The 121,896-nt window shown below is 38.1% G+C and overlaps 2 protein-coding genes across 4 annotated transcripts; one reads left to right on the top strand and one right to left on the bottom strand.

Moving 5' to 3' along the window:
* Nucleotides 1-8,368: 8,368 nt before the first annotated feature.
* Nucleotides 8,369-77,525, top strand: LOC149841046 (phosphoglucomutase, cytoplasmic 2). Of its 3 annotated transcripts, XM_090003552.1 has the most exons (18): nucleotides 8,369-8,500; nucleotides 9,472-9,553; nucleotides 10,435-10,490; nucleotides 14,630-14,743; nucleotides 35,902-35,964; nucleotides 39,593-39,712; nucleotides 39,791-39,891; nucleotides 52,556-52,615; nucleotides 52,730-52,829; nucleotides 52,930-53,087; nucleotides 53,169-53,264; nucleotides 57,247-57,310; nucleotides 57,390-57,471; nucleotides 72,829-73,004; nucleotides 73,112-73,188; nucleotides 76,128-76,260; nucleotides 76,600-76,716; nucleotides 76,797-77,525. In XM_090003552.1, the coding sequence occupies exons 1-18, from the start codon at nucleotides 8,420-8,422 to the stop codon at nucleotides 76,866-76,868; spliced, it is 1,752 nt and encodes a 583-aa protein (XP_089859678.1). In that variant the 5' UTR covers nucleotides 8,369-8,419; the 3' UTR covers nucleotides 76,869-77,525. The 3 variants fall into 3 exon arrangements, 2 of the variants coding, with proteins under 2 accessions (XP_089859678.1, XP_089859679.1); XR_016431425.1 differs by lacking the exon at nucleotides 76,128-76,260 and having other exon boundaries at nucleotides 8,378-8,500; XM_090003553.1 differs by lacking the exons at nucleotides 8,369-8,500; nucleotides 9,472-9,553; nucleotides 10,435-10,490; nucleotides 14,630-14,743 and adding an exon at nucleotides 29,391-29,493.
* A 24,805-nt stretch (nucleotides 77,526-102,330) lies between these two features.
* LOC149841045 (putative inactive receptor kinase At1g48480) lies at nucleotides 102,331-105,818 on the bottom strand. The gene is made up of 2 exons (XM_090003548.1): nucleotides 104,361-105,818; nucleotides 102,331-103,371 (listed from the first exon to the last, which is right to left on the bottom strand). The coding sequence occupies exons 1-2, from the start codon at nucleotides 105,745-105,747 to the stop codon at nucleotides 102,698-102,700; spliced, it is 2,061 nt and encodes a 686-aa protein (XP_089859674.1). The 5' UTR covers nucleotides 105,748-105,818; the 3' UTR covers nucleotides 102,331-102,697.
* Between the last annotated feature and the right edge of the window lie 16,078 nt (nucleotides 105,819-121,896).

Here is a 121,896-nt window from a genome sequence, read left to right as displayed (position 1 = left end):
AGTATAAAAAAGAGGGAAACGATCTCCGGAAAACGCAGGAATGTGATCTCCGGTGGCCTAAACGACGTCTTCTTCGGGGCCTAACCTGCCTCTCTCTCTCTCTCTCTCTCTCTCTCTCTCTCTCTCTCTCTCTCTAGTTCTCCTTTATGCAGGTAGAAATGGAAATTGAAACCATCTGGTACGACTCGGAATATTGCCAATCAAATTTGGAAGGAAAACGATTCACATGTGTTTAGTCGGGTTGGGAGGATTCGTCCCGGTTAAGTATGGCTTGGATCCAATAAGCCATAAGCAGTTTGCGGACCTCTAACAAGTAGGGATGTCAACCCCCAACTGCTCCACACACCTGGTTCAATGGGATGACCATAAAGGCTTTCAAGTTGAACAAGGTCGAGAGTTCAAAACCCGCAGTATTCGTGTTTTGCAACAATACTCAATTTGGAAACTATCCCCGATGGGCACGGATGAGTACTCGTATGTATGGAATGTTTGAACCACAATAGTGGTTTCTCTATATCCATATTAAATCCAAAAGGAGACTAACAGGGAAGTCAATCGATCATATCCAAGTTTGAGTCTGAACTGGATCCAAATCCAATAGATTATCTGACTAAATTATGTATAAAATATATGCAATGGCTAATTTAACTCCAATTTGCTACCACTTATTTCCTATCTAATTATGCTAGATTTGGTAAGGTCCAATAGCGTTAATCGCCCATATCCAACCCGAGTCTAACCAGTTTATTTCCCTACTTTTTTTAATACAAGTTTATTTCCCTACTTATAAAGAAGTGATAAATGATTATGTAAACAAGTCAAATATTGATTTAAGTATATATATTAATGATTCCAACCTAATTGGTTTATCCTATCCGGACTCAAAATCGAATTCAAATATGGATCGAAAAAGCTATTACTGAATTCAGGTCTGATAAACTTATTGGATACAATTTACGTGTATTAACTTTGGACGTTAACAGAAGTCAGATTCATTTGCAAAAATGTGAAACTAAATCCAACTCATTTTGCTAATTGGATCTGGAATTGTATATCAGATCAAGATATGTAATTGGTTGTTGGATATCTGAACTAAAGTCAATCTATTTGACACCCATACTTAGGATCTTGGATTATACTTGAATGTTCTGATAAAGATCAAAATTCAGTGTCATGACCCTTATATTTATTTTAGTTTGTTCCGTTCTTGGACATTCATATCGCTATGGTTGCCATAATTAAGTTCAAAGGAACATCAAAATGGGGTTTTCTTACTTGCACCCCGTGCATAGTCATCTAGTGGCTCCCCGAGAATCGAGTTGTGTAAGACCTTCATATAGCCACTGGTGAATGTGAAGTTTTGATTGGTGTGCCTTGGTGAGTGGAGGGGGATGACATCGAGGTGATAAGCCAAAGCTATTGTAGCCTTCTCGATGCACTCCAAATATTTGGTGCTCTCTTGGCGTTGCCAAAAATGTGCCAATGAGCTTCTTTGATCTTCTATAAATAAAGGGGTTGTAGTATATCCATGATGCTAACTTTGCTCTGATACCAATCGGTTGTACCTTAAAAAAATTCGATGGCTCGTGCGAGATGAACCGACATGAGGATTGAAAAAAGGTCTGGTCAAATATCCAGGGCTTGTGGCGGATGGGTACTCTAACTTGAGCCTGACAGACCCGAATGGATCGAACTTGCAATATTTTGTCTTGAGACTTAGGGTTTGGGTGTCCTAAGGTCGGTGCCTTGATTGACACGGTGAGGGAGAGACCGCAAGTTCCTCGTTGTGGAAAACGAGGATATATGGGTTAAGAGGGGTTAAATCATTAATCAGGTAGGTGTAATTTGGGCTTGATGAGTGGTTCGGGTATGGAACAAATTCCAAAACTTATAAAATTTGGACTAGAGGTCCTAGGGACGTGTGAAGTAGTCTGATATTGGTGTTGGACAATGGGTTAGGTTGTTGGATCTCCTGGGATGCCGATGTTATGGTAAAAAAAGGATTCTTGATCCATATCCAGTGTCTAGAATCTAAATGCCACCTCCATAGTTGCAAGGGGGTGGATCAACAATGCGTGGGTCCCAAAGTGATTTCATGGCAATTGAGGTGACTTCTCTAATTAAACAAAGACTAATTGTTCTTAGTCCCTGACAAGAAGAGGAGAAGCCAGATATGTTACATCATCTTGAGGCAAGATAATTAGCATAGAGATCCCACATGGGGGGGGGGGATTTAGAGTCTTACGGGACGTCTCCCCTAGAAGTTCATTAGTTGCTGTTAATTAAGGGCCTTTAATTAGTTCAATTAATTGGTATTGCATTCTTAATATAGTAGGAGTCATAGATTTGTTCAGTTAAATATTTTATGAATTTTATGAGGTTCGTGAAGTGTTCATGTGAAAGTCCTGGTTATTGAGATGTTGTGACCTTCAGATGGTGTACATATGTATCATGCGAACATCAACAAATTCACTTATGTGAAGGGTAAAATTGTTATGAAAAAGTAAAAATAAATTTTTTTTTGGACATGAGCAGGGTTACGACAATTTGTGAGACATTTCCCAAGCTGTGATATCTTATAAGGATAGTACAATCATTTTTTGTATATAAAAATATGAGGCAATCAAAAACACCTGCATAGCGCCGACTGATTCAAGAAGAGAGTTTGTCCTTTTGAGAAGTTTGCATCTCAATATTGAATAAGCCAATAGATATCTATAGTGACAGTGTGACTTTTTTTTTTGTTCCAATAGGTAAGGGAGGGAGGTAGGTAGAGCCCTTGTGGGTGCACTATGAGAAAATTATAAAATGCTAGTATTCAGGGAAACTCCTATGTGTTTTTGCTTCTAATGCAAACGTTATAACAAAATGCCAAATATAAAAACATATTCAGATCTTAATATTAGCAAAAAACAATAGATGACTAGGGCTGGTAAACGAGCCAAACCAACCGAACAACGCATGTTTGGGCTATGCTCGTTTACCAATGGATTGAGCTCGTCGCTTGGCTTGTCTCAGAATGAGATGAGCTGAACACGAGCTGCTCGTGTAAAAAACATTTCGTATTTTTTATAACCTGAACAAACCATAACCAGCATGATGACCTGATCGCACTAAATTAGTCAGCCATACCTATGGTCATCGGGTCGGTGGTGTAAAACATTTCATGTTATTTATACAAGGAATGCATATATTATGTATTATTAATTTTATATTATACTTGAAATACATATTATATATAGAAGTATATTTTTTATCTATACAATCTCTCCCAAGAAGAACCAAACAGCTTGTATTCGACCTTGACTCATTTAATGAGTTCCTAATAAGCCGAATCACCAGCTGCTCGGTCGGTTTCCAATGTCACATCTCTCTCTCTCTCATTTTCTCAAGAAACGAAAATATAAAAGCCTTCTGTTTAAGAATGTGTTCATTGCCAACCTCAAGATCCCACAGATTCAAGAAAAAAATGCAGCTTTCCCTTTTTCTTTCAAATAAAAAAGTGCAGAATCTTGCATAAACGAATAAGCATGCATCACGCACGCTTACGTAAATTGAAAATAAACGAAAAAGCATCTCCAAGCATTTGTGTCTCGTGGAGACTTGTCATTTTAGTTTCCATCTAAGTTTTAATAAATAGAACATTATCATGTGTGATTGTGTCACAGAAATGGCATGTCCCTAGGGAGGGTGTTGTGTGTTCTCCCCCGAAGTCAAATTTGCGTGTTTCGGTGTGTACAGAGGAATATCTGGGGACCCATGATAATTCATATGTATGACAATTTTATAATAAAATTGCATATAAAAAAGGTAAATATGCATTTGACAAAAATGTCTTTCCATAAAATAAATATCTGTTTAATGGAAATGTTCTTCCGTAAATAACTTTGCATATTCTCATGACTCTTATCATTGCCTGAGTTGGAGCCCATCGGGTCCTTCAAGGGGATAGTGCCTTAGTTGAAGTTTGTGAAGCATATTCTCAAGAGTGCACCATTGTTAGAGTCTTTAAGAATTAGCCTCAGTGAGAGGAAAATGGTGCAGTGGGCTGCCATTATTAATGAGCTTGTTTGCTTGGAGCGGATGTATCTTCAATTGCACATAGAATCGCTTTGCAAAAAGAAATGAACTCGACGATGAACGTTCTGGATCACCCTTTGACAACGCATCATCTGTTGTAACAGGAACTCCCTTTGACGATGCACCCTTTGTCGTTGTATGCTGTTGTCGAAGCACCCTTTGTCGTCGTCTGCTACAGCCAGAGCACCCTTTATTGTCGTATGCTGTCGTCAGAGTACCCTTTGCTATCATCTATTACTGCCAGAGCACCCTTTGTCATCGTCTGCTCATGAGAAATAGTTGAACTACTAGAGGAATCAGTATTATGTGTATTGTTCATCATAATACCAGGATGCAAGCATCGAACTAAGTAGACAAAGAATAGTGATTTACAAAAGAGATAATGGTGGTAGTGTCAAACTGAGTAGACAGAGACCAAAGATTTATAAAAAGATCAGTTTAGAGAGTAACAATTTATAGTATAAATAAAATCAAAGAGTAGTGATTTACAGTAAAAATCATATCAAAGAGTAGCGATTTACAATAGAAATCAGACCAGAGAGTAGCGATTTTCAGTAAAAATCAAATAAGAGGGTAGTGATTTATAATAGAAATGAGATCAAAGAGTAGTGATTTACAGAAAAAATCAGATCAGAGAGTAGCGATTTATAATAAAAATCATATTCGAGAGTAACGATTTACAGTAGAAATCAGATCAGAGAGTAGTGATTTACAATGAAAATCAGATCAGAGAGCAGCGATTTACAGTAGAAATCAGATCAGAGAGTAGCGATTTATAGTAAAAATCAGACCGAAGAGTAACAATTTACAATAAAAATCAGATCAAAGAGTAGCGATTTACAGTAGAAATTAAATCAGAGAGTAGCGATTTACAATATAAATCAGACCATAGAGTAGCGATTTATAATGAAAATCAAATTAGCGAGTAGCGATTTACAGTAGAAATCAAATCAAAGAGTAACGATTTACAATAGAAATCAGATCAGAGAGTAGCGATTTACAGTATAAATCAAATCAGAGAGTAGCGATTTACAGTGAAAATCAGATCACAGAGTATTGATTTACAGTAGAAATCATATTAGAGAGTAGCGATTTACAGTAAAAATCAGATAAAAAATAACAATTTACAGCAAAAATCATAGCAGAGAGTAGCGATTTACACTAGAAATCAGATAAGAGAGTAGCAATTTACAATAAAAATCAGATCAGAGAGTAGCGATTTACAATAGAAACTAGTTCAGAAATTAGTGATTTATAGTAAAAATTAAATTAGATAGTAACGATTTATAGTAAAAATCAGGTCAGAGAGTAGCGATTTACAGTAAAAATCAGATTAAAGAGTAGCAATTTATAGTAGAAATGAGATCAGAGAGTAGTGATTTTCAATAAAAATCAGATTAGAGAGTAATAATTTACAGTAGAAATCAGACCAGAGAACAACGACTTACAACATAAATCAGATAAGAGAGTAGCGATTTACAGTAGAAATCAAATCAGAGAATAACGATTTACAGTGAAAATCAGATCAGCGAGTAACAATTTACAGTAGGGATGGCAATGGACCGAGGGAAGTCGAGGCCCTACCCCGTTTGGACCAGGGATGAAGGGTATGAAACAAGGGTGGAGGCGGAGACGAAGGTTAAAATCCATCCCCGTTCGGGGATAGAGGCGGGGATGGACGTACACTTTTCCCCGCCTCGCTCCGTCCGTGCCTTATCCCCGCCCGACCCATCCCCGTCACTTTTCCCCTCAATATCCCGCCCCGACTCATCCCCGTTTGAACTGAGGATGGAGGACATCAGACGACGATGAAGGCAGGGGTGGAGGTTAAAATCCATCCCCGTCGGGCATGAAGGCGGGAACAAAAGTTTGAATCTTGAGACGATGCGGGGGTGAAGACCTTGTCCTCTGCCTCGCCCAACTCCCATCCTTAATTTATAGTAGAAATCAGATAAGAGAGTAGCGATTTACAGTAGAAATTAGATTAAAGAGTAACAATTTATAGTAAAAAACAAATAAGAGAATAATGATTTACAATAGAAATCCGACCAGAGAGTAACGATTTACAGTATAAATCATATAAGAGAGTAGCGATTTACAGTAGAAATTGCTGTTTTCTGATTTAATTTCTATTATAAATCGTTGCTCTCTCATCTGATTTTTACTGTAAATCGTTATTCTCTAATCTGATTTTTACTGTAAGTCGCTACTCTCTGGTCTTATTTCTACTGTAAATCGCTACTCTCTTATCTGATTTATACTATAAATTGCTACTCTTTGATCTGATTTGTACTGTAAATAGCTAGTATCTGATATGATTTTTACTGTAAATCATTACTCTCTGATCTGATCTCTTTTGTAAATCGATTTTCTCTTTCTACTCAGTTCGACGTTACTACCATTATCTCTTATGTAAATCACTGTTTTTTGTCTACTTAGTTTGACGCTTGCATCATGGTATCATGATGAATAATAGACAAAATGTTGATTCTTCTGGTAGTTCAATTATTTCTTTGTGAGCAAACAACGATAAAGGGTGCTCCGACGACAATAGACGATGATAAAGGGTACTCTAGCGACAATAGACAACGACAAAGGACGCTCCGACGACAACAAACGATGACAAATGGTGTATCGTCAAAGGGAGCTCCTGTTACAATAGATGGTGTGTTGTCAAATGGTGGTCCAAAATGTTTACAGTGAAATATTGCGAGGAGTGCCTGTTACAGAAAAGAAGTTTACTACTTAGGGCAAAAAATTAAGATCATCCTCCCTTTTATGGATGAAATAAATTTTTGTCCATTTTAGAATCATCGTTTCATGGCGAGAAAGGGTACTTAAGTCTTTGCAACTCTGATGCTAATTGATGCTGACACACACGATGATACAAGCCCCATGTGCTTACATATGTGGCGCTTATTCATACCTGCAAAGATGCACCTGCATGTTCGGGAGGGGGGGGCATATGACCTGCTTCAATGTCCCTATGACTTAGGCCGTCATCCGAACAATACGTATCAGCTTGTATCCTGGCAGTAATCAACATGCTTGGTTTTTCTTAATAAATATAAAAAATTCTTAAATTATTTTTTAAAATTATTTTATTAACTTTAACACGATGTTAACATCTGATTGACACGTAATATTTTTTAATTATTTTAGCCAAATTCAGAACGATTCACCTGAGTATCGGGCCGATTCACCTGAATCATTGGCCAAACAATATAAGGCCGGATACCGATACTGACAACATTGCTATCTACTATTCCTCAACAACAAAAAAAAGACAACTGTTGAAACCTTCTCTAGAACGGTTCCACACGAGATCCGAATGAAGCGGTGTGATAAAGAGGCGTTGTTTCGTCACCGTCAGCTGCTCATTCTAATCCTCACTCTCTCTCTCTACATCTCTATTAATCAGTCGGGTGAACAATGAACTCCTTCTTAGACTCCTCGTCTTATCATTTTGGCTTTATTTGTTCGGGATTTCATCAACGACCCACACACGCACGCTAGCAGTGGCGTAACTAGGATTCATGTAAAGGGGGGGGGGGGGCAAACATGGGTGTAGCAAAAATTTGTTTTTTTGTGTGATAGTCGGGGGCAGCGCCCCCAAAATAATTTTTTTAAGATAAAATAAAGAATGACTATAATTATTAATAAAAATCTATTTCATATGGACGAATCAAACTATTTGCTGCAGTCAGGGCTGAGCTAGGACTGGGCTGGGCTACAAAAATGGATAAAAATCTATTTCATATGGAATCAGGGTTGGGCTAGGGCTGGGCTTTAAAAAATATATTTTTTAAACTGTTTCGGGAGGCAGGTGCCCCCTCCCCCCTAGCTACGCCTTTGCACGCTAGCATCTCTTTCCCGTGCGCGCTTAGCGTGTGAGCTACTCCTCTCCTCATATTCCTCACTCTTTTATTTCCACTTTCATAAGCGTCTTGAATTCTTGGCTCAGAATGCATTGCTTGTGTACAGAGGCGTAGGTGGGGGGCGGGGGCAGGACTGGGCTGTAGCGAAGTCCAGCCTCCCGAAACAGTATATATATATATATATTTTTTTTAAATTCCAGCTCTAGCCCAACCCTGATTCTTTAGGAAATAGATTTTTATCCATTTTTGTAGCCCAACCCAGTCCTGACTGCAGAAAATAGTTTGATTTGTCCATATGAAATAGTTTTTTTATTAATAATTGCAGCCATTTTTTATTTTATCTAAAAAAAATTTTAGGGAGCGCTGCCCCTGACTATCACACCAAATATATATATTTTTTGCTACGCCACTGCTTGTGTATCGCAGTGTAGTTTCGAACTGAAAGGAGAGGAAAAGAGAAGATGGTGGTGTTCAACATCAGGAGGAAGGAAACAACCCCCTTCGATGGCCAGAAGCCTGGGACCTCCGGTCTCAGGAAGAAGGTAAAGCGACAGAGACGAATGCACCCGCTTTTCTATTTTCTCTTGATCTAATCCTCGTCCTTCTCTTTTTCCACGTTCACCGTGATCGTTTGTTCTTGGCCGAACCGTTTGTTATCCTTGACCTTGAGTGTGTGTTTCTTCAATTCACAGTCTCGGTAGAGATATATTGATGTTTCTTCCATAATATATATATATATATATATATATATATATATAGTCTGGAAAACCATGTTATCCTGATGAATTATCTGACGCGAAATGACGTGATCTGAGTACCTTTTGTAGTGTGTTGAGTGTTCGATCTGTACATTGGGCCGCCCTCTTTTCGGTTGACTTTTTCGATCGACCGAGCAGTTAAGACCCATTCGGATGGTTCTCTGGAAATCGATGATAATCACTTAATCGAATCTAACTAATAGTAGATCTAACGGAAAGCGACTACCACCTATGAACAAATCAAAATGCGGCATTTAGAAACTGTTTTGCCCACAGAGGAACTTAGCAACATCCGAGTTTTTTTTTTTTCGATTCGAACCATTGGAACGAGGAGGGTTTGCACGATACCATTAGGTTCAGTAAACCATTGATGCTAGGCTGCAGTGAATCTGTAGTCTTGATTCTGTTTGCTATATTATTGAGCACATGACCCCATCCCCTCTACTCCATGGAGTTACAGCAAAATGATTTCCCATTGGAGAGATGAGATTGTGTTCTGCTGGAACACCTTCTGCAGAAGCCTTATCTGTGGGGATGTTTCTCGGTGCAGGCGAACAGACATGTAAAGATTGTGTTTAACTAATGGCAGTAAACATCGGTAAGCCCCATATGTTTTCACTGGTTGCACGCACAATGTTGTTTTTCTCACTTCTTCCCATCATTTCCTTTAGGCAAAAAGCATTTGCGCTTATGCTTCTTTATGTGCATCCTACTTTCTAGTCAATATTTTTAATGCGCCTTTCTTCCCTTTCCAGGTGACGGTCTTTCAGCAGCCAAATTACTTGCAAAATTTTGTTCAAGCAACTTTTAATGCTCTTCCTGATGACAAAGTAAAAGGCAAGCTCTTGTTTTTTTTTGTCTCTTTTTCTTTTCTGTGCCTGACAATCATATTTCTGTTTCTCAGACAAAGAATATGCCCCCACTGTTTGCATTTTTAAGATCCATTTCATGTTTTCTCAAGTTGTTCAGCTTAAGAAGATTCCAGTTTCATATTTCCTGTTCTTCTAGAGAAATGTTTTGGAGCATAAATCATAATTATTGTTGGGTGTTTTCCCATCTACATGAAGTCAGCTTTATGAGTATGAAATCAATCCCAACCCAACGAAACAGAAATTGTGACTGTTCTAGTGTGTTACAGATTTTGTTTTATACTTTAAATGAATCTTTGTAGAATGTACGGTTCAACCCTGCCCACTGCATGTCAATTTTCTTGCTTCATATAGTTTTTTTTTGGCTTAATATCCTGTTTCTTCTATCCATATTCCATCCTTTTGTGGGCTATTTTCCATTTAATAAGACGTGTAAGGTGTGAGTTTGTAAATGTATTTGTTGGGTGGAGACTGGGAGATGCCTCCATGTGCATTTATTTTTGCCTATGTTAAGAGTCGGTTAGGTTATGATATGTGACTTGGGCATGAACATCTATGACCTGATTCATCAACTCTATTCTATTGCTCAAGGGTAAATGGTGTGCAAGCACATCCTGGACAATATATCTCTTAGCTGCAATATTGATCTAGTGAAAAATGAGCAAAGATACAGCAAATGATCCCTAGTTTCTTTAAGCGGTTGATACCTGTCATCTGACATCTGGTTACAAGATGAGGACGTGCATTTTTTGTGATTTCTTTGATCAATCTTCTTTCATATGATCTGCTTGTTTCCTTGGTGTTCTGTTGCTGTCCTGCAGATGCTATTTTTTTTGATGTGGAATGTAGGTGCCACGATTGTTGTCTCTGGTGATGGCCGTTACTTCTCAAAAGATGCCATTCAGGTAGTTTTGTTTATATTTTTCTTTGAGCTTGAACATTCTATTCATTGGCTGGTTACATCTTGCCTATTTGTTTTCTTTTTCTAGCATTAGGATCTAATAGACAAGTGCAACTTCCTTTAGGTGTCATTCATGAGCAAGAGGGAAAATGAAATGATTCATCTCCTCTGATTTATATTCTCAAAGTAGTTCCATGAATCTGCCTCCCCATGTCGTTCAATCAATACATATATTTATGTACATGTGTGTGTGTGTGTGTGTGTGTGTGTGTGTGTGTGTGTGTGTGTGTGTGTGTGTGTGTGTGTGTGTGTGTGTGTGTGTGTGTGTGTGTTTGGGGGGGGGGTTGCGTGCGAGAGAGAGAAGTATGAATAATTGTCACTCATTTGGTTTTGTTGATAGATTGATTCTATGTACCATGGGTACTTCAACATGTCCAACATGTCTGTGTTGATGCTTTTGCTCTCTCTCTCTCTCTATATATATGTTTATTTATTTGTTTGATAGGCAATCTGGGGCATAAGCCCCATGGGATTCGAAAACAACACCCTTGGTTATGAGTCATCTCTTAACTTATGACAGTTGGACCTAACCATCCAGCTATCTCTTTTGACCCTGCTTATAATATAATGTTGCATTTATCATTTATGTTTTATATTTTCTGCACTTTTTCTTCATTTTGTTACTGGACTTCTCTATCAGCATTGCATGTGCCTGTGTTGAATGTACACAACAGGGATGCACCTTCACACCCTTCTTTTTGAAAACAACCATGTCATACCCTTTCATAACCCAGCAGGTTGACTTGTTGGCTCCTCTGAGTTAACCTGAATCATTAATTTACTTTGTTAACTTAGTGCATGGACTCGAGAACCAGCAAAACCGAGTAAGACTTGGCCAAGTCTTACTCGGTTTGACTCGTTGAGTCAGACAAGGTTTCTCTCTCTCTCTCTCTCACTCTCTCTCTTTCTATACACACGAACACACACGTAATACATACATATATACAGAGATATTATACACACACACATCTCTCTCTCTCTCTCTATATATATATATACATATGGGCACTTCTATGGTGGTACTGTACCACTATAGCTTATGGTGGTACACACTTGATTTACATAGATCTAAACTCCAAAAGCAAAATCTAACCATTGGATCATGTTTAGTATATTCTATTTATTATTTTCATGTGTTAAAGTTGACTCAAATATGTTGTTTAATGCCATTTTTAAACCACCCTTTTTCATGAATTGTGAGTCGTTGATTTTCAGTCTCAAAAATGGAATCTTATGGTGTATCAATCATGATAAAACCTTCTTTTATACTAAAGAAATCATGCTAAACATATTTGTATGGTTAGATTTACCATTTGATGCCTAGTTCTATGCAAACAAGAGTATGTACCACCACATGGTATTATAGTACAAAACCACCATATATATATATATATATATATATATATATATATATATATATATATATATATATAGTATTGTGTAACTTCCAGACCATTTATTTCCTAGACCATCCCAAACCCCTTTAAAAAAATGCACTTGCATGTTTTTTTTGCTTAATCCAAACCTGTGGATATGTTTATCATTACTTATTCACTAAAACAATGCTTTGGATTGAATCAATTTAACAAAAATTCTTGAATTTTAGTTAATCAAGTTTTTGGTGTAATGGGAATTGTTATTTTTTTTTGAGCTAGAAACACTTCTAAACATGATTTTTTTTAAAAATAATACATATTTTCTACTAAATAAAGCATAGAGATCACATCTATGGGTTTAGAATCTTAGATTAAACAAAAACCATATGCAAGTATGTTTTTTTAAGGGGTCTGGGATGGTCTAGGAGATAAATGGTCTAAAAGCTACACATTACTATATATATATATAGTAGTGTGTAGCTTCCAAACCATTTATCTCCCAAATGGTCCCAGATCAACACACACACACACAACACACACACACACACACACATATATTAATGTGTAGCTTCCGGACCATTTATCTCCCAGACGGTCCCAAACCCCTTTAAGAAACTTACTTGCATGTTTTTTTTTCTTAATCCAAACCTGTGGATGGGTTTATCATTACTTATTCACTAAAAACCATGGTTTGGATCAAATCAGTTTAACAAGAATTCTTGAATTTTAGTTAATCAAGTTTTTGTTGTAATATGAACTGTTGATTTTTTTGTTGTTGAGCTAAAGCACTTCTAAACATGATTTTTTTAAACTAATACATGTTTTCTACTAAATAAAGCATAGAGATCACATCCATGGGTTTAGATTAAACAAAAAACACTTGTATGTTTTTTAAGGGGGTCTAGGACCATCTATAGCCATGTCCAACTATTTAGTTTTTCAAGACTTGCCGTGTCCAACACTTTGTACCTGTGTTTGACACTGACACCTGTGCCAGTGTCCAAGTAACATAGAGCAAAATATATATGATGTCATCTCATAGCATTGATTGAAATATTTAGCTTTTTATTTTATTTTAATATATAGTGATTGGTGATGTATTAGATACAATATTGCTTTAGTATTTATGATAACTCTAACATCATTCTGTGAATGGTGAGTTCATGTTGCAACATATGTATATCCTTTTAAAACTAAGGATTTTGAAGTATCATCAAATATGAAAGTTACACAACGGACTACTAGTTTTTCTTTGTTTGCTTTCATTGAGACACGATAATCATATGTTTTTGGTAAATGTTAAATGGATAATTACTTTACAAGTGTATTTTCTGGATTCTGACGTTCTTAATTAATCTTATTATGTTGGACTTGAACATCTTGTTTGCTTGATGTTTTTTATTTTTGCCTTGGTCTTCATAGTTATTCATGTCATACAATGTGCACTAGTTTAGTTGCTCAATTTCTTGTTACCAAGTGTAGGTTAGTTGTGGTTTAGCTTAATGTTATTTGACTTGTTTATTGATGTTAGAAGCATTTATGCTGTTAACAATACCCGAGCAAGTCTCAAGCCAGATGAGCAGTGTGACAGTGTCCCAAGTCACTGGGTTTTCAAGCATGGCCATGCCAGCCATAATCATGTTGTACCACATACCAGCATCTGTATGTATGTGGCTAAACCTCGGTAGTATTAGTCAATATGAGATTGTTCAACTCAGCAGTTTAAAAATGCTGCAGGTTTAGGTGTGAGGCATCTTAGCAATTTCAATTAATTGCATAGGATCATGTTCAAAACTGTAATTGCCTAACATGGGTTAAGGAGCACCTTGGTGACATGGATTATGAGGCACCAGTTGCTGGTACCTTTCTAGGAAGTGACAGATGATGCCAAAATTGTATAAGTATAACCATGAATATAATGGTATGATGGATATGCCCAGAACTCCATTTTTACCTAATTTTGATATGTCATCTTATTAGGCTGAGAGGTATAAAACTGAAAGCTTCTGCTTTCTGCAATGGTAAGAATGAGGTCATTTTGTTCTGCATTTTTTGATTCAGTCATTTATCTTGTCTCATCGTGATGACCAGAATTTTGCTCTTATTGCCACTGAATGACAATTTCCTTGTGAGCAAAAATGTAGAGATTGAGTGCCATGCATTTACTAATATGTTAGGTTGTGGTTGTTTCTTGACTGGTGCCCTTTCTTTCAAGATGTGCCTGATTTTTGGTAATCATGTAGCAACATTAGTTGTAGTTTGTCTTTTGTACATGATGTACTTTTATATATACCACTTACGATGCATATTGATTTCATTGAACATGTTTACCCACCTTAATATGAACATGATGGCCACGTTTGCTTGGCCTCAAATGAGAGTTGTTCTCTCACAATGGTGAGAGAATGGTTCTCCTTTGCCCCAATTCTCACATTCAAGCAAATGTGAGAAAACGAGGCATTGAGATTCAAAATCACATTAGGTGTCATTTTATGCACTTCTCATGTGATTTCAAATTAGATTGTCCACCCTGTGATTTGGAATCATATAATTTTGAAGCATTTGTCCAAGTATTTACGTGAATAATATAAAACACTATTTATATTCAAATTTCTCTTTGAGATGATGTTTATTTCCTTATCCAAGCCTCAAGTCATCAGCTGTGTATTCAAAGTTTTAAAACTTATGGTGTTCTATCAAAATGCAGATAATAATTAAAATGGCAGCTGCAAATGGTGTAAGACGTGTTTGGGTGGGGCAGAATGGGCTTCTCTCAACACCTGCAGTTTCAGCTGTAATACGCGAACGTGTTGGTCCAGATGTATGAAAATTGTTTCCGCTTAACATGCCTGTCATTTAGTTTCCATGATTCTTCAGTTATAAGTTTTCAACTATATTTTTGTAATTAAGTTTTGTATTTTAACCTGTGACATGGACACTTCACTAAGCATATGTGTCCTGTGTTGACACAACTACACTAAATACAACATCCAACATGCCATGAAAATTCATGGGCACAACTAGACCTGTGTCAAATGTGGTCAACCTTGTCCTTCATCTTTTTTTGAATGATATACGTCCTTTATTTGTAAAATGCTCACATTGTATTTGATGCAGTGAAGAATCGGCTGTCACAAGGTGCGTTATTTGATGCAGCGGGAGATCGGTTGTCGCGCTTCACTTAGGCGCTGACGATGAAGAGCACGACCCCACGGTCGTGCGATGGCAGGAAAGAAGTAACAATTGACGCCGTGAAATACACGGTGTTTGAATTTGATTCAAGGGATTTAACTAAAACAATGAAAGTAGAATGACTGGAAACAGAAAAAATAAAAACAAGCAAATGCTGTAAAAGAATGGCTGCTGCTGACAGAATGTAAAAAAAAAGGCTCTCAATACAATGTTCTCTGCTGCACGCAACCCTAGAGTGGCCTATTTAAAGGCTGCAAGTGGACCCGAGTCTTGAGTCTGGTCCTGGACTCGAGACGTCTTCAGTTTGGAGCTGGATCGGTGACGATTTGGGCTGTTCCTTGTCTGGAGTTCGGGTCTTCCCTTGTCTGGCGTAGGTACGCAAGGCCACGTCCCTGTGCCAATGCACCTTACCTACGATCGGATCCACCTCCTGGGTCCGATCGTCCACCTCCATTGGATCGGGTTCCCTGGCCCTGCCTTGGTCATGTGGTACAGACTCGATCCGGTCCTGCTCTGCATCATTCTCTCCTGGTTGGGAAGAAGTCAGCTCTGACGACTTGTTGTCTCCACAGTAAGCATATAGATCAGACACATTGAAGATAGGCGAAATGTGCCAATCTTCGAGCAGTTCAAGGAGGTAAGCATTCAGACCCAATCGTCGAAGAATCTTAAAATGACCATACTTCTTAGGACGCAACTTGCCATAAGTACCCACTGAAAAACGCTCGGGACACAAGTAAACCCATACTAACTGACCAACTTGAAACTGGACATCTCGACGACCTTGGTCTACGAAAGCTTTATAGGTTTCGTAGTTTTCAACAAGTTTGGTGTGGACCTGTCTGTGGATATCACGCATGTACTCAATGGCATCAAATGCGTCTGGGGCTGGGATACTGGACACAGGTGCTAGGTCTACTACATGGGTGCGTGACCGACCATAAACCACTTGAAAATGAGACTTGCCCGTGGACCAGTTGATGGAGCTGTTATATGCGAACTCGGCTTGAGGCAATACTAGGTCCCATGTTTTGACATTCTCTCCCACTAGACTCCTTAACAAGTTCCCTAGGGTGCGGTTCACAACTTCGGTTTGGCCATCGGTTTGTGGGTGGTAAGCACTATTGATCTGGAGTTTGGTTTTCAATAAGGTCTATAACGATTTCCAAAAATGGCTCATAAAATGTGTGTCACGATCTGAGGTGATCGTGTGAGGCAATCCATAAAAGCGGGCCACGTCTTTAAAATAGTATGAAGCTACTAACGAGGCGTTAGTGGTTCGCTTACACAAGACAAAAATATCCATTTTGGAAAATCGGTCAACCACAACTAAAATGGAATAAAAACGACGCGGGGTTCTAGGAAGACCCACAATAAAATCCATGGACACATGCTCCCAAGGTCGCTCAGGAATGGGCAACGGAGTATACAAACCACTATTCTGACGTCGACCTTTGGACACTTGACACACTCGACAACTTTGAACAAACTTAACATCTTTGTGCATTTTGGGCCAAAAGTAGCGTTCATCTAATAGAGCGAACGTCTTATCATGTCCAAAAACGCCCGACTAGTCCCCCTTCATGTAACTCAGAAATCAATTGGAGTCTAAGAGAGAAAACAAACACACATAACTTATTACCTCAAAAAAGGTGACCGTTATGTATACTAAACCGTGGGTCAATTGTGCTATCAGGGGAGAGGCACCTTTCCCCGACTTGCTGGAAATCAGGGTCCGTCGGGTACAACTCCTTGCACTACTCGAACCCAATGACTTGCACTAACATAGTCATCAAACAACTATTCTTCCTGCTAAGTGCATCAGCTACCTTTTTAGAGTACCTGATTGATGGCGAATAGTGAATGTGTATCTTGCAAGAAACTGACCCACTTGGCATGACGAGCACTCAACTTCTTTTGACTATTCAAATACTTCAACGCCTCATAATACGTGTACAAGACAAACTCCTTATAAATGAGATAATGCCTCCGATAATGAAAGGGCTTGTACCATGGCATAAAACTCAACATCATAAGTGGAGTACTGTCACCTGGCTTGAGTCAACTTTTCACTAAAGAAAGCAATGGGTCTGCGGTTCTGACTCAAGACTGCACCAATTCTCACTTTAGAGGCATCACTCTCAACTTCAAAGACTGCGCTAAAATCAGGAAGGGCTAAGACGGGGGCACCAATCATTTTCTCTTTGATGAGCGTGAAGGCCTTTCTCGCGGCAGACGTCCAATGGAAACTAGTCCCCTTTAGGCACTCTGTGATAGGGGCCATGAGGGTGCTGAAGTTTCTCACAAAACGACGGTAGAAAGTGGCTAACCCGTGGAAACTACGGATCTCTCCTATAGTCTTTGGGGTAGGCCATTCTACAATCGCACGGACCTTGGCGGGATCTGCCTTAACTCTATCAGACGATACAATAAAACCCCAAAATACGTCACTTGACGTCATAAACTCACATTTCTTGGCATTGATATACAACTTTTCCTTCCTTAAAATCTCTAAGACCTGACACAAATGACTCAAATGATCAGACAACGACGAGCTATAAATCAAAATATCATCAAAATACACAATGACAAACTTCTCCATACAAGGACGCAACACTTGGGTCATCATATTCATGAAAGTACTCAAGGCATTTGATAACCCAAATGGCATGACTAACCACTCATACAATCCATCACGTGTTTTGAATGCCGTCTTCCACTCATCCCCCTCCCAAATACGGATTTGGTGGTACCCACTTTTTAAATCAATTTTGGAGAAAATAGATGCACCAACCAACATATCAAACATATCATCCAAACGAGGAATGGGAAAACGGTATTTGACAGTGATGCGATTGATCGCTCTATTGTCGACACACATGCGCATGAACCCATCTTTCTTAGGAGTGAGCAGGGCGAGCACTGCGCAATGGCTCACACTCTCACGAATAAAACCCTTTTGCACTAACTCTTGAACCTGCCTCAACAACTCGGCATGCTTGGATGGGTTCATGCGATACGCGTGGAGGTTAGGTAAACTCGACCTCGGGATAAAATCGATGGCATGCTGTACCACCCTCATCGAAGGTAGACCATCGGGAAGGTCGTCTGGCATAATATCACAAAATTCCTCAATAAGGGGCGTAATGTCCGCGGGAACGGGCAACGACGTACTCGTAGTCGGCTTAGCCACCAGGGCATAACAATAACCATCCTCTTTACAATGGCTCAAGAAAGTCCGGCAGGATAGGCCCGCGAGCCGAGGAACTCGCTCAGGCTTATCCACAGTGGAAAAACCAATCTCCTTGATAGGGAGAAGGATTATTTTATGACCCTTAAAAATAAATGAATACGTGTTCCTACGGCCATCATGAATGGTCTTGCGATCAAACTGCCAATGACGTCCCAAAAGAATGTGACACGCACTCATAGGGACTACATCACACTACACCTCATCGTGGTAATGCTCCCCCATGGAAAACCAAACTAGACAATGCTGGGTGATAAGAACCTCGCTTCCTCTTTTGAACCATGCCATCTTGTACGGTTGGGACAATTTTTTCGTTTTCAGGTTCAAGGTGGACACGACACTCTCGGACACCATATTCTCACACGCCCCAGTATCAATTATAACATCACATGCATGCCCCTCGCAATTGCACCGGATTCTAAAAATGTTATTCTGCAACCATTTTGCAGGGGTCGACTTTCGGGGTGTGGTCAAAACATGACAGATAGATAACAAATTTTCGACGTTCCCGTCGAACTCTACGACTTCCCTCTCGTCATCCTCTCCAACCAATGACTCACCCTCACTCTCACTATCAGACGCTGACTCAACAATACCCTCGATGAAATAGGCATTCTTGCTCACGGTGGGGCACTTGGGCGCCATATGTCCCAACTCCTGACACCTAAAACAACAGATGGTAGACTTACTAGGCTTGACCTTGGATCTGGTATGGTATGCGGGTCCTGACTGGTCGGGTTTGCTAGGGTCTACTCGAGGGGTGAACTTTAAGTCTTCTTTTCAAGGGGAGCTCGCTCTCCTAGTTGGGAAACTCGACTTGGGTCGACTGGACTGGTCACTGCGGGAGACTCTATAATCCAGCCTTTTCGATTTTTCCTCCACATTCATGGCATAACTGCTTGCCTGATCTAATGACTCGACTGTGACACAACTGAAATCGTCAAAAATAGCAGGACAGAGACCAGAAATATACCTTGTGACTTGCTGGTGGGTAGTCTCCTCGATCTGCACTCGTAGGGATAGACCAGAGTTACCAGAAACGCCTAAGTAAAAGGGGAAGCGCGAAACGTCGCGCTTCCGAAGCGTGAGGGGAAGCGTCCCCCTTTTTTGGGAAGCGCGCTTCCCTTTTATAGGAAGCACATTTCCCTTTTATGGGAAACGCACTTCCCATTTATGGGAAGCGCACTTCCCCCACGTTTCCCCCACACTTCTCCCTCTCTTCCCCATTTTTTTCATTTTTTTCGCTTTCCCCTCGCTTCCGGTTCGCTTCCTAGGTCGCTTCCGGTTCGCTTTCTAGGTCGCTTCCGAGACGGTTCAGAATTTTCTTGTAAGTGGTCCCCCGCTTCCTAAAATTTTGAAAGTGCCTTGCTTCCCGCTCCCGCTTCCCGTATCGCTTCCCGCTTCCCGTATCGCTTCCCGCTCCCGCTTCCTTGACTGGTAACTCTGGGATAGATGATGGAACTCAGCAGTGTACTCCGCTACAGTACGGGTGCCTTGACGCAGGGTCAAGTACTCCTTGTAGACTCTCTCAGCATGGTCTGACAGCACGAACTTAGATTGCATCAACCTTTGCATCTACTCCCATGTCTGTATGCGCTCTAGTCCCTGCCGCTCCCTCGACCTCTGCAGCTCAACCTACCATGTCTGCGCTAGGCCCCTCAACAGGGTGGACGCTAGAGAGACACGACGATGTTCAGCTACAATGTGGAAGTCGAATGAAAAACTGTACGACATAGGCCCAATCGAAGAACTGCTCTGCATCGAATCGTCCTGCGAACTCCGGAAGGTCTAGCTTCACCCCGTAGGTGGAGGGATGCTCTGGTGCTCTCTGTTGACGAGTCTCCACCATTCCTGTAGGATACTCGTGTCAGAAATATCAGCCTGCAGATGTTAGAGATATCAGCCTGCAGATGTTAGAGAAATATTAGAAATAAAGAACGAGAAGAGAGAGAGAGGAATACTCGGCGCAATAGGGTTTTCCCTTTTCACTTGATATTTATAAGTAGTACAATACACTTTACACAGGTAATAAGAACTAATTACAAACATGCCACCGCTTGATCTCGAGGTGGATCGTGGGTCGGGTCAGATCCACGATCCAAACTAACAGCCTCCCTCAAGTTGAGTATGGTCTTTGATCATGTTCAACTTGTCTTTGAGTGCCCAAAACTGATGAGTGAATGATCCTTTGGTAAAAATGTCAGCAACTTGCATATCTGACCTAACATATGCGGGTTCAATTTCTTTTTCTTCCACCTTTTGTTTAACAAAGTGTTGATCGATTTCGATATGCTTCGTGCGACAATGAAGAATGGGATTGAAGGCAATATTAATAACACTCTGATTATCACAAAGAAGCATAGAGGACGAGATTGGTTCTTGTAATTCTTGCAGTAGGTGTCTCACCCACGTAACATCAGCTGTTCCTGCTGCCATTGCACGATACTCGACTTCAGTACTAGATCGCGCCACTGCCTTTTGCTTCTTGCTACTCCATGTTACAACATTATTGCCGATAAGGATGCAATACCCTGAAACTGATCTGCGCTCATCAGGATCACCAGCCCAATCCGCATCTGTGTAGGTGAATAGTCGATGTCCTGACGTATAATCTGTGTCTTTGTTATACATCAAACCATCTCCAATCGTACCCTTTAAATACCGAAGGATTCTTTTTACCGCTTCCATATATGCATCTGTAGGAGCATGCATAAACTGAGAAGCCTGATTGACAGAGTATGCTATGTCAGGCCTAGTGAATGTTAAGTATTGTAACATCCCTACAACTCGACGATACAAAGTAGGATCATGATAAGTGGTGCCTTCTTTAGCACTTAACTTATGATTTAGAAGACAAGGTGTGCTAATTGGTTTACAATTCTCCCCCGTAGCGAGGAGAATATCAATAGTGTACTTATGTTGGCTCAATGTAATAGTCTCATGTCGACTATCAACTTCCACACCCAAAAAATATCGCAAGGAACCCAAGTCTTTCATCTTGAATTTAGCCATCAGCATAGACTTAACCCAAGATATGTGATCCTCATCACTCCCGGTAATAATGATATCATCAACATATATAAGCACCCAAACAATAGCTGAACCACTTTTGAAGATGAACAATGAATGGTCTAGAACACTTTTATTAAAACCATGATGCTGAATCTCTGTGGAAAAACTTTCAAACCAAGATCGAGAAGCTTGTTTTAATCCGTAAAGAGAACGTCGAAGTTTACATACCCAATTTGATGAATCATGCATGCTATATCCAGTTGGCTGCTCCATGTAAACTTCTTCCTTTAGTTCACCATGCAGAAAAACATTTTTAACATCAAGTTGACTGAGTGACCATCCATGTTGTAATGCCAACGCAATGACAATCCTGACTGTGCCCAGTTTTACTACTGGGCTGAATGTTTCATCGTAATCCTGCCCATATTGCTGTGTGAAGCCTCGTGCAACCAGGCGAGCCTTATAGCGCTCAACACTGCCATCCGGTTTGTGCTTGATCTTGTACACCCATTTGGATCCTACAACATTCTTGTTATATGACCTTGGCACAATTTCCCATGTGTTGCATTCATGCAATGCCTCCATTTCCTCATTCATCGCCTCTACCCAGGCACGAGAATTTACAGCATCATGAAAGGAGGAAGGTTCTGTTTCTTTGGACACTCTGGTTAGAAATGTTTGAAAATCCAAAGAGAAATTGTTATAACTTACCCAACGATCTATAGGATGTCTAACCCAAGTGGAATGTCGTAGGGGAGTCTCAGCATTGACTGGGTGAGTTCTACGTGAATAAACAAGACCAGAAAAACGTGAGGATGTTGTTGTAGGAGGAATGTCTTCCATATGTGGTTCCACATCAAAAGTATAGGGTTCATTGTCTGTCAATAAAGATGAATCCTCATGAGGCAACGAGTCATATAAAAGTGAGTCACTGAGCCAAGGATCATAACTGTCCTGTGTATCTGTGGAAGATGAACCCAGAGTGTCAAAATTTTCATCATCAAAAACAATATTTCTGGATATCCGAATTTTGCCTGTATGAGGATCATAACACCTGTATCCCTTATAGTCATCTGCATACCCAAGGAACTTGCACTGTATAGCTCTGTCTTGAAACTTATTTCTCAATGAATGATCAATATGAACATAACATACGCAACCAAAAGGATGTAGTTCTTCATATGATGGATGACAATTACAAAGAACAAAATACGGAGAATTATCTTCAAGGATGGTCATGGGCAACCTGTTGATAACGTAAACAGCTGTGTGGAAAGCCTCGGTCCAAAGGGAAAAAGGGATGCCCACAATATGCATCATGCTCAAGGCTGTTTCAACAATATGCCTGTGCTTTCTCTTAGCAACTCCATTTTGTTGAGGGGTATGAGGGCAAGAAATGTTACGTGTAATGCCATGCTCTTTCAAATATTCACTAAAATCATGGGATATGTATTCTCCCCCCATCACACTGGAAATATACAACATTGGTATTGAATTGGTTTTGGACTAGTGCGTGAAACGGTTTGAACAAATTGAAAACTTCATGTTTGTTTTTCATGAAGTAAATCCAACTAAAACGAGTGTAAGAATCAATAAAGAGTACATAGTATCGAGATCCAGAAAGAGAAGCAGTGGGCGCAGGACCCCAAACATCTGAGCATATAATTTCAAAAGGCTTTGATGCTCTTTTATTGATACTATGAAAAGGAAGTACATGACTTTTGCATGAATGACAACTTGGACATTTTGACTCTAAACTGACTGCGGGTATTAGACCTTTAGCAGATAACTTGTCAAGAAAGACTTGACTACAATGACCCAAACGAAGATGCCATAAGTTTGGCTTATTAAGTTTCAAGACTCTAGATGAAGAACTATGATCTGTGGATCGACTCAAAAATGTTGGAAAAGAAGGAGCTGAAGAAGCCACGGCTACGGAAGACGACGTCTTCAAAGGCACATGAGATTCTTCAAAGACGTACATGTTCCCGCGCCGTTCACCTTTAACGAGCGTCTTCTTGGTGTGAAGATCCTTAAGATAAACAGAAGAAGGAGTAAATTCAACGGAAGAATTTGTTTCATCAACTAATTTAGACACAGATAGAATATTCTTTTGAATAACAGGTGTGAGTAAGACATTTGACAAGGGTAATTGAGATTCAGGCAAAGAAATGGAGACATTTCCAGTGTAAGAGATGGGGTGGTGAGATCCATCTCCTATGACTATAGTGCCATTTCCAGTGTAAGGAGTCAAGTGGGTAAATTTACCTGCATCAGAAGTAACGTGTGCTGCTGCCCCTGAATCAATATACCATATACCTTCCTCATTTTGGCGTAAGTTCATCTGATTGAAAGTAGTCATAAGGATATTCTGTACGTCCTGTGGAAGAACCTGTCCCTGAGGAGTACGGGCAAACTGATGAGTGACCTTCTGCCCTGGCCTACTATCTGGCCTCCCTGATTTGTTCCGGTTCCGAGGATTATACCAGCAGTTTGCTTTAACATGTCCCCGTTTGTTACATAGAAAACAAGTAGGAACACGTCCTCCTCGTGGTACACTGCTTGAACCAATACCTCCTCCTCCTGGTGTAGGCAGTAATCCTCCTCTGTTCATAGATGTTCCATTGGGGCGAGAGGGAGTAAATGAAACTCCTGTTTGAATAGGCGTATGTGTCATCATCACAGGATGAGCATCCTCTGACGCGTGTTCCTGATTTAAACTGACCTCATATTGCAAAAGCTTAGATTGAAGATCATCAAAACATGGAAGGACTGAGACAACCTGGAGTGCCGTGCAGAACATGCGATATTCAGGTCCAAGACTACCTAATACTTGTTGTACCATATCCTTATCTGATACAGGACTTCCAATGGCAGCTAACTGATCTGTAATCACTCTGACATCCCCCATAAACTCTGTAATGGATTTTTTTTCTTTTCGCATGGATTGGAACTTTCACTTGAGTTGCAAAGCCCGAGATTCGGAAACCTGAGAAAAAGAATGAGCTAGTCCATTCCACAACTCGGCAGCGGATTGGTCATCAAAGATAGTTTGTAAAACACGATCAGAAAGTGTGGAGGTTATGTAAGCGACTAATGTCTGATCTCGTTGTACCCATATGTCATAGGCTGGATTGGTGCTTCGAAGTTGACTCACCTTCCTGTCTTCACCTCTGCATGATATGTGTAGGTGGGGCGGGCGATCGTCCATCTAGATTCCCATAAAGACCATGACTGCGAATAAAAGGCACAATTTGGCGTTTCCAAAGCAAATAGTTATCATGTGATAACTTGTGGGTCATGAGGTGAGTAAGAAAACTAGGGTTCAATTTGGAATCCATAGATTTTATGAAGAATGAGAGAACAAAACTGTATTTAACAATGTATTAATAGAAGAAGAACAACAATACTGTGTGTGCTGAAAATGATATCAGCAACACATTGCACAGAAATATAATGACGTGTAATCCAGAAATTAATCTTCACACACACACGTTAAAAAAATTTTTAATGCTGCATAACGTGTGAACCAGGCCAGGAATAGCAATGCTGTGTACACAGAGAAACAACAATGCTGTGTGCACAGAAAAACAACAATGCTGTGTAACGTGTGAGCCAGAAAAAGGATTTGAAAAGAGAAGAAATCGAAATAGAAATAAGGATGCGCAAATTGAAGAAAGAGAAGAAATAACGTGTGAAATCAGATTAGGGAAAAAGGAGAAACTGAAGAAATCTGATTAGGGAAAAAAAGGAGAAAAGAAATAACGTGTGAAATCAGATTAGGGAAAAAGGAGAAACTGAAGAAATAGGGATACATGATTTAGAGAAACAGAGAAAAGATCAGAAAAGGGATAGAGAAAGCCTACGTCCTTTCACGCACTGGTCCTTATAGGCCTTCCAGATGATCGATTTCTGCGCCTGTGCTCTGATACCATGTCAGAAATATCAGCCTGCAGATGTTAGAGATAACAGCCTGCAGATGTTAGAGAAATATCAGAAATAAAGAACGAGAAGAGAGAGAGAGGAATAGTCGGCGCAATAGGGTTTTCCCTTTTCACTTGATATTTATAAGTGGTACAATACACTTTACACAGGTAATAAGAACTAATTACAAACATGCCACCACTGGATCTCGAGGTGGATCGTGGGTCGGGTCGGATCCACGATCCAAACTAACAACTCGTTCCAGAATGTGTCATCATCCAACACTACTTCATCACCATCTTTACGGTACTGCTCACCTGAAGGCTGGTGCTGACGAACTCCCATGATGTGTGGTCGGCGCTCAAGTCGCGTCGGTCCATGCTGAATCTGCATGGCGGTCGCTGGAAACTGCCTCGGTCTGGCTCGCCTGTGAGTGAGAACCATCTGCGGCCGGTGTTGAGGCACCGGTATGACAGGGGGTCCTGCTAAAGGTGGAAGGGTTGGTCGGGTCTCGGATTCTAGGTGGGTAGGAACGGGATAATATGGGTTTGGGTTATGAGTTGGGTTAGGGTAGGGGTAGTGAGTCGGGTATGATACTGGGTTCTGGATCGGGGATGAGTTAATTGATTGGGTTTGGTTGGTGTAATACTGGGATGATTCACCCGATTTGATCTAGATCGGGTCAAGTCCTAAACTATTCGTCGGACCCAGGATGGGATGGGTAGGATCACAGATCGAGTTGTGGTGTGAGAAGGCCTGGTTTGAACTCGACCCTTGATCCGTAACAAAATGGGTCTGGTTCTGACCCAACTCAAATTCAAACTGGAGTTTCGTTCGGGTTCGATATAGGTTTGGGTCGACATTAGATCCATTTTGGGGCTCAAAAGTAGGAGGTTGGGTCTGATTCGGGGCAAACCGCGAACCAAACCCAACTGGGTAGGTCGGGTAAGGGGCTTCGAAACTCGGACCCGCTCCCGGGGACCCAAAGGATGGTTCCCGAGACCCAGGCCTGGGTCCCGCTGTCGCAAAGTCCGGTCTGGACCCGAGGGTCCATCCACAAGGGTCCCTCTGCTCCCGCTCATGGGTTTGCTGTCATATGGCTTCCACGCACAGGGTCAGGGGGTGTGAACACCCCAAATTTTTCAAAAAATTGCGAAAATTTCCTTTTTGCCCCTGGGCCCCCATCTTCTGAATAATTTGGGTCAATTTCTGATCAAATTCCAGTTATTTCTCGGATTCATTGGTTGAAGATCCGAAATCCAAATCAAAATTTACATTTGACCCAATTTCGGATTCGGATCTGATATCCCAATCCAATTCTGAGCCCTATTATCCAATTTTCAATTCAAAATTCTAAAAATACAAAAAATAACTTTCTGAATGGCTCAGACAGTTCATCCAATATCCATTTGGATCCACTGTTCTCTGTTCCTCAATTCGAGATCCAAAACTCGAGTATTCTCTCAAAACTCCGGATCCAGATCCGTTTTCTGAAAGTTTCTGGAATTTGGTGAAAAACTTCAAGTTTTTAAACAAATATTCTACAAAGATGTTTCAAAAACTCATCCATTGTTTTTCCTTCGCATTTCTAAAGTTTTCTTTCAAAAACACCAAAAAAATATAGAAAGATTTCAAAAAAATAATATATTAGTTTAAAACCCCTTTCTGAAAAGAACTTGTAAAGGAACCCTCTTTTTGAAAATTTTGAAAACCTGAAGGGACCCATCTTGAAAATTTTCTAACGGTCTTGCCTTATAAAAACGACCATCGTAGAGGTCGCTCTTCATCGCCTCTTCACCTCCCCATTTTCACGATCATCGCTTCTTCACCTCTCCATTTACACATTCTCGAGTCTTCTTCTCCCTCTCGGATTGCTCTCCTTCCCCTTTACCTTCTTCTTCCTCTTCCCCTTTTTTCCCTTTTGCTTTTCTCTTTTGATTGACTGAAGGAGTCGGATCCATCTCCAATCTCAGAAGCTACACTACGGTAAGTAACTATCTTACCCTTTTATTTTTGATTCTCTGTAAGGATTTTGGTTTTACCGCATCCCTTCCTTTGTAGTTTTGTCTTTTTTTTTTTTCTTCTTCACCATAAGGCATCAGGGGCATGATCGACCTGCATATAGCAGGATCGATCCACCCATTGCAACATTAATGGAACATCTGTGTTCCGTCATTCGTTTTATCTTCTTTACAATTCCCTTTCAAAATCTCCTTAATCTCTCTTTGTATATTTTAGCACAATTTGTAAGTTGTTTCTGCCTCTGTGTTTCCTTTACAACACACTTCTTTTTTTTGTTTTATTTATTTCAGCAGTTTAACATTTATGTGACCTCTAATCAATATTTCTGTTTTGATTTGCATTTGTATTTTCCTTTCATGGATTTTCATCCTGTCGTTTTTTTTTTTTGTTTTATTTTCCATTGTATTTTTAACTCATACATCTCCTGTGAGCTCAACATTCTATTATCCTGGATTTAAATCTTGTATGTAATTTTAGAGAACCTTTTGCATCAGCGTCCTTTACTTTGCACTATTTATTTTCCTGTCACATTCCTGTTATTTGATTAACTTCTTGTCACGTTCTTGTTATTGTGTTTTTACCTGTATTTCATTTGTATTTGCTGTTATATTCTTGTTAGTGAATTTCCATTTTTCATTTATATTTGATTGATTTCCTGTTTTGAACCTTTAATTCCCTGTTTTCTTTCCCTGTCTTTCGTAATTGCTACATAGCCAAGCGTATATTTTTTTTTTCCCTTTTCTTTTTTTTATCCTGTGCATAGCAACGATCTTTGAATATTCGGTGATGCTGATTCGGTTCAACAGTGTTGATTGGGTTCAACACTATATGGCTGCTGCTGGGATTAAGTACATCCCCTGCATCATCGACATCCATTTTTTATCCCCGTTAATCCATTTCACTAATTGATATGCAGTGGGGTTATTGTTTTCATTCCATTTTTTTAGTTAGACACGATTGTTTGTTATAAGAAGCACTCAGAACCGAGCCAATCGATGACCTCTGTGTTCTGGCCCCTGTAATTCTGTTTGCAATCCACCGTGGAAAGGTTGTCTGACACCTCTTACAGAACTAGCAGTTCCAGCTTCAATGCTTGCTCTGGGAGGTGGCTATCTTTCAGGTGGCCTATAGATTTTATTGCCAATCCTCTTGGTGCCGCCATTGGCACAACAACATCATCCTCTCATGTGAGTTAGACAGGTTATCCACTTCGTCTGAAGGGACGGTATCACTTCAGCTTTCCTCAAATGCCTTAACTTCATTATCTCTAGTGAAACCTAGTGTTCCTATGGAAGAGGGTGATGAAACTGAGCTTACCCATGCTCCAAGGAATGGGTGTGGAATTCCATGGAATTAGTCTAGGATTCATCACAGGGGGAAAACATTTCTTGACATGGCAGGGCGGAATTTTTCATGCGGGTTGTCAGATTTTAGGTTAAGAAAAGCTGAAGGCCCTAGTCCACAAATGCGTACAAGTTCTCAAAGAGAGGATTCTCCAGACATGCTTGTCGGTTCAAGTCACTCAGGCTCAGCTGAAAGATCTGACTTAGAGGTTCTACCACTGTTAAATGAGCCATCAGGATCTCAAGGGAGTAGTGGAAGTGCTTGGATTCGGGTTTACTCAGGGGAGCTGGACATTTATGGCAATCAGCGTTTGAAGCAAGATCGAGATTCTGACCGTGCTTCTGAAGCGAGATCTGGTGATCACCACAATTTTGGACAGTATCTTTAATCTGGTCAGTTGATACTTGGTGAAAGGCATAGGAGCTTGACACAGAAATATGTACCAAAAACCTTCATGGATTTAATGGGACAAAACTTGGTGGCATAAGCTCTTTCTAATGCAGTAATGCAGAAGAAAGTTGGGCTCCTTTATGTGTTTTATGGTCCTCATGGAACAGGTAAAATTTCATGTGCGCGCATATTTGCACGAGCTCTAAATTACCAGTCTTTTGAATACCCCAGACCTTGTGGTTCCTGCAATTCATGCATTGCTTATGAATTAGGAAAGAGTTCTAGTATGTATGAAGTAGGTCCAGTTGGTGGTTTTGACTTTGAAAATGTTATGGATCACTTTGAGGATATGGGTTTATCCCAGAAGTCTTCTCTGTACAGAGTGTTTATAGTTGATGACTGCCAAATTGCTAGAGGCATGCCTGACTCCATCTCCAGTTGAGTACAGCTTGCACCTTCATTTTTATGTGATTTCTGATTTTCGCATTGCTCCTCATTTATATTCATCCAATTCATAGGCATCAATTCATGTCATTCCATTCGTATTTTAACATATCATTGTTTTTTTTTTTTTGCATTATGCTTTGTCAACATAGCATCAGCATTTTATTTAATTGGCTTTCCGATTCATAGCAATATATTGATTGGATGACCCAGTGGATTCATGATCAGTTGTCATAGCAGGTCTAATTTTGATAGTCAATCTGATCTGCTGTAATAGCAGATTTGATTTGCTGCAAAACCAGTCTGAATAGTAGATTTGATCGGCTATGAGAATAAATGTGAGCAGCAAATCTGATTTACTGTGAAAAACGGTAAACCCCACACTGCTGCATCTATATCACCTGTGCCCTTGCGCCAACCCAACAGAGTCAGTATCTTTCTCAAAATATATCGTGAAGTTTCCATGTTCATTAGATGATCTGCATAGTGTGAGCCTTGCTGGGGTCATGCTACTGAAGCAGGGAATTCCTAGCAGTGAATCTCCTTCTTGGCACATTTCCTGAGATGCGAGATGCATATAAGGTTCCATTGCAATAAGATCGTAGGCTTTAGCCTCCAATGCTGTAGTTGATACTTCGTCACTCATGCCAATCAAACTGGATTTTCTCAAGTAGCTTCAGTAACAGATGCTAAAATTATAGCTGCTGTCACAAGTTTGATCGTTCCCTGATATTGGGTACGTAACATCAAGTAAAGCACTATGGTGTAAGCCCCCAACCAGTTCACTGCTGCCACAGTGACCTCATGCACACCAACACACCTTTACTGCATACCATCCACTATATGTACATCATGCTGCATACTGTCACTCACCTGCACTTTCAACATCACTTCACTGCAATTACATCTACTTTCGCATCAGTACCTCTGCACCCCACTTCAGCAGCTCTTAACATTTCACATTCAGCATCCACACCTTCTTCCCTATTACTTGCCTCAGCAGCACCCACTTACACTATCCCCTGCATTTTTACATCGTTGCACCTACTGCAGTATTTACATTGCCATTTTCCCCACTTCATTCATCATTTGCTCAGCTGCACCTACCCACTGAGCACTCACTTGCAGCACACCACTTCCTGTGTTGCATGACATTCTCTTCAACCACCTTCACAACACACTGATTCACTGCTATACACCCTTCAGCACTTACAACAACATGCATTCATTCACACCCTGCTGTAAGTCACTCCTTTGCAAATCACATTTGCATTTGCCACTGTCACCTGTACCTGCTGGGTCATTCTCACAGCACCATCCTACGACACCCCTATGGCTGCCCTTCATTCTCCTTTGTATATCCACTTTTTCTATCACTGTGGCTCGCTGCACCTTCAGCCACTGTACAAACACTACTTCTTAACCTGTAAGTGTAATAGGCACTACAATACAATCCCTCAACCACTTCACCTCACATTCCAGCTTCACCACAGCCACCCTCACTGTATGCATATCCTCATATCCGTTCTTTTATATATATATATATATATATATATATATATATATATATATATATACATCTCTCTCCCCCCCCCCCCCCATATATATCTTGATATATACCTTCTCATGTACATATTAGGTTCTAATAGGGTATTCTTTATTTTCTCATATATCTTTTTTGCATTTTGCTTTATGCTAACTTTGTTTTGCAGAAAAATTTTAAGAACGTCAAATTTCCTTCTTAGATTAGAGATTTTAACTTCAAATTCAATTCAAAATTGTAATAGCTAGATATTAATGAGAACTTTACTTTCCAGTATTAGAGTAGAATGCATGAGCATGCATTTTCATAAATTACCTGTTTCATATTACTTTTCTTTTATTTTCAAAAGTCCACAAATGGGAAAACACGAATGACACATGCACCATTCTAATAAAAGGTAATTAATCATAAGTAAACGATTTTCATTAATGACATAGTCAAAATGTGAACAATACTTAGGATTTTTATCTTTTATGGAATAACATTTGATCCACACTTGGGTCTCTTTTGAAAATCATGTCTTCTGAAATTTTCCTCCTTTATCAGAGTTTGATCTATAAATTAACTCAAAATATATATTCATGCCCATAGTCAGGATATATTGAGAGTTAATTTCATTTCAAACCCTATAAAGGCATAAAAAATGTATTTTATTCTTTATCTGAATTTAAATACAGATTATTTTATAATACATCTGTGACCATAGTCATGAATGTATTATAATATTAATCTTATTTCATTTCTCCTAAATAATGAAATATGCTTTTCGAATCCAATTTTCAAATTCTTTTCAAATCATTGCATCATTTAAAATATAATTGCATTTCTTTTTTGAATTATTTCAAGTTATCTTAAAAAATCCAAGTAATTTTGAGATAAATTTTCAAATATTTTTCTTATTTCTCAAATCAATCTTCAATTCTTATTTATAAATTCAAATTCATCTTTTTATTTTCAATTCTATCTTCAATATTCAAATTTTAAAGTTTAATTCAACTTTTAAATTCCAAATTCATCTCCAAGTTCAAAAATTCAATTTCCAAACCAGATCAAATTTCAATTCAACTTTGAAATTTCAAATTCATCTCCAGGTTCAAAAATTCAATTTTCAAATCAAATCAAATTTCAAAGCTCAATTCAACTTTGAAATTCCAAATTCATTTCCAAGTTCAAAATTCAACTTCGAAATCAATTCAATATTCCAAATAAAATTTCAAAGTTCAATTCAACTTTGAAATTCCAAGCTCATCTCCTGATTTCAAAATTCAAGTTTAAAATCAAGTTTTATCTAAGTCTGAGTTTGATTCTCAATCCAATTCATTTTTGAAATCCAAAAATCAAAGTTTTGAGATTGATTCTGAATCTCAAAAATTGGTTTTCTCTAAATTCAAGGTAGATTTCAAGATCGATTCAGGATTCTCAAATCCAATTCCATCTTTAAAAATCCATCTTGATTTCCCAAATTCAATTCCAATTTCAAATTCTATTCCCAATTCTAGAATTCAATTCCATTTTTTTCCATCTTGATTTTCAACTCCAAATCCAATTCCCAAATCCATTTCCCATTTCTAAATCAGAATTCAATTTCGAAACCAATTCAAAGTTTCAAATTGAATTTCCAATTCAAATTCCAAAATCTGAGTTCAAATATCAAATTCAAAGATCTAATCTCTATTTCAAAATCAAAAGTCGATTTTTAAACTCCAGAATCAGATTTCGTTCAGACTCCAAGTCTGAAATTTCGAAATCAATATTTTTCTCTTAATTCATCAGTTCAAAAGTCGATCGTAGAATGCCATTGCGGTTGAAGGGAAAGTTTTATAGGACGACTATTAGACCCGCTTTACTATATGGTACGGAATGTTGGGCTGCCAAGAGACATCATATTCAAAAAATGAGTGTAGCTGAGATGCAGATGCTTAGATGGATGTGTGGAAATACAATAAAAGATAAGATTCGGAACGAAGAGATACGTAAGAAGGTAGGTGTTGCACCCATTGAAAATAAGATGTGAGAGAATCGTTTACAGTGGTTTGGACATATTCGGTGAAGGCCTAATGATGCTCCAGTTAGAAGGTTGGAGAAATGGGAAAATATATTAGTTAAAAGAGGTCGGGGTAGGCCTAGGAAGACTTGGATGGAGATGATAGGAAAGGATATGAATGCTTTGAACCTCACCGAGGACATGGCGTTGGATAGAAATGATTGGAGGAAAAGGATTCATGTGGAAGACCCAAAATGAATTTCTTTTTTGGTTCATATCGTTGACCCCAATTGTTTTGGGATGAAGGCGTAGTTGTTGTTGTTGTTGTTATTCATCAGTTCAAAGACTCTAAACCCAGTCTTTCTCCTTCAAATTCAAATCCTAATCCATTTTCCAATCTCTGATTATTCCAAGACTTAGAACTTCAAAGTCTCTTCTCCCAAAACTATTTCAAGTCTTAAGTTTAGATTCAAAGCTTAACTTTTCCAAATCGATTTCAACTCTGTAAAAACCATTTCTTTAAAATATTTTCAAACTTATTTCGAAATCACTTGGAAAATCCCAAAATTTCTGAATTATTCTTCTCAAAAGCATACATCTTTGCATTCACATTACACAAGAATGATTCTTTGCGCATTTTAGACTTAGAATAATTTCTTAGACATTATTTAGTAAAGCAAAAGGCATTTATTCGATCCTTGGTTCAATTACCCTTGGTAAAAGGCGTCAGGAACGGTTGAACCTCGTACCGACGAACGAATCCTGTCTCTTCATTTTTCCCGCAAATTTTCAAAAACGGAGGCGAGTAATTTCAAAATATTTTTAAATAAAGGTCAAGTGAGACCTTGCAAAAGAGTTCCTCTCTTCTTTTATTTCTTTCTCTTTCTTTCTTCTTTTTATCTTTTATCCCCTTCAAAAAGGGAAAAGAGGCTAGAAAGGAAAGAGAAGGAAGAGGAAAAGGAAAAGAGGAAAATTTTCGCAATGATCACAGGGGGAAGGCGAGCTCTCTCCCGAGTCGGGCTGATGCACCTGGTCCTGTGGCAAGGCCCAAGGTGATGCTGGGGTCCTGCAGACCAGGCCTTGTCTGCGACACAACCACAGGGACTTGCGGCCAGGGGCCGAGAGATGGGGGGTCCTGCCGTGATCCCCTGGTTCAACTGGAGGGTACCGACTTTGTGAGTCACAACAACTGCGGGATTTGGATGGCGATGGGGTATCAGATGCGAGTTGGTGGCGCGGACCGGCTGAGGATGCATACCACTTTGATGTATCAGCTGGCCTGTTTCCGTGTATATAGCATTCGCACGATCCGCTGCGCCGTCAACCAGATCCGCTCCCGGCCTTGGTATTGAACTTGCGCGTTGTTCCACCGGTGACTCAAGGGTGATGATCCGTCCTTCGATTCTGTCTAGGCATTTTGACATGCTGGCCACGTCCCTGCTGACGCGCAACATGCTTTCTTGGATCTTGGTCATCATTTCGACCATCTGCAACATCAGATCCTCGTTGCTGGTTTCTTCCCGCTCTTTTTCGTTGCTAGGATCGTTCAAGGGATTTAACTAAAACAATGAAAGTAGAATGACAGAAAACAGAAAAAAAACCAAGCAAATGCGGTAAAAGAATGGCTGCTGCTGACAGAACGTAAAAAAAAAGCTCTTAATAAAATGTTCTCTGCCGCACGCAACCCTAGAGTGGCCTATTTAAAGGCTGCAAGTGGACCCGAGATGTCTTCAGTCTGGAGCTGGATCGGTGACGATCTGGGCTGTTCCTTGTCTGGAGTCTTGTCTTCCCTCGTCTGGCGTAGGTACGCAGGGCCACATCCCTGTGCCAATGCACCTTACCTACGATCGGATCCACCTCCTGGGTTCGATCGTCCACCTCCATTGGATCGGGTTCCCTGGCCCTGTCACGTGGTACAGACCCGATCCGGTCTTGCTCTGCATCAGTATTTCAATCTATGTCACATGGGTGCGGGTGCGGGGGTGCGGGGGTGCGGCAAAAATATAAAAAATTATATATATATATATATATAAAGTCTAAAAGTTGGACATAAATGACCCTAGGTTTGTTGACTGCACCCAGGGTCAGGTTGACCGCATTAGGTGCGGGTGCGACGCGGGTGCGGCACCTAGTTGAAGAGTCCCAGTGACATGGATTTCAATTATAAACTTAGATTTATCATTTAATGCTTAATTTGAACTGTTATTATTGAATTTGCTCTTAAGATGATAACCATAGTAGGTTGAGATTTTGACTATACATGAACATGCATATCATGGATGTGATTAGTCCTTCTAACGAGTCCTAGCTGCTTCCAAACCAATAGTTGCAGGTGTTTTTTCGTTAATCCATACCTGTAGACATTCATAAATGATTGTTTACTAGAAAACACACTTTTGAGTTTTGACTGAACTATTTTGATGAAACACTAATGTTTTTATCATAAAGTTTCTGCAGAATATGAGATTATTGATTTTGAAATAGCTTTAGAAACTATGTAAATTTAAAAATTCCCTAGTCTAGTATGTGTTTTCCACTAAATAAGCTGTAGAGATTATTGGTAGGGTCTGATTTACAGCACATCACTTGCATCTATGGCTTCTTGAATCAGTTAAAATCTAACTGTTTAGTACTCCATGGAGACGTAAATAACTGCATTATGTATGCAACGTGCATGTGTGTGTGTGTGTGTGTGTGTATGTGTACTGTCTTCCTGTGTCGTGGTTCTACAAAAATCCAATGTTGCACCAAGCATGTTTGAGTCGTGTCCCATACCTGTGTCTGTCTATCTGATCGATTTTCATCTTAACTGTTTTTGTTAGTTTTTAAGGTGGCAATAGATTTCAGTTTGTCCTTTGCTGGTACAAATTGCAGGGATCAACTGCTTCAGGTGCTTTTATATTGACAGCAAGTCATAATCCAGGTGGACCACATGAGGTACATGATTGAATCTGATTCTTTAGATTGCTCTCAATTGCATTAAGATTTATGAATAATACTTCCACTTAGATCTCCACTTTTTGAATTGATGTTCTATGGCAATTTTGATTTTGATGATCAGTGTTCATGCTTTTCTATATTATAAAACCTTAAGCTTGGATATCATCATGAAATTTCTTAGTATACTGTATGTACTCATTGGTTAGGGTCTTTCAAGTTGCCCATGCTATTAGTTCTTCTGTTCTATTTGCAAAAATCATGGACAATGACAACTAGTAGCGCATTGGGCAGGCCGGGCGCTGTTGTCTGGACCTGACAAGGGTTGGTCTGCAAGGTTTTGATCCAAACCTGAAAGGCCTGGCTGAATAATTACCAGGCTAGGTTTAAGTCCTGGTCTTATAGGTTCAGGCAAAAAGCTAGGCCCATGGCCCACCTAATTGACCTGCTGAGCAAGCTAATTGGTTTGGGGACCTAGCCCAAGTCTGACTCAATGTGGAAAAAAAGAATTGTTTCAGCTTCACAGGCGTGGTCTAATAACTATTAAGTCAGGATCAGGCATAGCTCCTATTGGGTTCGCATGAAAGGGATTTTAGGTTGGGGTGAGGGGCCCCATCCCTGTCCCTTGCCTAATGATAACTGGTAGTTTGAAATGGATTGTTTTCTTAATTTCTACGGCATTGTTCTGCTTTTGTCATTTAAGGATCAGCTAGTGCCAAGCTAAGTTTTAGCTGACTGTTTGCAAAAATATTTCTTTAGGCATAATGGGCCCAAATCTGGCCTTGACATTATGTTCCCCATGACACAGCCATTAACCTTTTCAGACCTTGCTGGACTGTGCAAGGGCTTAAAACTAAGAACTTATGTGCATGCCTGGCTTATCTAGTAAACTATCCTTATGATAACCCAGCCCTAATGCATCAGCATGAGTATTAAAGACTGAAGTGGTCCTTGACAGTCATGTTTGTTGGGCTGCTTGGTTCATTTGGATTTTGGACCTTCAACTGCTGTACGCTTGGAAGCATGATTAACCACATTCAATTATTTTATACCACCGATGCTTGGATTATTGATTTCATTTCAATCACACTGGTTGGGGTGCATCCTTCTCTTTTTCTCTTCTTAAAATCCTGGAGATAGTGTGATTACCCATTCTCTTTATTCAATTCCCCGCTGTGGAGGATAGGCTCCTGTGGTTTGTGGCAAAGTTTAAGATATTTAGAAGTACCTTACCAACAATTTGAGCCTTTTACTACCATTGGAAGGAAATTTTGCATATCTGCCTAGTGCTATTCTTTATCACATAATTAAGTTTTTGTTGCATAATCATTTGAGTCCTTCAATAGGATTTGTTGATCAACAAGAAAGAAAGGGTCAGTTGAACCCCTATACTTGTGATAGTCCTGCAGTTTGTTTACTGAACCCCAAGGGTCCAGAAGGCTTTGTCCCACTAAATCCAGCCATGTGGTGGCCTGAAGCCATGACAAATGAGCCTAAGTCCTGAAGCAGGCCTGAGTAAACTAAAGTTATTCTGGAACATTGGGTTGACTTAAAGCTGTTTCTATAACCTTGAGTAGTTTTCTGACAAACGTAGAAGCATTCCAAGCTGACTAGAAGCTTTTTGTTTAATCTGTTTGAGCTTACAACACCATCTGTGGAGTCAATTCGGATATAACTAAATAAACTTCTAATGATTCAGGGTCCAATTATATGGAACTGAATTAGGTCTAGCCGAGTTGGTTGGAAATTGATCTGCATGGTGCTAGAAAATGTGGTATGGATCTTGATCCACTTGATGGACTTGGAATAACTTGAATACAGATTAAAAAGACATATATCTACTATAGTAATTTGATAAAAAAAACTTAGAAAATGATTTAGAGTGACTTAATAAAGATTTGTCATGAAATATTGGACCTTCTATGAAGAATCTATTTTAGGATATAGTAATTTGTAACTTATTTAAAATACAAGAACAACTCAAATAGTTCTTGGAATGAAAATTCAAGGCCAAATGAACCAACTACATGATCTCTCTCTCTCTCTCTCTTTCTCTCTCTGACCAATCAACAAAGCAGAGTTGACTTTAATTGTTTCACTCTATGAATTATTTCACTTGAACTAGGTCATGTATATGCTAACCTGACAATCTATCAAAATAGAAAGTTTGCTAACACAGATAACAAGAAAATTCTGGTGTACATGTGTGTTATTCATCATGCCAAAGTTGCTAGTGAGGTCAATAAGTGAAGTTGACATGATTCACCAATGGATTTTGATGATGGCACTCCACTTTGATTTTGCTTGTTTTTGCTCATACTATAGTTGGTTGGCTGCTATGCAAATGATAGTGTGCTTTCCTCCCATCACCTTTATCCTTAGATTAAGGAACTTTCAATTCTATGCACAAGCAATTTCACTGTATTCGGTCACAGTGCTTGATCTAGTTCTCCAATGGTAAAAGATCAATAGCCTTATGTGGCTGTAGTCAATTAAATTGACTTGATCATGTATAAGTCTACATTAACAATGGTCGTGCCTGTGACTTGGATTTCTCTGGCATTTGCATGGGAAAGTTAAGATTCATGAATAAATTGACTCATTACTGAATATGCTAAGTCAAGCCGAGTGATTAGTGATTTATAAACTCACAACCAAGCATTTCAAGTGTTTTGTCCTTAAAAGTCTTCATTACCCCTACATATTAATTTATGGTTATGTTTCACTGGGGTCTCCATAAGCTTGCGCCCAAGCATTCTTCAAAATATTAAAGGGTTTACTTTTCTATGGATTTTTTAATTCATTTAAATTGACCTTTCAATTTCTATTTCAACGCAATAATAGGGTGCTGCGAAATTGACTGTCAGACATGGTATCCAAGTAATTCTTGGGCATTTGCATTTCCTCTTTATCACCTTTTGTTATTGTTATTATAGTGTCAACTTATGCTACTAGGGTAGTAATCTCTTTCTTCTTTAAAACTAGGATATGATAAATGACACTTCTCTTATATACCCGAACATCAGATTTTGAATTGCTTAATTTTTCAAAGAAGCCTTCCAAAGGAATTTTCCACATCACAATCAAATTTAATAATTTTGAATACTTCTCCTTGATAATCTTTTGGTACTTCTGGTAGTAGGGGATGCATATTCATTTTCTTGTGCATTTCTTTGAAAGATTTCAACATTCATTTTGTATAGTTCCTCCATTCATTCGACCAGAGGTGTGGATTATGAGATCACCTTCACAACCTTCTCATTTTGTTCTGTATGTTTATTTGAGAAATTTGCTTTGGTTGCTGCACTGCCCTGACAGCCATGACTTGAAAGTAGAAAGAGCTAACAAGCCCTAAATGGAATTTGGCTTCCTGATAAGTGCATGTCCCAAGATTACTTAATACCATATAGTCTTCTTTTAGAAGTATTTTATGAATAACATATCAACCATGGAAAATTCTAATGACCACGACCTACTATTGGATGTTTCTAATGCAGGTTTCTACTTTTGGCCATATTTATGACTCATTCTCTGTCTCAGTTTTTCACAGTATCAAAATTTGATAGAATATGATTTTTTTTTAGAAGATTATGCTGTCTTTTAACTCATTAAATTTCTGAGTTAACAGGATTTTGGGGTTAAATACAATATGGAGAATGGAGGGCCTGCTCCTGAGTCAGTGACAGATAAGATCTTTGCTAACACAAAGACAATAAAGGAACACTTGATTGCAGAGGATCTGCCAGATGTATGATTTATTTTAGAGTTTTATTTGTTATATAACTTCCAATCTTTTGTGTATGATGATTCTGAAAGAATACTACAGGTTGACATATCTGTGAATGGCTTGACAAGCTTTAGTGGGCCTGGAGGACCCTTTGATGTGGATGTTTTTGATTCTACATCTGACTATGTGAAGTTGATGAAGTAAGTGCTCTGCCCAGTTAAATAATTGTGGTTTATTGAGATTTTACTTGTCTTTTCCTTTCAGTTTCCAATTAGCGTCCAACATTGAGTCTTCCTGCTAGATAAGAAGTCTCTCATCTAGTATAGTACAGAATGAAAATGTTTCAGATACTTGTGATGCCAGGAATCAAGTGATGCAACAATAAGAAACTACTTACTAGATGGGAAGATCATCAGATTTCTTGTCAAAAGGCTAAGTTGCCCTAACAAGCTTCCCATGATGAGCTGAACTTGATGATGGGTCATAAGAAATAGCACATGATGTATGTTACGACAATCTTAATGATCATAAATTCATATATGACTGAAATTAAAAAAAAATAATGATATTGGTGATGATTGTTGCTGATTTGAAATTTAGATTAAATCGAGGATGGATATGAGTTATTGTTTAGACAAGTATTTGTTTTTTACGAAGACTTTCTTGTATGCATCTAAGGGGACTAAATTCACAAAAACTTTTTATTCTCGAGGACTTGTGGAAGTTAAGTTTTTTTTTCTTGTTGTTGCATGCCTTCATCCACTTCAACTCCTATATTTTACTTGAAAAGTCAAGGAAAGATGAACTTTTTGAGCTTAAGATGAGATATTTATAACAGATGTAGTTACTGTTTGGAAAATTTTATAATAAAATACTCTTTTTGATTTATTATTTAGATCTGTTCAGATTTCTAAATTATTTGAAATGTAATCTAAATATGGTTTATTATGATTCAGATTTAAATGATTTAAAGTATAATTTAGATCCAGTTTACTGTTCACTCGATTTGAGTATGTTTTAGGTGTTATTCATCTTTCAGTACATCATTCTGTAAAAAGAGATAATGTATCTATTTGGATTTTGGAGAAGCTTGAACCTCGTGACACATACACTATATATATATATATATATATATATATATATATATATATATATATATATATATATATATATATATATATATATATATATATATATATATATATATATATATATATATATAGAGGAGGGCGGGATATCTTTAAGCAAGACATATATAGAGGATTAATCCTAGTGAAAAGTTGCTCTGGGTTGCCTCTCACACATTCTAGGCTTTGAGACACTTCAAATATGATTTAAATGGGAATTGGATTGATCTAGGTCATATGGCCTAGGCTGGTATAGTACACACATCTATAAAAATTTACATTTTGTTGAATCTGAATATTTCAGGTAAAATTTGCATCTAATGTAATTTTGGATTTTACTATCTAAAATTTTAAATTAATAGCTTGTGACTCACTTTCATGTGAGATCACTAATGTTTCAGGAAAATCACTGGAAGTTCCTTTAGTCAATTTATTATTCAGAAATGCCATGATACCTGTCTGCTTAACATCAACATTTTAAAGACCCTATATTCAAATCATTGTTAATCTCTGCAAAAGTTGTTTAATCCATCCATCTGCTTTCAGGAAGAGGCATAGAAATTTCATTATTCCATACTCTTCCGTGGAAGTTAACAGTGACCAAAACTATAACTTCTACAATAATTTATGACTATCCCCATTGTTAGAAGAAGCCCTCACAATCCAAGTCTCCCCCTGCTGCATGGTGAGTCTTATCTTCACCTAAATGTTCAACCAAGCATTTTATATACGACCAAGAAGGTGCCTTATGATTACAAATGGAATGGAATATTTTTGGAGAAATCCAATTTGCTTCTATATGAAAAGTAGGATAAAAGTAAGGTAGCTGGACCAGATATCGTTGTGCATCTTAACTAAGGGGTCTCATGTTCAAATCCTATGCATAGCCCAAAACCAAACTTCTTGATTCAAAAAAAGGAAAAAAAAAGTGAGATAGGATACGTACTACAATGCTCGATGAAACATTAAAAAATAGGATGTATCATGGCCAATTACTATGTTCCTAAAAAACGGTGTGTTTGGCATCTGATTGACTTCATATGGTGATTCACAGGACAACTTATGTAGAAAATAAGTCAAAGGTGATCATAATTGTGGTTTGTTTATGAAACACCTAGATATTTACTATTTCCACTAAAGATGTTTGATCCATAACTTTTGGTTCATTAAAGAACATAAGAGATGAATATATGTCTGTGGATTCAAACAGAAACAGATGTAAGAGAAGAAAGCTTCTATTTCAAGTTCCAGGATGGGGTTTGAATACACAAAAGAATGAATATAAGGCTTTTTGTTTTCCTCTTTTTCTTTTTGCCCTGAACTGTTGTTTTAAGCTGTAGTTTGGGTTATCTCTAGTAGGGAGGTTTTTCCTCACAAAGGATCTATTAGTAACATTCCCTGTTCATTACCTGTCTTCATGAACATAGGGTCTTCTTGACAATAACCAGACTTTTTTTCTTAACTGAAACGTATGTCACATAGGTGCGGATGCGGATGCGGGTGTGGGTACGGGTGTGGATGCGGCGATGCGGCACTTTAAAAAAACTTAGGTGCGGGGAGGATATATATATATATATATGCATATAATTTTTAACAGTTTTAAGTTAACACTATGTGTATATGTATGCATTTATGTATTTATATATATAATATAGATAAAAATGGACTTGATTAGGGTTAACTGAATCTACTTTTGGATAGAAGGTTGACTTCATCCAACACAAAGGAAGTTGTGTCCAAGTGTCGCACCCGCCTAGGTGCGGTCCCCTGTTAGAAGAGTCCGTGTGACATATCTGAAACCATAGATAATTTTGTTTCACTCTTCTAGATGTATATGATGTCATATCATGTGAACAAGGTCACTTTCTCTCCTCAGCCTCTGTAACGACCCCAATCCATACCCTTTGAAAATGCGGAATATTTTTTTTTTCAATGCGGAAACCTTCCCAGAGATCCGGGGTCCTCACAGTTCCAATTTCCATTGGATAGCCCAACCACCACAAATGAACTTGCAACCATCATCCATAAAAACCAACTAAAACTCTTTTATTAATGAACCAATAAGAGTCTCATACACAACTCAAAAGTGAAGTAACAACTGCAGAAATTAAAAAGAACTAAACGAAGCAAAAATAGAGCCACTATGTCCCCTGCTGAAGCTGACAAGCTCAAGTATGATTCTCATTCATTTTCAGTAGCCAGTCCAGCCTCACTGTTCACCATGTCCTGTGAAAAACCAACAAAGTAGGGTGTCAGAACCGAAATTCTGAGCACAACTACTTCTAAAGAAACCAGGTGAGACAAAGAACATGGATAAGATTTCATGCAATGATTTGAGTGAGTGCAGATATAAAATTTTCAGAATTCAAATATCCATACCTACCAACAATTACATATGCTCACCCGTCAAGAACAGTAAAGCAATACCATATATCAAGAACTAAATAACCAAACCTTGCAGAATGATTTCAATAAGTAAATCCCATGATCTCACCAAATCATGTCATGATATAGAAAATGATTCAAACACGCATAATGATTAATCTAATGCATAACAGGAAAATGCATGATTATGTGCAATGCATGATTTCTTCTGTTATCTTTCTTTTAAGTTCCATCTTTTCATATGCATGCCCTATTAAATGCACACAACTTTAAGTTCCTCTTTTTAATTACCGTTGCCCGCGGATACACTAAACGGGTACAATCCCCGAGGTCAAGTAGGTTCCCAGGGTAGCTTAATACATGATTTGTATTTTATTACTGGGTTCCAACTTAGCCCTCGACCGAATCACCTTCGGAACATTATATTAAGTGTCGTATGCTGGTTTGAGAGTTTGAGCCTGGATCCAGTTTGGGTCTGACCCAAACCCAAACTAGGAAATCCTATTGACGTGTTTACTGGGGCACGCATGTAATTTGTAACTTATTCAATTGTAACCTAATACCTAATGTTTAAATACATTAAGCCAGGCCACGATAAGAGATTAAAGAGAATATCGTCAGCCTGTGTGCAGCAAAAATCGACTCAGCGTCTATCTTCTTTCTCCATTTTTCTTCTCACCTTTCCCTCTTTTGCAGATCAACCCAGGGGGAAACTGAAGTTCTAACATGGTATCAGAGCATGGTTGGACCTAGGGCTCGGTGTTGATTCCAAAAAGGTATGACCTTAGAGATCATCTAATTTCAGCCAGGAAACATTCCTTCTTTCTAATCTGGGTTATCGTTTTCTCTCTCAAACCCTATCTTTCTCTCTTCTTCTCTTCGAGTTTTTTTTTTTTTGAAAGCACTATCGTGTTTTTCATTTGAAACCCTATCTTTCTTCCTTCATCTGAAAACACGATTTCTTCTTTCTTTCTTCTCTAAAATTTGTTTTCTCATTCCTTTATCGTGTTTTTCATTTGAAAGCACTGTCGTGTTCCTTTATTGTTGATTAATCTGCAAATACGATTAATCTGGGTTATTGTTGCTAATACTTTCCTTCCTTTTCTGTCTGTTGGATCTGTTTTCCCATTCCTTTATCTGAATATTCATCGTTGATTAATCTGAAAACTCAGTTAATCAACGTGATCTGGCCCTTGTTCACGTGATCCGATATCTTGTATATGCATAACATTGATTAGTTGTGCTTTGGCTTGATTCATAAATATTGAGTTGATAATTTGAGTATTCTCGTGATCTAAAAAAAAAAAAAAAGGATCCGAGTTCTGTTATAGTGAGTTCTCTTCTGGACTGATTTTGAACAGTTACATTATCTTGAGTTTTAAGTAATCATTTGATTACCTTTCTTAGAGTGCTTTCCATTTTATATTCTCGTGTCTCGTTACCATGGATTCTTTTCCATCTTAGTCTGGTTTGTCATCAAACTTCCTCAGTCAACTTGTTTCTGAAAAATTAAATAACTCCAATTTCCTGACTTGGAAGAGGCAAATAGTTCCTTTTATCAGGAGCCAAGATCTCTTTGGTCATCTAGATGGATCAATTCCAGTCCCACCAGAGTTCATTGCAAAGGAGGAAACAAACGCTCATGAGGCTGCACCTACTCACCGTGTTCGCAACCCGGATTATGTCTCTTGGATGAGAAAAGATCAGGCATTGATTGCCTACATCACCTCTACTTTGTCTCAGGAAGTACTAGTTGCTATCCCCGACGACTGCACAACGATGAAATTGTGGAACAAGTTGACACAGACATACTCTCAGATATCTGAGGCAAGAGTTTTATTCCTCAAGCGAGAATTCCAGCTTCTCAAAAAAGGTGGTCTATCTATCATGGATTACTTGAATAAGATGAAAATCATTACAGATCAATTAGCCATTATTGGATGTGAAGTGCCGGACAAGGATAAAGTGCAACAGACATTGAATGGTTTAGGCCCAGATTATCATGTATTGGTGACATCATTATTGTGCTTGCCCGTGCTTCCCACATTTGAAGACCTCCGAGCAAAACTTCTACAATACGAAATGTCATTGAAAGGCATCGCTGAAGATTCTAGTGCTCAATCTGACTCTCAAGATGTCTTAGCCACTGGGTTCTCCTTTGGTCGTGGACGTGGAGGAAATGGCTTTAGAGGAGGAAGAGGTCGTGGCAGATTTGCAGGTCCAGGTTTGCTTCCCACACCCAATATGTCGTTCAACTCTAATGCGAAGAACCAAACTCAAAGAGTTGTCCCTACATGTTACCTGTGCAATAGAAAGTGACATATTAAGGCAAATTGCTGGTTTAATTATCAAAATAAAGGCAAATTGCAAAACACTGAGAGCAAGAAGGAAGATAATGTTACCAAGTCTGATGGGGAGGTGAAACAACTGTTGCTGGCAACACTGTCTGGGTTACACTTGAAACAGAATGATCAAGGATCATGGTATGTTGATTCAGGAGCAGCGACCCATGTTACAGGCGATGTTGGTAAGCTCTCGAACTCGGTTTCTTACTTTGGTAAAAATAGTATTGTTACTGGAGATGGATCTCACCATCACATTTCTCACATTGGTAATGCAATCATTCCTTTGTCAAAATCATCTCTCAATTTGTCAAATGTTGTTCATGCTCCTAACATAAAAAAGAACATCATCTCTGTGTCTAAACTTGTTGATGATACACATTCTTATGTTGAATTCACTCCCTCTTCTGTGTATGTCAAGGATCTTCAAACGAGGAAGACATTCGCTGAAGGGGAGCGAAAAGGGAATATGTACATCTTCAAGGAAGATCCACTTGCGCATACCAGTCCCGTCTTGAAGCCCTTATTGAAGTCTAAGTCTTTTCAGTCTGAGTTATCTAAGTCAGGTCCTGAGTCTGTTTTTAATCTTTCCAAATGTAATAAGCCAAGTCTTTGGCATGATCGTCTTGGTCATTGCAGTTATTCTTTTCTTGAGAAACTTGTATCAAGCAAATTAATTCCTAAATCAAGCTTAGCCCTTGAGACCAGTAATAAAAAATGTCCCAGTTGTCAGATGCGTAAGAGTCATGTACTTCCTTTTGATTCTATAAATAAAAGAGCTTCAAGATCCTTTGAAATTGTTTATTCAGATGTTTGGGGTCCTGCGCCTGTATGCTCTTCTTCTGGCAGCATATATTATCTCATCTTTATTGACAGTTACTCTCGTTATACTTGGATATTCTTTATGAAGCATAAGTCTGAAACCTTTTCCATATTTCGCAACTTTCATGCCTTTGTTCGAAACCATTTCTCTACCAATATTTTGCATTTTCATTGTGATGGAGGTGGTGAGTATACATCGAAGGATTTTACTGATTTTCTCCAAAGTAATGGAATAAAGCGTAGAGTGTCTTGTCCAAATACGCCACAACAAAATGGGGTCGCTGAGAGAAAGCACAGGCATATTGTTGAAACTGCCATGAGCATGATGCACGACAGTAATCTTCCCATTAGTTTGTGGACAGAAGCATTCCATTAAGCTGTTTATATTATAAATCGTCTGCCTATGACAGTTTTGCAGAATAGTTCACCATTCTGTTCTCTTTTCGGCATTCAACCCGATTATAATGCTCTGCGGGTGTTTGGATGCATTTGTTATGTTCATATTGATGATTCTCTCAGGAACAAATTCCAACCAAAGGCTTCCAAGTGTAGATTTGTGGGATATGCTGATGATTATAAAGGCTATCGGTGCTATGACCCCATGACTAAGCGTATTAGGATTTCCAGGAATGTTGTGTTTGACGAGAATAATCTTGAAGATGCATCATTTAATACTAGTCAAGGGATTCCCAGAGAAGAAGTTTATCATCCGTGGATGAATGCAGAATTATTTGCAGATACTTATGGTGATTGCTCACCTCAGTGTACTCAAGAAACAAACTCGGCGGACCAAAATAATATTGACTCAGGCCAAGCATGTTTACCTCAATCTGGGGATCAAGTCGGTGGAGCTTCATACACTGAAGAAGGGGCAGACCCACAATCGCATCCTATTGAAAAATTTAAAGGGTATGTGTATGTGCGAAGAGAAAAGGGTACTCCCCCTGCTCCCCACATTGGATCAGATACTTATATGTCTGTTGGAAACCTGAGGATTTCGAATAGAATCAGACATCCTATTGACAGATGGGTCAGCTACAATAATTTTTCTATGGATCTTCAACTTTTTCTGTCTCAGGTTGATAAGCATGATGAACCTATAGGGTTTTATCATGCTGTGAAATCAAACAAATGGATTGAGGCCATGAATGAAGAAGTGGAAGCGCTTCATGAATGTCAGACATGGGAAATTGTTGCCAGACCTCCTAACAGAAATGTTGTTGATTCCAAGTGGGTTTATAAAATCAAATACAGACCCGATGGCACTATAGAACGATACAAAGCAAGACTTGTTGCAAAGGGGTTTACACAGGAATATGGTCAGGACTACGATGAGACTTTCAGCCCAGTGATCAAAATGGGGACAATAAGAATTATATTGTCTTTAGCCGTCAAACATGGATGGACATTGAGTCAGTTAGATGTCAAAAATGCATTTCTTCATGGAGACTTGAAAGAAGAGGTTTATATGGAACAACCTCCAGGATATGCTGAGGGAGACCCAAGCACATATGTATGCAGATTAAAAAGAGCCATATATGGTTTGAAGCAGGCCTCACGCTCGTGGTTTGAGAGTTTCTCCTTAGAAATACAGAGGCATGGGTTCTGTAAATCTCTCTTAGACCACTCCTTATTCATCTTCAAGGATAAAGGCATAACCACCTTGTTGTTGATATACGTTGATGATATTATAGTTACAGGGAACTCCATGAATCACATTGAAGAAATAAAAGGACTATTAAGTCAAAGGTTTAAGATGAAAGATTTGGGAGATTTGCGTTATTTCCTTGGAGTCGAGGTAGACAGGAAGGATGGTTACCTGACCTTGACACACCATAAATACACGCTAGATTTATTAAAGAAATTCGGTATGCAAGACTGCAAGCCTTTGTCCACACCGAGTGTCTTACATCAAAAGCTCAGTTCACAAGATGGAGATTTGTACCCGGATCCTATAAGATATCGAAGTGTAGTTGGCATGCTTCAATATCTTACATTTACTCGCCCTGACATTGTTTATTCTGTCAATCAAGTGTCGCAGTTCATGCATGAGCCACAAATAGGGCATATGGATGCAGTCAAGAGGGTGTTGAGATACTTAAAATGTACTTTGGAGATGGGTTGGTGTATCAGAAAAGTTTAAAAAAAGGAAGCATGCATGATGTCATGATCTACAGTGATGCAGACTGGGCAGGAGATCCTGATGAAAGGAGGTCGGTTTCCGGATATTGCATCTTTCTCGGGGAGAACCTAGTATCCTGGAGCAGTAGAAAACAAAAAGCAGTGGCTAGATCAAGTACTGAGGCTGAATATCGACCAATGGCTGCTGCAACTGCTGAAGCTACTTGGACGAGACATTTGTTGAATGAATTGGAAGAACAAATTTCCAAGTGTATTTTATTGTGTGACAATCAAAGTGCCATTAACATATCCTTTAATCCTATTTTCCACAGTAAGACAAAGCACATTGAGATAGATCAGCATTTCATTCGACAGAAGGTTGAAGACAAAGAGATTGAACCTCATTTCATTTCTACAGAAGACCAAGTGGCGGATTTGTTTACAAAGGGTTTGACGAAAAACAAATTTTGGTTCCTGAAGAACAAGTTGTCCATGGTTCAAGACCATGCACAACTTGAGGGAGAGTATTAAGTGTCGTATGCTGGTTTGAGAGTTTGGGCCTGGATCCAGTTTGGGTCTGACCCAGACCCAAACTGGGAAATCCTATTGACGTGTTTACTGGGGCACGCATGTAATTTGTAACTTATTCAATTGTAACCTAATACCTAATGTTTAAATACATTAAGCCAGGCCACGATAAGAGATTGAAAAGAATATCGTCAGCCTGTGTGCAGCAAAAAATCGACTCAGCGTCTATCTTCTTTCTCCATTTTTCTTCTCACCTTTCCCTCTTTTGCAGATCAGCCCAGGGGGAAACTGAAGTTCTAACACATTAGACCTCCACATCTAATGTTGGGGACACAAGGGACACCCCACGCCCACATGTGCCACTTCCTTGGTACCATAAACAACAGCTGTGTCAAACACACCACTCCCGGGTAAAGTGGCAGACTCTCCCTAAAACCGTGTCCAGGAGAAAGAACCTCAATATCGGGTTCAGGGGATAATTTACAACACATGGAGTTTTTGTATCCTCACAGTCTCCTCAAGACCGGATTTCTAAGATTCTCATACTCCAGATAAGATATCCCATAATGTATATTACACTGTTTTTATTCATTTTATTTTTATTTAAGTCCATTCTTTAAGTTTGCAACACCATATGCAAAAGTAAAGTGAATCCTCCATTGCGGGGACCTTTACGAGACTCCAGCTCGTATAAACCACTAGAACAATGTAGTAATGTGCCAAACCATCTTATGTGGTTTAAGTGATGCAGTTAAAAACATATGTGATAAGAAACCAAACCCACGGCTCTCCAGGCCGATGATGGTCCATTTAGGCCATTGATGCATCCTATAACAAAACCAAAATAGTATTTTATTCCTAACACTAGGCCCAATTGCCAAATACATGTGTTCAACATTCATGTGCAAGTGCTTTCATATATTCACTTAACACACTCGCATTCATCCAAAATTTCATACGTACATGAGAATATTTATGCATGATTCTACATGCCAATACACCTCGATCCCATATATGCACATGCACTTGAAACCAAATCATACATGCACGATAATTCAACATGTCCTATAAATGTAGCTACATGAAATCTTCCATTCATGACATGTGTTATCATCCACACACATGAACATAAACCGGATCTATAAATTGACATTTCGGGGTTGCACACATTCATATCATGTATGCACCTGTGCCGAAACCCAAAGTTTCTCAACATAAAACAAATTTTGTCTGTCTCAGCCAGACAAACCATGCTGCCACACAGTTCTGATTAAGTACATATATTATCGTTCATACATTAGTTGACGATTTAAAAAAACATTTTGACTTCCAAACAAGACACATATTCTCAAAAAGCTACAAATCATGATTTTCATCAGGGAATAAACAGTAACAGTTTAGTGATTGAGTAAGGCAAGATTTTTATAAGCTAAAAGAAAAATTGCAAATCATCTGACACTATCCACCTAATATTGTCACCTAATGATGTAGCCATACTAACACTTTCAATATATATATATATATATATATATATATATATTAAAGGATGATACATGACTGGCCATATGTCCTGATAAAACCGAACCATCATCTTTCAGCTATTTATAATACAATAGCTAATAAAAGAAAAACAGAAGACACTCACTAGCATACAAGTAATTATTTACTTAAACAATCATAGCTCAGTTACAGAATGAGTTCGGTCTTGTACTCAACCGAAAGAAACTCCTTGTATTCTTGAGTACTCAACAGAAACTGAATACATTCAATGTTTTTAACACCAAAATTTCTCAGTTTATAATTGAGCTTAATCTATATTCACTACTGCTAATAACTATACTGTAGTACTGTAGATTTTAACATGTATGCCAAATGCCAAAACTAGTCTCAAGTATATTTATATTGATTTCCACCAACTTATCTAGGCATATCAAAAGCGATTATACGACACAACTCAGGGTTGCGTTCAAGGACTAATGCATTCAGCCAGATTGTGACTTGATAATATATAATTGGCGGGCTATGTTCTGGATCTAGACATATACCACCAATCTGTCTTTATCGCACCAACAAAAACATTTCATAAAGAAATTCAAAACAAGCATGTGAGTTCCATTCATGCATATTAGTCTCTGGATCGGACTCTAAACCATAAATTTGCAGTTCATCATATACCATCACGATTTCAGCTAACATGATTCTAAAACAGACAGATATACTCACAGATTTTACTCGGTAAAGGATATATAATAACAAAGAATCCATTATGTTAAATTGCAAAACTTTAGATTTACACAGGCCAAAGAGTTCTCATTTAAAGTCCCACTTAGCAAACAATCAGTTTTTAGGAGCAGAGTAGCACAATGACAAATTTGCAGTAAGGTCTTACTGTGATTCTTGGTTTGGGATTTCACCCCAAACGAGATCCCCAAACAGAGATTAACATGCATCATACCTCTCCTTCTATCAGGAAAACTGAGAATCCCCAAATCGAAAACCCTTAACCGACAAAAATTTAGACCTCCAACAAATCAACTAGGGTTCCGAAATCCCCAAACTCTAAGGGTTAGGGATTTCCGACAGCATGAACCCCTCCTCTTAAATCACTACCCGAAATTGAACTCAGGTTCGATCCCTCACCCAAAATCCAAGAAGCTCCGTACCTTTTTGAAGCTTTACCGGCGATCGGAGGCTGCAATCGCGTGGGTAGGGCCGACTGATGTTGCTCTACCCACTGCCGTGACAGAGGGTTGTTCGAGGAGCCCTTGAAGGTTGCAGATGGCCGAAGCCTTGCCGACGACAAACCCTCACTCCGGCGTGCCCTTATGCTCCGATGTGCATCCAACTCGACAGAGAAAGAGAGAGACGGGGGAAGAGATAGAGCCCGAGAGAAGAGGGCGAGACCCCCTCTCCACTCCCCCCTTTATCGGCCCCAAGCCCCCTCCCTTGCCGAGGGGCGCGGGGTCGGTTACACCCTGCGTAACCCTCCCTTGCTCTCCTTTCTTGATTCTGTTAAGGCTTTATCGGGCAACCCTTATCGGGTTGCCCTTTTTTTTTCTTTAAAAGGGCTGTACAGGTGCGGCTCGGGTCCGGACCCGAGACCCGTAACCCGACCCCAACGAGATGGATCCACAAGTTGGATCCAAATGGATCCAACTGTGGATCCTCGGATTAATAAAAATAAATAAAATTTATTCATTTATTGTTATTATTATTATTAAATCGAGATTTATATCATTTATACCTAATTACCCCTTTATGGGTCCTAGATCCGAAATGTGGATCTAGGCCCAATTTGCATAATTTGAAATATTTTGTAATATAAACAAAAAAATTTTGGTAGCAAATATCTTCGGGTTTTACAGCCTCCTCCTCCTTCTTCCACTCAATAAGATAGACAGTTGTCTATTCAGTTTACTAAATGATGGATATTGCCCACTAATGATTTAATTACTGTATCATGGATACTCTTTGGCCCTGCATGTGTATCATTTTCTGGGATGACTGGGATCTAATCATTTAATACTCTCCTTTTGTAGGTCAATATTTGATTTTGATAGCATCCGGAAGCTTCTCACATGCCCAAAATTTACATTCTGGTAGTTTTTTTTCCCTTTTTTATTATGTGTCATTGCTTATTCTACTTGGCTCATTATATATTCATTTTGTTTTACATAGTAATTATAGCATTACTTGCTGCTGTGAACTATTAGTTATGATGCCCTTCATGGAGTGGCTGGAACCTATGCTAAACGTATTTTTGTGGAAGAGCTCACTGCCAATGAAAGTTCATTGCTAAATTGTGTACCTAAGGTATATTGGGTTGTCATGGATTATATTTAACTACAAAATTTGTAGGTCATTCATTTTTGTGAAGCTATCTAATAGCAATATTCCTATTGTGTTTATACAGGAAGATTTTGGAGGAGGCCATCCGGATCCCAACCTCACATATGCAAAGGAACTGGTTGCATGCATGGGATTGGGTGAACGTAACCATGAAGGTGAACCACCAGAATTTGGTGCAGCTGCTGATGGTGATGCTGATAGGAACATGATTCTTGGTAAAAGGTAGGACCTTATCCTTTTCTTTTTTGTTCCATGTTAATGTTGATTTGTTTTCAATCCAATCTTGTCTTTATGAAATCACAGATTTTTTGTAACTCCTTCGGATTCTGTTGCCATCATTGCTGCAAATGCTGTTCAAGCTATTCCATACTTCAACTCTGGACTGAAAGGAGTTGCAAGGTATACTTGTTTAGTTAATATTTGACTTTAAATATGTTTTATATCAAATATTTTATTTTTGTCTTCAAAGATATAGCCTGTTTGTTTTTATTTGTTTGTTCTTGTTTCCTTCTCACAGACCTGTGAGTTTGGTTGCCTAGCTTATGGGAATTTGAGAATGAGTTGTCATTGGAAGCTAAGGGTGTGCTTGAATACCGTGTTTATGAGAACAGGGGTATGCTGTTATGCCCATGATCTGCGAACCCTGGTTTTCGGATTATGAATCTTTGACCTGAACCCAACTCGCCTGCCAGTCAGGCCAGAAAACCATGATTTATGAGAAGAAAGGGGGCTCTCGGATCAGGGATCTGAGATCCCCTATTTGAGTGTACCTTGGATCTGGCATGGGCCGCATGCTAGATCCAAGGTTGAATGGTGCCTGAGGTTTTCAAACATGCCCTAATTGTTGCTAGGGAGAAAATGGGAGAGAGCTGGGTCTGGCAATGGATGACCCAGGTCTGGAACAATGGTTTGGTGTACTGGATCTAAGTCTGGATCTGAGCTAATCTAAAATTCTGAATGGTTCCAGATTGGTTTCTTCCATGGTAATACCATGCATGGATTAAGTGGGTTAAAAGTGGTTTCTTCATAGTAAAAAGGTCTGGTTCAGGTCCAGTCTTGATCTGATTGAAATATAATGACCTGAATCTGAGTTAAGACCGATAAGGAATTGACAAAATATAAGCTAGACTGAGTCAAAATATACAAATGGGTCTTGATCGTAAGTCTCTCTTGAAAATATGATTGAGCTCAGGTGGAGGTCTGACCCACTTTCACTCTTGAAGCCTCACTGCCTATCTTGAAGAGATGCTTCATTTTAAATGTTGGACCATATCTGTGGATATATAGTATTCTGGTTATAGAATCCAACCAAACTGCTCATATCTGGCACCTATAGTTGTGTCCATTGTCAAGTAGACTTCTTCTCAAAGCCTTTCATTTAATCATGGATGCAATAAGAGGTTTTGTTTTTGGGTTTGGCCCCGGCCTAATTTGTCTCAAACATTCAGAGAACCTTACCTGATCTGTATCTAACCATATTTTAGATAATTGGATCTGTTCAGGTCCTAAATTTGTATAGGTATGCCCAACTTCATCCTTATTAGGTAAAACCTGATTTATTGGAATCACCTTAGATAGGTGGGAAGCACGCTTTCTCAGAAGCTTACTTTGAAAGCGTGGTACTACTTGCTTCCTAATGTGATCAGGCTCTTGCTTCCCTACATGTTTCTCGTGCACTTTTCCCACACCTGTTCTCACATTTTGCATGTACTTTTGCTCGTGCTACTCTCACATTTCCCATGTGTTTCTGCTGAATTGGTAATCATGGTTTTAGATTTTGATAAAAAAATATTTTTTATACTAAAGAATAATGATGCTTAAAATAACCAATTTTATTTTAGTTTTTAAACCAAGTATTATGATATGTTTGAAAAAAAGGTAAATTGTAATCTTAATTAAAGGGTTTTCTTTAATATAACACTATAAAACGAATAAATGCTAATAGTCCACTTACTGTGATAGAATAATTATTTTGGGATTGAAAATGCACACATCAAGAGAAAAATGAAATATCAAATGATTTTTTGGCATTTAAAAGACAAAAGCTAAAGTTATGTTGCACTACAACTGGATGTTTTATTAAATGTTAACTTCTAAGATCATAACCTTTTTATTTCATATCATAAGCATAACTTGGATCATATGTTTTAATAAGTTAAACAAACATAATACATACTGTTTCTCATTCAATTTTATTATTACTTCTAGTTGTTTTATTTTTGGTCTGCTTCTTATTTTGTTTTTCTTCTTGTATTTAATAACCAAGTTTTTTGATAAAACATGATACATCAATAATCACAATCATCTTCATCATCAACATCTTCTTCTTCTCCTTCTCCTTCGACATCCACATCGTCTTCAAGATACGTGGGATATTCATCATCTATATCTTGTGCTCCTTTTATGTTAATCCACTGAATGTCTACTCGAAAAAGTCCCTCATCTTCTTTCTCTTCTTTTTGTGCCTGCGGTAGCAGTCACGACACTACTACTGGCACCAACCACACCTTTTCCCTTCGTTGCAGAATTTCTTACTTTTAATCCTATGCTATAGGCTGTAGGATCAGAAATAGAGAGCTCATCTTTGTAATACACATCTTTCCAGGGCTTCACATACTCCATTTCTGCTTCATTCACTACTTGAGTGCCCCATTGCCATGCTGGATCCTTTGATGCCATCTTTCCCAAAAAACACTCAATAAGAAGCAAAGAATAGAGATTTTTTACCTTAACCCACTTTCTTGAGTGGAAAAATAGTAGACATGCACTATTACTTGAGAAAATCGCAAAAGTCCTCTCCTTTGCGCACAAATCAGCCTTCAAATCGATCTCACGGAACCTAGGGTGCATGGGTTCCCTTCTAACGACATCTAGACATATGGAGAACTCAACCCTCAAGAGGCCTTTTGAACCCAAAACAAAAAAAATCGAGTTTCGAATCATTTTTAAGTGCGCCTGACCCGTATCGTATGATACGACATGATACAGGGGTGTTTCATACGAGACGCCCGATAAAGATACACTACACACTCGTATCGCGATATGAGTGTGTATCGTATCGTAAACCCCCAAAACTAATGATACGTATCGTATCGTAGCGTACAATACAACACGATACATACAACCTTGGTTTTTCCTACTGAAATTTAAATAAAAGTTAGAAAAGAAATAAATAATAAAAATTCTTGCATAACTCAAAAATAAGAAAATTTGTAAAAAAGCAAAAATGTCTTGATATTTTACTTTTTATTGTGTCATGTTAATATTGTGACTTTTTTTTTGAAATATTGTGTATGTATGTTTGGAGAGAGAGAGAGATCTGCATTAACCATGTTTTGCGTGTCGTATTATATATATATATATTATATAGGCTTTCACCTTCTTGGATGCATGTTTCAATTTTACTTGTCATTGGTCTGCTAAATGTGCACTTTTTATTAGTTAGACATGTCTACATCATTAATAGCACAGGATGGTGATCATCATAATGTTCTAGAATTCCTTATGATCGTTTAAAAATATAAAATTCAGAATTTAATAAGAACTTGTAGATTTTGGAAATCTTCTATCTAAAAGTTGATATTTTTTCCTATTTGGTTTTCTAGGCATTGCGTAGGCCCCAGAAATGTGCCTTTTCTGCTTAGAGCCTTTGACGGAATAGAACCTGAATAGGGACCAAGATGCCTAACCGACTACTTTTTTCAGTGAAGGATGTGTAGAGGCCCACTATTTGACCGCACCATTTATTTTCCATCCTTTGATTTATGATTTAATAGATGTCATTGTTTCCTACTATTTTTTTGTGCCTTGGATTAGCATGTATAGGAATAGAATATTTATTATGTCTAAACATTTAGGGCATGTTTGGTTGAGTCTCATGAGAGTTGGACTCATGCAAGTGAGAGAATGAATCTCATTGGCATTAGCTAAATAAACATCAGAAAATGGTGAAAAGTGGATTCTCATTTGGCTTTACAAATGAAAGTTTCTTTCTCATTTAAATGCGAATCAGAATCACAAAGAGCCTCATGTGATTCTGATTCATATGGCCCCAAATCAAATTTGATTTCAAATCACGTGGCCCAGCAAACCAGACTTACCCATAGTAATTTTACTTTTTCTAATGTTAAGTACTGTTTTCACTCTTTCATTGGTCATCTATATAGAGTTGCTCACCCTGCCGCGAGAACTGAAGTTCCATCGAGCTTTACCTATTAGCAAAATTCCGTCCTAGTTTCACTTTTTGTGCCTAGGTTGTCTGTTTTATGTCAACAACTTAAAGTCAATAAATCTGTGCTGTTTTTGGAATCCTTACATTTTGTGGACATTTCACACTCCATTCATGTTTTGGGATAACTGAAGACTTTCTATTTTCTTGCAGGAGTATGCCTACATCAGCTGCACTTGATGTTGTTGCTAGGCATTTAAATCTGAAGTTTTTTGAGGTATGTCATACGAGAATGAGATCTTGTGTCTGCAGGCTTTGCATTTGATGTACATCTCTCCAATGTAATCCAATTCCAGGTCCCTACCGGTTGGAAATTTTTTGGGAACTTGATGGATGCTGGGTTATGTTCAATTTGTGGAGAAGAAAGCTTTGGCACTGGTGGGTGATATGTTCTTTGTTTCTCTTTGACTTTCTGTAAGAGATGCTTTGAAGCATCACGTGTTAATCAGATATATTTGATGCACATGAAGTGCTTGCATTTCATTTTCTTGTTTTTTTTCTTTTAGTTGTTCTGTCATTAAACATGTATGGCATTGTCGACCTGTCAAGTGCATGAATCTTGTGTTAAAATATTATGTCTCTTTTATATATAATGAGATGTCACATGGGGTATTTCTCATGTATATATACTCCACTGTAAACTGAAATACCCATCAGGGGTATTTCAGTCCTTTTACTCAATAGGCGTCAGCCACCCTAATGGGCTAACATTTTTACTTTTTCTTTTTTATTTACTTTTGCCTTTTACACCTTTTTCTTTTTGACTGTTGTGAAAGGGACAACTCCATATAGCTGTAGGAGCTACCCCAACGGTCACAAATGTGACCGTTGGGTGCAGCTCCAACAGTGGCTTCTCATTTGTATTATAAATAGGCCTTAGCGGCCCTTGTAAACAATATACTTTTTTGTGAGTGTATATGCAGTAACAAGTCTTTTTGTAAAGCCCCTTTTGGGACTCAAGTTATTAAAGTTGATATTTTTTATGCCCATGTGCATGTGTATCCGTGCCTTTGTGCACTTGTGAGAGTTCTCCTTTGTGCCTTTGTGTACACTTTGTGGTTCCGGCATTGTGTTTATACACAAAATCTCTTTTTATAGAGATTTTCACATGGTATCAGAGCCTCGTTGAAGAAGGAGGATTGTGTGTATCCTCATTTTCGAGTGCCTCGAAAATCATGCCTTCAAGATTTTGAAGATTGAAGTGAGTCATTCTTCTCGAGCAATATTTTAGAAGCTTCTCTTGTCAAGAAAGACGTGAAAAACTTTTGAGGTACGTGGTTTTCCTCATCTTCTATTCTCTAATGGGCGAAAAAGACTCCCACTTCTCCCTTGGTTTTAAACTTAGTGGTTCGAATTATCATGTTTGAGCCGGCAATATGGAAGCCCACATCAAAGGAAAGGGCTTTTGGGGTTACGTTCAAAGTTCGATTCTGGAACCGGAGCCTAAAATCACTTTGGTCGAAAGAGGGAAAATAAAAATTCTTGAGGGATATGATCGAACCAAGGCTCTTGAAGAATATAGCAAAAAACATGAGGAGTGGGAAATGAAGAATTTCAAAATCTTGTCATGGATCTTCTCCTCCGTTGAGACGAGAATCAATGCCAATATTATAAAGTTCAAAAATACATCTCAAGCATGGGAGTATCTTGAAAAGATGTATAACTCTAGGGACTTGTCCAATAAGTATTATCTCCAAAAGAGGGCGTTAACTCTTCTCCAAGAGGAAATGATTATAAGGGAGTATTTTGCCGAACTTTCTTCCGTTTGGGATGAGCTTGCTATGCTCGAACCAAAGTGGAGTGGAGAGGCTATAGTGCTTCGTCATAAGCAATTAGAAGAATGATTTTTTAATTTTTTGAATGGGCTAAGGCCCGAGTTCGAGCAAATTAGATCTTCTTTTTTATCCTCCTTCTCTCTTTCTCTAGAAGACGTCATTACAAAATTAAGTGGAGAGGAAACTCGGATGGGCATTAGTAAGCAAAGTCCAAGTGTTCTTGCCAGTGTTGTGAAAAGCGTTGAGGCATAGCGAGGTGCTCCACCAAAATCTGAGGTGAGGCGTAAAGCGTAAGCCTCAAAGTTTTTTTTTTAAAAAACTTAAAAAAACTATAAAAAAATATCTAAAATTATAAATAAATAAAAAAATCTTTATTGATGAAGCAACAACCAACAGGAAATAAAAAATCTCAAAAAATAGTGAGTTCATAAAAAATAATAGTGAATGAGTTCATCAAAAATAAAACTTTAAGCCTTAGGATTTTTCTTCATAAGCTTGAAAATACAACACACATATCTCCAATATTTAAGCCCAAACAAGAATAGTGAGTTCATCAAAAATAAAACTTTAAGCCTTAGGATTTTTCTTCATAAGCTTGAAAACACAACACACATATCTCCAATATTTTCAAACTATCACAATGTTTTAGCAGTATTTTCATGAAACATTATTAAAGTATTTTGTCATCATTTTTTCAAAATAATGAAAATTTGAAGCATGCGATGATATTATCATGAAACATTGTGATATTTTCTCTTCCTAGATTTCTGATTTAACATCTTTTTCTCAATTTCATATTATTTCTATCTATTATCTTTTTTCTATTTTCCATAGTTTGGCATGAAAGACAGCCTATTTCTATTCTGTTTCCTGACTTTTCCATTTTTTCTCTCTATCCACAATTGCTAAGCTTTTCTCATGGAAAATAGGTGTGCTTGAGTTATCTCATCTAATCGACTCACTGAACATTGATAGTGATATCATGACTAGCTCAAAAATTATATCCCTCAACCAAGGTGACTGTAGTCAATCATGTCAAAAGGCTCATCAGAAGCAGAAGAGCTGTGGCACTCCACAATCATCATCATGACTGATTGGTGACTATGCCCTTAAGTAGCAGAGGCTCTAAAATGAACAAAGTCCTTCACACTGTTACAAGCTGATAATCCAAAAGCCATTGAAGGAAGGCAAAATGTCAGCCAGCCCTTTCTTTTTAATTTTCCTTTTTTTTATGATATGCAGGCTGGGGTTAGCCTCTCAGGTCTTGAACATGAGACTCTTTGTTGTGACAGTGCTACTTTACAATCCAGCTGTCTCATTCTTTTAGGCCTGTCAACATGTCACCTAGCCCATGTCGACAGACCTAAACAGAAATTCCACAGGTTCCCATGTTGATCATCTATGTCACATAGGTGTGGGTGCGTGGTTGCGGCACTTTAAAAAAATTGGGGTGCTTGGTTGCGGGAGGGTATAAATTTGCGCGATGCAGCACCTTTACTAAGGGGCTTATGGTTTTCCACATTAATTGAAAACAAAAAGAATAGTTGACTGCATTTTCTGTGCATGAACTACAGCAAAAAGAGGCGTGTATGCCTCAGTCCGAGGCGCGCCTCGCCTCAAGGCGTGCGCCTCAAGGCCTATGAGGCGCACGCCTCATGGGTGTTGCGCTTTATACCTGCGCCTCAAGGCACAAAGGCCCTCGCCTTGAGGCGAGGCACGCTTTTTGCGCCTTGAGGCGCGTTTTTAATAGCACTGGTTCTTGCAGTGCCCACAAGTCAAGAAGAAAGTGATGGGGTGAATGCGGTTTCTAGGCCCAGAAACAATTTGAGGACATATAAGCCTCCACATTTTAAAAATCAAAATCAAGGATTCAATGAAGGACAAGGCGGTAGAAGGGACTATATCAAAATTGTCACTTTTGCAAGGAATCAGGACACATCAAACCGGTTTGTCCCAAATGGAAGAAATTATTGGCTATGGCTACCACATCCCAACCTTAAAAAGAAGGAGCATCTACTTTCACAAATGAACCTCTCTCTTTGAATCAAATTTTGGAAGCTCTTCAACCTCTTCTTAAGGGAGCCATTTCCGGTGCCGCCGTATCTACCCCTTCCCCTCCAGGTAAAACTTTTTGGTATCTACCCCTTCCCCTACAGGTAAAACTTTTTGGCTTTTAGACTCGGGTACTTCATTTCATATGTCTCCAAAATTTTCTTCTCTTTCCGAATATTCTAAAAGTTTGTCACCATCTTTTGTTTCAACCGCGGATGACACTTCTCTTGACATTAAGGGGATTAGAAACTTTGAAACTCAAAATTTCTTTATTCTCAAAATTAGATTTATACCTAAATTGAATTTGAATTTACTTTCCGTCTCTCAACTCTCGAACCTTAGATGTGACATTCAATTTTCATCTAATAAATGTTTAATACAGGATCACCGGTCTCGGAAGTTGATTGGGGAAGGCTCTAGGAAGGGAGACTTGTACTATCTGGATTCTCTTCAAATCCCTAAAACCCCTTTTTGTAATGTGGCCCAACATAAAGACATAAATGTTTGGCACAAAAGACTTGGTCATCCCAACATCACTAAGTTATCCTATTTGCATTTTATTAAAAACCTTTGTAAAAGTACTTTCTCTTGTAATGATTGTATTCTTGGAAAAATGAGAAGTATGCCTTTTGAATAAAGATCTATGTTTACCACAAAACCTTTTGAAATTGTTCATTCGGATGTTTGGGGACCGGCACCCGTCATATCTAAGGGAGGCTTTGCCTATTATGTAATTTTTGTAGATGATTTTTCTCGATATTGTTGGATATATTTCCTTAAACATAAGCATGAAGTGTTTTTATGTTTTAAATCATATCATATACAACAAACAACAACAACAACAACTACGCCTTCATCCCAAAACAATTGGGGTCAGCGATATGAACCAAAAAAGAAATTCATTTTGGGTCTTCCACATGAATCCTTTTCCTCCAATCATTTCTATCCAACGCCATGTCCTCGGTGAGGTTCAAAGCATTCATATCCTTTCCTATCATCTCCATCCAAGTCTTCCTAGGCCTACCCCGACCTCTTTTAACTAATATATTTTCCCATTTCTCCAACCTTCTAACTGGAGCATCATTAGGCCTTCGCCGAATATGTCCAAACCACCGTAAACGATTCTCTCGCATCTTATTTTCAATGGGTGCAACACCTACCTTCTTACGTATCTCTTCGTTCCGAATCTTATCTTTTATTGTATTTCCACACATCCATCTAAGCATCCGCATCTCAGCTACACTCATTTTTTGAATATGATGTCTCTTGGCAGCCCAACATTCCGTACCATATAGTAAAGCGGGTCTAATAGTCGTCCTATAAAACTTTCCCTTCAACCGCAATGGCATTCTACGATCGCACAGCACTCCAGTAGCACTTTTCCATTTCATCCACCCAACCTTTATCCTATGATTTACATCTCCATCAATTTCTCCATACTTTTGAATGATGGATCCCAAATATTTGAAATAATCATTCACCGGTATATCTTGCTCACCAAGCTTCACTACACTCCTATCACTACTTCGTTGCTTACTAAACCGACATTCCATATATTCAGTCTTACTCTTACTCAACTTAAAACCTCTAGCTTCCAATGTCTGTCTCCATAATTCTAACTTAGCATTAACCCCAGCTCTAGACTCATCAATCAAAACAATATCATCAGCAAACAACATACACCACGGTACATTTTCTTGAATTGATCTCGTAAGCTCATCCATCACTATCGCAAATAGGAAAGGGCTTAAAGCAGATCCTTGATGTAACCCAACCGTTATCGGGAAATTGGTTGTCACCCCTCCACAAGTGCGGACATTGGTTACTACTCCTTCATACATATCTTTAATTATACTAATGTACTTGAGAGAAACACCTTTCTTCATCATTGTCCACCAGAGAACGTCCCTAGGTACTCTATCGTATGCCTTCTCTAAATCAATAAAAACCATATGCAAATCTTTGTTCCTCTCTCTATATCTTTCAATAAGTTGTCTAAGAAGATGTATAGCTTCCATAGTTGATCTTCCAGGCATAAAACCAAATTGATTCTCCGATATCATGACAACCTTCCTCAACCTAGACTCAATCACCCTCTCCCAAAGTTTCATAGTATGACTCATGAGTTTTATACCACGATAGTTTGTGCAATCTTGTATATCACCCTTATTCTTATATAAAGGCACCAAAGTACTCTACCTCCACTCATTACAACAACAACAACAACAAACAACAACAACAACAACAACTACGCCTTCATCCCAAAACAATTGGGGTCAGCGATATGAACCAAAAAAGAAATTCATTTTGGGTCTTCCACATGAATCCTTTTCCTCCAATCATTTCTATCCAACGCCATGTCCTCGGTGAGGTTCAAAGCATTCATATCCTTTCCTATCATCTCCATCCAAGTCTTCCTAGGCCTACCCCGACCTCTTTTAACTAATATATTTTCCCATTTCTCCAACCTTCTAACTGGAGCATCATTAGGCCTTCGCCGAATATGTCCAAACCACCGTAAACGATTCTCTCGCATCTTATTTTCAATGGGTGCAACACCTACCTTCTTACGTATCTCTTCGTTCCGAATCTTATCTTTTATTGTATTTCCACACATCCATCTAAGCATCCGCATCTCAGCTACACTCATTTTTTGAATATGATGTCTCTTGGCAGCCCAACATTCCGTACCATATAGTAAAGCGGGTCTAATAGTCGTCCTATAAAACTTTCCCTTCAACCGCAATGGCATTCTACGATCGCACAGCACTCCAGTAGCACTTTTCCATTTCATCCACCCAACCTTTATCCTATGATTTACATCTCCATCAATTTCTCCATACTTTTGAATGATGGATCCCAAATATTTGAAATAATCATTCACCGGTATATCTTGCTCACCAAGCTTCACTACACTCCCATCACTACTTCGTTGCTTACTAAACCGACATTCCATATATTCAGTCTTACTCTTACTCAACTTAAAACCTCTAGCTTCCAATGTCTGTCTCCATAATTCTAACTTAGCATTAACCCCAGCTCTAGACTCATCAATCAAAACAATATCATCAGCAAACAACATACACCACGGTACATTTTCTTGAATTGATCTCGTAAGCTCATCCATCACTATTGCAAATAGGAAAGGGCTTAAAGCAGATCCTTGATGTAAGCCAACCGTTATCGGGAAATTGGTTGTCACCCCTCCACAAGTGCGGACATTGGTTACTACTCCTTCATACATATCTTTAATTATACTAATGTACTTGAGAGAAACACCTTTCTTCATCATTGTCCACCAGAGAACGTCCCTAGGTACTCTATCGTATGCCTTCTCTAAATCAATAAAAACCATATGCAAATCTTTGTTCCTCTCTCTATATCTTTCAATAAGTTGTCTAAGAAGATGTATAGCTTCCATAGTTGATCTTCCAGGCATAAAACCAAATTGATTCTCCGATATCATGACAACCTTCCTCAACCTAGACTCAATCACCCTCTCCCAAAGTTTCATAGTATGACTCATGAGTTTTATACCACGATAGTTTGTGCAATCTTGTATATCACCCTTATTCTTATATAAAGGCACCAAAGTACTCTTCCTCCACTCATTAGGCATCTTATTTGTTCGCCAAATCAAGTTAAAAAGATTTGTCAACCATTCTAAACCTTTCTCTCCCAAGCATTTCCAAGCCTCGATAGGTATACCATCTGGGCCAACTGCCCTTCTTGATTTTATTTTCTTCAAAGCCTCTGCAATTTCTTTCTTTTGAATCTTGCGCATGAAGTCACGATTTATCTCATGAAAAGGAATGGAGAAGTCTCCAAGATCTTGAGCATGACTATCATTAAATAGCTTATCAAAATAATCTTTCCATCTCTCCTTAATCTCCTCATCTTTGACTAAAACCCTTTGCGTTTCATCTTTGATACATCTAACCATACCCAAATCCTTCGATTTCCTATCTCTCATCTTTGCAAGCCTATAAATATCCTTCTCGCCTTCTTTGGTATCCAACTTGTCATAAACCTCCTTATATACCTTAGCCCTCGCGTTTCGAACAACTTTTTTAGCTTCCTTCTTTGCTATCATATACTTCTCCAAATTCTCATTATCACGACTCTTACTTAGATTTCTATAACACTCTCTTTTAACCTTAATAGCTAATTTGACATCCTCGTTCCACCATGATGTATCCTTACCTAGTGGTGCACCGCCTTTAGACTCACCCAATACCTCCTTAGCTACTTTTCTCATACCACCCGCTATCTTATTCCACATTGATTCTGAATCCTCCTCGAGACACCAATCAACTTCCTTAACTACCTGCTCTACAAACATTCCTTGTTTAGCTCCTTTCAGTGCCCACCACTTAATTTTAGGATCTATCCTATGTCTATCCCTTTTGCGGCATTGTCTAATTCTAAGATCTAAAATTAAGACTCTATGTTGTGTAGCTACACTTTCTCCTGGTATAACCTTACAATCGATGCAACAACCCCTATCTCTCTTTCTAAGTAGGAAAAAATCTATCTGACTCGTATTAACCCCACTTTTAAATGTTACTAGGTGAAATCATATCATATGATAATTAAAAATTAATTTAAAGATATTTAGTACCAATTACGGAGGCGAATATCTTTCCAATGAATTTAAGAAATATCTTAAAGACTATGGTATTGTCCATCAAAGATTGTGTCTTAAGACTCCACAACAAAATGGGTTAGCCGAAAGGAAGCATTGGCATATCATTGAAACCACTAGAACCCTTCTTATTTCCCAAAGTATTCTAAAAATTTTTTGGGCCGAAGTGGCTCTTGCTTCAATTTATCTTATTAATCATCTCCCATCAAAAAATTTAGATAAAATCTCTTCTTTTGAAACTCTATATGAAAAAGAACCCGATTATAATAGATTGAGAGTTTTTTGTTGTAAGTGCTTTGTCCTTACAGATAAGAGTGATAAACTCTCACCTAAAGGCATTCCTTGTGCCTTTCTTGGCTACTCCGAAACCCAAAAAAGGTTTCGATGTTATGATACTAAAAATGATAAGTTATATGTCTCAAGGAATGTAACTTTTTTGGAAAATGATAGTGGTTTTGAAAAGAATGAATCTCATTTAGAAAATGCCAACTATTCTTTTCTCTTTAATCATTTATCTAAAGACGATGATATCTCTAGTGATGATGAATCAACATATAGCAGTGACAATGAAGTGGTTGAAATCAACAATTGTAACGCCCCAAAATCCAGGACTTGTAACTTTTAGAATAATTTAGAAAGCTTTGAAATCATACGATTATTAGAGTTTAAATAGTACTTCAGTGGAAAATGATATTTTTAAAACAAGTCAATGGACCTTGAGCGCATTACAGCGTAAACTTTCCTTTGTCGAATTTCGCACAACTATTGAAATCAAATGGTTTTAAAATGCAATTTCAATGATTGAGAATTTGTTCACGAGATTTTTACAACTCATTATGTTTGTTGAAACCAAAAAGAAGTTTACTAAAACAGTTTTAGTAACTCAAGGTTTAATTAAAAGAGAATTTTTGAAATACACTTTATATCAAATTTACCAACATGTTTTCAAGAGCGAAACGTCAGGGAAAGAGCTTCATCTTGATCTCATCACGCCATCGTGTCATCGCAGGCTGTATCACCTATACATCATCTGCCCATAAAATGGGTCAGTTTTACGAAAAACTGGTAAGTGCACATACAGGACGATATAGAACATAATTAAGCAGAATAATTTAATGTCCAGTAGACAGGCGATTAAATAGCAATTTAATTTCAACAGAGTCATGGAGCAACTATCATGAGCACAATGCTAAAATTATTACAAGCATTTCACTGGTACAAGTAGGCTAACTATTACAAACGAAGAACTGCATAAACAATTTAACTAGCAAAATACCTTGCTACATCAACCACACACACAATTCCATAAGTATTGAAACCAGTTGCATGCTATAACCTTCATACGTGCATAACTCAACAAATTGTGTGATCAGATTTAAATTATATTTCGATATTAACTGGCCAAGTGGGTACGCACAAGGCACAACTCTAGAAACAACCTAGACTGATCCGGAGGTTTATTAGGTTATGTATTTTATGATAACTCGGATAGCTGACTGAGTCCGCACCTAAGGGGACGGTCGGTGACCAAGAGAGAAATACCCAAAGTAGCATAAACAATGGATGCATCCTGAACATGGAGAGCTACCACCTAGGATAATTATGGTAGTCCTCTTCCCGTAACTCCGATGACTGGGGAAGTCGAGTCTTTTGCTTGTAACTGCCATTAATGACTTGTCCATTGAAATTTTTGTGCCTTCCCATCCTCTCTTCTGATAGGAGTCAACGGTTCGAATGAGTACATTAAGGTTAGTTAACTGAAGACCCATTTTACATACTCTGGTCTTTCGACCCAACTCGAGCATCTTGCCGATGAAGGCAGAATCATCACCTATTTAGGTGATCACAACATTTTGTTATTTGCACTCATCGAGGTTGCCATAACCTATTCATCCAATCATCGCAACGTAAGAAGACGTACTTGTCAAAAAGTACGGTCATACTTGTCAAAAGTACGACTACGATGAAAGGAATATGGTTTCACCAAAGAAACCCCAACAGATATTATCTGCATAAGAAGTAACACAACACAATTTGGCAAGATAAGTCTTGAATTCATTTCAAGAATAATTTGCATATTTCATGATACAAGGTCGTCTCGGATCTCTCGTCCGATCAACAAAGTACTTAACATGTTGTGCATGTCTAAAAGTACGCTATACTGAAAAAGGGAGGTGCGTAGGCTTCTGAAAAGGAACCCCCAGCACACAACTTCATAACGATCCAAAGAATATAGGAGTGCTCATTTGACACGATTCATCCTTAAAAGCCACAATGCCACATTGATTCATTCACACAAGGCAGATCACTATCTATCTTACATCCAAAACTTATCTTAGTATCGACATGATTCGCACAACACGCGACACTAGGTTTAATAAATGAAGAATGGGTCCTTCAACAGAACCCCACTCACTCATAGGCTCATGCCCCTGATCGGGGTTATTTGAATTGGGTCGCAACTCGAATCAGAGTTATAAAATATTCCTTCCTAAGTGTGTGGACTTGGGAGGGCCCAAATGTGACTTCACAATCCGGCAAGACTTAAAACTTAACTTTGCAAAAGCCGTGTATTTTGAAGAGCATTGGGTTCGCAGAAGGAAACCCTCTTTAAAAGAACTATAGCGCACAAGCGCAACTTCCATTATTTGAATAACAAGCAAAACAAGATATGCACGAGACTGTATTTATGTAGGTACATACTTACAATGAATAGGAGCCTGTGCACATTATACCATGATGGCAAAACACAAGGCAACTCTTGATTTGCGAAGCCGCACATCGCAAAGCACATAAGTAATATACAAAATAGTAAATGGTACCTCGGACAACTAAAAACTGTAGGCAATACACAAAGTATGAGATTGTACCATAGCCAAATATACAGGCCAACAAATAAGGTTATAGGTAATACACGAGGTACAAAATCATACATCGCCCAAACGAATATACAGAAAAGTATATATGCAAGCAATTAAAGGCATAAGTATTGCAAAAAGTACGAATTAATACTCGAAGATTGAAACCATACCTCGACTCATAAATATGCAGACAAGAAAATACGCAACACAGAAGCAATATAAATCTAAGTACATCTAGTATGGACATCTTAATTATTTCAACTTAATTAGGTTCATCTATTGCCCCTTGTGCGACTTTAGCCTACCTCAGAAAATTGTGAGGTTGCGATAGTCTCTGAGCGTAGGCAAGCACGAGCTCGAGCTACGGAGGGCGAGCAGGATCCACCGTTCAACCTGCGATGCTTAGAACATTAGTATGCACACCAAAAGCCAACAACGGGTCCGGTAACACCTGCAGTAGTACCGGACCACAAGGGTAGGCAGGGAGCTCAACTCCCTGCAGAAAAGCAACAGAGACAGCAAGGCCTCGTACCTGCAGACTGCAGAGGCAGGAACTCTGCACCCTACCGACAAGGGTGCCAAAGGCAGGGACCTCACCCCTGCCTGGCAAAAAGCAGCAGATGCAGGGAGCAGGGGCTCCCTGCTTGCTTGGACAGAGAAGGCAGGGGAGGGAGCAGAAACTCCCTGCCAAACATGCCACAACTGGATAGGGGGTGACACCCCTTGCTGGAAACGAGACAGGCAGGGACTCTGCCCCTGTTCGCCCCCTGCCAGAGAACAAACGAGATGCAGGGGGCTTCGCCCCCTGCCCGAAAACAGGATGAAGGCAGGGAGGGCTTCGCCGCCTGCCGGGAAACCAAAGGAAAAACAGGGGGGATTCGCCGCCTGCCGGGAAACAAAAGAAGGTGGGTGGGGTGGGGTGGGGGGTGACAGGGATCGATCGGGCCCTGCCGACACACTCGGAAAGCCCAAGGTGGTGGCAGGGGCTCGGTCTCTGCCGATCCACCAGAATACAAGGTGGAAAGGGGGAGATGACCAAGGGGAGGTACTCAACACCTCCCTCCCTAGTAGACCCAGAGAGAAAAGCAGAGGGGTTTACCTGGCAGCGGGTCCGGTGCGGTCGTCGGTTGGTCGGGTTATCGTCCGAGATCTCAGCAAAAAGGGGGCGGCAGTGTTGCTGGAGAACCCAGCTAAGAGAGAGAAAGGGGACGAGAGACAAAGAGGGGTTTCTTCGAAGGGTCTTGCCAGAGGCCGCCGGACTGGAGTGGTTGTCGGCAATGGCGAGCACTGGTGGTGCCGATTGGGATGCGCCACAGAGAGGGAGAGAGGTGGATGGCGACAGGGAGGTCGTCAGCACGATCGCTCGCAGCTCTGATTGTCGGCAGCCGCAAGGAAAAAGGAGGAGGAGAGCAATGACGTAGGGAGGTGTCGATCAGGGTTGCTGGTGAGGCTGTCACCCGTAGGAAATGAGAAGGGGGTCAGTGCATCTATCCTCCCCTCCCGCGACGCTCTTAAAGAGCTCGGGGAGGGGCGACATTCGGGGAAACCCTCAAGGGGTTTCCCTTATCCTGTCGAGGGGGGTGGAGCGGCATGACGAGGTGCGGCGCACAGGGGAGATGCGTCGGGTTTTAGAAAATCCTAACGAGAACGGGCCCGGGTCGGGTCCAGACCCGACCCGGGACCGGGTCCAGACCCGACCCGGGACCGGGTCCGTTTTTTTACGTGGGTTTTACAACAATAACTCTAACCCTACTACCTCTCAAGAAGAAAATATAACTAGAGACCTTATCACCTATACTCATAGAGATAGACGCACTTTTAGAAGTGCTATTGAGCAGTATAGTGAACCTAGCGAATCTATCCCCTCACATGATTCAAACCCTAAAAGAACCGAGAGAACTAGACGAATTCCCTCTAGATTCGTGTCGTTTGACTCTTTCTCTCATAAATATCGGGCTTGCTTAAGTGCCATTCACTCATATTTTGAACCGAAATTTTTTGAAGATGCCAAACGATGTATTGAATGGAGAGAAGCCATGGAAAGTGAACTTAAGGTGCTTAGAAAAGCCAACACTTGGGAATTTCAAACGCTTCCCAGTGGAAGAAAAACTATAGGATGTCGATAGGTTTTCAAAGTCAAAACCAAGAGTGATGGATCTCTTGAGAGGTATAAAGCTCGTCTTGTAGCTAAAAGGTATAGTCAAGAATACGAGATTGACTATGAAGAGACATTTGCTCCAGTAGCTCGCATGGTTACTGTCAGATGCCTTATCACCATTGCTTCTATTAAAAAATGAAATATTTACCAAATGGATGTAAAAAATGCCTTTATAAATGGTGATCTGAATGAAGAAGTCTACATGGATGCTCTGCCTGGTATGAAAATTCCTAAAAATAAAGTTCTTCGTCTTCGTAAAGCTCTTTATGGCTTGAAACAAGCTTCCAAGGCTTGACACAATAGGTTTAACAATGTAATGACTGAAAATGGTTTCACTGACACTGCATTGTTTGTTAAGAAATCTGATGCAGAGATTGTTATATTATTGTTATATGTTGATGATATGTTAATAACAGGTGATGATATCAAATGAATCAAGAGCATTAAATCTATTTTGACTTCAAGATTTGAAATGTCAGACTTAGGATTTCTGACATTTTTTGGGAATTGAGGTTGCCTATTCTCACAGAGGTTATTTTCTGTCTCAAAGATTCTTGACAGATCAGGAATCACAAATGACAAGGTATGCGAAACTCCTGAAATAGTAGGTTCAAAGATGAAGATTGATCATGGGATTCTCCTAAAAGATCCCACACCTTACCGGCAACTGGTTGGATCCCTAACGTATCTCATCATTACCAGGCCTGATATTTTTCATGCAGTACATGTTGCTAGTCAATTTCAACATGTACCTACTACAGTCCATATGAGCGCCATCCTTCGCATCATCAGATACATAAAGGTACAGTAAACAAGGGAGTATTTCTATCTTCTACGTCTGAATTAAGTTTAATTGCTTATACTGACTCTGATTGGGGAGGTGACCCAAATAACCGTCACTTCACCACTGATTTATGTATTTTTTTAGGTAAATCATTAATCTCTTGGAGATGCAAGAAGCAACAAAAAGTATCGCTTTCATCCACCGAAGCTGAGTATAGAGCCATGGCATCTACTAGCATAGAGATTGTTTGGATTCGCAGCTTGTTGGAAGATGTGAATATTCAAGTTCAAGGGCCCACAAAATTATGTTGTGATAATAAAAGTGCAATCTACATTGCCAAAAATCACACATTTCATGAGCGCACGAAGCATATCGAGATGGACTGACACTATGTTCGTGAAGAATATTTAAGAAGAACCATTGACCTTCCTTATGTTACATCAGAATATCAACTGACAGACTTCTTCACCAAGGCGTTGTGTTCTCCAAGATTTAACTTTCTGCTTGGCAAACTTTCGGTTGTGTCACCCTAAGTTTGAAGGGGGGTGTTAAAATATTATGTCTCTTTTATATATAATGAGATGTCACATGGGGTATTTCTCATGTATATATACTCCACTATAAGCTGAAATACCCATCAGGGGTATTTCAGTCCTTTTACTCAATAGGCGTCAACCACCCTAATGGGCTAACATTTTTACTTTTTCTTTTTTATTTACTTTTGCCTTTTACACCTTTTTCTTTTTGACTGTTGTGAAAGGGACAACTCCATATAGCTGTTGGAGCCGCCCCAACGGTCACAAATGTGACCGTTGGGTGCAGGTCCAACAGTCATATAGAGCTGCACCCTATGGATTCTCTTTGTATTATAAATAGGCCTTAGTGGCCCTTGTAAACAATATACTTTTTTGTGAGTGTATATGCAATAACAATTCTTTTTGTAAAGTCCCTTTTGGGACTCAAGTTATTAAAGTTGATATTTTTTATGCCCTTGTGCATGTGTATCCGTGCCTTTGTGCACTTGTGAGAGTTCTCCTTTGTGCCTTTGTGCACACTTCGTGGTTCCGGCATTGTGTTTATACACAAATCTCTTTTTATAGAGATTTTCACATCTTGAAGTATGATGGTGTCAACAATGAAACCATAGGAAGGGAAAAGTATGTGTTACTGATGTTGGAAGCTAGAATCACACACTGGAAACTCCTTGGACCATTTGATTAGAGGCGTAGGACTATGGCAAGTAGATGTTCAAATAACCCCCACAGAAAATGTGTCAAATGTCTGTATTTCCCACATTTGTAAGATAAATATGAAAGGAACAAAAACCGTCACTCTAATATCCATCAAGATGTATTTCCCTTTTTTATTTTTCTGCACCATTTACATTGAGCATAAACTTTATTGGAGGAAGATAATCAAAGCCTTTTTGTGAATGACTGATGTTTTTGCTGTACTTACAGGTTCCGATCATATCCGTGAGAAAGATGGCATCTGGGCTGTGTTGGCATGGCTTTCTATTCTTGCTTTTAAGAATAAGGACAAGCTGGATGGTGAAAAGCTGGTGTCTGTGGAAGACATTGTTCGTGATCACTGGTCTACTTATGGCCGCCACTACTACACAAGATATGACTATGAGGTAAGATTGTTCCCTTTGTCTTTTTTGTTTTGATTTTAGTATTGCCAATGGTTTTCTTGTCATCACGTGAAGTGAATCTTCCTAAAAGTTCTGTACCTTCCATGAAGAATGTCGATGCAGGAGCTGCAAAAGATCTCATGGTACATCTAGTCACACTTCAGGCTTCTCTTCCTGATGTCAACAAGTATGTATGCCTGATAGTTTTTATATTTTGTCAAACAGATTGAGCTAATTTGTCTAATATGTACTATGTTGCATAAGTTCATTTTCATTATTTTTCCAACTAAAGCATTTCATCTGTGAATCCAACAGAGTTGCATCTTAAAGCAGTATTTGGCATTTGTTTGCTTCCTCACGACCATAGTCACAAATATCGGTATCAGCTATATCTCGACAAGGCTATGTCTCACAATATTATAGGTTTGGTGATAAATCTTGGGAAAATCTTGGGGCTTAAAAAAAAATATAAAAATAAAAAAAACAAGAAAGAAAATATCATGTTTAGATAATAGAATACATATGTAATGAAAGAAATAAGGAAAAAATGTAAAATAAAGAAGAAAAACACATTTAACATATAGAAAATAAATAAAACAGATAATATCACAATATTATTAAATTTGGCGATATTTTCAAAATATCACGATATTTTACGTATAATATCGTTTGCTGAAAATATAGTTATAATATCGTGATATTTTAAAAATATTGCCGATATCTAGGACTATGCTCAGGACACAACTAAATGTGACAGCTGTTGAATAAGGTTGATTATGATATATGTGATGTTTGAATCATAGACACCAGTATCGGTCTCACTATTTCATCATGTAGTTTTTTTCTTAGGATATTTTATTAGTATTTTTTTCTTGGGAAATTTTCAGCATTTCAAAAATGAAAAATGCAAAAAATAATACAAAATAATAAAAAGGGTTTTAGTAGTATTTTTTTTACAAAAATATGAAGAAACAGTTACAAAGTTTTTAAAATATAAAAGAGAAAAAGTCACAAAAATACATATACATAAAACATATAAATAAAATGAATTTTTAAAATATCGCAATATATCATGATATTAATTTGATATTTAAGTTGTGGTGATACTTTTGAAAATATTGTGGTATTTTGATGTTTTTATTGGCTGTTTAAAAAATAATCTTAATATCTTTCAAAATTGATAATATTGATGACTATGGTTTGAAGCTATGTGACATAGACTCGGCATAGAGGCTGCCGCACCCGTGTCGACGCGATGCGGGTGCGGCACCTGGTGCAGTCAACATGATCCTGGGTGCGGGTTGTGCGGTCAACCCACACATTTAAGATATAGAAAATAAATAAAAACAGATAATATCACAGTATTATTAAATTTGGCGATATTTTCAAAATATCACGATATTTTACGTATAATATTGTTTGCTGAAAATATAGTTATAATATCGTGATATTTTAAAAATATTGCCGATATCTAGGACTATGCTCAGGACACAACTAAATGTGACAGCTGTTGAATAAGGCTGATTATGATATATGTGATGTTTAAATCATAGACACTAGTATCGGTCTCACTATTTCTTCGTGTAGGTTTTTTCTTAGGATATTTTATTAGTATTTTTTTCTTGGGAAATTTTCAGCATTTCAAAAATGAAAAATGCAAAGAATAATACAAAATAATAAAAAAGGTTTTAGTAGTATTTTTTTTACAAAAATATGAAGAAACAATTACAAAGTTTTTAAAATATAAAAGAGAAAAAGTCACAAAAATACATATACATAAAACATATAAATAAAATGAATTTTTAAAATATCGCAATATATCATGATATTAATTCGATATTTAAGTTGTGGTGATACTTTTGAAAATATTGTTGTATTTTGATGTTTTTATTGGCTGTTTAAAAAAGAATCTTAATATCTTTCAAAATTGATAATATTGATGACTATGGTTTAAAGCTATGTGGCATAGACTCGGAATAGAGGCTGACGCACCCGTGTCGACGCGATGCGGGTGCGGCACCTGGTGCAGTTAACGTGATCCTGGGAGCGGGTTGTGCGGTCAACCCACCTAGGATTATTTAAAAATATTTAAAATTTTGTCCCAGCATCAGCCGCGCATTTTACAAAGTTTCTGAGCATTAAATACTTTGAACCACATACATTCTTTTACTGTTTTTACTTTTTACAAAGCCATGTAGATTTTTTATACATTTTACATAATCATAAGAGATACTTCACTTTAAAAATATTTAAAGCTTTGTCCCAACGTTAGCACAAAATGTTGTGCATTAAATAATCCAAGCTGTACATACATTCTTTTACTGTTTTTACATGACTTTGTCATAAAAAGCTGAGCCATGTACATTCTTTTATATTTTTTACAGAGTTTTGTCATAAATGCATTAATAAAAAAAGTGAAAACTGCATTGGAATGAATTTCTGCGTTAAATGGGGAGATGTTTTCTCTAAATTTCAAGCAATTATTTTATTGTTGAATGGCTAAATCCACAGGTAACCCGATTAGGCTACATACTCGATTAACTAATCGGATCCTGATTAGGTATGAATTTTCTGCATCTAAATTTGGATCCTAATTTTTATTATTTCTGGTGAAAACAGATTTTTTCATTGAGAGCTTGCTTTATGGATAAGTTATATATATGTATATTAAAATATTAAAAAATTTATATATATATATACATATATATTAAAAATATATATATACACTCCCACAGCCCCACACCCAAGTTTTTTTAAAGTGCCGCGTCGTTATAGCCTTTACAATCTTGGTTCGAGAAGCTTTCACTTTAGTTCTCATGTTATTTCTTAAAAAAGTAAACATTTTCATCTCAGAATTTCGTGACTACAACCCTGCAGTTTGCATTGGGGTGTCACTGTATTTTGTAACCCACGTGCATGATAATGCTTTATAAATAATTATGACCTCATGTTTTTGAGTGGTTAAACATTGGCTCTGAGAATGTTGTTTCCACACATATGAGATAATAATTTGAATGCAGATCTAGTGGATGATGACACCATGTACTTAAGAAATAAAGCAAGCAAGTTCCCTGTCATGCAATGGAATATATTTATGGAATGGAATATTGGTGCTTCTTGTTGCAGGATAATAAATGTAATAAGATCAGATGTGTCCAATGTTGTCGAAGCAGATGAATTCGAATACAAAGATCCTGTTGATGGCTCTGTTTCAAAGCATCAGGGTATACGATATCTTTTTGAAGATGGGTCACGATTGGTAAATAACCTGTCCTTGAAAGTGGATTCTGTGAAGTAATTCACCATGTTCCATTCAAGTATACAAAGCACAAGTCCTTCAGTGAGGAAACAAATATACCCAACACAGGACTTGTATGTAGTTGGAAGCTTTATTGTTCTTTATGCTAAAGTTTCTTAATTTGGTTGAAATCATGTCTCTTCTCAAAAGATTAATGCTTTGCAATTTACCCCTTTCAAAAGACCTTTGTGGTTCTTTGCTAAAATATTATTTTGTAGCTAGTATGAAGAATAATAGTATATGCAATGAATGCGTAGTCCTTCCAAGTTGCTTTAGCTAAAATTGCACTAATTTATGCAGGTGTTTCGTCTCTCTGGGACTGGCTCAGTAGGTGCAACCATCCGTCTGTACATAGAACAATATGAGAAGGATCCTTCAAAGACTGGACGGGATTCTCAAGAAGCACTTGCTCCTCTGGTACAACTTCACATTGGATGTTCTTTTATGTGCTATTGCAAATTAATCGATGTCATGATCATTGTAATGAAATTTTACAGGTGGAAGTTGCATTGAAACTTTCCAAAATGGAGGAGTTCACTGGTCGCTCTGCTCCTACAGTTATAACATGAGGTAGCCAATTACCTTCTCATGCAGGGAAACCGATGTTTGTTTGACCAAGTTACCAAGTCATAGTCAAGTTTGTTTGAGAATAAGACAAGTCAGGTAGTCAGTTTTGTTTGAAAAATAATATGCTGAGAACCATAAAGCTACTTCATCTTCTGGGGTGCTTGCACAGTGCTGCTTGGGTAAGGCAACTCCAGATGTGCTTGTACATTGAATATATTATGTGTGAAACGGAGTCTTTTACTACTTGCTCCACTGAACCTCTTATGAGGCAGCTCTTCCTGCAGCACGGCCAGTTTCAATGGAAAAATGACAAGTTTAATGGACTGGTATCAGGGTATTTGTCCATGAATGATGGCACTCGCCTTGTTAATGTACTTCGCTGTTTATGAGTGTCTTCATTGATCTGCATTTAAGTGCCTTCAAGGATGTGGTGGGCGTGTATGAATTTGCTGTTTATGTGCTTCTGTGGTTCCATGAATATATGTGCCTTCAAAGATGGGAGGTGGGTGAGTACGAATTGTTATTCTTGAAATTGCTTGTCCAGCGCAAAGACATTTGAGATGACAATGCCTGTGGCCCTGCGTATGCATTTGTATTCAGATAAAGCTGCATGAAGTGATCAATTGATATGTTGAAATGTCCAAACAGAAGTTGCCGTTGATGGTTGATGTCTTATTCTGTTGCTTGGTATTATTTTCGTTGCAGATTCTGGTAAGATATGGATTAGGAAATTCTCATATTTGGCTGGGCATATACGGTGTAGACAGTGCAGCAGAAATATGCCAATGAAAAGAAATAATTAATTTGTCCTGCAAATATAGAAGTGGCTTGTAAGTCTCATTTAGACCGGCAAGATCCATACTAGAGGAGATCTTGACCTGTCCGTCTAATTCTGTCAATTTCATGAATGGATGGAGCTCGTGTTGCCAACCTGCAGGATTCAAGGTCTCGTGCCTATTTGAAGATTGGGTGATCCAAGGTTGAAGAGCTCCAAAGTTGACTCAGTCAGGGGCGGAGCCACATTGTGGGAAGGGTGGGCACGTGCCCATCCTGACTCACAAAAGTTCCACAAAGATCTATGGGTCAGGGTGAGCAGTGCCTACCCTGACTCACATTTTATGTGGGTGGTGCCCACCCTGACCCGGGTCAGGGTGGGCACTCCCCTTCATGATCTTCCACTCGAAATTTTCTGGTCCATCTTCCTTTTTTTGTTACCTTATGTCGAATCAACCTATGCCATTCTCTCTCTCTTTCTCTCTCTGTACCCGCCATCTAGTCTGGTATGCTTCTTTGCAATCCTGATAGGACTTGCCTGAAAGCTGATGGTTTCGGCCATCTTGGTAGTCTTCTAGGCATGCTTCACTGCAAAGATACTACCCCCATTGCCAAGAATATGTGGCTCCCTTGGTGGCCCTCTGGCAACTGCGCCAAGAATCCAGCTGAGGGACTGTCGTTTCTTGGCCTACCACGAATCCGGTGTCCCCAAAGAGGTCGCCAACTACATGATCTGTCTTCGCCCATCGCTTCATGGGTTCCTGACTCTATTTCTTCAGAGCATCGATGGTAGAAAACTAACAAGAGATTTCATCATCTTTTTCCTTTTTGGTTGGTGTTTGGTAACAAAAAAAAGTGAATTGGAATTCCAAGAAATCGATGGGAGTTGGGAGTCTATGGGTTGTCTTATAACAGAATTGGGTATTTTATTTTGGTTTTTCAAATGACATGAATATCTAATTAGGTAGATCTATGCTATTTTTTTCAATCAATGTTACATGATTTTATGAATGCATTCTTGATTTTGGTTGGAATTTGCAGGGTTTATGAATGACATTATTTTTTAAATGGCATGAATGTAATTATGGTTTTAGGATTTGTAAGTGTTTTTTATTTTTTTACTTAGTATTAAACATGAAAATGAATGTTTGATTTTGGTTAAATATTAATGTTTTTTTTTATCAATTAGCATAGATGAAAGATCTATGATTTTTGTTAGGATTTAGGTTTTTGATTTGCATTATTTCAAATGATATAAATGTCCAATCAAGGTTTTGATAATTTGTTTTGTTTTTTTTTTCAATTAGCAATAATAATCATTTTACATTTGATTTCTATTAGGGTTTTCTTAGCATTATCTATAATGATCTCTTGTTTGATTTTATTATAATTTTAGGTTATATTTTTTTGTTAAGATTTAGGTTTTTGATTTGCATTATTTCAAATGCTATAAATATCCAATAAAGGTTTTGATCATTTTTATTTTTTTTCTTTTCAATTAGCAATAATAATCATTTTTGCGTACGATTAAATCTAAGACTACCACGATGATCTACTTCTCGAGGGCTATCAAATCTACTATTTAAATGTCGAGTTTTGTTGAGTTTTTGGGTCTGTAGGCTGCATGGAAGGTTACCATGTCACTAGAGCTCTAGCTAGGGTAAAAAGTAATCACATTTTTTCACAAAGTTAGGACCAATAATTTATTAATTTTATTTTATTAATAAAAAAGATTAATAAATATTAACCTCCTATAATAGAGATGAGACTCTTGCCTAAAAACCATCTATAAAATGAGGTGATGATGAACAAGGTTAGTTTTCTCTCCTTTTTATTGAAGTGCATCTCTTCCTTCTTCTTTTTAGGTTGTGTTTTTTTTGCATGATTTTTTTTTCTTTTTATTATGCGTTTGTGCCCACCTTAATTTAAATTTCTGGGTCTGTCGTGAACTCGATGGCGTCCTTGGAGCCATGTATGGTTACCAGTGAGAACTTTGCTTGACCTTTTCTTTTTCACCTCCAAAAGATTGATAATTATTGACTTGCATATCTTTTAGCTGGTTTCTGGACCCTGAGCTAGTTCGTTAGAGTTGCTTGAGTCGATTTATTCTGATTCAAAGCTGTAGGCAGACCCCCTACCAGTTATAAGATTTCAATTACATTCAAATCTTGTGGTTTGTCCTTCTAAACTCTATCATAATCGAGGATTCTTAGACTTGCTAAATTTTTAAACATATTATTACAATCCTTTGGAATCCATTTACATTGACATAGTTGTCGTCTGCAAAGAATTTCAGAATGGAGTTTTTGATTCTTGAATTGGGCACTCGCCCTTCCATAGGCCGATTGAGCACATGCACTATATCTTGTCCTGATGATTCAATGATCAAGTTTTGAGAATCTATATCGCCAAGCATAGTTTCCACCATTTCCATTCTCTCTCCCTACTGAATACCTTATCATAATCTTCCCCATTTGCATAAAAACCCCAACATTATTCTTAACTGCAAAGCCAATTCTCTCTGTTTTTTTTAAATGACCATACTTTAAGACAAATATGATACATTTCTTGAAATGTCCTACAATTTTCACTATTCTCTCCATATCCAAAAGTGTAAATATCTAATTTTAAGAGCCTTTTTACCCTTTGCACACGCGATTTCCTAGTTTTCATTTCTATATTCCAAAACTGAAATAGAAGCATGCTCTGCAGACTAGAACATGTGCAATTGCACTTGTTTTTGTCTGTTTTATACTATTTTTGAGCCACATGCACTAAAAATCAAGACAAATAAAAAAAAGATAGAGATAGATCATGATGTTAGCTTTTCAACACCACAGAAATCACCTTAATCTAATGAGTGGTTAGAGAGAAACATCATATAAAAGATGTCTCATATTTTCAACGAATGTAAAACACATGTTTTTGATGTTGGAGCAGAGAGATGCGGAATCGAGAACAGAAACTGTTCTGTATAAAATATATATGCGATTTTTACATATATTTTTTGAGATTTTCTATTAAATATGTGTGATTTCCTTATAAATATATATGATTTCCTCCTAAACATGCGATTTTCTCTTAAATATATATGATTTTCTTTTTAAAGCATATGCGATTTTCTCTCAAATATATGATTTTCTCTTAAATATATATGTTTTTTATGAACAAAAAATCACATATAAGAGAGAAACTCTGCATATATTTAGGAGGAAACCACATATATTTAGAAGGAAATTACATATATAAGAGTAACCCCACATATATTTAAGAGAAAATCATAAAAAATATATATAAAAATTACATGTTTAGAAGAAAAATCGAATATATAGGAGAAAAATCGAATATATAGGAGAAAAATTGGATATATAGGAGAAACTCCGCATATATTTAAGAGAAAATCTCAGAAAATATTTGCCAAAATCACATATATATTTTTTGTAGAATAGTCGTTGTTATCGTTGAAAAGCAATGACATAGACTTATAACTTTTATGTTTTGAATCAGAGTCAAAACCCCTCCAAGGTTTCCATTTTTGAGCTCCAAAACCGGAATAGAAGCATACTCTGTAGATTATAACAATCGAATAGTTTATCCTTCAGATGATGTTTTTTTCCAATCGCTCATCAAATAAAGGTGATCTTGGTTGTATTGAAAAGCTTACATCATGATTTATCTCTATTGTTTTTGATATTTTTTCTTGATTTTTAGCATATGTGACTAAAAAGTAGCATAGAATAGACATAAAAGACATAACTGCGCCAGTTCCAGTCTACAAAAATAGAAACCCTAGAGGGGTTTTTGGTTCTGACTCAAAACAGAAAAGTTATAAGAGATTTTCAACGACTATAAAACCACAAGTTTTTAACGTGGAATCACATATATGATTTTCTTTTTAAAGCATATGCGATTTTCTCTTAAATATATATGATTTTCTCTTAAATATATATGTTTTTTATGAACAAAAAATCACATATAAGAGAGAAACTCTGTATATATTTAGGAGGAAACCACATATATTTAGAAGGAAATTACATATATAAGAGCAACCCCACATATATTTAAGAGAAAATCATAAAAAATATATATAAAAATTACATGTTTAGAAGAAAAATCGAATATATAGGAGAAAAATTGGATATATAGGAGAAACTCCGCATATATTTAAGAGAAAATCTCAAAAAATATTTGCCAAAATCACATATATATTTTTTGCAGAATAGTCGTTGTTATCGTTGAAAAGCAATGACATAGACTTATAACTTTTATGTTTTGAATCAGAGTCAAAACCCCTCCAAGGTTTCCTTTTTTGAGCTCCAAAACCGGAATAGAAGCATACTCTGTAGATTATAACAATCGAATAGTTTATCCTTCAGATGATGTTTTTTTCCAATCGCTCATCAAATAAAGGTGATCTTGGTTGTATTGAAAAGCTTACATCATGATTTATCTCTATTGTTTTTGATATTTTTTCTTGATTTTTAGCATATGTGACTAAAAAGTAGCATAGAATAGACATAAAAGACATAACTGCGCCAGTTCCAGTCTACAAAAATAGAAACCCTAGAGGGGTTTTTGGTTCTGACTCAAAACAGAAAAGTTATAAGAGATTTTCAACGACTATAAAACCGCAAGTTTTTAACGTCGAATCACATATATGATTTTCTTTTTAAAGCATATGCGATTTTCTCTTAAATATATATGATTTTCTCTTAAATATATATGTTTTTTATGAACAAAAAATCACATATAAGAGAGAAACTCTGTATATATTTAGGAGGAAACCACATATATTTAGAAGGAAATTACATATATAAGAGTAACCCCACATATATTTAAGAGAAAATCATAAAAAATATATATAAAAATTACATGTTTAGAAGAAAAATCGAATATATAGGAGAAAAATTGGATATATAGGAGAAACTCCGCATATATTTAAGAGAAAATCTCAGAAAATATTTGCCAAAATCACATATATATTTTTTGCAGAATAGTCGTTGTTATCGTTGAAAAGCAATGACATAGACTTATAACTTTTATGTTTTGAATCAGAGTCAAAACCCCTCCAAGGTTTCCTTTTTTGAGCTCCAAAACCGGAATAGAAGCATACTCTGTAGATTATAACAATCGAATAGTTTATCCTTCAGATGATGTTTTTTTCCAATCGCTCATCAAATAAAGGTGATCTTGGTTGTATTGAAAAGCTTACATCATGATTTATCTCTATTGTTTTTGATATTTTTTCTTGATTTTTAGCATATGTGACTAAAAAGTAGCATAGAATAGACATAAAAGACATAACTGCGCCAGTTCCAGTCTACAAAAATAGAAACCCTAGAGGGGTTTTCGGTTCTGACTCAAAACAGAAAAGTTATAAGAGATTTTCAACGACTATTAAACCACAAGTTTTTAACGTCGAATCACATATATGATTTTCTTTTTAAAGCATATGCGATTTTCTCTTAAATATATATGATTTTCTCTTAAATATATATGTTTTTTATGAACAAAAAATCACATATAAGAGAGAAACTCTGTATATATTTAGGAGGAAACCACATATATTTAGAAGGAAATTACATATATAAGAGTAACCCCACATATATTTAAGAGAAAATCATAAAAAATATATATAAAAATTACATGTTTAGAAGAAAAATTGAATATATAGGAGAAAAATTGGATATATAGGAGAAACTCCGCATATATTTAAGAGAAAATTTCAGAAAATATTTGCCAAAATCACATATATATTTTTTGCAGAATAGTCGTTGTTATCGTTGAAAAGCAATGACATAGACTTATAACTTTTATGTTTTGAATCAGAGTCAAAACCCCTCCAAGGTTTCCTTTTTTGAGCTCCAAAACCGGAATAGAAGCATACTCTGTAGATTATAACAATCGAATAGTTTATCCTTCAGATGATGTTTTTTTCCAATCGCTCATCAAATAAAGGTGATCTTGGTTGTATTGAAAAGCTTACATCATGATTTATCTCTATTGTTTTTGATATTTTTTCTTGATTTTTAGCATATGTGACTAAAAAGTAGCATAGACTAGACATAAAAGACATAACTGCGCCAGTTCCAGTCTACAAAAATAGAAACCCTAGAGGGGTTTTCGGTTCTGACTCAAAACAGAAAAGTTATAAGAGATTTTCAACGACTATAAAACCACAAGTTTTTAACGTCGAATCACATATATGATTTTCTTTTTAAAGCATATGCGATTTTCTCTTAAATATATATGATTTTCTCTTAAATATATATGTTTTTTATGAACAAAAAATCACATATAAGAGAGAAACTCTGTATATATTTAGGAGGAAACCACATATATTTAGAAGGAAATTACATATATAAGAGCAACCCCACATATATTTAAGAGAAAATCATAAAAAATATATATAAAAATTACATGTTTAGAAGAAAAATCGAATATATAGGAGAAAAATTGGATATATAGGAGAAACTCCGCATATATTTAAGAGAAAATCTCAAAAAATATTTGCCAAAATCACATATATATTTTTTGCAGAATAGTCGTTGTTATCGTTGAAAAGCAATGACATAGACTTATAACTTTTATGTTTTGAATCAGAGTCAAAACCCCTCCAAGGTTTCCTTTTTTGAGCTCCAAAACCGGAATAGAAGCATACTCTGTAGATTATAACAATCGAATAGTTTATCCTTCAGATGATGTTTTTTTCCAATCGCTCATCAAATAAAGGTGATCTTGGTTGTATTGAAAAGCTTACATCATGATTTATCTCTATTGTTTTTGATATTTTTTCTTGATTTTTAGCATATGTGACTAAAAAGTAGCATAGAATAGACATAAAAGACATAACTGCGCCAGTTCCAGTCTACAAAAATAGAAACCCTAGAGGGGTTTTTGGTTCTGACTCAAAACAGAAAAGTTATAAGAGATTTTCAACGACTATAAAACCGCAAGTTTTTAACGTCGAATCACATATATGATTTTCTTTTTAAAGCATATGCGATTTTCTCTTAAATATATATGATTTTCTCTTAAATATATATGTTTTTTATGAACAAAAAATCACATATAAGAGAGAAACTCTGTATATATTTAGGAGGAAACCACATATATTTAGAAGGAAATTACATATATAAGAGTAACCCCACATATATTTAAGAGAAAATCATAAAAAATATATATAAAAATTACATGTTTAGAAGAAAAATCGAATATATAGGAGAAAAATTGGATATATAGGAGAAACTCCGCATATATTTAAGAGAAAATCTCAAAAAATATTTGCCAAAATCACATATATATTTTTTGCAGAATAGTCGTTGTTATCGTTGAAAAGCAATGACATAGACTTATAACTTTTATGTTTTGAATCAGAGTCAAAACCCCTCCAAGGTTTCCTTTTTTGAGCTCCAAAACCGGAATAGAAGCATACTCTGTAGATTATAACAATCGAATAGTTTATCCTTCAGATGATGTTTTTTTCCAATCGCTCATCAAATAAAGGTGATCTTGGTTGTATTGAAAAGCTTACATCATGATTTATCTCTATTGTTTTTGATATTTTTTCTTGATTTTTAGCATATGTGACTAAAAAGTAGCATAGAATAGACATAAAAGACATAACTGCGCCAGTTCCAGTCTACAAAAATAGAAACCCTAGAGGGGTTTTCGGTTCTGACTCAAAACAGAAAAGTTATAAGAGATTTTCAACGACTATAAAACCACAAGTTTTTAACGTCGAATCACATATATGATTTTCTTTTTAAAGCATATGCGATTTTCTCTTAAATATATATGATTTTCTCTTAAATATATATGTTTTTTATGAACAAAAAATCACATATAAGAGAGAAACTCTGTATATATTTAGGAGGAAACCACATATATTTAGAAGGAAATTACATATATAAGAGTAACCCCACATATATTTAAGAGAAAATCATAAAAAATATATATAAAAATTACATGTTTAGAAGAAAAATTGAATATATAGGAGAAAAATTGGATATATAGGAGAAACTCCGCATATATTTAAGAGAAAATCTCAGAAAATATTTGCCAAAATCACATATATATTTTTTGCAGAATAGTCGTTGTTATCGTTGAAAAGCAATGACATAGACTTATAACTTTTATGTTTTGAATCAGAGTCAAAACCCCTCCAAGGTTTCCTTTTTTGAGCTCCAAAACCGGAATAGAAGCATACTCTGTAGATTATAACAATCAAATAGTTTATCCTTCAGATGATGTTTTTTTCCAATCGCTCATCAAATAAAGGTGATCTTGGTTGTATTGAAAAGCTTACATCATGATTTATCTCTATTGTTTTTGATATTTTTTCTTGATTTTTAGCATATGTGACTAAAAAGTAGCATAGACTAGACATAAAAGACATAACTGCGCCAGTTCCAGTCTACAAAAATAGAAACCCTAGAGGGGTTTTCGGTTCTGACTCAAAACAGAAAAGTTATAAGAGATTTTCAACGACTATAAAACCACAAGTTTTTAACGTCGAATCACATATATGATTTTCTTTTTAAAGCATATGCGATTTTCTCTTAAATATATATGATTTTCTCTTAAATATATATGTTTTTTATGAACAAAAAATCACATATAAGAGAGAAACTCTGTATATATTTAGGAGGAAACCACATATATTTAGAAGGAAATTACATATATAAGAGTAACCCCACATATATTTAAGAGAAAATCATAAAATATATATATAAAAATTACATGTTTAGAAGAAAAATCGAATATATAGGAGAAAAATTGGATATATAGGAGAAACTCCGCATATATTTAAGAGAAAATCTCAAAAAATATTTGCCAAAATCACATATATATTTTTTGCAGAATAGTCGTTGTTATCGTTGAAAAGCAATGACATAGACTTATAACTTTTATGTTTTGAATCAGAGTCAAAACCCCTCCAAGGTTTCCTTTTTTGAGCTCCAAAACCGGAATAGAAGCATACTCTGTAGATTATAACAATCGAATAGTTTATCCTTCAGATGATGTTTTTTTCCAATCGCTCATCAAATAAAGGTGATCTTGGTTGTATTGAAAAGCTTACATCATGATTTATCTCTATTGTTTTTTATATTTTTTCTTGATTTTTAGCATATGTGACTAAAAAGTAGCATAGAATAGACATAAAAGACATAACTGCGCCAGTTCCAGTCTACAAAAATAGAAACCCTAGAGGGGTTTTTGGTTCTGACTCAAAACAGAAAAGTTATAAGAGATTTTCAACGACTATAAAACCACAAGTTTTTAACGTCGAATCAAAGAGATACATATATGAGAACAGAACAGTCTCATATTTGAGAGAAAATTCATATATATTTAGAAAATCACATGTGCAAAAAGTAAAAAGGTCTTTTTAAAACTATATATTCATGATTTTAGATATGAAGAGAATAGCGAAAGTTGTAAATTATTTTAGAAAGTACATCATATTTGCCCTACAGTACAATCATTTTTTGTATTTTTAAACACACTATAAACGGATAGCGTGATCATCTCTCTCAAGGAAGGCTCAATTAGTTTGCAAAGATCCAGTTTCCTTTAATTGGGTTACCAAAACAGTGTTGGGGATTGAATTTGCAGCCCTAACAACAGACTTCATCACCATTCACAAGTATGGCTGTAAATGGATCGGGTAAATCTCTGACCTATATCTGACAATTTATTTCCGTATATGGATGCTTAAATCCAGATCAGAAAGGGTTTTTCCCCTTCTTCATGATCTTCCACTCGATTTTTCTTAATCACACGACCTTTTCAATCATTATTGGATCGGATTTCTCCCTAAAGATGATCTTAGAGCCCTATTGAAGTTTTCACCACGAGGAAAAGAACATTTTCTACTTCCACTCCTGCTTGTTGCAAGGGAAAATGGGTTGTTTTCATGGGAAAACTCAATCATGGTAGTGTGGGCCCTAGATTTTCCTAGCATGCTGAAACCGATGCTCATGAAAGGGGCGATGGGTGAGGGAATATCTGGTGCCCTTTCACATGAAGGTTGGTTCATGCCTCCCCCCATTAATGCAAAAGGTGTTTCCTATCCTTCACTGACGCTGGCATGCTTTTATAGATTTTGGTAACTTCACATGTGAGTTCATTCTCTCATCCCTTCACTTGCATTAATATTAGAAATCTTGAGAAACAATTTATTTATTTATTTTCTTTCCCCATGCTTCAGCCAGGTAATTGTGGATGGAAATATAACAGTTCCAAAGTAGAGCCAAGTTCAGCACTATGTTAGTAATTTGTACATGAATAGTATGAACGGCATGATTTTTATTACTAAATAATCCAGTGTAAGCGGATCAGAATGTCCAGGCCAAGTTATCTAGGATCCATATCTGATGACCTTTTATCTGGGTTGGTGATTAGAAGATCATATATCCAATTAACGCTTGTCGTGACACCCATTAATAGATTTCAATAGATACATGAGACTTTAGCCTTTCATGTGATCCGGACCTGACCCATATTTTTTTTCATACAAGAAGCCTACGTCCAATTTTGGGTAGAATATAGAACATTTATAGTTGAATCTTGTTGGATACAGATCTCGATAAACAACCTAGTTGAATTTCAGTTCAATCCCAACGTTGAGATTGGATGCTGACAGGTGTGGTCCATTTGCTAATAATAGACTGTTGGATAATTGTAATTGATAAAAAAATACAATTTTTTTATTTAAATATTTATAAAATTCTAAGTCATTAATGTTTAACCCTTAAAAGATCCTTCTTATACATAGTAATTGGATGACCCAAGAATCTGTTTTTATAAAACCAAGCATCTAGATTACATCAGGGTGATTTTTTTTTCATTGGTTTATATCAGTAACATATTTGGTTGGTAAACATATTCCAGCTCCTACTAATACTAGTAATGCATTTTTGTCCTCCTCCAATAGATTTGGCACAAGCTGAACCTCAAATAATAATAGAATCAGATTCTTTAGTAACACAACAAGTTTAAATAAGCAAATATTATTGTTGGGATTTAAACTCATGCTACCATAGTTCTGGTACTTCTTCATATGCAAATCATAAATTGGCTGATGAGTATGACGATAATTCAAGGTATATAACATGTGCTCAAAAGTCGCAAGACCAAGAGCATGTTCATGCCTAGATTGAATAAAGTTAAAAACAAAATTCTGAATCCATCATACTTACATAGTGAAGAAAAGAATTTAAAGCTAAAATAATACCTCACAATGTAAAGATTGAAGAAATTCAAGCAGAAGTTGAAGGATCAAAATCTATTGCATTATGCAGTTATATCGATGTGATTGAAATATGAGTTATGAAATTGAGGTCAGGCAGGCAATTGCCAGAAAGAGACACTTACTCATCAACCAGTTCAAGAAAAAAGGCAAAATCAAAGGAGGCATCCGCCTATAGTTCATGAAAATATTGAAGCATATGTCAAGTATAATGCAACCACTCATTTAAAAAAAGTAACGATATTATTAAGTGTATATGATGCCCTCATGTTATCTTTAGATAAATCAATTGTTAATACACTACTTTTTCATGAGCAAAACAATGGCATTACATTCATTTTAGTGTCTATGCACGTATGCAACAATGTACATATGTATGGATATGTATGGTTAGTAAACATAGATTGATTGATTGTATATCTCAGTAAAAAGACAACAGAAAGGTTAATAATTATCTCTTTGTTTATATCTTTTCATTAAAAACTAATATATGTGTAAGAGAGAGGGAGAGAGGTTTGATTCTTTCTGGATCGGCAAGTTGGTTATGTGTGTGGGAAAGGGAACCGGGACGGTCCAACAAGGTCTAGCACTAGGGATGGCAGTGGACCGGGGGAAAGCGGGGCCCCGCCCCGCCTCGCCCCGTTTGGACCGGGGATGAAGGGTATGAAACGGGGATGGAGGCGGGGATGAAGGTTAAAATCCATCCCCGTCCGGGGGTGGAGGCGGGGATGGACTGGCACGTTCCCCCGCCCCGCCCCGCCCCGCCCCGCCCCGCCCCGCCCCGCCCCATCCCCGCCCCGGCCCCGCTCCGGCCCATCCCCGCCCCGCCCCCGGCCCATCCCCGTCCCGGCCCCGCCCCATCCCCGCCCCCAACTCAGATGAACTGTTTACTAACCCTAACTCCCTTCCCTAATTTCCTAACCCTGGAGCCGGGCGACGTTACTGTGCACGTAGGACGCCGGGTTCTCGATAGCGTACCGGACTCCGGCCTGGGCGGCGAGGTGCATCACGTGGGTGAAGGCGACGAGGTCGAAGAGCTTGGCCAGGAGCCGGGCGTCGTTGATGTCGCCGGCGATGACGAAGACGCCGTGGTCGCCGAGGATTCGACGGCGGGCCTTCTTGAGCGAGGGGTCGTAGTAGTCGTTGAAGTTGTCGAGGCCGACGACACCGTCACCGCGCTTCCGGAGGGCGAGCGAGACGTGGGTGCCGACAAAGCCAGCGGCGCCGGTGACGAGCACGCTCATCCCGCGGGGTCGGGGACGGGGGCGGGGTCGGGACGGGGACGGGGCGGGGGCGGGGCGGGGACGGGGACGGGGCGGGGACGGGGACGGGGACGGGGCGGGGGTGGAGGACATGAAACGGGGATGAAGGCGGGGGTGGAGGATAAAATCCATCCCCGCCGCGGAGGCGGGGCGGGGGTGGAGGATAAAATTTTGAGGCGGGGCGGGGGTGGAAACCTTGTCCCCCGCCCCGCCCCGCCCCGCCCCACTGCCATCCCTATCTAGCACTACGTATGCCATCCATAAACGGCCCCCATCTCTCTCTCTCTCTCTCTCTCTCTCATTTCCCCATCCCCCCATGCTAGCTGACCACCAGCAGCTTCCCCTCGTGGTTTTCCCTCTTACTCGTTTTTTTCCCTTTTGATGGTCGTCGCCAGCCCAAAATAGTTGTAACCGACTGGTGGCTAGCCAGCTGACAGTTGACCGGCATCTGCTTGGACCGGTGAATCGCTGAGAGACTAGTGAATCACAGTCAGAGATAGGTGGCTGTCCGGCAGCCAACCACTGACTGTCTGGTAGTCAGCCGCCGACTGTTCGCCAGTGGCCAGCCGGATGCAACAACCAGCAGGGGTGGGGGATGCAGTGGGGAAGGGAAGGGTATTGGGTAGAGGGTTTCATGGGGAGAGGGTAAGGTGCATCGGGGTGAAGGGTGAGGGTTAAGATCTACCTGAATAACCAAACAATGCCTTAATGGCACACAAGACGACATGCCTTCTTCATCGATAGCATGATGAGATGAAAAGCTACTCACTGTGCCTTGATGGCACTGGTTGGAATGTTTGTGAATCATTGCTTTCTTCCATGATGCCTAACGATAGCAGTAATGAAGAGAAGACACTGGAATGTTTTGTAACACTGGAACGTTGATAATGGGAGCACTGTTACAGCAGATGGCGCAGGCGAACGTCTCCACTTTAAATGGTTAACATCAAACTTTCTGGAAGGAGGATTTTTTTATCCTTTTCCCCACCCGTCGTTTCACAACTTTTGAATGGAGGATATTTTTGTCATTTCCTCGAACCGTCATTTCAGGGCAAGAAAAGCAAGTAAGAGTGATTAAGTCTTTGCAACAGCACCAGAGTCCGATGCAAAGTTATGTCAACATACACGGGAATACGAGCCCCATGTGCATGAATATGTGGCGCTCATTCGATCCCCCGAACACGGACGTGGGATTCAGTGAATCATCGGGGGCGAACATACACAACCCTCTCGTGGGAAAGGGCTTGTTGTCCAGTCAGTATCGGTGCTTATCAATTGACCGATGCGTATCGTATCGCCAAAAAATCCATAAGATACTGACCTGAATCGATTATTTTTTAATAAATATAAAAAACAACTTAAAATTAATTTTAATATTATTTTAATGTCTTTAATATGTGCTAGAAAATCGATAAGATACTGACCTGAGTCAACTATTTTTTAATAAATATAAAAAATAACTTAAAATTAATTTTAATATTATTTTAATGTCTTTAACATGTGCCACGTTCTGATTGTTACTTAATATTTTTTGGCCAATTCAGAACTATTCTTTTGAGAATCGGTATCGGCCATTCACCTGAATAGTTGGCCAAACGATACAGGTCCGATCCGATACTGACAACATTGGGTCCAGTAGTATCTGAACCATCCAATCAAGTAATCCAATAACCCAGATGATGTTGGACCTTATTGGACCGTCCTGTTGTACTGGCCCCCTTCTCATTGCACCCACCCATATATATATATATATCATCAAACAACACAAAACGTCGGATGCAAATCAGACGTTTTTGTGCGGCTTATCGTGCACGGCACAAAAACGTTTGCGTTGAAGAAAATTTTTAACGGCGGTCAAGAACCACCAGTAAAAGGTAAATTTTGATTTTTTTGGACACGTGCCCGCACATTGGAGACCCATTTGACCAGAACAGACTATGATCTCGTATGGTACATACTCCTGTTTGCATGGATCTAACTGCAAAACATTAGACGTAACACTTCAAATCTATCTAATGTGTCTTATTTATTATATTGTTAAAATTGAATTGAATCGGTTTGAATTGGATGATTTAAATTGAACCAGTACTTCTTTGGTTTTTGAAAATCGTTTTGAAAGGATTTTTTACTTACTATTTTTATTATAATTATGATATTTTTTTGTTATTATTTTGTAAGTATTAAAAGTGTATTTTGGAATTTGATTCTTAGAAACACATGATAAAAGGATGATCAATTACACATGCCAAATCATAATTGCATTAAGAACTGCCATTGCACAATACATAGAAATACCTTATTGGACATGCTCCAAAGTTTTCACAAGAGTATTTCTTCTGTCTGTTGCCTAAATGTTTTTACTTGGATATCAACTTTCCTTTTGCACAAAGATGTCAAAGCTTTTAGGGATATAAAATGCATTTAGTTAAGCCAGTCAAACATACAGAGCTCACGTTTGTGTTGGCTTACGGAAGAAGTTGATGTGACTTTAGGGCCTGTTTGGGATCGGTAGCTGGGATGGGCGTTTATGGAGTTTATGCATTTGATGTAGTGGCAGCTGGTTTGCAAGCTAAGCTGCCAAATCCATCTTTTAGTGTAAATACAAAGGAGAAAGGGCTTCACTTTCCATCCCAAATGCATAAATGTCCATCCTTGCGCCGAGATTCCAAACGGGACCACCATGGTTGTTTGACGAAGATTTTGCCTCGGAAACGCCAAATGCATAAACGCCCATCCCAGCGTCGAGATTCCAAACAGGCCCTTATGTTAAATATCTCATATTCATTGGTTGGAAGCAATGTTGCCGGTATGGGGTATCGGCCCTTTATCGTTTGGCCAACGATTCAGGTGAATCGGCCAATACCGATACTCAAGTGAATCGTTTTGAATCGGCCAAAAAATAATTAAAAAATATTATGTGCCAATCCCTAACACGTGTTAAAACCAATGTTCAGTATCGGTGCGTATTGGCAGAATTTTGATATATGCTTCACCTTGAATCGGCTATTTTTTAAACAAATGCAAAAAATATACTAAAAATAAATTAATTATTATTATTTTAATACTATTTTAATGTTTTTAACTTGTGATACATAATATTTTATTATTATTTTCTGCTCGATACAGAATGATTCAGCTGACTATCGGTATCGGCTGATACAGCTGAATTGGTGGCCCAACGATTCGGGTCCGATACCGATACTGACAACAATGGTTAATACCATTAAAAAATATCAAAAAAATAAAGAAATACCTTTAAGTATTTTTTATATTTATTAAAAAATACCGATTCAGTTGTGAAGCACATCAATTTTCTGCCGATACGATACATATGGGTCGATATGCTCCAATACTGACAACAATGGATGGAAGCAATTCATATGCTGTTATAATATATCCAAGAGATCAGGTAGTAGAAATACATGGAATGGTTATAGACCTTAATCAATTGATTGGAGCACAATCACCAGCCGGTGCATCATCTTACAATCACCAGATCGATTCCTATTCCTAATCTGCGGCACAAGATGGGTTTTGTGACAGGCAGCTAGAGTAGCGTTCTAGAGCCTTTTGAGAGAGGCCGGAGAGGCATAACAGCAGCTTCATATACAAACATAGAAATGGGATGAGGATCGTTTCTAGTAAAGTAGATGGTGATTGGACCATGCCACAGAAAGCAACAATGCTACTGCCAACAAAAGCAAGCATAATAATGAAGGTGACACTTACGTTCTATAGAAGCTCAACTGGGTCTGCATTTCATGTTCACTTGTCCAAATCTAAAATCCATAATTCTATCTGGTTTATTAATTCAATTAAAGAAAAAAGGGGGTTCAGAACATAAATCAGTTTTCTGCAAGCCTATGATCCAAGACAATATACCACCCTCCACCAACCTTACACTCTTGATCATAGACAAGAATAACAATGCATCACTGTGATGCCTAACATTTTCGACACCAAATCAGGAACAAGATCCCTCTTTCATCAAGCTATCAATGAAAATCTAATCCTCTTAATGCAACTCTTGGGATGATCTCACCAGAATAAAGATCATGAAAAAACATTAACAATGAAGGTGGATACATATTCCCATAACGTGTAATGACCCGAAAAAAAATTTTACATGAGAGAAATTCAAGGGTATGAACGACTTAGCTATCATGCATCGGAATTCTACAAGCAAACACACACACACACACACACACGACCTAGATCCCTTATCTTTTGCAAATATAGAATTAAAAGTGTAGAACTCTATAAACCAAATAAAAAAAATTGTATAAACCATATTTGCAATGAAACACTCCTAGGCCTTGCGTTTCACGTTTCAGTGGTACCAGTATCAGGTACCAGTACAAAACCAGTTTTGGAAACCATAAATTTCCATCCCATAACTATATGAGACAGGTTTCTATTGCATAAGAAACCCATCTCTAAGTGTAGGAAAAAGGTTTTTGTATAGGGGAGACGAGTTTCTTATGCAATTTTCTTGTATGGTGGTGGCAGTCATTGTCATGTTATAATTGATGAATTTTGGATCGGGGTGTGCACGGGAAGTTCGAGGAGAAGAAGATTGAGGATTGATTAACGGCCTGCATCAGAGGGGATCCTTGAACCTCTTCAGTTGTATTGTGCAGAGGCACGGGCTGGAGAATTTAACCTCTTATGGGTAACTCTTATCCAGCCTGTCCCATTGGATTCTCAAGCATGTTCGGAATTCAATGTGTAATGGGCCCCACTATTATCCTGGTGGTGCATATCTCAATGACCCACTAAATGGGTCATTGGATTCCATGTGAGACCCATTTGACCACACTGAATTCATACCAAGATCCAACATCTCTCACTTGGTCATATGGGGCAAATACCCATATTTTATCATAACCAGTGCATTATGTATTGCACTCATGACATTATGAAGTTTACATACGCTAGTTAGATTTCTCCTTCATGATATATCTTTATCATGAGGTTATTCACAAACTAGGTTATTTTTCAATCATATCATAGATTTCAAGTATTCATCATTTACTACATATTAAGTCATGCAATCCATGAATACATCATAATATAGGCCTCACATAGTCATGGGGTTCTTTGGATCTTCCATGACCTTTTCATAGGCATGCACACTAGTGGAGTGCTATGAAATTTTTTTAATTCATAAATATGTGATTTGTCAAACATAGTAAATATTCTCACTTTTCAAATCTTATACTCCAACTTTTCATGTGCATTATCACATGTTGATCACTACCTGATAATTTTAGATAAGTATATCCGGATCCAAATAGTTATAAATATAACTGATCAATATCATTTAATATTTCATGCAAAACTTTAAAACATGAAAAATATCCTTTCATGTTTTCATATCAACATACTATAGAGAGCATTATGATTATTTATCATTATTACAGATAAATATTCTCACATGCATGTGCAAAATTATAATTTCGCTTTCACTTTTCCAATGCATTGTATTTAAGCAATATTTCCATTAAACCATTACATCATGTGGTTTTACATACACTAGTTGGAGTTTTTCTTCATGATATATCTCTATCATGAGGTTATTCACAGACTAGTTTATTTTTCCATCATGAATTAAGTCATAAATTTCATACCAAAATCTAATTTGGATATGCACCAGATCCATTATATTATTTGGATATGCCAAAATATGATAAGCCAATTATCAGGCTTTAATCAAACCACAAGTTTGAACATTTAAGTTTAAATCCATTACCAGATCCACACACACACACACACACACACACACACACACACACACACACACACACACACACACACACACACACACACACACACACACACACACACACACACACACACACACACATATCCAAATCTATTGGATTTGTAGGATTTCATATCCAAATCCGACTTGAGATATTATCTATCAAGTCCAACATGATCCATATTAAAATGGATCTTCATATAAGCTTAAATAAACCCATGGATCTTACAGGATTTGATCATAATCCAAATTTATATCCAAAACCATATATTTCAAATACCAATGAATCTATATTACACATCGAGTATTCTACTTATCTTATCTGGATCTAACCGTGTAAATCTCAGATCCATACAAAATATATATCATTATTGAATCCAAATATCTGGCATGATACTATCCAGATTCAACAAAAAACTTAGATCAAATCTAGATCAGTATATGTATATATATTTAGATTTGTTTGTGGATCAATTCTGGATCTGAGCATAACACTCACCCGAATTCAATCACAAAAACTGGATCAAACTAGATCCATATCTCATATGGTAATAGATTTATCCGAATTAATCACAAACTTGGATCCCCTATGGTAATTATACCTATCCGGATATAACACTAGATCCGCTCAAATTTAACAAGATCCAATAATATTATTTAGATTCAAAACTAATTCAACTGAATCTATACTCAATCAATTTGAACTATCTAGATTCATGCATATTTAACTATATCCATAATATTTTACTGGATCAAATCAAGATCTATGTCACCTTACTAGATTCATACATCTGATCTAATACTGATAAGATCTAATCTTGACCCAGATATTATATTTAATAGATCTTATAATTAAACTTGATCTATATAAAAGAAAATTGAATCAAATTATACTGGATCCATATATTAACATAAACCAAAACATAAACATAATATTAAGCATAAGAACAATGCAATAACTCAAAGAATTTCAAGATCTAAAAGTTTTACTGGATCTACCTGTACCAACTGGATCCAAACCTATCAGGATGACGCTCTGAGAGGTATTTCGCTAACCAGAAACACTTTTCTGTAAAATCAGAAAAGTTAAAAATAGTTCTCAATAAACCAGAACATTAAAAACATAATATCTCTGAGCTAAACAAAAAACTCCAGGTGGTCTTCTGTAATTAAAAAAAACATGTCCTTGTCTTGGGTATTAACCAGAAGACAGGTTTGTTTTTGAAAAATTCAAAAACTAAAGCCTTTATTCTAAAAATAATAGAGGTACCAAAATATAATATAATATAAAAATATGAACTGAATGTGAAAAAATAAAAAACAAAAGAAAGAGATAAGGGGTTCTCAAGTTTTTGAGAAACCCTAACCCTTGTTTTCATTTTTTTTTTTTGCAGGTTAATCTGTGGCCGGTGTCGCGACCAAGATTTTTGATGAGAGTCCGGTGGAGATAAAGCCTCGCCGGGAGATGCGGCAACTGCGCCGCCTCCTCGCCCGAAGATCCGACAATCGCTCGGCCGGTGCAACCATCCCATGAAAATGGGGATTCTCCACCATCTTCCGACTAGAGGTTTTCGGCGAGCATCCGGTGGGGAGCTTCGAGGCCACCACCACCGATTCAGCCATCAACAATGCTTCCTTCCTCCTTTTCGACGATCACCCTGTGCTGCGGTTCCTGGCATCCACCCATCCGGCAGGGCAGCGATGCCCTTCCAGTGAAGCCTGCTCTACCGCCTCACCTGAAGAAAGAAAAGAAAAAAAGAATCACCAATGGCGTCTCCACCACTACCATACGAGACAGGGGGTCTTCACCACCTCTGCCTACTCAGAGGAGGGACAACGCCTCCGCCATGGCCTTCGCATCCACCATTTGAGGGCAACCTCGACGCTGCGCTTTGGGTGCACCAGGCCCAACAACTTCCTTCTGTCAATGAATGTAGCCCAACGGCTGCCTCTCAGCAGTAGCACTGGCTGCTCTGCTGGCCACCTTTTGCGATGAGCTCATCTTCATGGAGATCCTCCGCCCCATCGGAAAGGGTGAAAAATCCATCGGGGCACGCTGCTCGCACCACCATCTTTCTGCCAATTGTGCCACCGATGAGCTGCAACGCCGCTGCTCAAGATTCTTCCTTTTTTTTATTGGGTTACCCTTTTCATAAAAGGGAAAACTCTTAGGGTTTCCCCCTTTTACGAAAGGGGGAAAATAAAGTGGATTGAAAAAAAAGATGGGGGCGATGTCGCCGGAATCTTGGACACGGATGTTGTCTTCAGTGGCTTTGGGCTCTGCTTCCACTTCAGGCCGAAGAGCTCCCACCACCGGCTGGAGCACCTTGGTGCCTTCAGCGAAAGTGCGCAGAACTCCGATCAACTCATCAATCATCTTTTCCTGAAGTGTTCCCTGCGCACACCCCGATCCTAAATCCATCAATAATAACATACTGAACAAAAAAACTATGTTTCCTCTTTCATCTAAGATTCTACCTCTCAAACCAATTGGACAAAAAAAAAACAAAGGGAAAGAAAGCTTAAGAACATTGGATTGGAGGCTTAGAGTCCTTCAAGGTTGCACTTTGAGGCAATATCACCTCTCTCTTCTAATGTTAGATATAGATATACACGGAAGTCAAGATTGTTCTCATAAGGCCATCTTGTATTGAATACTAGAGAAAATTATGAGTCCAAAAGCAAAGAATGGTGTTGAATTGATTTCATCAAGGTGTTAATGGATTGGTTCCATGAACCATATCTTATTCAAAGCCATACTTGGTTACCAACTTCTGCCTTGCACTAAGGTTTCATGATGTCCTCTCAAATATCAGCAACATTCTGAAATGGCATGTCCTTTCAATTTTTTGGCTTTTATTGTAAATGTAATCGTACATATGCCATCTATATGGTTTCTTTAGTAAATCAGCTTTTGGATAATTGCAGTTGGGAGAGAAACAAGATCTTCAAGTACGATATAGGCCAAACTTGAGAGATTTATTTGAAAATATTGTTGGATAAAAACATATTTAATTGGATCCAAGCGCTTCACAATTGGGTTTGGATAGCGCTGTATAGCCTAAAGTATGCTAGAGCCCAGCTCAAACTCGAGTAAAGAGTTGAGCTTGAAAACTGTTGCTGATAAACAGCTCCACTTATGCCAAGATTAAAATTTAAATAAAGAGTAAAGAGTAAAGTTTTTTAGAAGTTTTAAGGGACATTGGACCTAATCACACGCTTGAGCACAACTTGTTTAACTAAACGAGGCTCAAAGTAGGCTTGAGCTTGGCTTGTTTAACAAGTTAACCACGTTCGAGCTGGGTGTTACTGAGCCAAGCCCAAGGTTTCCTTGAACAGTTTGTATCGTTTTGTAACTATATGATATGGGCTTTGAAGGTTCATGATCCAATTATTAAGTTCACCACAAGATCATAAGCGACCGGTAGAGACAATCAGGGAGGATACTGAAATGAGTTCGACTTTATAAAAATTGGAAATGGACTAGCCATGTGGTTGGTAAAAACGTATCATATGTAGAGCATGTATGAGTCAGATCTGGACTCAACCTGGGTCCAACCAACTTTACAGAACACGCATTGGCTGGCCTCTGGTTGGTAAAACCCTAGAGGTCCACTTTGCCCACTCTGGAGTATACCAGCTTCGACCTTGTAGCAAGGGATGCCATCCATGGGTTTCGAACTTGTGACATTCACAAGTCCATCTACCAGATGAGAGGAGCTCTTGTGGGAGTATCAATGCTTGACCTTGATGAATTATGGGGACCAACCAAGACCATCCTTTCCTATGAATGAGGGCGGAGAAAGGCATAATCACAAATCTCATTATCAAGATTTTCTTGGCAAATAAAAATATCACAATAAATTAAAAAAAAAGCTGAGAAAATCTTGAAAAACATATACGTCTAAAATTTTATAATATATAAGAATGTGGGGAAACATTAAAGTATATAAATATATAAATGTCATGTTAATAGCATGTAAATATCGTGACAAAAACATGAAGCTTTCAAAGTCTGCAACATTCTGAAAATATAGCATTATCCGAGATCCTATCCGCTTTCAAAAATCTCACAATAAAATTTAGATGTTCTAAAATGGCCAATATTTGTGAATATGGAGAAAGGCATATCCCATGGAGGTAAGGTTGGATCAATTTGTGAAGATTTGGACAACGTTACCTTCTCAAATGGATAACCAGTCTTACAAGACAATGAATTTATTTAATCAAACCCATCATCCGTGCATATAATGTTGGAAAAACTAATGGTAGAGTCAAAAGTTGCAGATATACAAAACTCATTTACTGCAACGTTCAGGAAAGCAACGTAATTGAAGGGTCAATTTCAATAATGATCACCAGAAGCAAAAAAAAAAAGATTCACCAAACAAAGCAGTCTCCTTTCTAGCCATCCACCTCAGCCAGATGAGAAGCTGTACTATGGCAATTCATTTACTTCCCACTAGTCGCTTGCCCGTGACACTGTGAGGCTGGGCACAGCTATTATCCAGGTCATCTTTCCTTTCAAAAGAAATTTCACCAAATCCTACCATGAATTTCAAGTTAGAACATGAGAACTAATGTGTGAACAGTGATTTTCATGGATTTTTTTTTGTTCTTTTTAATTGAATCAAACCATATGGGTGTGATCTGTATGGCGTGGGTTTTATTATAAGAACCCACTCTTGAATCATCCGATTATGATGCATAAATGAGATTCCTTTAAGGCTCAATAGCTTATAATCATAAATAGTCAAGCATTAAAAAATCACATTTTTTCATAGAATGATGGTTATATATATATATATATATATTCCTTAGGCACCTTTTTCGTTAGGTCTCGGTAGGCCCCTTCAAAAATCGTAGTTTTAAGTATTTTTTCTCATGTGATTTATAGTTTTTGTTTAGTGGGAACTGCCTTTTGGATCACCCAAATCCAACCTGTATACAGGTTTTTTCGGTGAACCAAAATCAATGGCTATGAAGATACCAGTTTTTCCTGGATCAGAAAAACATGTCTTTCGTTGAAAAGGCATAATCAAAGAGTTAATTCCCACAAAATAGAGCATAATAAAAAACACATCTAACGGTTCAGATCTATCATAAAATACTTAAAATCTATGGGGCAGAATGAGAAATGGGGGCCTAATATGTTCAGTTATCATATATGAGAGAGAGAGAGAGAGAGAGGTAATATGGATTACAAATGTTAGTTGCTACTCCTGGTTGCCCGTGAAAAACTGCAAAATCAGACTTCTGATTGAAACACAAGATCAGACGGTTTCAAGATTTAGATTCAAATTTGGATCAATATCGTCAATTCAATTCAAACACACTTTTAACATATAAAAATTCAGATGCAGATTCAATTCAACCACATCAGATCTATTTTCAGGTCCAAACTCCACTAAACCTGATGCTTAAAACTTGATTGCCAATTCGTATATACCATGATCCGGAATGCAAGTGATCCATTTGCACCCTTAATCCTGGTTAGAAAAACACACCACAATAAAACAATTAACCAGTGACCCAATCAGGGAACTGGCAACCACCACCAAGACAGATGGCAAAATGCCACCAAACAACTTACAACAAAACTGCAACCAAACTGACGCTGCCAACTGTAGTGGGACCCAACCACATGGATAGGTGCTGCGGCAACAATTATTGCAACCCCGTCTCTTCTTTCCATGGGGTCTCTGTTGGCATGAACACCAAAGTGGCTTCATAATTCATAACGTGTAGCCGTGTCGGTAATCTCTTTAATGAAACACCAGAGCAATATTTTTATTTTTTAATGTCTTTTTGCACATCTGAACCCTCAATATATATGCAATCCATATCCATATGTTTGGTTTGGTAGAAAATAACAGTTGGATCATGTTTTTGCAATGTGTATGCGAGATCTTCTAGGGGTTAAAAAATCAACGACCTACAAAGAACCGGATTTTCAACTCTTACAAAATCGTCTTTTCACGTTGAAAAAAATATGATCTAAGTGACCATTTCTAAAACTTTTTTTGACCATGCTGAATACATCATTGATGAGGTTAGATGTTTGATTTGATCAAAACAAACAACCTCACCTTACGAGTTCCAGCAAGAGGGTTGCTTACCTTTCCATATACTGATCTTAATTATTTAAATAATGGTGACAGGTGATTATCATAAAATTGACCCCAGCAACAAGTTTTAACGTAGAAAGATAGAATTGTGATCTTTGAAATAGATTTATCAACCAAGGATCATGGCAACCTTTTTGAGAGGTACCAAAATGTGATGGCCCACTTCAGCATGTAGCTTCCATGTCAAGATGCTGTGTCTACTCGTTCTCTACGAGGTGAGTCCTTAACTTTGTCTTAATTCAGAGAGGTGGCCAGTGCATCAAACTTCAATAAAAACCCTAATGGTGAGAAAACCTCCCTTTAAAAGTATAAAAATTACAAGCATTCCTTCATGGTAGATCTGGAAAGAAGCAAAAAGAAAAGAAAAAAAAGAAAAGGTAATTACAACAAGCACCCATCCTCCTACCCTTGATACATAAGTTGGAACACTTTTAAAAACCCACGGCTTCTTCCCATTATTCCCTTCTAAAATCACATAAACCCCATTTGATGATATATAACCAAAGGAAACAAGAAATGAAAGAAAAAGAAAGAGAAGAAATGAAAACAAATACCATTGCGAGGATGGTGAAACGGTAATGAACTGTCTTTTTCAACAATGGCTGCTAAAACATCAGCTTCCTGTTCACTTCAATTTGTTGTCTTTGAATCAACCAAACAGGCTAGGAAGGGGAGGCGGGCCAGTGCTACCTGTATCCGCGATGGAATTGTTTGTCCTCTGCAAAGAGTGCGTTGCTTCTTCGTCGTCATGGCTACTGACAATGTTGGGGCGGAGCTCCTCGATCCTCCTCACCACTTCCCTCATTGTGGGGCGTTGGTCTGGGTAGCTTGCTGCACAATCCATGGCCAGTTGCAGCAATTGGACCATGTCCTCCTCCACATTCTGGTATCTCAAGAGCTCAAGATCAAACACCTCTGAAGTCCATTCCTCCCGGACTACTGACTGCACCCATCTTGGCAGGTCCACACCCTCCTCATTAAGCAAGGCATGAGCAGGCGGCTTCCCTGTCAAGAGCTCGAGAAGCAGAACCCCGAAACTGTAAACATCTGCCTTTTGTGAAATTCTACTTGGGTCAGTCACCTCTGGTGCTCGGTAGCCAATCACACGGTTGGTAGCAGGGGCAGAGGCAACCAGTGTGGCAAGCCCAAAATCAGAAACACAGCCATCATACTCTTTAGTCAGCAAGACATTGGAAGACTTGATGTTGCCATGGGAGACATTGGGGCCTTGAGAATGGAGATATTCAATTCCCCTTGCCACTCCCAGGGCGAGCCGCGACCTTGTCTCCCAATTTAGTGGTGTTCTGCCTGCTCCTCTACTTCCTGTTCACATAGACGTTCTATCAGAAGAAAGAAGAGAAAGGAGAGGATACAGAACAAGAAGAGAATATCTAGATTAATGTCATCAAGAAAATCTATCACAATTCAGTGTGATATGAATAAAAGGCATACAGAAGGAAAATAGAAGTTCTAAATGCTATCAACACAATGGCACCCAAATGACTAACCAAATTTGCTTGTCGGTAATTGTCAAGAACAGCTCAATCAACTTAATAGCGGAGTGGAGAATGAAACTACCAAATCAGCAACAAGAAGAAATAGATGAATGAAACAAAGACAGCAATATTAAATGGTACCAAGAGAACATGAAAAACACCACGAATCAATCAAGTTACTGATACTAACAGAAAAACACGTCCTACTAACCAAACCTAATAAATTCAATGAGAAAAGATGAAAACTGCCACCAATGATAGCAATAGAAAAAGAAGAACAAGCTTAACCACATTAGTAAGCATAAGATTAACCGAAAGCATCAAGCAAAAGTAATTGCCAAGACCAAGATCCACCAAATAAAATCAGAAATCAACACCATCTGATCATTTGAAAAGGGGAGAAGAACAAGAAAAGGGGGGAAAAAGGCACTAAAGAAACAACGAAGACAGAAAACCACAGATCCACTAAATTACTGATCTCAAAATAACACAAAGACCAGCTCCCCCAATCAAACCATTAGAAAAGATAACAAGAACTATTCAACTAATTACTTAAGAACAAAAAAGAAAAACTAAAAGATCTATGCACGACCAACTAAAGTACAGCGGAAAGAAAACTTGTACGCAAAACGAACCAACCAACCAAATTATATCAACAAAAAAGAAAAAAACAATCAAATATAGCTTGAATAAAAAGAGAAGACAAACAGAAAAAGAAAAAGAGAAGGACAACACAAGCTACATAGAAACAACAAAAATCAAAACAAGAAAGCAAGATGAAGTCCACCAACAGGACGGATCCACAAAAACAATTACCATGAAGCAATGCAGATAGGCTTCCCATGGGCATGTAATCATACACCAAGAGTTTCTCCTCCTTGGAGTAGTAATAAGCCCGCAGAGGAACGAGGTTTCCTTGCACCATAGACCCAATCTTCTCAATCTGCTTCACGAATTCCACCTGGACCATGCTCACATCCTTCAGCCTCTTCACTGCGACCACGCTCCCACCTTCGAGGACCGCCTTATACGCCGTGCCAAACGTCCCCTTCCCCAGAACCTCCGCCGAAGCCCTGAGCAAGTCCTCCAGATCGAAGCCCCGCCTCGCGCCCGGAAAGAACACCAACTTCTTCCCACCACCACCACCAGCAGCTCCACCCATTTCCGCTCGCGCCACCGCACCATACTCCTCCTTTAATCCGCCACCACCACCCACATTGTCTTCCTCCGCGTCCGCCGCCTTCTCCAGCACCACAGGATCCGGTGGGGGCGGCTTCGCGGCAGCCATATCGATCGCACCCGCCCTCCGCTGGCTGCTCTGCTTCTTCCTAGAGCAACAGACCACGCAGATGGACAGCAGCACCACTGCCGCCACTGCACAGGCGATCACTATCCCGGCGATTGCCCCTCCAGAGAGCTTCCTGTGCCGGCCGCGACCGCCGGCATTTCCGTTGTTTTCCCCGCCACCCGAACCGGTGTTGTCGTTGGGGGAGGGATTGATGGCCATTCCGGGGCAAGGCGGGAGGGGCCCGCCGCAGAGGGCGAGGTTACCCACGAAGGAGTCGGCGCCGAGGCGGCTCAGGGAGGCGGGAATGGAGCCATTGAGCCGGTTGAACGAGACGTTGAACTGGCTGACGGCGAGGTTGGGGAGGTTGAGGTCGGGGATGGGACCCGTGAGCGAGTTGGATTCAAGGAGGAGGGTGGAGAGCCTGGTGAGGTTGTTGAAGGAGGGCGAGATCTCGCCGGTGAAGTTGTTGCCGGCGAGGTTGAGGCGTACGAGCTTCTGGAGGCGGAACACCGCCGGAGGGATGGGGCCGGAGAGGCGGTTCTGCTGCAGGTAGAGGTTGCGGAGATCGGCGAGCTGGTCGAGGTCCGGCGGAAGGGGACCCGTGAGAGCGTTGAAACGGAGGCTGAGGGTGCGGAGGGCGGTGAGCCCACCGAACACGCCGGAGGGGAGGTCGCCCATCAGGCCAACGCCGGGGAGGCGGAGGACCGTCACGCGGCCGTTGCCACACTCCACGCCCTGCCATGCGCACGGCGTGGCTTCCGACTGGTTCCACGACATGAACCTTCCCACCGCCGATCGGAAAGCTAACAGAGCTGCCTTATCTCCACTGAGGTCTGGCTTCACGGGCGGGATGAGGCCTGACAGGAGGAGGAGGAGGAGGAGGAGGAGGAGGAGGGGTTGCAGAGAGGTGGCCATTGAGGCCACGGTAGTGGTGGTGGTGGTCTTTTTTTCTTTTCTTTTTTTCTTCTTTTGTTTGTGGTTTTGTGAATACAGGGTTTTGGAGGAGCTAGAGAGTGGCTTTATGGCGTATCATGGTGGGGGATGGTTTAGGGTGAGGTGGAGCTGGGATTGATATTGATTGATGGATAGGTAGAGATGTGTAGAGGGAGAAAGCGAGGGCAGTTTTTGACAAACGGATTGGGTAGTTGGTAGAGAGAGAAAGTGGGACAGTACATGGAGTCTGATGAATGGATATGGATACGAGAGAAAAAGTTCGTTTGCCTTGATGAACGGTGGAAAAGGCGCAGAGAGGTAGAGCACTGTTTGAGTGTAAACTGCTGGAAGGTTAGAGAGAGAGAAAGTGGCGCAGTGCCGTATAGAGAGTCAGAATGGGGGTCGAGAGAGAAAGCTGTGCATTATTGTAGATGGATGGCCTCCGGCGAACTGTGAAGGAAAACGGGGGGCAGCGATGGACGGTACGGTCTAGAGAGAGAAACAGGGGAGACAGTCCAAGGGGGGTTGCATGCTTGCAATTGCATACCTGGTGTTAACTCAGAAGCCACTGTACAGTGAAACCCTAGATTTTAACCACACAGCTGTTTTCTTCCTTTTTCCTTTTCTGCTTTTCTACTTTTCACTTTTTTTACAGGAAAAAAAAAAAGAGGCGCTTTAATTTTTTCTTCCACTTCTTTAACAAGAAACAAGAAAATGTTCTTTTAGTTTAGTTTGGGGTTTCCTTAACGCCCTAACAGGTACAGTTGTTGAGGAGGTGGGTAAAGTAAAACTACCATTTACGAAATGACGAAAACATACATGTAAGGCATCTTGTCTCGCGTCCCCGTGAGATGAGGGTTTTTCTTGCCATAACTGTTCTACAATTCCTCTTTAAATGACCAAACCACCCATTTCAAGGTTTCAGCAACTACAAGACACCAACTGCAACCGGAGCCACATTAGCAACTGGGTCAAGTTGGATGAAACACCGACCCAAACCCATTATTGTGAGCCAACTCGAACCATCTCTCGATCATTTATGCATTTGGGATGAAAAGTAGCTGCAACATATAAACTCCATGAACGCCCGTCCCAGCCATCGATCCCAAACATGCCTTAGGTTCTGTTTTTTATCTTTCAATAAAGAAAAAGAGAAAAAAATCTTAGATACCCTACTTTAGGTGGTGGGTTCAATCTCCAAGACGCCAACCATCTCCTTCATAGATAAAAAAGTGTCCAAGTGAATCATAACACCGCGTTGTCTCAAGTCAAGGACACATAAGTCATTGCAGAAGACAAGCGGGATTAGAACAGTCCAAACACATAACTCCAATCAATACGGTAGCCTTGTAATTTTGTTAAATTCCAGGGGCCTATTGATTGTCGAAACAGAAACTTTTACACAATGCAAGTGAAAAAAATACTCAGGACCTGCCCGCATCCCTTGAAGTACGTAAATGACCAACATGTCCTGCAGGGATGCACGGAAAGAATCTTCTCTGCGCGTGTTATTTTAGGTATTTAGGATAAAGACAAGGTTATAGATGAAAGTTCCTCAATGCATTAAAGTTGGCGTCGTGGATTCGCTGAGGTGGAGGGAGCGGAGGCATGTGGCCAGTTGGGCGCTCGCTTGAAATTTTCGACCGTTTAGCGGTCCCTCACTCCACCTACTCATTATTGCTTATGCGGACATCTTACTAATTTACTAAAATGACCTAAATTATTCTTAATTCGTGTTAATGTCTCCCTTCTTTCGGTTGTTTAAGCACCGATGTTCAGGGGTATAGGTGTCCAATTACCTATGGGTCGGGTCTTATTTTTGAAAAGTCTGTCCGGTTGAGGATCCGGAACCAGTTAGGATCTCATAAGGCATGATAAGGGTTCCGGATCCGGTCGTGGTCTGAGAACCCGTGGTACTGAATCTTCTGAGAGCTACCACCCGTTCAACTTTGACTCGGACCATATTCTTTCACCGGATTACAACCTAGATCCACTAGACCCAACCACTTGCCTTCCAAATTCAACCTGGATTCAGATGTAATATGTAGATCCATTAGCACAAAACGGATCTGCGTTGGACCCATTTTGAAAATCGGACCACTCTGCAATCCACAACCCTAGAGGTATGAAGAACAGCCCTCAGGCACAACATGGATGGAACAACGTAGGTCCAGGGATTGGCCCAGAAGCTGGAACCATTTTTTCTGGTGCAATTTTGGTTTTTCCGAGAGTTCATTAGACCAGTGATGAATGTCACCAGACCCGACCCATTCACCCAACGCAAAAACCTGGTTCCAACTGGCCTGTGAGTCTGTGACCGTTCGTTGGGTCGGGTATTACACATACAAGACTGGACAAGGATGCAGATCTGTTGTCTTTGTTTTAGATCCAGGCCTTCAGCCCGGGTCCACAAGAAAATGCAATTGTCTTATAATATCGTGTTAACTGTACAAACGGATTGGATAGTGTGTGGTTGTATCATAGTTGATTCAAATCTGAATTTTGAATTCAATCAAACATGTCCGAATCCAAATTCAAATCTAAAGAAAATTCCATGCAATAGAATTGAACGTTGCTCTAAAATTTTTAGCTGAATATGGATCTAGTGGAAAAAAAGAAAAACAAAAGTTGAAGAAAACATGTGTTTTCTCCCCAGTTTGCCTATAAAAAAAAACAAACCATTTTACATGTAAAGAGCACAAATGGATCGGATTCTTTCTACGTTATAGATCCGATTAAACATGTCATTGTCGTTTGTTTCACCCAGTTTACATATGAAAAAATGAGGGTTTACATATGGAACCCTCCATTTAAACGTAACATAAATGCAGGTAAAACAAACATGAAAACTCTAATTTTATGTGGGGACCACAGTTATCATGAATTTATTTTCTCGTTGATCATGCATTTGTCATGGAAATTCATACACACTCTGTGAATGGATTTACATATGTATTTTTCACACATGGAGTGGCCTTTCCCATGGAGTCTTGTTATTGGTGGGAATGAAACAAACGATTTGATCCTATAGGTCCGAATACAATCGAGAAACACATTCGATTCTATTTTGAAATAATGTGTCAGATTCGGATCGGAGGTCCAACTGGATCCTAGGAGTTTGCTTCCCTAATACGGGGGAATGTCACTGGGCCCATCAGTGCCCATCTGTTAGGGATGGCAGTTGACCGGGGCGGGGGCAGGGGACAAGGTCTCCACCCCAGCTCTGTCTCAAAATCCGAACCTCCATCCCCGCACGGGGATGAATTTTAACCTCCACCCCTGCCTCCATCCCCGTTTCATGTCCTCCATTCCCGGTCCAAACGGGGGCGAGGCAGTGCGGGGCCCGTTTCCCCTAGGTCTATAATCATCCTTTGAAGGATTGTGGACAAGGCCGAGCAGGGCAAAGCAGGGATTGGGATGGGGACAGGGTAGGGCGAGGAAAAGCGTAAGTCCATCCCCGCCTTCATTCCGGCACGGGGATAGATTTTAACCTTCATCCCCGCCTTCATTCCCGTTTTATGCTCTTCATCCCCAGTCCAAATGGGGTGAGGCAAGGCGGTCCCCCGTTCCACTGCCATCCCTACCATCTGTGATAAAATTGTTGTGCTGGCATTTATTTGTGGGCATTATTGAAGCTCAACAATTTTAACAGGGCTTTGAGTTGTTTGATGGCTTGATCAAGATCGGACAAAATGAACAAACAGAACAGAACACAACAAATGCACTCTTTTCTACAGACCATGCTGGACGCCAGCTTGCACAAAAGAATGAACCTGTACCGCTCATCTAACAGTATAGGTGCCAATCGACTGGGTCAGTCATCTTTGAGACAATCAAACGCATCCTAATTGACTGACGTTAAGCTCCTTCTCTGCTTTTTGAATTTTTTATTGCCGCTTTAATGCACGTTGAGCTTACATTTGCACAAGACACAACTGCAAGCTGCACCCAACTCAGCATTTGTCTAAAGGTGTCTAATTTTAAAGAACTAATAAAGACTGTGTCACATGCTATAAAAGGGCCAAGCACTAAATGTTAAATGTCTCAAGGCGTCACCAGCATCATATGACGAACCTTCGTATCCACATAAACGGGATAAGCACTAAATGTTAAATGTCTAAGGCAATAAGAATTATTCATAGGATTTTCGGTGTGTTTTCAAAATTCTTTATGTGCTTGTTTTTAAAGGAATCATTTCTTTGAGCATTTGATTCCGATGCATGAATATGTTTTTATAAGGTTTCAAAAAATCAATGGCCTACAATTTTATAAATTTTTAAGGCTCTAAATACCATTTTTTTCATCCAAAATGCATGATCCAAGTGTCAATTTCTAATAAATCAATCATGCTTGAACACATCGTAAGGTCAGAATTTTGAAAAAACACCAAAAGTATGATAAATATTTTTTATTGGGTAGGTTTGAGAGGTTTTCTATTGGGTAGGTTTTCATTCTCATATATATATATATATGCGTGCACAACAGTGCTACATCATGCATTGGCCATCTACCCATATTAGCATTTCTCAATATAGGCGTGGTCTCCATCTTGAGAAATCTTGAGATGGGTGGTTGTCAATGACAGCAGTGGTGCTACACAAAAAATGACACACACACACACACATATATATATAGGGACATATAGTTTTTCCTATTCCGGGTCCTCACATGTTAAAAGTACCCCCACATGCAATGGAGCCAAAATGCAGCAATGCAAAGAAATTTTAAAGGCTAAAGAAAACAACAGTCAATAAGAAACTACGGAATAAAGGGAAAAAACTGGGCAAATCAGTGAATCAGGGTGGCAAATGCCAAGAGTTAAACACATTTCGTACTATTGATAAAAAATTTTGAGCAGAAAGAACAACTTACATGGATTTTGCTAAAAATCCTTTAAAAACCCTTTAGAAGATGTGGGGACACTTATTTCAAGCTCTGGCCATCGTTAAGCAAAGACAGATTTTTTATTTCTCTAGTTTCGAAGCTCACTGCGGATTCACATTAGGGATGGCAGTGGGGCGGGGCGGGGCGGGGCGGGGGACAAGGTTTCCACCCCCGCCCCGCCACAAAATTTTATCCTCCACCCCCATCCCGCCTCCGCGGCGGGGATGGATTTTAACCTCCACCCCTGCCTCCATCCCCGTTTCATACCCTTCATCCCCGATCCAAACGGGGATGAGGCGGGGCGGGGCAGGGATATTGCAGGGAAAAGTGGTCGGGGCGGGGATTAGGCGGGGATCGTGGCGGGGAAAAGTGCACGTCCACCCCCGCCCCGCCTCCGCGGCGGGGATGGATTTTATCCTCCACCCCCGCCTCCATCCCCGTTTCATACCCTTCATCCCCGGTCCAAACGGGGCGAGGCGGGGCGGGGCCCCGCTTTTCCCCGGTCCACTGCCATCCCTAATTCACATATGCAATAAAAGATCAAACTGCGTATAAATATTTGATGATTTGACTATATAAAATCAAAATAAATAGGCAAAGGATCTTAAAAGTACCTTTTTAGACTTTGGAGTATGTTTGCTCCTCTGAGGCTTCTCTTTGATTGACCAATACCTCTACATAGTTTCGAGAATTCCTCGAATAGCTTCGGCAATTTAGGGCTAAGGTCTATAGAGAGTCAGAGTACGGACATGACTTTTGTAAGCTCTTTCTCTAGGGCCAAAACTCAGGTGCATAATTTTCAGGTGGTCCAGACTCTAGGGTTAATCCCTATTTATAGGAATTCTACATAAGATATGAATCTAGGGTTTTTTGGACTTTAATCCAACCAAAATGGATTCAAGCTTAACCTTAATGGGGATAGGACTCATCCAGAAGAGTTCCACACCAAATGCACAGGAGGAGTCTCGTTTAAACTGGGACATGTCACTTCCTGAGGCTTATATGTTCAGTCGGCATACTAGATGGCAAAGCTGGTTTGCCATCCTCATGATGAGATGACAAATCGAATTGTCGTCCCATGTGTGGGACAACAAACTAGGTTTTTGGATTCTTTTTCAAAGGGATTCTCTTCCCCAAGCACGAGGGCTTGTTATTTCTTTAAAAAATTTAGGTGTATACATATGCCCTTCTTTGACATTAATCGAATGAGATTCGATGCCAAAGATGAAATCAACCAATTTTTATGCCACCAGGTTGTTGAGACCTTTTGTAGTCTCGCAGAATGAGGTCAGACTAGTGCGAGGGACAACTTATTTTTCAAGACCATTTGTGGTCTCGTCGAGCGAGGTCGGGCTAGTATCAAGGGAGAAACTGAGTTTTCAAGACCGTTTTGTGGTCTCGCCAAATGAGGTTAGGTTAATTTTGGGACACCTAGGTTTTAAAGACCATTTTGTGGTATTGTCGAGTGAGGTCATACTAGTATCCAAAAGGTGAGGAATAACTGGGTTGTCGAAACTTACTAGATCTTGCTGAACGAGGTTGGACCAGTGCTGGGATAATTGGGTTATTGAGACCATTTGGGGGTCTCGCCGAACGAGATTAGACATTGTCAAGGGAGGGACTGGACTATCGAGACCTTTTGTAGTCTCATCGAGCGAGGTCAAGCCAATTGAAAAGTGATTGGGTAATATTGATCATGACTCGGGAGAAAAAGCTGGAGACTCTGAGGGCTTGCAAGTTACACCATCTCATGAAGCATTATCCATCCACACTGCTTACTTGCTATGATCCCGCAACTACTCTTGGGTCTCATTCACAATTTTAATTTGTATAAGAAATAAAAAATGTTGGGCTTTAAGCAAGGGTAGCACAAGAGGTATGTACCTCTCCTTTATGTCTTTTAACCTCATTTTGATTTTTTATGCCGTCATGATTTTTTTCTTCAAAAAAACTCATAGGAGAAAAATCAAGGAGTCATACAATGTATGATGTATGTCATAAAACTAATGCTTTACATGAAAAAATGGCTAGCCTATGGTGATTGGCTCATGACAACAACAAATGATTGACCATTTTGGGTCAAAGATTTTGACTCATTTCTCTTTAATATGGAACATTCATGACAAGCTAATTCCTATACTTGAGATTTTTATATTTTAAGCTTTCTTCCTCTCAGATTAGATAAGATAGAGATACTCAACTCCATTAGGATTTTTTTCCTTCGGTTCTGCTTTGGCTTCAAATGGCTAGTTATAGGGACATGAGATTAAGTCTCAAAGCATTCTTGTTAGGTCTAATAGTCTTCACTAAGGCTTGAACTCTAAAGGACTAAAGCTTGATGAGAGTGCATTTAGATGCATTTTTTTTCCTTAGGTAAGTTCTCATAAGTCTTTGTTTTTAGCTCAGGGGCTTATTCCTCACTTTTTCTATCCTTTGACATGAGACCTGATAATCATGAGTCTTATGACTATCGAGTCTAGGAGGGATGCCACTGTATATCCAATATTTTGCCTTCTGAAGCCATATAATCAAAGCTTGCCATTTTTCTATAGATCCAGAGGTAAGTATTAACTTTCTCCTAACCATTGCGACAAAAGTTTAAAATGGCAATTTCTCGACTATGAATTTCTTGGGAGATTTTCAACTTTTTGAATATTTCTTGAGTTTTTTTTTTGGCAAAATCTCAAGAACAAATTAAAAAATCAAATAAATTCTTAAAAATTAAAAAAAACAAAAAAATAAAATAAACTAATTAAATTTTACATGAAAAAAATATAAAATCTATTTTCAGTCCCACTAACCATATCTAAAAACTATCAAGCATCAAATAGGTATCAAGCATGTGCATCAAATGTACTTCCATTCAAATAAGTATCAAGCATCAACTAAATCATCATACATTAAGTATCAATAATCAAGTATCAAAAACAAAAATAAAATGACCATAAGTTCATGAGAAAACAAACATCATAATGATTCAAGTTTATAAAAAAAAACTATTCACTTGCTACTAACTAAGAAATCAAAAGTAGAATCAAAAGTGTTTTCATCAATTCCTTGGCAGTCAATGCTTTCATCTTCCTCATCCTCATCTTTTGTTTCCTCTTCTTTATTCATTTCTTCAATTGAGCCATATGCAAATGCATTAATGTTGCCATATACAATGGGCCGTGAATCTTTTGCTTATCTTTCAACTGAAATCTTCTACATGTGCATGTTCATGCACATATAAACTAAATCAGTAAGAGTTGTTGGCTCAAGACGATTTCTCTTTTTGGTATGTGCCGCTTCAAATGTACTTTAATTTTTTTTACATGCAGATGCATTGCATGGTTGACTAAGTATTTTAATTTCTATATTATGCAAAATAGGAACATTTGCTTCACTCATTTCCATCATATCTCTTATGAAAATAAAAGCAAGTAATAAAAAAATGATAATATATTTTAAAATAAAAAAATTTATAAAATGAAAATCAAAATTAAAACTTACATAGATATGCAGTATGGAGAAGACATTGTAATCTCATTAAAGATCTTCACATCTTTTGAATGATAATAAGACAATTTTGAAGCAAGCTCATCCTTTTTATCTTCCTTATCAACCATCTTTTTCATTATTTTCTTCAATCATTTCATGATTTTGTTGTTCGTCTTCACAAGACCATTATAAAAAAAGTATGCATTTAAATACCCAACAACAACTTATAAGTCACTTCTCAAGTTAACCTCCCATCTACTATCAATGATGTCCCATATTGGTAGATACTTATCTACTCAACATTTATAAAACTTTTTATTTCTTCTTTAACATGATTTATACCTTCATACAAGTAACCTATGGTAGAACCATCCCCATCTACCATCTTCAAAAGTTTTATAAGTGGTTCTGTTGTTGCTATTATTTCTCTTCTATTTTCTCAAAACTCCTCTCCTTGTATAATATCAGTCATATATTTACCTTTTCCTCCTTTCTTAACCTTTTCTAAATTTCTCCATTCAGAAGAAGCAACCAAAAACCTCAACTTATCTTCCATTTTCAATATAGATTGCAAACATAAAAAATTAGTAACAAAACGAGTAACCCCAAGCCTTTGTATCTCTCTATCATTTGTATAATTTCTCATAAGTTGCAAAATTGATTATGATTTATACATTAAGCTTGTAACTCTTTTTGCATCTAATAATGTATGAGAGAAATTAGGCAATCTATTACAATCTTCAAGTATTAAATCAATATAGTGTGCATCACAAGATGATGTAAAAATATGAGGGTATCTTACTCCACTGCAACCCTTGCTTTCAAGTAATTTCAGCCATTATCTGTCATAAATTGAACTACTTTGTCTGATTTAATTTCTTCAATAATAGCTGATATATACTCCTCAATATATTTACCAGTTTTTGGCCCTTTAACATATTTAGATTTAAAAAATATTGTGCCTTTAGGGCATGAAGCCAAAATATTTATGTGTGAAGGATTTTTCTTATCTGTCAATATATTATACATTAAAGTGCATCCTGATATCGACCATAACTTTTTTGACCTTATCAATAAATGTTACAACTTATTTTTTTAGGTTTTGAAGCAATTTTGTTCTAATTGTTTCACTACTTGGAGAGGTATAACCAAATCCACAATTTGCATTGACATTAACCATCTTCTTAAATGCATTATCTCAAGCTAACCTAAAATTTAAATTGTTCATGCCAATACATTTTGCTACACACATATCTGCATGTTCTCTTTCTTTCTTCTTTATAAAAGCATTTAGAGTATTTCGTTGACCCATACCTATACTTAGAGAAGTAGAAGAAATTCCTATAGAAGTAGAATCTGAGTCGCTTCTAGTAGGAGACAAATGACTTATGGGTTTTGATTTTTTCCCTGATGGCTTGGACACTAATTCATGAATTGAAGCCAATGCTAGATGTTTCGCATCACATGTTATGTGCTCACATGAAACAAAATCCTTATTTGGTATGCTCGCAAGATGAGACTTAAATTTTGTTATTCCCCCATTAAGGTCTACCTTACAGTAGTTGCAAAGTAATCAACCATCTGATTGTAGTGTAACATGGTTCCATAATGCATCTTTAGGTCTTTCCATATTTTTTCCTACATAGAGCACATCAAAACATGTCAAAACACATCAAATATTTAGCAAAATGCATCAAAATAGAACATTTTGCATATTTTAATCAAAACTGCACATTTACATAGCCAAAATTGTATATTTATTTAGCCAAAACTGTACATGTGCATGCTCATAACCATATCATATGTGTCTAATCCAAACTGAATGCATGCAAGTATTAGGTATCATTCAAAACTAGATGTACCATCATTCTTCAATACTTTAGATTCATGTATTCTCAAACTGCATGTGTTTACATGCTAAAAAATGATGAAAGCATGTAAATAGTGAAATACATGCTTGTTCTGAAAAAAACATATGACTATGCTCGGCATATTATATGCCTAAGAGGCATGAACATACTGGTATAGGCTAAAAAATTTAGCAGAAATTCTGTTGTAGAATGCATCAGAATAAAACATTTTGCATGCACTAATGGGGCATGCTATGAAATCAAATTGATTTTCAAGGAAAAAAATAGTTGCTTTGGTGTTTTCTATAGCTTTTGTGATGTTTCTTGCATTACTATTATTGTCGACTTGATGACATATAAATGTTGTTAATGCTTGTACTTATCATTGCCTCACGTTCTTAGAAGATAGCTTCAATCTTATGTAGTTCAAGGGATTAGGTACTTCTTGTGCATTTTAGTGAAGTTGTGTTGAGTTTTTAGTCCATGGTAGTCCAGTTATAATTTTTATTTGTTGATATGAACTGGTGTATGTGGCATTCTTTTGTTGTTTCGACCTCATTATGGTCATCTTGCTTTTGTTTCTTTTGTACATTTTGTTATGCCTTTTCTATTTATGTAGGCCTTTGCTGCTAGGTTAAATTTTATTTGAATTTCTTCATAGCTACTCTTGAAAGTGTGGTTCTATATTTTATTCCTACTTCCTGGAATAGCTTCATTAGCACTTTGAGATTATTAATTTCAAAAGTTGTTTTCTATAATTTGCATGTAGGTACCTAAATAACAATTACTTGACTGGAGGAATTCCTACTCAGATTGCAAACTTGACAAATTTGGAAATTTTGTGAGTAGTATTGCTATAATAGATTATATGCTATCCTTGTTTCTTTGTATCTTTACTAGAAAGAAGAAATACATGTTTGTAGATACCTCTCCTCCAAGAAGATGTCCAAGATAATTTATGCAGGCCTTGCCTCACATTTTTTTCAATTGAGTTTCAAATTAAGGAAAAAGAAATTTAAGATGCAAGAACTAAATAACAGTTTGGTTCTACCCTTCAAAAGGAAGCCTCTCCACTCTAAATATCCAACATATGCAATTATAATCAATTTAAGATATGGTTTTGATTTTTGCTACTGAGTCTGATTGATCCAAAAAAGATGGATATCTGAATCTGATTATTTGTAAAAAATAGTATTTGGCATGAACTATTCACCATCCGAATTTGAATCTGAATACTACTCCCTTTAGCCAATATCCAATTGATTAGATTTTGTATTGGCCACATCCAACCTGAACCTGAACCGTTTAGATCCCTAATCTTGTACACAATCAGTGAATCCAATGTTGGGTGCCATACGACTTTCCTATATCAGTCCTTACCTACTTTTGAATTGGAATAGTATTCATTAGTACGCAACAAATCTGCAAATATATTTAAAGTGTGCACAAGTCTTTACCAAGTTTTGACTGATTGACTTTTCCAATGCATTATAATTGGTGCTGTCACTATTCATGTTGAACATACTTTTACTGTACCGATATTTCTCTCTCTCTCTCTCTCTTTCTCCCTCTCTCATTTTATGTATATATATATATATATTTGCCACTAATGAAGATACGAAACTGTTAAGAAAAAATCTCCTCATCATATTTTATGAATTTGTATAGATCAGACTCTACAAATGTAATCTCCATGGTTTTTTATTAGTAAGAATTCTGTTTTGAATCATGTGATTTTGAAAGTTTTTCAATGGCTTCAAAAATAAATGGCTCACAATGTACCGAAACTTTTTGACTCAAAAAATCATGCACTTACATTGAACAAACAAGATTCAAGATCAGAACCTTAGCAAAGAAATTATGATGAACACACCTGTATGGTTAGATAGAGTTGTTACAAGTTGCATCTATGATTTTTAGGTAAATACCCATATATTCACTCGTAGCAAATACATACCTTATGTGTGTGTGCGTGTGCGTTACATTTCCAATGGGTATTGTTAGAGACCAACCTCATGAAAGAGTCAATGTCAAGGAAGGGTCCATATCCAGATCGTGTTATCTAGATGGATCTGCCACAATTAGAAAGAAGGAAGAGTAGTCCAGCTCGTGGGGTCTAGAAGAATCTGATGCAGGCGATAAGAAGAAAGAGACCAGATCGACTTACCTTGTGACATCTGCATCAATTAAGAAAAGAAGTCTTTTTCTTCACTAAAACAACAAAAGTTTGTTGAGAGGTTTAGTAAGGCTGGGATTGTAAAAGATAGACTTGTAAACTATTGAAAATTGATATAAATAAAGAGGGACGTCTCCTCTCTCAATGAGCAATTATATCATGTACGTAAGTTCAGTTGAACTGACCCACGTAAATTCTCGAGTTTATGAGTCTTATCTTTTATGCATGATAGTCTGATCCATAACTTTTATGGTATCAGAGCCTTTTTAGCCTTGTCGCCAATGAGTTGTACCAACTCTAGTGAGTCTTAGTCTACTGTAGGTATGATGTCCAACCTTTCTCCTTCTCCCTGTTAGGAAACGCTCAAGCAAGAAAACGAAGAAACAAGAACAATCAAAACATAAAGAAGAGGGACACAGAGATTTACGTGAAAAAACCTCCCCTTAAATTTGAGAGTAAAAAACCACGGCTGCCCAAAGAAAAACCTTTATTGCTCTTTTCTGACTGTTACAAGAGAGAAAAAATTTATAAGGCAAGGGCGAAAACCCTAAACCTAAACAAGTTGGTTCTGATCCATAAGAAACCGGGTCCCAAACATAAGCCCCCAAAAAAAATCTTCCGAGGGGGAACCCCCGATCCCCCCTACTACAAGGGAAAAAGCTCTGAATTAGGCTTCACAACTCATCACTCCCAATAGTTTGCACCAGTCTTTTTATCAAGTTAAATGGTGAGAATTATGTTATTTGTGGGAATCACATTTCATGCCTATTCTTATTACTTATGATCTTATGCGTTTCACAGACGGGTCCAAACTGCACCTCAAAAGTTCAAGAGGGATCAACAAAGTTTAATCTCGGTTATCTCAAATGGCTTAGACGTGATCAACTCTTATTAGCTGGGATTATATCGTTCCTCTGAATCAGTTTATAACCAACTTATAGGTTTGAACTATTCATTTGTTGTTAGGAAGGCACTTAAACAGGCTTAGCTGCCTTGTTGAGATCCTGAATAATACAACTGAAATATCAACCACAAAATGTTAAGAAGGGCTCAAGTTCTATGTAGGAGTACTTTCAAAAAACTAAAAAATATTGTTGATTAACTAGTTGTCGCAGGAAACTTATCAATGAAGAGGACTTAGTTATGTATATATATTTTTTAGAGAAAGAGTAATTCATTAACGTTAAAAACAAATAGAGCATGACATATTGACATTCATGTAAAACCATAACCGGAATGTAAAAACAAATAGCACATATCGGTTGATGCCATGGATGAAATGAGCATTGGCACAGGTGCATGGCGTTCTCCTCAGCCTATCGACGTCCACGATGAGCCCAGGCTGTCAAGTCGATGGTGAGTAGGACCCTGAACCCAATGAGAAACGAGGACACCTTGGTTGCTCTCATCAAGCAGACATGCCTCAATTTATAAGGGAAGCAGAGTGGGGGGTTACATACATGGCATTCATGTATGTGAACCCTTCACATGCCATATTGAATGTGAACCTTTCACATAATCCCTTCCCCATTAATTCCCCACTAAAGCCTTTATTAGTGTCAAACTGGGTCACACTTAGGGTTGGACCCGATCTGAAATGTTCAACATTCTTTCACTTGACCCATTGACACACAAAAGGCACAAAATTGAGGTTCATACCGTTATCTCAACTTAATTTTTCATGTGGATTCACATGCTATTCGGTATCAAAAGAATGAATCATATGAGTCATGGAGATGAACAACTCTTTATGAAATGACATATTTTCATGTACTAAAATATAATTCATTTTCAGTGCTTTAGTATGTTAAGATTACCTTTATGAATAGGTTGGTCTTTAACCCATTCTATTGGTTCTTTAATATTGTTATTATGCTATTCTCTCTAACCAAATGAGAGATCCTTTATGCAAAATAAACAATACATAAAGACATAGAGAATCAACTTAGTTTCACAAATGTGATCACACATAACCATAATATATTGTTATGCATCAGAAAGAATCAAATAAACCCATCCCCTTTACATGTTTGGAATATAATCTCGGTGCTAGCTATTTAGTAAGGAGAACCACTATCATTTCCTTCATATCGATTGTATGAATACATACTAGATGATTTTTAGTCATTTCTTTGATAACAAAGTACTTTAACTCCATGTGTCGATACAAGATTGAGCTATTGTTGTTATTTAAGAAGGACACAATAACTTCATTATCACATAAGATCTTTAATGGTCTCTCAATAAAGTCCACAATCTCAAAACCTATAATGAAGTTGCTAATCCATATGGCTTGAGATAAAATCTTGTATGTATCAATAAATTTTGCCTCAATAGCTTTTAAAAAATTTTTCACTGTCATGCAGTGAGAGATGACACCTTGAATATTCATAGCCACTCTCGATTGTAAAAGCAATAAGCTAAGATTATTCAAACACTCTCACTTTTCATAGACATCCTTTTAAGCGCTCCCACTTCTCAAAGATAGCCTTCAGAGTGGTTGTTCTATTCTCCGTATAAGTGAGAGATTAATCATTCTATACAAGATTTATATTAAAAAGATAAATATGAGACCTCCTTATTATTCACCTTTTCTGAGACACGCATAATTAAGCCATTATCGTTACACTTTGGTGGAAACAATAATACTCATAGTTGTTTTATCTCTTCAATTTATAAAAAATTGACTTCAATTGGTAAAACTAGCAGATCATGTAACTAGAGATAATTCATCATTGTACCTTTGGGTACAAACATGCTTCATGTGCTGGTATACACATCTACTACTATACTCTATGTGAATTTGGAATACAATGACCTACCTTTGGGTAGAATTGTTGTTTGACAAAGTTACACACATTCATAATACTGAATCTTAACATGGTTCAAAGAATTCTCAATCAACACAACTCGGATTACTTTGGTGATTGCATGACTCAATTAATCAAGATATTTTACCGCAAACATATTCATGCATACATAATAATGCATGTATATTCATGATGAAACATGTATTATATCATCGAAAGATACAAATTTATGCTTCAACTTATAAGTATAAATAAATTTTGATGAAAACACATCATAAATATCATAAATTTATTCATAATTCATGTTTAAATATCATACATAACTTAAATAACAAAGAACACATGTATTAGACATGCATAAGTCATGCTTCCTTAACAATAAACACGTATAAAGCATAAAAAAAATGATAAAAACATGCTCTTATGGGTAAAACCTAGGGTCTTCAAGCTGGAATTGTTCTAAAAATGTTCTGAATTGGTCTGAAACGGCCCTCAACCAGTCAACCAAGGGCCTAAACTGATTTTTAAATAGTTGAATTAGTCTAAAATATGTATAAAAGCTCATAAACCCCTAAAACCGAATGAACAAATCCCTATTCCTTTATAGTTTCATGAAAATAGGGTTTCTACATTCAGGAATCAGTGAAAAACTGATAAGAACCGGTTGAAATGGCTTTGAACCGGTCTCAAAATGCCATGTATCAATCACAGAACCAGTTTAGTCTTAAATGGGTTTAAATAGTACATAGACCTTATTTTGAACTTGATCCAATTCAATCCAAATCCATATCAAGTTCTAATGGATCCCGGGTCGGATCCTCTGGTCTAGATCTAGAACCATAATGACCAGGTCCCGGGTTGGATCCCACGATTCAAACCCGATTCAAATTCAGATCCGGATCCTGAAAACTATCCAGATTCAAACCCACTC

This window comes from Nuphar pumila, chromosome 4 (genome assembly GCF_984573655.1).
Source record: "Nuphar pumila chromosome 4, dmNupPumi1.hap1.1, whole genome shotgun sequence".
Taxonomy (NCBI): Eukaryota; Viridiplantae; Streptophyta; class Magnoliopsida; order Nymphaeales; family Nymphaeaceae; genus Nuphar; species Nuphar pumila.
The sequence above is the reverse complement of the archived record's forward strand: the minus strand, read 5'-3'. Positions and strand labels throughout refer to the sequence as shown.

Coding starts and splice junctions, on each gene's coding strand:
- LOC149841046 (XM_090003552.1), top strand. CDS start 8,420: ATGGTGGTGTTCAACATCAGGAGGAAGGAAACAACCCCCTTCGATGGC. Junction 10,491..14,629: donor TCTCAAAAGATGCCATTCAG/GTAGTTTTGTTT, acceptor ATCAAAATGCAG/ATAATAATTAAAATGGCAGC. Junction 57,472..72,828: donor AGAAGAAAGCTTTGGCACTG/GTGGGTGATATG, acceptor CTGTACTTACAG/GTTCCGATCATATCCGTGAG.
- LOC149841045 (XM_090003548.1), bottom strand. CDS start 105,747: ATGGCCACCTCTCTGCAACCCCTCCTCCTCCTCCTCCTCCTCCTCCTC. Junction 103,372..104,360: donor CCTATCTGCATTGCTTCATG/GTAATTGTTTTT, acceptor CTATGTGAACAG/GAAGTAGAGGAGCAGGCAGA.